Raw genomic sequence first — 106,305 nt, 5'->3', positions numbered from 1 at the left:
TTATATTATCATATTATTCCCACCGTATCAGTTTCTACAGTTGCAAAACCAAAATCAGTTTAGAATGACAGGATAAAAAGTATGTTTTAATAACCAGAGTGTGATTTTAAACAAGACTGTGTGTATTTAGACTTGGACCTGTGCTTCACTGTCTCTGGAGATGCTGTGTGTTACACAATAAGATATTGTTAGTGTTGTGAGTTCACTCAGTGCAGGTGCTGTGTAGTTCCTGAAACATTAAAGCCATATTACAGTAATTAAATGGCACTGGACAAAGATGGCCTGATGTTTTTCAAATGGACCCAGGTGTATAGTTGAATGTGAACTGCAGAGTCCGCATCAGCATCACTTAAAGATAAAACAGGGTGAGACAACCAGTCGGTACATGGTTGTAATCTGTGTATATAATCACGTTGTCTTTTCATTAAAATCATGGGTTACCTTCAAAACAATATACCGTACTAAGAATGCTGTGGACATGCAGCACACAGTTTACGCCTGTGTAGAGAAGAAAAGCAAGTCAGAGGCGACCTCTAGTGGCACGTTGACTTTATTTTAAAAAGTAAATTAAAAACTGAAAATTACTCACTGACTATATGTGATGGAAAAATGAACCGTAATTAATTCACATTGTAGTGTTAGTAAAATTAAGACATGGAAATGTGAGAATAATAGGAAACAGAAATGTGCACATATTTCTTTCTTCCATTGAACATTTCCTTAACTTTTGTGCATATGGTTGGGTTGTTTTGTAGTTTTTATGTTTTTATTCATTTATTTATTTATTTTTACTTGAAATGTTGTCTATCTTTTAGGTATTTCACTCCTGGTATACACAAAACTGAAAACTGCTCAACAAGCTGTTTCTTACAAATGTGTATCCAATGCACAATCAAGCATCAACGTTTTGAAATTAGTTTTAATAATGGATTTTTTTTTATAAAAAATATATTTCACTTCAAATATATTTTATTTGAATTATACATAAGAATTGCAGTGGACCAGTGATTTAATCCACTAAAGTTCAGGCCTGTGGATCATAAGCTGGGTTGTAGGGGTGCTGTGCAAATCCATGCGAAAGAGGAAGCAGCTCATAGGACTGGCCTGGAGGTTGGGAGGGGTACATCGGATGGCCCCTAGTAAATGGAGCTGGAAAGTTAGCTGGATCAGCTAAAAACAATAAAACAAAGATGTTAGACCGTAAAAATACTCATAAAACGATAATGCAAGTGTGAATCTTTTTTGTGTTGTTATGACAGCACGTTGTGAAGATGTCTTCCAGTAGGAGAATAAGCTTCTTTAAAACACATTACAAAAATATGGTATTGTTTTTTTAGAAGTCTAAAGAGCTTACTTAGACGCAGGTTTGCTAGTAAGTATTGCAGTAACAGTGGAACAGTGGAAGTGGGATTGAATTATAAATCATTTATATAGTGGCTCAGGGGTGTGTTTTAAAACTGATTATTCCTTACAGTTTCCCTTCCTTAAATCGTATTTTTAATTTAAAGCCCCAATATAACCTCCTAAAAAACAGCAAGCCTAGTAATAAGGTAGTCTGGTCCAACAACAATAACCAGTTCATTAATCTATTTTAGCTTTCAACAACAAGAAGAAAAGTCTGATAATCACTCTTGTCTGATTATTCACTCTTGTTTTTCTTTCCCTAACATAAGCGTCTTGGGTCTATTTGCCACCTGTGCCATGTTGAGCTATAACTTGTTTAGAATACCAAACCAGGTTCTTCTTATAGCTAAATGGGTTATGGGCTATATGTGGATCTAATCCATTGTAGTTGTGTGATGTGGTGCCACAAATCATTACACTATTCTTGCAAAATCTCCAGGACAGGAATCCAAAGTTATGTAGTGCAGCAACAGATGTTTTGTGCAGACAGTGGCAATGGCAGAGAATCAGTTTGTCTTGTTACATGTCAATACTATTTTACATTAAAGAAGACACATGTTGAAGCTTTAAAGTACAATAAGCAGCCTTCAATTTGACACCTAACAGTTTTATGTAAGTAAACTTTATGCTGCACTCTTCTCAACAGTCTAGTTTACCATAATAACCAATATTTACTATGTCAGGGAAGAACTTACTAGCTTCCTGGTATGACGGTGGTGGTGCTGATGGCATGGGATAGTCTCCAAACCCAGGCTGGACAGGTTCAGGCTGGTAACCTGGGTGGGACGGTTGATGCCCAGAGGGGGTAGGTGGTTGCAGGGGTGCACCGATGACGGTGGTTATTACAGCTGGATATATTCAGAGATTTAGTTTAGTTTGAAAGATAGTCTGGTGTGGTGTGACACATAAAACTTTTCCTTCAACAGTAACCATAACCTTTCACTGACTAAACTGTAACATACTCTGGTTCCTTTGGTTGCGTCTTTCTTGACACTTCTTGTGGATCAAGCAGCAAGGAGTCACACAGCAGATGATTAGAGCTACACAGGGTATGAGTGCAACAATACAACCAAAAATGGCTCCCAGAATTATGGCAATGCTGCTGAATTTGCTCTGATTGCCAGGTCTGAGGAAAAAAAAGATGTTTTTGAAAAACAATTGCATTCATTAAAAATAGTAAAGTAGTTTAAGGACATTTAGATTTGCTGATAAACCCATTACACTGTTCTAGAAAAACGTATTCTGTAATTATCATTTAATTGATGTGGAGAAAGAAGAAGAAGGACAGATTTCAAACATAAACACACCTTACAGGACAGCTATCTTGCTGTTCTTGTGTTAGACGATACTTCTTTTCACTGCAGCAGTATCTCTTGTTGCAGTCTCCACAGCAGTACTGAGATCCACACTTCTGAGTGTCGTGGTAGAAATCATCATGGTCCCAGTAGCTGCTACAGGTATAAGTAAGGCCTAATATACAGGGCGATGGTGAAGAGGAGTGAGATTGAGAGATTACTGCGTTATAATATTTGACAAACTGAACCAGGAAGTAAACTAGGTCACTTTCAGTTGTGTGTAAGCTAAGCCTACATGTGCAAACAAGATCAGAACAAGTATTACTGCAAACAGTCGAAGACAAACTGTGGTACCTGATTACTAACTGATAGAATTTGATAATTAATTAATAAATACCAAAGGAAAACTCACCCGATTCAGCTGGAAGCAGGGATAGACACAAAATAACAAGAGTGGACAAGACACTTGAAACTATACCTGCCATAACGCAGTGTAACAGTAAAATTACTTTCTCTAACAGTGAGGATATTGTCTCACCCTGTCTGTCCCACCCTATGGCAAGTAATCCAACCACATTCCTCACCTCAGGTGGCAGACTTGCCACTGGATAGTTTATTTATAAGTTTGGTGCGTTAGCTGTGGCACACACACACACACACACACACATATTCACAAACAGATATGCACACACCTTCACCATCACGACTAAGTGCCTAACCAGACAGTGGTTATTTCATGTAATTACAAGTACTGTGAATACTCCAAAACTTACTAATCAAGCAGATATTATTGAAATCATGCGATTGATTAGAAGGTTGTTGTTGTTTTTTGTTGCCTGCAGATGTCCGCCCACCCTGAGACTGGTTCTGCTGGAGGTTTCTTCCTCTAAAGGGAGTTTTTCCTCTCCACTGTTGCCCAGTGCTGCTCAAGTGGGGTTGTTGGGTTTTCTTTATAATATAGTATGCAGTTATATTTTTTTAAATGGAATTGAATTGAAGGTGTTTAATGAGTCTGGACCACAGGAGACCACTCTCATCACGATAAGATTTGGGGAATATTCTAGTAAAAATATTTAGAAAAAACACTTATCTTTATTTACAGAGTCAGAAAAGTACGTTTCTTCAGTTTATTTTCAGTTTTGATTCCTAAGCAGTTAAGCAATACAACATGTGTCAGCAATACAGTTAAGCAACTTCATCCTGTATTGAAGCAATGTTGCCAGTCTTAACTTTCGTAAAGACGCCCGTGCCATAATCATAACCAGAAATAAACATCTTTGACCACATCACATCTGTTTTCTGATCTCTGCATTGGCTAGTTTGTTTCAGAACGTAATAACAAGCAACCAAACGTCTTAAATGGCCTTGATCCACAGAACCCACCCGGTCTACCAATCCGAAAAAGTAGAAACTCCTATGTTACTTCTCTATTCAGGCCGTCCAAAAATCGAAACAAGAGCTAGTGAATCAGCCTTTTTGCTTCTGAGTCTGAAAGCCTGTATTTTCTCCCCCCTTTCTTTGAATCAACCAGTCTCTGCCACTCGTACTCTTTGCCAGCTTGTACTAGATGTGCTCCACATAAACACTAGCAGTGTTTAACAGCCTTCCCTGAAACCTTAAGTATTCTACTTAGTGGTCCACAATAATGTGCATGTTCTTCGTGTGTATATGCTGTATATCATGTTTGTTTTGTTCAAAATGATTATAAGTCTGAATGTTTGTGAATTTTTTTTTTACTAATAATATATGTACCCATGTGCTCACTGTTTCATCTTATTAACAGCCCGTATGTTGTCTTTGCAGATAGGCTTCCCAGTTTATCAGATACAACTGGCTAACTCTAATGGAGTCAGATTAGGTTTCTATTTTATTTCATTTTACATTATATCAGTTGCTTTTACTGACAGTCTTTGCCACCCCACCATAGATGGCCAATTGCTCTTTGGGGCCATTAAATTGAACTGCTATCCTCCAGTGAATAGTGAATAAATAATGTAACTACTAATATAATTTGTGGATGCTATGATTAATTAGTGTAACTCTTATCGAGGACTAAGGGGAGATAGTGGTGGGAGCAGCAGCTGCAGGTGGGCGGGATCATGACTGTGTGGGGCAGCTGTGAGCGGAGACGATCTTTGCAGCAGCAGATCGATCCGGATCAGACGACGCGTCCTGCTCTCCCCGACCGCCGGAGGAGCTCCCTACTCTCCTGCCTCGATCCGGGAATCTCCAAGTAGCCATGGCGTCGGGCCTGTCCGCTGTTGTTGTGCTGGCTTTGTGTGTGGCTCTGGCTCCGTGTGTGTCTGGTGAGTCATTATAAACTGGTTTTGTTGCTGTGTCTTCGTTAGCTGGTTAACTGCGTGTTTCAACGTTAGCATCGAGCGCTAGCAGCGTCGGTGAGCTAACGGACGTTAACGTCTCTAACCGGGCTCAGACGAACCGGAGTCGGTCGGAAACGAAACCGTAGCTAGACATGTCTCCCGGAGCTGGTTCTCCGTTAAAAAGTTACCTTATCGTTTTGTTGTTTAAAGTGTTTTCAGCTTTAGTTTGTCTCTAACTTACTTGATGATGTGGAATCAACCGGATGCGGTTGAAGGTAAATAGTGTTATTACAAGAAAACACCATAGGCAGAACTTATATTATAATAACTTATACTGCAATCTTATCATTAAAAATAATAAAATATAGTATAATTATAAATTTTCCATTATCTATTAGCTACTGCATGTTTATTTGCGTGTATATATAAGTTGCTTTGAGGTTTTTTGGCTTACTGAAATACATTTAGCTGCCAGTTTATTAATAAAACTAGTTTGTATTATAACAGGCACAAGCTGGGACAGGGTAGGTTAAGTGTGACTGATGTAAGACCACTGAGACAAGAGACAAAACTATCATATATTGACACAAAATGAGCACAAAGTCAAAAGGATGTTTTACTTCTACTTCTACTACTTATTAATGCTTTTAAAAGCTAATGCTTTATGCCTTTTTTTCTGAAATAATGACTATAGCCATGTCTGATTCTGTCTTCTGTCTCTGCTTTGTTACAGCAGGAGATGACTGTAAGGCCTATACGGACCAATCTTACACATACCATATTCCGAAGACATGTTACAGAGGTTCCTTTTGTTGTGGATCCTGCTACAATAGATACTGCTGTAGTTTAAGATCCTACGAGCTTTCTGAAGATGAACAAGATGAATGGTATTATATTTTCCTCTATTCTCTAATAGGTACTGGGTTGCCTGTGTCGTCAGTTCGTGTTGATTTGTGAGATTTAAACGTTCTAACAGAAAGTGGGTTCAATCTGAAACTCTGTTACTGTGTAACCACAGTAGAAGAGATTTTGTTAGACCCTGTTGCACAGTCAAGAAACAGGAAGCAGTTTCTTCCTGTCTGTAACGACCACTGTGAAGCGAATGGATTTAGCTACGGCTCGCACCAGAAGTCATATTACCACCATGAGATAAATCTAGTATGTTTAACTTATGCAGTTAGCCTATTTGGCAAGGCATATCACCTTGGACTTAGATTTCCATAAAAAACACCTTAAAAGAAATTTGAAATAGTCTTTTTACTCCTTTGTGTGCAGTTATGGCTAAGACTTTGCACACCTATTAAAGCAAAGGGTTAGTCTTAAAACAGTGTATTGTGTACACAGGAGGATGCTCAGTTCTTCCTTAGGCACCAATATGAGACTTTGCAAACAGTGTTGGTACTAATAGTTAAAGTAGTCTGAAAGATCATTGCCTTAAATGTCAAGTGATGCTTTTAACAAAAACCTTCCTGCATTTCCTGAAATCTAGTGACTTTTTCTAAGATGCTATAAAAACTAAAATCTGTTATTTCTAAATTTATTCAGCCTTTACAAAGAGAATTTTATCACTGTCTTAACTGCATTTTAAATACATTCAGATTAAGAGTTTGATGCCTGCAAGACACTCCAAAAAGATGGGATAGAGACACGTTTACTATTGTGACCAGCAGTGCAGTCTAATGCCGTGATATTGGCTTTTGTACCTTTCGCAGAAAAAGGTCTGGATGGTAGTTTTTGTCTTTGGCACAGAGAATACTCAGGTACAATCTGAAACATTGACTCGTCTGACCACGTTCACATACTTTTTCTTGCCACTGTGGTATGAAACACAACTGAAGCAGTTAACATAAATGTTAACATAATTAAATCTGCTGTAACTCTGCTGCACTAGTAATAAAACGACAATATTGATATTGTTTTGCATAATTCTTATCATTTCTTTCTTTCTTTATTTATTTTAGTTACTCTGGTTTTTCCTTTCGGAGTTCACCCATGCCCATGGTCATGGGTATTGGTATTTCTATCATCTTTGTGCTCATCTTCATTTGCTGCTGCGTCTGTCCCTGCTGCTGCCTGTACAAGATGTGCCGCAAGCCACGACGTAAGTAGTCTAATAATGTTATTTAAGATGGAGAACTAGCTGCTTTTTTGTCAGCAGACAATATAAATATTGTCTAATAGGAAAGATTTATAGGTTATATTATAGCTATTGTTTCAATATCTCTGGTTGTACTGTTTATGAGTTCTTGAGATCCTGATTTCATCACATCCTGGGTCTACCTGAACAGCAGGTTCACACAAGAATAGCACAGCAGGCATTTAAGATAAACAGAAACTTAAATAGAAAACAAATAACAAAGTAATTCCATCAATGTTATGAGGCACTGTAATCTGTAAGCCACCGAATTTAGTGGTATAGTCAAAACTCAACAACCCCATGGGTTTATTTCATTGAGCTGCTACAGATAGTGATTGCTAATAGCAATTTGAGAAAATGCATGTCAACCACTGTAAAGGCTCATTTAATCATCCACAACAACATACTGCATGTTTTGTGTATGTTTGTTATGCTCTGTTTTACCTCCTTTCTAAAGTGCAAGAACATTCCCAAAAAAGAAAACAGCATTGTTTATTCTAACTGATCATTTGCATTTTGCTCTGCATTCTCAGGAAAAATCTGACCTTGTTTATACAATATATATATCAGCTGTGTACTAAACTCTCCCGGATTCTTTTCTTCACATTAGCCCCAAACCTTAGATCAACCTGGACTCAAGGCACATAATAGAATCATTAGTAAAACCACTGAGAAGTGTTTTGACAGCTTGGTGATGCTATGTCCTCTGCTGCTGTCTTTTGCTACATGTGGGCAGGTTTCATGCACACAACCAACATGTCTGGAGATTTTGCTTTTTGACCTACACAGATACAAAAAAGCGTCAAAAAATCACAAAGTGTCATTCTTGGTTTCCAGTGTGTTGGAGTATTTGTTTGTCTAGTTTTGAAAGCAGAACATCAGGGGACTGATTTGAGGACTGTTGGCCCACCCACCACATGATTTTCATTACTGCAGTTTCTTAGTCTGACTAATAACAGTCACTGGGTGATAGAGTGCGGACTGGTTCTAATGTGACACTGACAACAGTAACCAATGTGCTTTATTCCGTAAGTCCAAAACTCCTAGTTCCTTATTTGATGTTTATGTTTGTCATCATTCAACATGCAATGCAAAGTTTCACTTGGCTTCTGCAGTGAGCAGTGCATCCTGAGGGTTAAGGATTTGCTGTAGTCATCAGAGATAATTGCTGTTTTGTGATTTGAAGGCTCACTGCTGTTTTTACAAGTCAGGGCCTATTTATTTTCAATGCTATGAATTTAAGGCATAGATATCATAAATACAACTTTCTGCACAAGCAAATTCAAGCAGTGCTAAGATGCTTAGCAGTTTTGAATAAATCTGGCTTCTAGAAGTCTGCTCTGAACAACTATCTTGAAAACAGAAAAGGAGCACTGCACGGTTATGCCTACACCACACAGGAAACGACCCCAAGCAAAGCTCTCTTCGTCTTAGTGTTACAACTCTGCACTTTACCTACAATAGTTTTCTTGCTTTCACATTAACATAGTAAGTCTGTAAGCACTACAGATTTATTTGCATCACTTAGATTACTGTAATGTGTTACTACAGTAATGTGTTTGTTATATTTATTAGAATCTAGTATCTGATATGGATATTTCACACACAACTGAGCAGCACTTTTGCTGTAACCACTCCCAGTTTTTAGCAGTTTAGCAGTTCCTACAAAACCTGTTTTTTTTTTTTTTTTGTTGTTTTTTTTTAAACGAGACATCAGAATTATACTAATAAGTCTTTGTGTATGAAAGGAACCCCCACCCCCATCTGTAGGTTTGAATATTCAAATTCCTCAGAAGTAAGCTTGACTGGTAACACTCCCAGGAGAGGCTGCTGTTTTTAATGGTTTCTAATACATCTTGGATCCAAATAACAAAATCTAAGAGAAATATAGCAGTAACAGGAGTAATCTCATATTTTTAGTCTCTTTACCTAGATATTCACCTTTTTATCTGCTGCTCTAAATTAATTCCTAAAATTTCTCAGTAGAGGAGAGCACCTGACTTGACACACACTTGTACTTCCTGTCAGTTTGGTCTTTCAGCCAACTTCCTCAGATTTTGCCATGCGGAGAACAAAGCCTGGCAGAGGACAGTGGGAGGCTAAAACACTAGCTTGTGTGTGAATTCCCTGACTTGGGTGTTGCATGTGAGGATCACATCCAGGAATGTCAGAGCTCCACCTCTGGTGACTCAGTGTTTCCACAGCAACCACAGCGGGGAAAACTCAAGACCATCCCACAGCATTTACAGGAAGTGGTCATGAAGACTCCCACTCTGTCGGAGGATGACACATATAAGCACACACAGTCATGTCTCACGATACTTGTGAGGACAATACTGACATAATGCATTCCCTATCCCTTTTGAACTTGTCCTCACAAGAAGTAGTATTTGAACAAAATTAGTTCACACAAGAGAATAAAGGCATACATGCACAAACAGACAACTATGCTTGCTCATGGTGTTCAGGTTTTTGTCAAATTTTTTTCAGAGCAGTTTATTACAACACTATGACAGTTTTACGCTTGAAGTGGAAACTTGATGAGCATTTATAGATTTGCCTATTTATACAACATTACACTTATGTCGAGCAAGAAACATGTTCTGTGACAATCATAGCTTTAACGTGTAATTGTTTTATTGTTAATGCTAAGTTTTGCGTGCCTCACCAGGCGGGGCATCAGAGTTGAAGTGGACCATTATGGAAGGAGAGAGTAGGCATTTCACCAACTGTGTGAAATGAAAGGGTGTACTCCTTCCGTGAGTCATAACGGAATCAGATCCAAACTTGAAGACATGATATTTTTAGAGTCGACATAAACTTTCAGAGAAGACAATCTTCAATAAATGATAGATAAAGCACACTTATATCTCCAGATCATCAGATTTCATTGTTTTGTTCAGTTTGAGAGCGGTCTATTGATATTTCTCTTTATATCAATACGTACAGTGCAACAAGGAACTGTTGCACTGTACGTTCCATACAGAATATCCATGTGGTTTTTTGTTTGTTTTTGTTTTTTTGTTTTTTTGTTGTTTTTTTTTACCTCGGAGTATGCTCCACTTACTCCACTTAATCTATTGATAAAACAGACAGCATTGTGAAAAGGAAAAAGGTATAAACACTGTTGGTAATATTAATGTAGTTGCTGTAGCAAGGTAATACCTTAATATGACATGAGACTGATTTTGGTTGCTGGACAGTCACAGGATGTATATTGCTTCAAAAACACTGATAGTTTAATATTGTGAGTCACTCTAATCATCCTCCATTAAAATATAACAAAGGCAACCATGTAAGAACATTAGTGGCACTAATTTAACCAACAGTTGTTGGACAGGACCATTTTAGATGCTCAGATCCTTAATATGGTTTCTTTCTCAGCTGTGTTATGTTTTTTAGTTTCACTGTCAACTTGATAAAGTTACATAAATGCAGAAGTTGTGGTGTGAGTTCAGCCTTGCTGCCTTTTTCTGAAACAAAGGAAATATATCTGCTTGAAATATTAACTTCTCCTTTGTTTTAACTGTGAAATGTTATGTTGTTAACATTGCAAAATTAAACTACAGGTCTCTGTGTTGGAGGTTATACTCTTAAACACATGCTGGCTAACCTGTTGACATACATTCAGAATTTCCCTTCTCGGACTAATAAAGTTTAATCTTATACTGGACATATATTTGGGGCAGTTGAGTGCTGCTGTTGGTCAAACAGACCTGCTGAGTGACGTTATCTAACATGTTAAGCATAAAATTGTGGTTTACAACAGTTGACCACATTTTCTAACCTTTAACTTTTGTTCATTACAGCAACCTAAAATAATCACATACTACCTCCACCTAGCATATGTTAAGTGCATTTCTGTGTTGTATTTGCTTACAGCTGTGATGACTACCACCACCCACACCACAGTGGTCACTACCACTCCTCAGCAGTACCCCCAGCAGCCAGTAGCAACACCCGCGCAGCCTCCGGGTTACCAGTATTCGCCATACCAGGCCACATCAGTGCAGCCAGGATATGGATCCCATCCCATGCACCAGGGCTATGCTGCTCAGCCCATGCCCACAATGCCCTACCAGGGACAACCATACACAGCAGGACCACCTCCAACATATCAGGAAGCCAGTGAGTGTGTTTTTCTTTTCTATTTATATATATACTGGATTTAGTTGCACGTTCTAAAAGGGCTGTAATTCTAAAACATTTTTCAGGGCAATGGACACTAATGAAGTTTGTTTTGTTTTTAAAGATTAACATTATCCCAAAAAAAGTGTTTTTCTGTTTTGTACATGTGTATTTATAAACACAGGATATTCATAAATACTTTGTTCAACATATTGTAATGATACGTTATTATGCAATTTTGGGTCTGCAGTAGGAAGTGGAGGTGGAATAACTGCTTCTAGTGTGCAGTTGAGTCATCTGGAGTTTGGAAATGTTACATTTGTGGTTACTTGGTTAGACTAAACTGAAATGTGCTTTCTGTCCAAACTCTTTTTATCCCTTTCATCATGTTTTCTTTCTGTGTCCAGCTGGCCCTGTCTACCCTCCAAATCTAATGCCGTACAGCCAGGCTGCATATACCCCTGGCCAGACACCATATCCTCTTCAACCTCCTGCTCAGCCACAGCCTAACGCACCACCCCCGAACACAGACTACCTAACACAGCCGGCGTACAACCCAGATTATGTTGTTTCACAACCCAAGACCGGATAATGAACCACAGTGCCGCACTCTCAGCCACTTTAAACATGCTGCAACATTTTGGGACTCGTCAGAACAGGGACTCTGTAACCTGAATCAAGATGGGAGTTGTTCCTGAGCATTTTTTACTTGTGTTTTTGTTTGGTAAATATCTAAATATTATGACATTAGTAGTTGATGAAGTTCATGTGTTCTGTTGAAACGTTGCCAAGTGAAAATGGTGATACCTCTTAGCTCATATTGCATAGACTTCTAATATACAAGTGGTGAGATTGTTTGTGTATTTCTAAATGATTCCCACAGACTTTTTGGTGAATTATACATGAAACCACTGAATCTGATGTACAGAGCAGATGAAGTGTGTTGACATTTTTCAGCCTTCTGATGCATCATCATCTCCCTCCTACTCCTTATTTATACTTTGCACTGGCCAAACCTGAACGACCTCGTTATTCTACCATCTTCAGTGACTGCAGCCAGACCCAGTGGTCAAACTTTGGGGAGAGTATCATATCACTGGTCATAATCCCAGATTCAATTAAGTGTTTTGAACCTCCTTTTCTCATGTATTCTGTCAATATATTCAGAGGGGGTAAAAGGGTTTTCTTTTAAACCCACAGCAAAAGGGAAATCTGATGCTAATTCAAATAAATAGATTTTAACTAGAGAAAGTAAGAAAGCTTTCTGTTCAGAGGTGCAGTGTGTAAGATTTAGATGGCTCTATTTGCAGTAATTGAATATCTTAATGATAATTATGTTTTAATTAAAGCATACCCTTAAGTAAGTCTGTTAAGAAGTTGCAATAGAGCGAGCCTTTTGTAACTACATAGAGAGCAGTTCTCCTTTCACTGAAGCTGTCATGTTGCACTGCCATGTTTCTACAGTAGACCAGAACAAACAGTGGCTCTAAAGAGGGAATTGTGCATTTTCATGTTGAAATCTCTGCTTGAATTTGGTGGCGCCATGGCACCGCTTGGAAGACTAAGAACAAAGAGTGAGACTATGAAATTGCTAGTTGATGCATTTGTAGACAATGAAATTGAACCTGACGGCCATTATATGCTCTCTCACCATTAAAAAAGGGAGGGATAAGGGAAGGTGGGTCTTGCTATCTGCAACTTAACTGTTGCATGCTACTAAATCCTACACACTGCACCTTTAAGTTTTACATGTTTATGTAGAAATGTAGTCGTTTTTTTTTAGTCATCTTTGCTCAGGTTGTTTTCATTTACATCTCACAGCTGTGCTGCAGTGCAAAAGGCAGCTTCAATTAATCAAGTTTAAGTTAACCAAAGGAGATCTATTTCTTCTCAGTCAACCCAACATTTACACAGTCAGGTAAAAAAGAAAGACATAAAACAAAATGCAAGAAACAATTGTGCCTTCTTGACCATATTTCTTTTATTAACCCACAGCATGCATGCCATTTAGAACACTCCAATTTTTCCCATTTTCTATTTATTCGTGAGTGTTTGATTTGTTTGTTGCTAATACTTGCACTTAACTATGTCCATTTTGTTACATTTTTGCCATTTCTTTGCAGTGCACCTTATCCAACGTGGCTGCCATAAATTGTAGCCTTCAAACTTTAACGCTTTACTTACAACCTATATGGTGTTACTGTTTTTGCCACTTTTATATACAGTGTTTTGTTTTTCACCTGTCAAATCCTAGTGTTTTTGTTGTCTTTACCAGCTTGCACACAGTTCTTTGGAGATGTAGTTTTCTGGTTTGTATCTTAAAACTAAATGAATAAGCCTTTCTCGCTCTGCTTCGCTTTGGCTCGTGTGTTTACCTGCAGCAAAGCCGTCACTTCTGCTTTCTGTGAATTGAAGTTACTTGAAAATGATAAGTGACCTTTTTCTTTTACCTAGGCTGAGCTTGGTGAAGTGCAGTCACAGCATGGGACAGACCCAGTGTCATCATTTGAGTCATCATGTTTAAAATCTCTGACTTTTAGCAGCTTCCTCTATTGAGACTTTGGTTGTGACATTCAGGAGACCACATGCTAACTGATGAAAGTGGCATGTCACCCCACGTCTCATGTTAACTGCAAAGTAAATGTGCACGTTTCTTACATCGACTTTGCATTTTACCGGAATCTTGCCTTTCGTCTGAAGTCTGTCGTTATAGTTGTGTTCTGTTTGTGATTTCAGTCCTTTGGCCAGTGTTGATTCTTCAAGGTGACTTTAAGTGGAGTGTGTTTATTTGTATGTGTGGATCATAGCCATTTACATTCTTTGTGAAAAATATAAAAGCAGAGATTTATTCTTGTTCATCTGTTATTCTTCCAAGAATAGTTGTCATTGATGCTTTGTTGAAAAAATGTACACAACCCAGATACAGCATTAACTCCACCTGGTGGTTTTACTGTTGTGGTCTCTGTAAAGCTGAAATTGACCAGGATTAATAGGTGTCACAACACACAGTGCACCGTAGCTCATAATCTAGGAGGATTTGTAGCCCCAAACTGTGCCAATGCTGACCACACATTAAAACTATCCAATGGAATGAATCATTTGTGGTTGATTGGTGTACAGCATGTAAATGAATGATTTTGTTTAAAATCCACACCTTTTCTGCATAGTTCAATAAAATCTATGTTGTCTGTTCTCCAACTTTGGTAATTTAATTCTCGACAAAGAAGATGATGTAACTCAAAAGCATGCTTGTTTTTTGAGTTGTATATACTTGACGACTCTGAGGCAAAATGGGCGATAAGATGAACAGGCTACTGTGAAATTAGAAATGTTTTCAAAATATTTCAAATATATTATATTTCAATATAATATATTAATATTTCAAAATGAAAATAATTGAAAGACTGAAAATAACAATAATTTTACTATGCAACTGAAAATAAGAACAGAAAGCAGAAGAACAGCTGTGTCTTTACTGCCAGAGTGCACAGATCTGATAGTGAGAACTAGGTGCATTTTATATTACTTGAATGGTGGCTCCAATAAAGTTTTACATGTGCTGAAGATAAAATATTACAAGCAGTGCAAAAGCATTAAGAGATCATTAGAGGGCAGCAAAGAGCCATAGCAGTCCATGCAAAGGATGTGATAGGACCTGAAGACACAGAATGGCAGTTACTCAAAATAATTTGATGGATTTTTTTATAGTTTAAATAGGTAGCCAAAGATATTAGCCTCTATTTTATTGTTTAACATCTATTTGAGTTGTAGTATTTGTCACTTGCAGGTAGGTCATGTAAAGGCTGCAGGTTTCAGTGGATCTTCCACTGTCACAAACCAATGTCGATTTGTTTTCTCATCATCTAATCTTCCAAAACATTATCAGATTGTTATTTATTATTTTTTTTTAGTGGATCAATAAAATGCCATTATTATTATTACACAGTAACAGCTCAGTGTTGAGAATCACTTTAGAGTCAATGTCTTGGTTCCAACACCAGAGGTCACAAGTGTGCAGATATAATTCTTGTCATGTATAAAGATACACTGTGAAATCTAAAGCATTAGCTCCACCATTACCTACTATTACTCCCCTTCATTTATTTAGTTACTTATTTTGCAGATGCACAATATAAAATATTGTCCTAACAAATAATAATGCATTATTATGGAAGCTCCACACAAAGCTAACTCTTAACTATAGTAACATAGGTATATATATATATATGTATATTTCTAATATATATTTTTATATATATATTTCTTTGCCATATGTTTATCTCCGTGCTCTTGTTACGCGCAGGACTGAAAAGATGATGACGTTGGACGTAAATGAGTGAAATCTCGCGAGGTTTCCGTTCGTCGTCGGCCATGGTTGAAGCTCTTATAAGCGGAGCCGCGTCCGTGTCCTTTTCGTTCGTCCTCAGTGCAGGATAACGAAGTCTCCTTCACCTTCCTAAAAAAAAGCTAAATATTCGGTTAAAGTGTTGCATTTGATTAGTTTGCGTCTTTTTCCTGACTGCTACACTGACGACAAAGAGGATTGCTCTATTAAGTCTCTAGTTTTTAACAGGTAAGTTTATTATTTTCCGCTACCGCTTCTTCATCCTCACTTCTAGTTGTAGCTTCCTAGCTAATGCTAGCAGCTAGCTAGCGACAAACCAGGTGAACCACACCGGCAAAGATCACGACCTGTCGGGCTCCGACTTAACCTGCCGTTCATTAGAATTTCAAATAAAAAGCCACAACTGCAACTAATTGTTTGAATATTAATGTTAGTCAGCGTTGGAGACAGACATGTATTTGTTTTCTAATGTGTAATAATCACTAAATGTATGGAAACAGCTTGTGGACACTTTAAATACCAGCAGCTAAGTTGCCTGATGGCGTCTGCTTGTTGTTATCCTGCTTGTAAAATTAGAGATTATTATAAGTACACGGGAATTTTTTGAGCTCTGATCCCTTTTCCCGAACTTTAAAGCCATTTAAACCCCGGGGTGAGACAGTGTCGAAGTATGTGGACCTGCCCGCACCGGGGTGAGGGGTATTGCCGCAATTCTCAGGATTTACGCAATGAAGTTTAATGTTTAACGTGCTTATTACAGTGTCATGATATCCCGTACAGTTGAAATGTAAGATTGCAACAACAGATGAAAGCCTAAAAAAATGTCCACAACGTGGCCTCTGTGCTTTTAAAGCTTTGTCAAAGCTTAGATTTTGTGTTATTACTGAAAAACAGTTCACCTTGTAATACCCACATTGTAAAAATACTTAGGGTTAACACAAGACATATTGCATCTGGATAGGCATTAAAGAGACAGTTGGATTTTAAAAATGTTTTTGTTTAATTTGCCATGAAAAGACACAGAGACACACGTCTACAGACATTTTTGTACTAATACAGTTACTACTACTTTGTTATAGAAAAGTGAATGTGCTTGTTAGGAACTGTGTGCAAATGTAAACAGTTTGGATAGATAAATCAAAGGGGGGAGAAGTCGTTCTGTGTTTTTGAATGAAATGTCCCATTAGGAACAAGTACCAGACACACCCGCATTTTAATTAAATTTCAATTGTCTCTTCTAGATCTCTGGACAATCATCGTCACTGCTGACTATGGATGTAATTGTGCGTCGCTGTCCTTTCCTGGCACGTGTGCCTCAGGCCTTCTTCCAGCAGTCCAAAAAATTTATGGCAGTTTATGCCCAGAAATGCCCCATCATGATGGAACTGGCCTCAAAGCCTATGGCCCCATCAATGGCACGGGCCCTGTGTTCTTCTTCCTCCTCTCACCAGAAGCCGGAGCAGACCATGTCGACCACTGATGGTAAGGGGAACTTTGAAATCCTAAAAGGCAATATAAATGTATTATTACACTTCAAATATAGCAGTTAATGTAAAGACCACATCTGAAGTTTAAAACTTCTGTTTGTTTGCAGGCCCTAAACAAGAGGGAGAGGCCGTGATGCCTGCTGGTCACCCTGTGCCGCCTTCAGGCCAGGCTGTGCCCTCCAAATGCCCTTTTCTGGCTGCTGAGATGGGCCAGAAAAACAGCAGTGTGGTCCGCCAGGTCTGCATGGAGTTCCAAGAGGATGTTCAGGAAGTCCGCACTGTCCAGAAAGGTAGGATATGTTTAGAAATTGACTAGACCGTATTGTTTTGGTGGATTGTTTTATTTAAAGTTCACTACTATGTTGTTTTTTCCTCTCTGCTTTTTTCAGAAGTGTCTCCTGCCCAGCTGGAGAAGCCGTCACTGGTCGGTTCCATTAAGGCAAATGATAGGGAGCAAACTAATCTAATGAAGACCCTCCTGAAACAACGACCTAAAAGGGTTTCCCACTTGCTGCAGGACAACTTGCAAGGCAGTAGTAAGTTTTGTTTGGTTGCTTGACAGTATTAAACTGCTAAACCAGCTTGTATGTTGGTTTGTTGTGCTTTTGAAAAAGATGAACTAAGATTTCTTCATGTTTCAAATTGCTTCACCTGTCACAAAGCAATCAGTGTTGAGCCACATTAAGTAAGCTTTGTCTTCCTGATCTCACAGTGTCCCGCTTCCACTACGATGACTTTTTTGAGAAGAAGATAGAAGCGAAGAAGAGTGACCACACATACCGTGTGTTTAAGACAGTGAATCGTCTGGCCAATGAGTTCCCCATGGCCGATGACTTCACAGGCTCTCTAGAAGAAAAGAGGGAGGTGTCTGTGTGGTGCAGCAACGACTACCTGGGCATGAGTCGACACCCTCGAGTTGTGCAGTCCATCATGTGAGTGTGGGAGGGGTTGTTTTTGTGTGTGTGTTCTGTTAGAAAAACTCAACTTGGTTCAGAAATGTTTGCCTGTAATGAGACATATTTTGTTTACATTACCGATTCACCTTCACCTTTTGCCCAACTGCGAGAACCGAGTTCAGACAGAAAGAAACTGAGTAAAAACAAACACAGCATATGATAATTTGTCTAGTCATCACCCATGGGTGATCCTGTTTATGGTTCATGTGGGTGTTGACCACAGTTGACATCTAAATCTCATGGGACTTAGTGAAGGCATGATGTTTTTCATTGTTTTCCTTTCAGCTTGTTGGAGCTTGTCCATATTTATCATGTTCCCTATGGAACAGTAATACCTTGAAACCATGTGTCAGTTATTACTTAGCAACCCTTGGACTTTACATTTATTTGTGTTTTATTACTGGCCATGTACCAACCACTATTTTTTTGTTTGTCTTTCTTGTCCTCTGTTATCAGGGATACTTTACGAAAGCATGGGTCAGGGGCAGGAGGCACCAGGAACATCTCTGGGACCAGCAAATTTCATGTGGAACTTGAACAAGAACTGGCTGACCTCCATAAGAAGGACGCTGCACTGCTCTTCACCTCCTGCTTCGTAGCCAATGACTCCACTCTCTTCACTCTTGCCAAGATGCTGCCTGGTAAATTTTTACTGTACCATAAATCCAAACTAAACAAACAAATATAGTTATTAAACATTGATGTTTGAAACAGTGTTTTTGATTCCAAAACCTTTCTGCTCTCTCTCCTGAACTATTTTAGGTTGTGAGATCTATTCTGATGCAGGCAACCATGCCTCTATGATCCAAGGTATCAAGAACAGTGGTGCTAAGAAATTCATTTTCCGCCACAATGACGTGGCCCATCTCCGAGAGCTGCTGCAGAAGGGTGACCCCTCCAAACCGAAGATTGTAGCCTTTGAGACCGTCCATTCAATGGATGGTTAGTTTGCAACGATAATACAGCTTTAAGTTTTTGTTTTTTTGTGGTGAATGACATTCTTGTTCTTTTACACTGGTGAATTACACAAACTTGTCTTCTACCTATTACACAGGTGCTGTGTGTCCTCTGGAAGAGATGTGTGATGTGGCTCACGAGTTTGGTGCCATCACCTTTGTAGACGAGGTTCACGCTGTGGGCCTGTATGGCGCCAGGGGAGGGGGCATTGGAGACCGGGATGGTGTCATGCACAAGATGGACATCATATCAGGGACACTAGGTCAGCATGTTTTCTTTACTACTTTTCTTTTAACAGTTCTATTATATAAAGGATTTGACTTTTAAGCCAAACCATCTTTTCTTTTTATCTGTCTTTCTACTTATATTTTGCTATATTCTCAAAACAACAACTCCCAGATAACAGGGAGTTGGCCTCGTTTTCCGAGTTATTGTAATCTGGATCAGGCCTCATCTGTGTCACCCAATATGCCTGAGAGCTGAAAGAAGCTGGAGCAGCTCTGTTGTTGCTAGGAGACTGTGGGCTCTTGTTACGCTCTTATTGAATTACTCTCTGTGTCGCTGTGAAGCTGAGGGGACGATTATTTCTAGCTGAGAGCAGTACAGCTCCTTTACTCCCACAGCCATATCAGGAAGATCTAGTTCAAGAGATTACAGTGGGTGGTAGGATTTAGCAGAGACCACTGAGTGTATTTAAGCGACTGTTTATAAACAAGAGCCTTAGGACACTAAGTGCTACAAAATCGTGTCTCTAGAGCTGTAGCAGCAGCCTGAATTAAACCACCTGTGTGTCATGTCCTCTCTTAGGGAAGGCATTCGGCTGTGTGGGCGGTTACATTGCGAGTACGTCTACCCTGGTGGACACAGTGCGTTCCTACGCTGCTGGGTTCATCTTTACCACCTCTCTGCCCCCGATGCTGTTGGCTGGGGCCAGGCAGTCCATCCAGGTTCTTAAAGGAGAAGAAGGACGCGCCCTGAGACGTAAACACCAGCGCAATGTCAAGCTGCTCAGACAGATGCTGATGGACTCTGGGCTGCCTGTGGTGCACTGCCCCAGCCACATCATCCCAGTCCGGGTAAATTGTGATTCTACTCTATGGCCCCTTGCTCTCATTAAAACTCTCCCAGAAAATACACACAGCCACAAAACAAACCTACTAAGAAGTCCTTAGTTTGTCTCCACAGTGGCTCCATTCTGATAATTGTGTGTTTCCATTTTTTTTTTAGGTGTCAAATGCGGAGAAAAACACAGAAGTGTGTGACATCATGATGAGTCGCCATAACATCTATGTGCAGGCCATCAACTACCCCACTGTTGCCAGGGGAGAGGAACTTCTTCGTATCGCCCCAACCCCTCACCACACCCCGGAAATGATGAAATACTTTGTTGGTAAGATGACCTAGTCTTGTTGTTGCACCTCCTTTATAACATTCCTTTTTTAATTATCTGATTTAAATTAACTTAAATGTTTTGATCGAATGGCTTCAGTTAGTTGTAAAACTCAAATGTCTTTGCTTTCAATTTGCACTATATATTGCATCACATTAAATTGACCCCCACTCTTTTGTTTTCCCTCTTCAGAGAGACTGGTGCACACATGGAAGGAGGTGGGTCTGGAGCTGAAGCCCCACTCCTCAGCTGAGTGCACTTTCTGTCAGCAGCCGCTGCACTTTGAGCTGATGAGTGAGAGAGAAAAGTCGTACTTCAGTGGCCTCAGCCATCCCATCTCAGCCTGCGCATAACACTACTGGCTCAAGCCATTCCTCTATCGCTGTCATAGAATGTATTAATAATCTTTGAGTCCTTCTACATGTATTTAAAATACTCTATGGTCAGATGTTCTATATGCTCCAAATAAAATATAAGAAGGAAAATATGTCTGCCTTTGTTTGTTATTCTTTTCCTGAATCATGTATAATTAAAAAAATAAATGTGCAGTTGCACGAAAACCAAATGCTCTTCCATCTACAGCAAGTCTTTCATTCAGTGCTTTTTGTTAAGGCTCAGTTAATAAATAGATTTTTGCAAGTCTGTATGAAAACAATAGTCAGGAGCTCATAGGGGAGTGTCCAGATGGGCTCCTGACTAAAGAGGAAGTGTAAAAGGTTATAAAGGAAGTGATGGAGCCAAATATAGGTTGTTGGGTGTGGCCTTGATGTGATCTTAAATCTTCCAGAGATAGATAAAAGAGTAGCACGATGAATTGCTAACAGATTGTCTGTCTCAATCACACCTAACAATAATTTTGTTTGATGGTAGGAAGGTGTGTAAGACATGTGAGATTCAGATCCTAACCACTCTCATCTACTCATGCTCTTTCTATTATCCACCTAAAGCACCCATTCACGTCAGGTGAGAAGTGAAACCACCCCGGAGGATAAATCTTAAGTCTCTCGCCACCTGTCCTCAGGCTGAATAAGCTACTTAGATGAGTTTCAACCTAACAGCAAAGAAGTCCACTTGCCCTGATAAAACTTTGAGATAACCTCACCTGGGTGACTGAGAGTCCTCAGTGACGTGCAACAAAAAGAGGGACTTTTGTGCCAAGAAGCCTGAAACATTGGAAGATACCAACTTAATATGAGAAACGTTTTGACATGTGACATTAAAAAGTGTGTGACAGTCAAAAGTAGAATAATAGCTGTAATTTTGTGAGGCTATAAAAATAGGTCACAACAATTGCTCTGGCTCAGTTGGTGAAAATGCTTTTGTGTCATACTGATGGTAGTGTTTTGATCCACTGCCCTACTTATTCTTTTGGTCATGGAAGATTGTTTTTCCTGTTAGCTACTGATAAACACATGGACAAGACATTTCAGTATATCGCTGCAATTGATCTGTCTCAATTTGCTGACATACATTTAGGGATTATAATTTCATGACAGACCCATTGAAACACAATATACAATAACACTATTAATATTATTCATGAGACATGTCAGGTGGTCATGGAGTTATACAATAACCCTAAACACACAGCTAGAATAATTTCGCTCATAAAAACAAGACAGGTTGCATGCTTTTATCAGGCGAAATCTTATGTTGTGGGTCTCTGCAGGGACCTACTAACCCATTGTCCTGTAAATTCAGATGGAGGTGACATAAATGTTGCTGTGAGACGTGAGATGACCCAGATCCACAAAATAAAAGAGGTCACAATGGTCACATCCTCAAGCTTGACATAAGCCTCAGAGCGTTAAGAAAGGGCTCATGTTCAGTGCAGACTGTGGCTGCAGATGCATCATCAGCCCAACCTGACAGTGACAAACACAGTAAAGACCATTTATGTAAAGCTATTTGAAAAGATGTGAGGCTACAAGGCAGACAGTTTATTAATGGACACCTTCCCTAATTTTTCAGGTGTTGTAAGAGTCACAGTTGCTTCGTTGGAATCGACCTAAAAGTGGAAGTGAGAAATACTTTTCTCTGATGAAATGATGTTGCTGCTGCTTTGTGTAAATAAACATACTTCCACTTTTAACTGACTCCATATCAGAGACAAGTTCAGCTGGGCCCAGGAGGAGTGAGAAATTAAAAATAGACACGTCAGCTCTTTAGGGTACAAAACATTCCAGTCACGTACTGTGTACATGGAAGTTTGTGGTGCCCTATACAGAGAGCAAGATGTCAGCAGAAAGCCCTTCTCTGTCTCAGAGCATGGACGTTTGTGCAGCTTTGCATTGTGTGATTATTTGATATGAAGGTTGTAGAAAACTGTGAAAACATATATTTACATTTAGTCATTTGGCAGATGCTTTAATCCAGTGATATACAAGTTAGGTGTAAGGTAAGTAAAATATCTAAGTAACGGAGGAAAACATTAAAGTAATGTGCTCTAGGTAGAAGATTTTAAAGATTTAAAAGCAGATAATGTTGTGGAAGAGTTCAGTTTTCAGCAGATTTTTAAACATTGGGAGAGAGGCAGCTGAGCATGCAGAGGTTGGGAGATCGTTCCCCCATCGTGATGCCACTGTTGTTTATGTTTTGGTCCAGTGACTCATGACTAACATTTCTGGGCTTTAGTGAGATTTGTTTCCTTTTGTGTGCGATCTCCCTGACACCACTAGTTTACTCCCTGTACGTCACCTGCATACAACACTTCCATGACTACCGATTCCTGCTTTGCTGCCAAACTCTCGGCCTCTGCACAAAAAACAAGGCGCATTGAAAGCTGAAGCAGGTTCGTGGCAGAGGGTAATAATAACCATTAAATACTAACATTTAATGGTTCAGCTTATTTGCTTGGCAACAACACTGAGGATTCACACTGTGGAAATCCCACAGCGAGGAACCGGACAGCCTTGTTTCTGTAAAGACACACATCCTGTGAAGTCATATTAAGGAGCTGCTGAACTGAACCAAGTCAGTCGATGTGTTTGACAAATGATCAGCATCACTTGCGGCTTCAGCGGCTTTGTTTGTGGAAGCAGAGTGGGAACTGAGCCTGTGCACAGCTACGCAGCCAAATTGATTGACAGCTTAAGAGCTTCACCTCTTACAGAAAGGTCACTTCCTCATTTCACAGAAAACACATCGATGTGTGGAGACAATCAGCTCATAGTTAACTGCTTTTAATGTCCAGACACAGTCTGACACAGTGTTTTTGCACACACGCGAATGCACAACAGAAAATATTTTGTCATGATGAAATATCGGTCTAAATCCCTGTCGTCATGTTATCATGTGTCTGTCTGATGCATTATGAAAGTGATCAAAACAGAATTACATTTCAAAGTTTTAAACATTCCTCTGGGCTTTCAGGTGGCTCCCCACTGTGCAGCTGCAATTTGAAAACAATGCACCCCTTATTAGGATTGCAGTGTCATCTTTGCAGATGAATATTCTGTGAAATGAAACATGATCTTTCAATCCCTCTGTGCTCTCCCCACTTTCAACAACTCTAAACAGATAGTGTTATAAGCTGGGGTCGGTGTTCTTTGATCTGTGTAATGCAAAAATTGAGTTTGATGTGCATGAGAGGCAGACAGTGAAAAATGACACAAAGCGATGCACAAGCTGAGAGCTGGTATCATTTCTCCTTTCCATGATTAAAAAAAAAAAAAGATTTCCATGACTTCATTAAAACGGGTGTTGATGCTGTCTTAATATCAGTAGTGTAATATATAGACATGAAAGCTAATTGAGCATAAATGGTCCAGTCCAGTTCCATGGTTTGGCTGCTTTTGACAGTGTCCACAGTATTTGTGTTGCTGCTATCGTCCGGGACAAGATAACTGCAAGTCCTCCAGGCCTGCAGGAATGTTATCATGTGACTCTTTTATTGTTTGAACAAGCCTCAAAGGTGAAAAGTGTATGTGGCTAATAGGACTGCACGCAATCTTTGAACGTTACTGGGACAAAGTTGGGAAAATGAACGTGTTGTTGGTAAAGTGAATTCAGGGCCTTTGTGATTATCACCCTGCATGTGGTGAAACTGCGTTCATATTTCAGAATGTGCAGCCTCGTGTGGCGATTAACCGTGAATGAGCTGATTATGGTGGCGTGCACTGTTTCTGAGTTACATAAAGAAATGTATTTAATGATCGTGCTGAGGCTGGCTGTGAGCTCATGGGATTTTGAGAAGAGATTTTTGTTTAATGTGAATGGTTGTTTAATTTCACACAGTCAGTCACACGCTGAGTCACACTGAAACGATCCTTCCAAGCTGTATTTACACTGACCAGCAATGGCAAGTTGTCATTGCAAAACTACTTCTGTTAAAGTGGAAGAGACATGTCTGTTCTTGCAACACATCAGCAGAGAGTGACTAAACAGTCCAGGGAAAACCAGAAATTAGATTTCACGTCTCATGTTGTAATGATTAAACGGACAAGGGGACCGAGACTGATGCAGATGAAGCACATGAACATACGGCGGATCATAAAAATCTCTTGACTGTTTTATTAATGGTTTTATTTTACATTTTACATTTTCAACCCATAATATTTGTGTGTTTACTCACAATGACTCATCAGACAGTATTATTAAACTTTTTATCAGTCGTGTTAACAAGACACTGATAATTAACTGCAGTCGTAAGTGGGTGAAACATACAGGGAAGTACACTGACAAGCTTTGTTTATTTACTGCACTTAACTTCTTTTATGCTTACTGGAAGCATGAGAGAGGAATGGAACAACATGGTCACCACCCTGACTGTATTGATAAATAAATGAGGGACAACTATCATTATGTCGTTATGTATAATGTGCAGTAGGTTCTCAATTAGGATTTTGGTTCTAGAAGTTTGAAAGTCAACTTCAGAGCCGACGGCATGACACTGATAGATACATCACCCATGTCTTTGAAGCACTTGATTTTAAAGAAAACTCATCAGATTATGAAATGTTTCAATGTGATTTTGTTAAAATAACATGGAAATGAATTTCTTAATAAATGTAATAAGCTTCAGTTACAAGCAAACATTCAATCTTTTTGAATGTATTATTGGAAAGTGTAAGTCTCATATATAGTAAAATAAATGTTTGCATGTGGACAATATGGTGACATCTTTTCCCGGTCAGGCGATCTGCTATGCACTCAGTGGCAACTGCAATTAAATAACTGGGTGAATACTAATTAGACATCATCTCTGTGCTCTTGATAATTACATTCGAAGTTCCTTCCAGGAAACATTTTTAACATTATTAGAATGTTCTTCGGAGACAATGACCTTCAAAATGAAAGCACTGTTTGACGTTTCATCAAGAAGAGTGAAACGTGGTGGATTAGGATCAACTGTTTAAAGAGCACAAGGCGTTTGAAGGTTTCGGATAAGACTGGCCTTGTTACTCGCTCCCCAGTGTCCAAGCTCACCAGCTGGACGTCTCTGTCACTTGTCTGTTGTCCTTGGTTAGACACAGCTTCACACAGACAAACAAGGTTATGATACAGAAGAGGGTACAACAGTTACAAGACTATAAAGAAAATGGGACTTTTATTTCTTGTACTTGTACTTTAATCCCTTTCTGTATTAGTAGTTTATTATTATTACAATTATTATTATTATTATTATTATTATTATTAGTAGTAGTAGTAGTAGTAGTAGTAGTAGTAGTAGTAGTAGTCATATGGCAGGTTTTACATTTACCCTTAATTTCTTGGATGTTATCTGGTTTTTATTGCTCTTATTGGCAGCAGTAATTGTGTTCTTGTAAAGGCTGTTGAAATTAAAATGTGTCTGATGAAACATTCATTGTAGAAAAACCTGATTCAGACTTTGCCCACACCCTCTTGATACCACACAAGGAACAAGGATGTATAAAGGTGACCTTCAGAAAATGCCAGTAGCTCTGTTACTGAGGTTGTATCACATTTCTGGTAACTTTACAGTGTTTAGTCGGGAGTTTCCTCCTCAGATTTTCCCTCTTTCTTTATTTTTTTTTTCAGCTTGAGTCATTTTTAAGTAAAGGTAAGTAACCAGTCATTATCAACACAACATGTTCAAACTCTAAAAACCAATAAAGAGTAAATGGAATTTGGCATTGTGATGTGAAGTCTTAGAAAGTCAGGACGTTACAGTCTCACCATTTAAAACACAAACCACAGAACCTGCACATTTCAGTTTTATGTTTAGGATGTATTTATGTCTTTATATTTCCATCTGTTCCAAAGTATTCATGTCTGTTGTTGTTTGAGTGTTTTCAGTCAGTGAGAGTGAGAGAGAAACGCTGCATGTGCGTGACACCAACAGCTGATTAAAGGATAACAGCCACGGCCTGATGAGGTCAGTCGTTCCTTTTTCCTCCCTGTGGGCCAAGCAACACCCCGGTCTTCCTTTGAGAAAAAGTGGTTTCATTAAACAAACCTGTCCGAGAACTGACACCATTATATCCCAGCACAATAAGAGCAGAGCACCAACGTCAACTCATTCATTTCACAATCAGTCAAAAAAGACACTTTTCAGGGGCATGACGACATCTTTTCCCAGTCAGGTGAACTGCTGTGCACTGACTGTGCAATTAAATAACTGGAGGAGTGTGTGTAAAGGTGCTTTGATAAGATTCTGGGTGAGAAGGCAGGAGAAACTGCAGTAACATCGGGATCTCGCCAATCTGCCTACAACATGCAGGTAAAAGGGAATCAGGCAAATCCATGTAACAGACGCTGATCCTTTACCCACTTAACAAAGCTACAAGTGGCATTACACTTTGTTCTTTAAATGATAATTCAATGTTTTGATTGTAACTTATCTCAGTGTTAATTACATAATGAATTAGTTTTAAAGTGCCGACTGTGTGTGTCTGTGTGTGAGGGGTCAGCTTGATGATTATTTTTCATTTCACAGCACACAATCAGCCGTTACACCACGGTACCACGATTACACCAAATTAAATGCACTTTACAGCATTTCTGCTTTTTTTTTTTTCTCTGATCAGCTCCGGTTGCGGGAAGTCTGGAAACACTAAAACTAAAACTTGCATCTCGGGAATGGAAATCAACTGACTTAAATGTACCGAGAAATAGGAAATGAACCACCAAAGTCTATTTAGTAACAAAGCAGGAGTCAGAATCTAGATTGACATTATTTTACTTTTAGCAGCAAAAGCTCAACTATATTTCATATGAAAATAAATCCTAATTAGTCCTAAAACAGGAGCAGTCAGCTTCTCTCCCAAGTGTTTCATACAGTAAGCTATTTTTTTAAGTAAAGTTCATTTACCTTGTAAATATTTGAACTATGAAGATTACGTGAGCACGGTTCAAACATGACCAACAAATATTAACTTTTTGTTGCTAAAGGCCTTAATTTGTCACTATGTGAAAAACCAGTGAAAAAACATCAAAATGAAAAACATCACCTACCCACAGTTAGAGATTATTTAATGAATCCTTCAAACAAAAAGTGCATTAGCACTAAAACTCAAAATATATTGTGACACCCCACTTAACCAATAACAAACTGTGTTTTTAACACTGCAACAAAGTCACAGAAAGTATTATTAAGGTTCATTCATTGGTAAAATATTACACAGAACTTCGTGTTATCGCCTGCGCATCTCTCAGGAACGTGTTCCTACAGGTTTTTAAAAAGTTTCTTTTTCTTTATTGGACAAATCACATTGTGGTGCTGTCTGCAGCGGTGCAGAACCTCATACGTCATCGCGAACAGTTTAGTGGGTTCGTGGGTCGTCACATTTCTTCCTCCACATCCAGCCAATCAGCGTTGTTCACGTTGAGTCTAAAAATAAAACCACCATTAGTGAGGCATTGTTGTGACTGTAGCGTGACTGCTGCAGAACAATGGGGTTAAATTCCTAGGTTGATCTTGTCTGGCTCAAGAGGAGTTGACAGAAGAAAGGTGTGCCTTTAAAAACCTGAGGTGGAATTTTTCTTACACACAATTAATCCATTAGATGAAAATCTATTACAAAGTTACATAAAGGATATCAAACGTGGAGGAAGTGTTACTTTATTTAAAGAAAAGACCATTATAATACATATAGTGGAAGTAAAAACACAACTCATGACTCTTATGACAGTGTGTGATGCAAGGCTCTAAACCACATTCATTAACCCCAACATGCTGCCACAAACACACTAATTGAAACAGTTGTGAAATAAGCTGTAGATGTGAAATCACCTTTCATCAGGCGTCAGCTTGTTATGAAGTCATGGTTGCTTTGTTCACTCATCTCATACCTTTCAGCTCCATTTCAAAGTCATATTACAAACCTTAAACATAAAAATAATCTCAAATACGTAGCAATAATGGATGAAGTTTGCTGATTCCGAGTTAAACTTTGTGGCTGGTGAAGCGCCACACCCTCTACTGACTGACCTCCACTCCTCTAGATGCCTGAATACCGGCTATCGCTGAAGGCCTTCCTTGTACAGAATATTTACTTAAGCATTTCCTGAACACCGTACGCAATTGTCAGGTGAGTTGTACAAAGTGAAAGATCCTCCCACAGTCTGGCAAAAAATAAACAATCAAAGAAATACCTTCTGGTGATTTTGAGTGACTTCGTTTTAATTAGTTAAAGGAAGTAAGTGAAAACAGAGAGATAGTGAAACAAGTGCAGGGCCTTTGAATAACACCGTCTTCATTCAAACGTTGTTTTTAATTATCCAGCTTTGACAGAGGTTCAGTTCAAAAAGCTGACTCTCAGCTGACAATAACTCAGATCTGTGGTCTAACTGCTCTATAAAACCAGCTAGTCTCATTTTCTATGCAACATTAAACTGAAATACAGTGGAAATGTTGAAATAGGCGCTTTGCCAGAGACAGAGTTCTTCCACTCTTTGTGCAAAAGCTTCACACACGCGACACAACTTCTACTCTGAGCACACAAAAACGAAACAATTCCCAAAAAAAGCGTGGGCGGCCTGTGCACTGCGGCTAATGGGAGCTAATAAAAACAATTCTTGACTATGAAAGAGCAAATGAGATCACATGGCTACGGGAGATAAGATTACAGCGCTGCGGTTTGAATAGCTGTCATGAATGGCTCCAGATAAAACAAATAACATCAAAAAACATCCTCTGTTACTGAAAAGGAAATGGTGTCTGTGGACCAAGCCCAGGTTTATTTTCAGGGAACCACACATCCCTTGAACATCACACAGTTTTCAGTTCCATGAAAAAGTTTGAATCTGTACTTAAATGTTGTAGCTGCAGATAAAGTGCTGCTGAAGAGGTTCTGGCGGCGTGTGCATGTGAGAAAAATCCGGGTGTGTTACTGTACACAATCACAATCATAATCACACTTCCTCTGCCATTGAACATGAATCAATACTTGTGGTTCTAACGATTCTGATTCATTTGTGACTTTCTTCCTTCTTCCTTCTCCTTTTACTCGCAAAATCTGAGAAGCAACTGTTTTATACGGGAATTATGACAATCAAGCGGTTTTATGAATTGCACGGTGGACGTGTAGTGAACAGTGTAGTATTACTCTTGATAACAGAGAGACCATAAACCTGTGGGTATGACTAATTCCAGTAAGAGGATTTGCTTTTATCTACCTGAAGGAAGGGGAGAAAAACTTTCTTCCAGGAAGACATTTAAATTCATTTTATTATAGTTTGTTGATGAACTACTGACTCTCTCGGTCTTGGGTTGATTAGAAGTGAAAGCCTTTATGGAAGTTAACAGCTTTTATAGTACAACTAACAGTTAATGCAATATAATAATACAGTAAACGTAGTAGAGGGAAGTAAATATCTTTTAAACAGACATATGGTCTCATTTAATAAAAGGCTTTCTGACTCTGCATTGGAACATGTGTCACAGGTTTTTTTTTTTTTAAATGACTCTGCTAAAGGATGTTTATGTGTCTCCAAACAAATACAGCACAGTGTAGGTAGATTGTTACTAGAGGAAGTTCGGCTTGTTTTTGTAAATATATCCTAAATCAGAAAGATGACTGTGTAGTGTGAAATCACCATCTGACAACAACATAATTACAGCTGGTCGTTCTACTGAAACATAGGCTGAGGACAAACTGTGGTGTGAACTACTGTACATGACGAAGCAACCATCCAGCTGAAAAGACCTGCAGGGGATTTAGTTAAACACTGGGTGTGTGTTGGTCAAATTGGGTTATTCCATAACTGAATTAACCTTGAAATGCCTTTCTTGAATCATTTCTTGTCTCTGCAGCTCTTAACCCTGAGTACCCCACTGCTTCCATTGTTTGTTTGTTTTTAAGTATGAAAACACCAACCACTAAAGCACAGTGTGTACCTTAATGTGTAGAACATACCTCAGCATGAAATACTCAAGTGAGGTACAAGTACCTCAAACACTTAAGTGCAGTGTGTGAACAAGAGCACTTGTTTTATTCCTCCCTATTCTTCTTGCATGAAAATTAGGTTGTGCTTCCTCCCCTCTGTCTCCGTCTCTCTGTACCTTTCTGCAGGTATCCTCTGCCTTGGAGCTGTATATGTCCAGAATCCTTTTGACCTGCCAAACGTTTTTGCTTGTTGTTGTTGTTTTTATTGCCTGCTGTTCTTTTCTCTCTCCTCTTTCCACCCACCCAAACCGGTCGAGGCAGATGGCCACCCACAATGAGGCTGGTTCTGCTGCAGGTTTCTTACTCTAAAGGGAGTTTTTCTTCTCCACTGTTGCCCAAAGCTTGCTTAAAGAGATTGTTGGGTTTTCTATGTAATTTCCTATACAATTATACTCTGTAGGGTCTTAAACATTAGACACTGTAAAGGCCTTGAGGCGGCTTCTGGTGTTATTTGGCACTATACAAATAAAACTGAATTGAATTGATTGGACTACAGAAAATTACACATTTAAGTATGTAAATCCTCAGTTTCTTTGTGATAAGCTAATTTTGCTTGTGTTAGTTAGTTAGTTGTTTCAAATAAAGATTTAATCTATGACAGAGTTCCCAGACCAAAGGCCTGAAGCACCGCTCCGCTGCTGACACCTGGCGGTAATGACACGTAAGTGCACGATGATTTAGATTGATTCCTACCACCACTACTTCTATTACTAGTACTAGTACTACTAGTAATAATAATAATAATAATAATAATAATAATAATAATAATAATAACAATAATAACAATAATAATAATAATAGCAACAACAATAATAATAATAATAACAATAATAATAATAATAATAATAATAACAGTAATAATGTACTATGTATTATTTACTGTATATATCTGTGACAGTACATTTTTAGTCGGCTCAAACCTTACTGACAGCAGGACTTCCCCTTTAAGACGCTCAGCGCTCAGTCGCGGCGGGTAAACTGAACTCTGTTGTTGTTAGCAACTAGCGGCTACATGTAAGCTAACGTTAGCCGACCGGGAAGTTAACGGAACAATATCGGTATATCATTCGTGGTGATAACGAAGTGGAGTACTGTTGTGTTTCTGCTGTAACGATTACAACAAACAGGACAGGTCGTTCGCACCGGTTGTTTATCTACTTTGTTAGGAAAGATGACATCTGCTCAGGTGAGTGTGCTGCACGCTAGTTCAGCCACAGCGCTGAAGTTGGCATCTTATGTGGAGTTTACATCTGTTAAACAGCGAGTGTTAAAATAGTAGATTAATAACAACAGATACTTCTTTGCACACTGTCCCAACCTTATCTGAGCATAATTTACTATATCACTAGTGATTTACTCTATTACACTATCAGTGGCACATACTGTGTGATCAAAGTGAAATGTCAAACATACATTCACATAAATACTCTAAAATACTTCTAACACTACTATTCTACTTTTGGGTTTAATAATATTGCACTTTACACAACAGATAGTTTGTAAGCCGATGAGAAACTAAATTATTATATTATATAGGAAATCGACTCCTTATTAAAATGTTTGTGTGCTTATTAAGTCAGTATTATTCAGCCATATCTTTACTGCTTATTTAATAAACATTTGACTTCATGTAGTCATGAAATTTGCAGTTTGGTTCTATGTTTGTCTATTGTAGTTGAAGATTTTGTACAATATTGAACCTTAAAGTAGTTTTTTTTTTTTTTTTAGACAAATAGCCTTAACATGCACCTCTGTCAGTCTGGGATGTATGATGGAGTTCAATTTGTGGAAATTGACATGTTGCTGAATAGGCATAGTTAGGTGGTGTTTGTTTTGTCCAAAACATGAGTATTTATGCAGACATGTTATTTTTGCATTGAGCTAGGTGAGTTCCCTTAAGTATTTCCAATTCTTACATACACATAAAACTGTTCCTGCTAAGCTGTCATTACACATCTAAAGCAAATACGACGGTGTGCCAAGCTTGAAGTCCCCTTTGAAATGGAAAATGAACTAAGAATCATTTAATTACAGATTAAATCGGTGTGGCCTCTGAAAATATATTTGTGGAATGTGTTAAAAACACACACAGATTTGAGTCAGGATGTTTTGACATTCTGCATACATTAAACAATGATGGTATTAAACTGTCTGCTAGTCTCTGAAATCATAGATTAACTTGTGAAAATGCCTATTTCCCAGAGTTAGGGGACATCTCCAGATTCATTTTATTTTATCCAGAATTTGTGACAAAGAAAAGCAAAACATCTTCATGCTATTTTTTCCCCAGCACAAAACTAGTACTACCGACGTGACACCAACTTCGTTAAGGCATTCGTTTATTTACTTATATCCATATTATAAAAACACAAACACATTTTACAAAAAAGTACAAAACCTCCAAATATATGTCAAACATTTGGCTGTACAGAACAGGACGCAGTATAATCCACCAGGATCTCTTACAGTCCTTTACTCCGTGTTAATTTTCGACGCCATATTTGTCAAAGTGTCTCATGATAACTCCGAGCTCCAGCTCCACGGTCCCCATGGCTTCGGTGTGCAGTCTGTATCTGTCCGCCCCGCTGTATATGAGGTCCGGGCTGCGGAGCTGGGGACCTCCGCCGACAAACATTTGCGCCAGCTGCTCTTGCCAGGAGCCGAGCGGCCTCCATGTCACACAGCTCACCCGGTGATGGCCGGGGCTGGACGGGATATGGCAGTATCCGTATCCGTACAGCTGGCATCGACCAAAGGAGTCCTGCTGCCACACTTGGAGGTGAATCTTCGGCCAGCCCTGGAGTCCCTTAGTGGCGTAGTGCAGATCAATCGGGTGGCTCCAGTACGCCATGTCTCCGGTTTGCGGGACGTCCACCTGGGTCTGACCCTCCTTCAGACCAGACAGAAGCCGCCATGCTCCTCCGGTGTGAACTCCCCACTTGCAGAACAAACTGCTGTGCGGGAAACCACCGGCCCCGACGATCTGTCCTATAACATGCAGCTCTGCCATGTCGCATGAGTCCGCTCCCACCTGCACACACGGAAACGGAGTTTATTGTGGTGAATTAGTGTTTTGGACTCTCGCAGGTTTTCAGGCCTCAGTCTCTAACAGCTAGCTGCACAGCCCGCGTCTCCTTGGTAACTGAGGGCACTGTTTTACATGTAGCCCGAGTTTGGTATCTCAGGCACAACTTCCTGCCTGTCTTCGTACACATCCCTCATTCATAAACAGAAACTTTTAAGCATTTAAATGCCCAAATATCTTTTTTCCATCTCTCTTTGTGTCCAACACACTACCTAAAAACACATTTGACGGGTGGAGAATATTGTTGGTATCTTAGAGTAGGAACTGCTGCCTGACGAGGTAAACGCAGGGGAAATTCGCCCGGGCTATTATAACACAACATGAGCTCACTGGAGTTCAACCAAGTTACAACCACATGTTAATTACTCATAATCAGGCGGTAACGACGACATAATTAAGCTACTCTGCTGACTCCAAACGACTGCAGATTAATTGGTTTGTCAGAAAAGCGAACGGGCTTTGGAGTCTAGGGACAAGGACACTAGCAAACAGCGCCACCCCACGGCTGCAGCAGAAACTCATTCTATAGTTGCATGGAAAAAGATGCATAGTTTGTTGATTATTGAGGCATCTACAGCAAACAAACATAAAACAGCACTTCTTTACATGTTAATGCAACGTAACACAGTTACCTATAGTATCCAGCGTGTTTAGACTGTCTTGTCCACGTAGCATGTTTAGTATCCATAGAGGTTAATTCTAATGTAGCTGTAGTAGAAGACAGCCTCTGTTCAGTTCAACTTTCTGCTGTTTTTAATGATTTTACCTAAAAACGATATAATATTAATTTAATTAATTTAATTTTAATTCAATTAATTCAATTAAAAATAGTAATAAGTTTTGGAAAAAGATAATAAAAATCCAAGCTGATATTATGGCATGCACAGTAGTTATAGTAGCAAAAGCACAGGTATTACTAGTAGCATAAACGACTGCTTTGTTCAAGTGTCCTCCGTGACGGCAACACTGAGATATATCAGGATCCTGAAACTCAAACAGCCAATGGAATTGATCCATCATCAAATATATTGCCAACATAATCTATGTTGTTTGAGTAAAATTTGTATGATGTAGTTTGTTTCTCTAAAAACTGAATTCAATTAATTCATTCCACCTATACAGCCCAGATTAGCTCTTTTTGAGTGTAGGATTCCATGTGTATTTTCCCTAAGTTTGAGCTTGTATTTAGTCTTAAGTTATTTAATGTTTTCAAACGTATCTCTGTCTGTTTATCCATACAGTTCGATCCAACCTTGGAGAGGCATTTCAAGGGTCACAGAGACACTGTAACAAGTGTGGACTTCAGCTGCAACATGAAACAGATTGGTAGCTGCTGCTATTTTTTTTTCTGTCTGATAATTTGCTTTATGTGTTTGCTGTTGTCTTTTTGTCTTTTATCATTTTATCATTTTGTGTATGGGATCTTTTCTGTGGTCACTGTGTTCACTCCATACACTTGTTCTCCCTCCTTTCTCAGCCACAGGCTCCATGGACTCCTGTGTGATGATCTGGAACATGAAACCTCAGATGCGAGCATATCGCTTTGATGGACACAAAGATGCTGTCATTTCTGTTGAGTTTTCTCCCTCTGGCCACCTGGTGGCCTCCGCCTCCAGAGACAAGACTGTACGTCTTTGGGTGCCCAGCATGTAAGTTTTCCTCCTTTATTGTTGTTAGAACATATCCCCATTGTTGTATTATATGGGAGAACTAGAACAAAGCACAGGAACACTCACTCATAAAAGCAAAAAAGACAGAAGTCAGATGAAGGCACACATTGTGCAGCTAGTTTTTGATTTTTGTCATAAACCTTAGTGTTGTTGGTCTTTTTATGTGTGTACAGGAAGGCTGAGTCAACAGTGTTCAGGGCTCACACTGCCACCGTGCGCAGCATTAACTTTTCTGGCGATGGGCAGACTCTGGTCACAGCCTCTGATGACAAGACCATTAAACTGTGGACTGTCCACAGGCAAAAGTTCCTGTTTTCTCTCAACCAGCACATCAACTGGGTCCGCTGTGCCAAGTATGAGATGCATTTGTTGCGATATTTTAAAGTGTACCATACAGTTTTGAAAAGAAATGTCTTTGTTGTATTTATGTTTGTGTTTGCTCTTCGTAAACTAAAAGCTATTTAGCATTTGACCAATTCACTGTTCCCAATCTAATTCTTATAGGTTTTCCCCAGATGATCGTTTGATTGTGTCATCCAGTGATGATAAAACTGTAAAGCTGTGGGACAAGAACAGCAGAGAGTGTATCCATTCTTTTTATGAACATGCTGGGTGAGCACTTAACTAGAATAATACATAAGAAATGTTGTAAGATTGTAGAAAGTATTTCTTTGAGGTTTCTTTGAAGTTGAAGATCTAGTGTATTATATATTGCTCATAATTGAATTATTTAGAGAAACAGACATTGCATTACTTTAAAACTGATGTTTTGGCTGCAAAAGAAAAAGGTGACAAGTCACATAACTTTGTGTTGTCCTGTGAAAATCTCTGTAAATAAGCCACTGAAAATCCACTCACTAATCACAAGCTTCTATATATATATAAAATATATAATTAAAATAGTCAAACTTTTCTTTCTATGCAAGTTTAATTAATCTTCTAAAATAAATAGTTTTATTTCTGTCAGTGCTTAAGGAAATACCTTACTTCATTAAATGCCATATTTTCTTTCTCTCAAGTTATGCAAGTCATGTGGACTTTCATCCCAGTGGAACATGCATTGCTGCAGCCAGTACTGACAACTCTGTCAAGGTGTGGGACATTAGATCCCATAAGATGCTACAACACTACCAAGGTAAAACACATCAAAACCCGTACATAGGATCTATATAATTTACAGTGAAGTAATTTGAAGATTTACTTTAGCAAATGGCGAAGCATTTGTACTGTAGAAGCATTTACAGTGGCAAGAGAAAGTAAGTGTAAGTTTTTAAATGTTGTAGTTTTCTGCATTAATTGTGCATTGTGCTGCAAAAAGCATGTGAACACTTATTTACTGATTTATTTACTGCTTGACCCCCTCCTTGGCAATAATAACCTTAACCACTCGCGTGTAGCTGTGGATCAGACCTGCACATCGTTCAGGAGGAATTTTAGCCCATTCTTCCTGCAGAACTGCTTTAGCTCTGTCATATTCTTTGCAGAAGTACAGAAATATCACATAATGAATTTATGCTTTAAAGCTCATGATTTAAATAGTAATCAAGATTCATGATTTCTTACGTTTTCAATAAGGCAAGTGTTTGTGCCTTTTTGGCAGTCTGCCACTCAGTCTGGTTGTTCTAATCGGCTCTCTTAAATGGATTTCAGTTGTAGGATGTAATAATGGATAATTACATCTGTCTGAGGAGAGTGGACATGAAGATAAAAGCTTTTCTTCTCCTCTCACATTCCCTCCTCTGCTCTGCTTTTCTCTCCACAGTGCTTCACGTTAGTGTAGTTAACCAATTTAGCCACCTTAAAGTGTTAAATTGTGGTTAAAGTGTGGCATGGTCACTGTTAGATATACAGTATATTAGATTTATTAGAAATTACAAACAATGCCAGATAAATATGTTGGATGTAAGGTTAAACCTAGTCCAAACATTTAGTGCTTCTTAAAGGGTCATGTATAAATGGTCTATATGGCAACGTAAGTAAATGGTTTAGTACATTGAATCCTAAATTTAGTTGTGATTTAACCATTTTAGTTCGCTCCTGTGTTGTAATTTCAACGGATCTTCTGTTTATTGGGGTAACTATAACTTTACTTGTTAAGCACTTTCAAACAACAAGGTTGACCAAAGTGCTGTACAAATTAAAACTGTAACAAAGAATACAAGCAGCACAAGCAGTGCCTACATCTCTTTCTTACTCTCAGTATGCTTACGTTGCAGCCTCTCATGATTTTTTTTACAGCTAGAGATCTCAGTATGTCTATACGTGTCATATCATGATGCAACCAGCAGAGGGACCACATCACCTGTCAAATGTTCTCATTTTGTCTTCCTAAAAAATCCATTCACCACTCAGTGTTATTATTTCAAGCCTGAGGAAGCTGTAATTATATGCTGTAGGCTACTATATGTAATCAACCATACTTGTGTAAACCTGATCATACGCCATTCTCAAGTCACACAACAACTGGGCAGAGAACTTTAGTGTGATCAAGCAAGACAGTCTTAATAGCCTAAGGTGCTGGATAGACCTGACCTGATCTTCAGAGTTCATGTTATTTTTACTTTAGTATATAGACTGGCAAGAAAAGGTGTTATTCTCCACAGGATTATTGTGAAGAAATTAAAGACTCTCTTAAAAGATATACACTCTGGTCTCAAGAGAAGAGCTGCAACTGGATCCAATCAGGATCCACTTACTTACAAGTATCCTCCATAAAAAAATAGATGCATCCCTCCTTCTGTTGCATTGTATAAACAAGAGAGAAACAAGCAGGCAGAGTTGTCAATAAAAAACCTTACTAAGGTTGGCAAACTGGAAGAAAAGGTTACAGTGGGCCAAGATACAGTGGAATTTATGATTGGCAACCAGCCTTGTGGACTGTCCAAGTTTGAAGCAAAGAAGAACAATGTAGAGCTGAGGCACAGAACTCATGGAAAGGTGATAGATGCCTAACACCATCAGTGAAGCATGGAGATGAAAATGTGACGGATGCCAAAGCATCCCCAAGTCACCACCAAAACATCTCCATAATGTGCAAGGCATCCTCAGGAACCTACTCCATACTAAAAAGGCATATCATTCTCACGGGCAACAACTGATTGGGGATAACTTCATTATACAGCAGGACATCGACCCTAAGCATTCTTCATTTGAAGAAGAAAGTAGCCCATGAGAGGAAATCACACCTGGTATTTTTACAAAGGGTGTTTTTTGATGGTAGTAAAGTTTAAACATGATTTAACTACTATTCTGTACTCAAATATGCTTAAAAATGATTAAATACACTAGGTCTTATTTAAGTATAAAATAGGGGGGAAGTCTTTCTGAAGTTTTACTGGTCAGTGTGTAATAAAAAGCTGGTAGTATCATCTCAGTAAGAGTGGTATGTCATAATTAAAGCTTTATTAATCAGTTAGGTATGATGAAGCTTAATCTGCAAATATTTTTGAAATGTGAAATGTTTTTGAACTGCTCGTTGGATAAAACAACATTTAATGGAGTAAAGAACATTTTTCATTGTTTTGTGATGTTTAATAAACCAAATGACTAATCAAGAAGTTAACTCATAATTAATATTAATTCATAACCGCTTGCTCCAACCCTAGTCATAATAACCTTTAATGTTATAGTCATTGGACCTCATTATGAATCACCACCATCTATCACCATGAGGTCTGTTGGAGTACATTCCATGTTCTCTAATGGGCGGAAAAGGTGTTATATATGAAAACACATAAACGTATACTTTTTGTGGTAAAGAAGAATAGGGATACACTTTGAAGTACTCTCTGTGTGTGGGTGTATGTTTCCAGTCCACAGTGGGGTGGTGAACAGCTTGTCTTTCCATCCGGCTGGTAATTTCCTCATCACTGCATCTGGTGATTCCACAGTGAAGATACTGGACCTTGTAGAGGGCAAACTACTGTACACCCTGCACGGACACCAGGTAGACGCACAAACGCACACAACAGATGAATGCCATTTAGATATCCGACAGGCCTACCTCTACAGTTTACTCAGTCGTGAACACGATAGGTCATGTCTGTAGTCTGCTCTGCTGTTCCTGAGTTTCTGTGTGGAAGGGTTGGTGTGGACAGTTATGTGTGAGTGTGTTTGACATCTTCTTTGTGCATGTTTGATTCTCTGAAGTGTGTGAGTGTGTATAATGCCTTTTTTTTTATATTGGATGTATTTTAGTACTTGCCAGGCGAGCGGGCAGCCCACTCACGATGACTCATCTCAGGGCTGTTGGAAGGAAACAGAACTATGTTCCTGCCTCCATTCCTCTGGATCCTCTACTACTCTTCATCCTCCTCTCTGTTTCTGTCCCGTCCTTTTTCTACGCCTTTGATACTCTTTTTCGCCATGTCCTCGTGTTCTAGAGGTGTTTCAGTACTGTCACCGTCACTATCACCCTCATTTTCCACCTTAACCTTCTTTTTTTTGGTGCTACCTCATTCCTTTAGATATACTCACATTTTGGCCTGCTGAACTATTTGGCTTGACGACTCAGTGACTTTATCCGTTTGCTTGAACAGCTGATGAACTGGCTTGCTGGCTAGTTGTGGAAATCTCTAGTTTGCCAGAACCATATTTGGTTTGGTCCTCTGTACATTTTACTCGCCTCTTATTCTAACTTTTGTGTCTGTCATCTGTTCTCAGTTGCCAATACTTCTGAACTTAACACTTTTTCCCTTCTCTCTTCACACCTCCAACTTTGTCATCTTCTGCACTGTGTTTCCTTTTCTGTTGTTCTTGGTTGGTGACTTCGCCAGTCTTGGTGCTCAGAGCATTCAGGGCGTTAATTGTCTGTCTAGTTGCATACCTAGAGATGGGAGAAACCCCCATCTGTTCGGTGTGGGTGTGTAAATTTGTGAGTATTTATGTTTTTGCATCCATGTGTTTTGCTATGTATGTGTGGAGGCCTGTGTGTGAAAACACTCAGTCTCCGAAGGAGGGTTTTTCGAATCTGTCAAATCTGAAAAATGTTTTGTTTACCTAGCCTCAGGAGAACTTTACCTGGCTGGCTAAAATCATGTTAATTTAGGTAAATTTGTCTCACTGCTCCTCTGCCTGGCAAATGATTTTTAAATTGTGATCCAAACCTTTTAATATTATTTAATATCATTTTTGATAATCTAGGAATTATTATTACCATTTCTGATAACCTAGGAATTAAGTGTTCTGTTGAAGTCTGTTTCCCCCACTGACTTGCAGAACACAACCCCAGCCATATCTAGTTCATTGTTCATTTTGCATCAGTTTAAGACATGGAATTAACATTGATGACAGTTGATATGATCTGACATTTTAATAAGCGACAGGGATAGTTAGGAGAATGGGAATTCACTATGTGAGTCTTTTCCACGCTATGTTTTGCTAACAACCAATAATTAATTACCTACAAATCTTTGGGAGTAAATACATTTCAAATATTGGCCAGTCCAAGACCCAGTTGAAGGGGAAGATGTCTCATCTTTATAATCATGTGAGGATAACTGCATGGGCCGTAGTGACGTCGGAGAGGTCTGTGGCATCACAAGTGCACTAATTTAGCCCGTCTCAGTCTCTGTGTATTTTTCTAGATCAGTGTGGTCTTCATAAAAACCAACTTGTTGGAACATATTTTAGCGATTTTGAAAGAGTCCTGCCAAGACAGCCCCCTCTGGCCAGACAATCTGTTTCTGGAGTGTTCACATCTTTGCTTGCCAAATGATAGAACAGTTAATTGAATATTGAAACAGTGTTTTTCTCTCTATTTACCATTTAGCTAACTAACTAGCTCACTAATTGTTCCAGTTTTAATGTATTCAGCCCATTTATCACCCGATACCAACTTTGAAATTGGTGTATTGGCTTATAGTGCTTATACCTGACACTAGTGTTTCTTGCTCTTGCCTAATTAATTAATAATGTAACTTACCAATGTTTTATGCTTTAACTTGCTTTAACTTATTATTTTGAAAGCATTATAGTTCTACAGTAGAGCATTTTTATAGCAAGAAAAAATATTTCATCAGTATTTATTAGTACTCTTAGACATACACTTTGTAGAAATAACACAGTACAAAACCATTGCAAGCATGTAATCATTTTTGTTAGTCATAATTTTATGGAGAGCACCATGTGGGGCTTGTCTGGTTTCTGTACCCCTGCTCATTTATCAGTACATAAAATGTGCCAGTTAAGTTCAGTGTCCTGTCAGACTCTTAGTGATTGTGTGTGTCTGGCCATGGCAAGTGCCAGCCTGGCAGCAGGCATTAGTCAGAGCAGAGACAGAACATGCTGTCTGTCAGGCTGTCGCGTTGCTATAGTGACAACGTCTGCTTCTCTCAGGTGCTTCTGGGAAACCATTCCTCACCCAAACCAGCCTGTCTGGGTGCCAGCCACAGGACACGGCTCTTTTTTTTCCTTCCAGCAGCCTGGCTGTGCGTGTCTTTTCCTTATTGTTTGTTCTCTCCTTCATCCTCTCTTTGAACACAGTCAGAGGGCTCCAACCTCGTTCTCTATTGTGAAATAGAAAAAGGAATTAACCAATAAACCAAGAGAGAAGTTTTTAAACACACACACACACATACACACATATACATATACATACACATATGGCATGCCATGCTCTTAAAATCCTCAGGTGATCCTTTTTGGCTCTGTCCATGTGTGACCTCATTGCACCTGAGTCTCTGCCTTCTGTTATTGATCGTGCTGCCACAGCCCCAGACGCCCACCCACCTCCTCCACATATATACACACACTCACACAAATCCACACACAGGAGTGATTTGGTTGTCTTTGTTGCTTTAAAGAAATGTTTCCTAAATTCATGGAGTCGTAGCCTCACAAACAATTGTTTGCATATTGTCTTGTACTTATATATAACTTGTAAAGCAAATGTATTTAGAACATTAATTTTGTATTCTGTATTTTGTTCAATTATGTAGTCTTTACTTCAATTTGTTTTTGTCACCGCCATAGAAGGCACTGATCAGACAATAGAGAATATGCAAATGACATTGGGTGCTTTTATGCTCTGCGTTTTTAATTTGAGGCATTCAGGACACTCCTTCAAAAAAACACGAGGCACATAGATTGGCATTGACAGGGCATGCAGCAACACCAAAGCAACAAGCAAAATGCTTCACTGTCATTGACAACAATTACAAAAAGCCACCTGCCTGCTCAAAAATTGTTCTGGCTTTTTGGCACCTTGCTTTTCTTTTAAACAGATAGTTTGCAGCCAAGAGTTTCAGGGGGCTTGTTGTCTTAAGAAGAACAAGACCAAATATGATTTTATTGTATTATGACCTCTGTTCTCCTCTTGGTGTCTTTTGCCATCTCCAGGGTCCAGTAACCTGTGTGGCCTTCTCTAGGACAGGAGAGTATTTTGCCTCTGGAGGATCTGATGAACAGGTAATGACTGCTTTTTCTAACTCTATCCTAGGACACTAATACAGATACAGTATAAGCAGACTAGCTAAAGGTCCATAATGTCTTCCTCCTATTGATAATTATATTAATAGGTGTTTAGGCATTTGGAAACTTCTGAAACAGGATTAAAATAAATTAATGGCTTGTAAAAGAGAAAGCAAACTGTGTTTAGATTGCATATTTATTTTTATTTTATATTCACTTTATAGGTAATGGTGTGGAAGAGCAACTTTGATTGTAGTGAGTGCGGTGACACCGTCAGGCTACAAAATAAAACTACTTCAAGCATGAAGGCACCACCAGCCAGCTCCGTAGCTCATCTCCCCTTTAGGGCGCATCCGTCTGTGCTCCATAGCCAGGTAAGTTCAATTCTATTTAGATCCTACATTTTAGGTGTCCCGCTTCCTTGCATAAATACATTTTTTATCATACACAATACATAAGAGTCACATAAAGCAGGCTCTCTTTTCCCTAACACACCTAACCTTTACATACACTCATTGCTTTTGTCCTCAGTTTTTAGTTACGTGTACATGTTCATTCACACAATTTCTGGGCATGCATACAGTATGCTTTAGTCAGTCAGTCAGTCAGGCAAGCTTAGTTTTAGTTATTTACAAATGTATAAATAAGTTTTTTTATTTGTGGGTTGTGGCATGTCTATACAAAGTGCTTCATCCGTTCATCTCATGCTTGTGTGACGGAACAGATGTGCTCCTATTTTAATCAATCCAGCTGTCTACACATTTTGCATAACAGCTTGGGTTTTACTTGTGCTTAACACCTGTGAACACGACAGTACTTTTGTGTCTGTTTTCCTGCTTACTACTGTGCAACTTCAGTGAAAGCGTGTGCTTCCAAAACATTAGTGACCTACAAGTTCCAGAGCTCCTTCTGTGTAGACATAGTACTCGAGCTGCAGCTGCTGCTGCTTTACTAGCTTAAGCAGTGTTAATCTTTGTGCTTGATTTCAAGACAGTCTTCCATAATTGTAGTATTTTGAAACCTGTTGATTCCAGACATTTAAATATATGCCTACAATTGAAGGTTTGTAAGTTATGACTGGTAACTGATGTTTTTTCAATTGAACAAAAAAACATCTTGAGGGTAGCTTAAGCTAAACTCTTATGAAGACTTACAAACATCGTAAAGGTCTTATAGTTTGGTTGATAGGGTTAAACAAGTGTGCACACTCATATGTGTGCATACTGGCTCAAAAATAAACATAAAGAGAGACATACACATTCCCAGATGCACCTCAGTATTTCATGCTGTCACTGCAGCCGGCTTATTTTCTTCATGCATATCCTTCCTTTGAAGTCTGCAGCATGGCCCAAAGCTACATTTCCCACATGCTGGCCAAGAAATACCTATTTATTCCTTCATCTACATTTTGATATGCAGGACTTTCCCACTACATGAAATAGATGAAATATTATCCTGTTCTGAGCTTTAGAGTGCATCCTATGATATAAAGATGTTTACTATATTGTGGGTGAGCTTTTGAAAGATATGTTATTAATGGCTTGTGTTTTGTTTGGCCTATAGAATTTTTATAAAACATTAATATAATGTTATTGCCATTGTACGTCACCATCCTGGTCCATAGTGTTTTTATTTAGTTTTACAGCTAAGGGGGGTTTGAATAATATTATGTGGGTCAATAAATGCCAAAGTCATTTATGTGATAAAAAATAATCAGATGGAAATCAAGCCTTCTAGACATTGATATTGTGGCAGCATCTCCTCCATTTTCATGACAGTAATTTAATAGAATACCACTCTCTGTTTTTCAGTAGGGGTCTGCTTTCACTGAGTCTACTTTCACTGTTTCTACTACACCCTTTGTGACAGCTGTGTCAGTCTGTCCAAGAAAGAGTAGTTATATACAGTTAGACCCAGAAGTATCTGGACAGTAACAGAGTTTTTATCCTTTTGCCTTTATACACCACCCCAATGGATTTGAAATGAAACAATCAAGATATGATCTTGTGTACCTCCTGTTAAGCACTCTGACTGCATGCTTAGTGTCTGATTGAAACTGTCTGTAGCTAAATTGAAAAAAATTGTTGGAATCTTTTAACTAATAATTAATGGTAAACTCTTTCATTATTATTATCATTTCATTTAAAGGGAAAGGGATAAAATCTGCATGTGATTTTTGCTTCTGCAAAAAAAGGGGAAGCTGGATTTTATTAACAAGTCGTCTGAGTACGGTAGTAAAGTGAATTTAGTATGTAATTTGGTGTCAAAGCACATAAAGCATTTGGATGCATTCGGAATCATTCCCATTTATAATTCAAACTATTTTCATTATCAGTAAATTTGTTTATTTTCAGGAAAACATAAAAAATATTAAAAATGTACTGTACTTTGAGTATTGAAATGCTGACTAATGCGCTGACTAATTGATTCAGTTTTTAATCAGACTGTATGAATAAACAAATCAAGGCTGTTATTAATAGTGTCCCTGCCCCATATTGTCACTCATTGACACGTCATTACACTGAGAAAGAAAGATTTTTACCTAAAGATGACTAGAAACAACAGAAAGTTAGAGAGTAGTGCAGCTATTTGTGATGTTTAAATATTAAAAGCTCTTGTCAGATGTCACACACACACACACAAAAGGGACAGAATGTCACAGGTTGGCTGGGGAACCCCAGGGATCGGTTTGGATTTCAATACCATTGATGACAGTGTTACTTACATCAACAAGGGCACAGCCAAGGTCCTCACAAACACACACACAGTTCGGCTGTTGGTCATAAACACGTTGGGCTTTCTCACTGACATAATGAAAATCGTCTTACATCCCTTTGAAGTTGTAAGATCGGCCAAAATGTCCGACACACATCCTCCTTGTTTGTAATTTTATCATATTTATTAGATTTTTAACACTTGCACAGTGAGAAAATACTTCAATTTAATGAAGTCATATTACAGGTACAATTAAACTTTAAAAACTTTACAAAAACAAAACAAACGGTGGTAGTGTGATATTGAAGCTGTGTGCTAGCGCTTTGCTACATATTGCCTGAACCTTCAGGTTTTAGTTCAACAGAACTTACCTGTCAAGCAGACATAATAACTTTTTTCTGATTGGTTAGTAGAGCGAGCTTTGTTGAACATCTCTGTGCTGCTGCCAGGTTGTTCAGTCAGTATGGGTGAGTAAGACTTTAACAGCATCCCTATACATTAAGATACAGTATGTTTTAGAGCATATTTCTAATGATAAGATAATGACATACTGTAGCTTTTATTGCAAAAGATCAAGGTAAATTTCCAATAATCTGTTTCTCAGTCAATTCAGTTTTTTGTACCTCAGCCAAATCAGTAGTTAAACAAAAATCAGTCAATTTAAATCCCATTATGGCTAAAAGTCTTTTGCAGTTACTGTTTAAAAAATTTCCTGTGTCTGACTTGCTCGCTGCTGTGATACATGATCATAAATGGATTTTAATAGCTCTTCCACTTGACAGTCATCATTACAGACCTGCCTTAAAGGGTGTTTAGAAAATGGCCAGCTGGGTGATGTGGAGAGAGATGATTAGTCCTGCGTTTAAAACATTTTCTCCTCTTCTGAGAACCACTGTTCTTGTATAACCCCAATAAACCCTTCCAATGGGAAATGGATGTGTTTTTTCAATTACAGCTGTCTGATAGAATGGAAAAGTAATAATTCACATCTACATGATTAAAAAACAAGGCGTGAGGCGGTTCAACTGTGGCTTTTGTGTTGGCTCTAAGTCTTCTAAAAATACAAGAATTTACTATAAACATGCTTAAGTTATGGTACTTGTATTTGTCCTGCACTTAATCTATTTGATTTTTACCCTGTGACCCAAATCACTGTAATCCCTGTTTCAGAAGCTTTAGCAGTGAGCCTGGTCAGGTAAGCTTAACTCACGTAGCAAAAATTACATGTCAAAGGTCAAAGTGCTGCCACATACAAAGCCACATTGTTAAGCCTGGTCCTTAAGATTCCTTACAGTACCTCTGACCCTTTGAGATTGAGACAAATTCTGTGATTTATATGGTGGGGACCAGCATCTGGTACCCACACAATTATGGTAAAACATCGGGCGCGCACACACTAATCTCATTAACCTAAGTTAGTTCCTATCATTGACATTTCTTTCATCTTAATTTATGAACTGTCATCTGCCAGTTGTTACAGTTAAAGTAATGGTGGTGGCTGCACCTGGAAGTGCCAGCTTCCTAGATTTTTCCTTTTCATGTATAATTTAGCCATTCATAATTTATTATTAATACAGATCCTTTCATCTTTCATAAACTGCTGGAAGTCACACACACACACACACACACACACACACATCGCCTTAGAGGAAGGATAGAGAAGAAATGTTTTACCATCTCTTCTAACTGTGTATGTTTTCTTCCCAATTGAAAGGTTTGAAAGGTTTTGTGATCACCAAGGTCAAGAAAAATAGAGAGATACTATATATACTACTAACCTAAAAAATGCATCCACTATGATAAAATTGTCGTAGACTATAATAAACAGAATTTAATAAACAGGATTTTTGTTCTTAAAACCACCATGAAAGAATTTGTGGGATACCACCTTCACTCATACAATCAGATTTAAATGTAACATAAATTGACTGGTCCATTTATGAAAAGAAATACAGTTTATACCCTTAAATTGAAGCTGATAGCCTTCAAGTACATCCTGGTTGTTTTATTCCAAATCTGTTTATGGACAGAACAGCATGCCTAAATTGTAGACTACTGCCTAATAAAGTAGATGCTATTTCAATGTTATCCACCTGTTTACCCTTAAAATTACACTGTGAGTATCTGCAAACCCTGAAATATTATCATTAGACATAGGAAATCTTTCAAATCCTTGAAATGGCCAGACTATAATTCTCTATAAAATGTAGTTTTATGGCTGTTTATAGCCAAGTTAATTAAATAAACCTTTTTATGGATTTTCAGTCAACACCACCAGACCTGTCACTCCTTCTGCTTTAGCTAGACACCTTGTGTTCTTGGTGTCTATTTCAGCAAAATCTTGCATTAAGTAAATGCAGTGGAACTTTCCATGATATAAAATTTCCCCTCTTTCTTACACACATATGGATACTGGCCACTCATTGTCAGTAGAAAGCCACGTCTGCCCCTCTGTACCACAGAGTCCAGTTATTGTCAACTACTTTGTGTCTGTGTGTGTGAAAACACTTCATTCAGACACACTGTATTTAAGACATCATTTAGAATTAAAACAGCACATGTTATTACATGTAATGTTAAAACAACAAAAAACAGTCTGGAAAGTGGATGTAGATTATGAATGGATGTAAACCTGGTGAAACAATTACTTCTCCCATGAGACGTTGACAACAAAACTGTCACTAAGACTGGGATTGTCATATTTGTATGCTTGTATAAAACATTTTTCCCTCAACTACAGTGTTAGATACAAGTTAAGCTCATAAGTAATAAGTAGTAAGTTGTAAAGAATAGAACCTCTTGCACGAGATACAGTAATTGTTGGCTGATGCTTTTGAACAGAGGCAGGATGTCAACCCTGTAGTCTGTGCTTAAATTGTGTAATGAGATCTTGCTGTTAAAACCATCCCTTCTTGCTGTGTTCAACATCCAGTATTATACAACACCGCCTTTGGCCATAATTCATTTCACCAAGATAAAATTGACTAATGAGACAGTAATGCTGTGTTTATTCATACCAAGGTAAAGGCCACCCATGTCCACTGCCCTCTCAGAATCAAATCCACAGGGATTTCATAGTAGCTAATTTGATATGCCGATCCTTTTAACATACTTAGATGTGAAGCTTCATGATAATTCTCCAGTGGTGGGCACTTTAACGTGAGGTCTCTCCAGCTGCAGATTGAGACAGTGCTGGGTTCAGTCAGGCTGTCTCTCTGCTCAACACAGCTGAGCAAATCTTCATTTGCTGCTGTTTCAATGTGTGAAAATAGATGCGTCTGTGTTTGTCTGTGTGTGTGTATGTGTGTGTGCGCATGTGTGCCAACCATTGCTGACAGGCAGATCAGCTCTCTCTGATCATATCCGTCCTAATCCTTCCATCCATCCTCCCCTCTCACCCCCTCCCCATCCTGTCTCTAGCTTCACATCTGGGTCTTTCTCCCACTCACGTGTGCAGACAGACGAGCTGCACACTCACAGCAGGCTTCCCTTTACAGTTCAACACACATACACATACAAACACACACCACTGCACTGCTCAGCTCAGCTTTAGGATCTGGATAGGAGAGTGGGGAGGGGGGTTGGAGACTGCAGTAGCTGTATAAACTCTCCATCAACATTATTTTAATTCATTTAACAAAGTTAATAGTCAGCTGTCACTAAACTGAACTTTACAGGCACCCTACTTTATTAAAGAGTCAGTCGAGGCAGTGAAACTATCCATTAAGCATGGATGTATACAAGAGCATTGCACTGTTGATTTCGGTTCCACCTGTGCATCCTTAACGTGTTGGCAGGTGATATTGTTTAACAGTGGGAGGTGAATGCATTTGACAGCAGAGGATAGAGAGCAAGCAAGAGAGGGAAAGGCAGGGGGTGTGACAAGGGAGTGTTGAAGACAAGACAGCAATGGAGCTAAAGAGAGCCTAATGGTCTAGTGGAGCGAGAGAGCATCGGTGAGGGAGAGGGAGAGCGAAAGGTAGAGAAAATGGGAGACACAGGGAGAGCACGTGAGTGAGCTAGACAACATGAGCACACTAGAGACAAAAAAAACTGAGATGAGAAGCAGAAGCAGAAGCAAGCGAATAATGATAAGAAAATTTGAAAGCCATGAACAAACACCCGTTCGTCCTTGTTGGACTAAAGACAGACATTAAAAGAGATGGAAATCAGGAGAAATCGGCACAAAAATGGAGGTAGACAAAAGACTAGCAAAGGGAGAGAAATGAGAGAGGTTAGACAAAACGGTGTGTGCGAGAAGCAGGCACAAGTAAGTAGCTTTATTAAAAGGGTTTAGTGAGGAACACCCTCCCCTGTTGATTCTGTCAGCCCTGACTCACATCACAGGCTTCATTCATCAAAAAGCATCACTAGCACTTTGTCATAAACTGTTTACTTGGCTGTAATTAACTGAGATGTCAGCAGTTGGATAAATAATTTGTTTGCATCCTTTCATTATATTATGACACATTTACCAGCCTCCTATTCAGAACATGGCTGGTTAGTAGGATTGTAGTAGTAGTGAATTTAAAGGAGTGGAGACATTGTCCTTTGGTGTTAGGCCCATGTCGTTGTTACCCACGGTATTTGTCTTCTTCCTGTGGATTAGTGACATTATATAATGATGTTTTCAGTAATGTTTCAGTAGAGTTGTGTCAAATGTCAAAAATAACCGATTACCATTAATTATAAAGTGCTGAGGAATCTGTGTTTTTGGTCTGTAAGATATTATCAATGTAGTGTGTAGAGAAGCTGGAAACATCTAATGGTATATCTGTAAAAAAATTATTAAAGTAGGTGCCTTTTTTGTAAAACCTTTCTTTAAAATCACCCAGACCTCATTTCTTTCTCTATATCAAACATGCTAGTACTGTTTTCAAGGAATTTATTGTTATAGGCTTCTTAGGATCACCAGGACCCTGAAGTGAAGGAGCATAATAACATTCTTTTAGCATTGATTTGTTTTATTTGCACTTGTGCTTTCCCTTCATGACATGTCACAATATCCTCTATAAAAAGAGCTCCATTAACCAACAGACACTTGTTTCTTTTATTGTTGCTTTTTTTAGCAGCTCACAGAATTAACTGCTGCTTAAATAGATACTGAGAGATACTACATAGACACTACAGTCACTGTAGCCAGTAGAATCAACAGGTGCTAGCTAGTACATTCTTTGGGAACAGCTTGAGACACTTTTATGTTATATATGTTATGTTATGCTTTGATGGTGGAGCATCATATCAAGTATAGTCTTGAATGTAGGAGATAAAACTGGACGTTTGTAGTTGTGGTGAAGAAGAGACAGCAAATCATCAATCGAAACATTTGGATGGTAACCCTAGATGGTGTGGAGCTGGTGGAGGTACATCTTAAAAACTAAATCTTTTCAAAAGGCAGCTGGTGACATTGGGATTGTGAGTAGAGAGATTTGACAGCATGGGAAAGTGACTGGATAAGGCCTATCCTACATTAACATCAGAGTCTGAAGGAAGACATCTCCCTTGAACTTTTGCCTGAGCTTCGCCTCTGAACTTTTGAGATGGATTCAGGCAGATTTACATGTGGCAGATGCTTGCGGTTACAGGAGGTTGGATATGGCTCTGCAATTATCAGTTCATCTGTTCCCCCTGTATTTTGAGAGTTACAGCAAGTTAGTTCAGATCAGTCAACTGACAGTGATAATAATCTACCAGAATAAAGAAATACATTTCTTCATGTGCATGTTCACCTCTCTTTATCTTTCTTCACTATTCTCAAAATCTCATTTGAGAGGACCTACTCTGTGTAAACACGTGTGCAGTGTGATGAATGGTTTTGTATGCAGCTTTCAGGATATACTGATGGCTGACCGTGTCAGACTAACAGTTTAATTTTAGCCTCATAAAATTTTCCACAGTTGGTTTTTCCACTCCAGGTGATTAATTAGGAGGGTGGTTACTGTGTGTGCTGTGATACATGTTTTGCGTATAAGGGTTTTCCCTGGCCCCATGTAAGGCGTTGGCGGTACATGACGTGTCACTACCGCCATACACTACTACTGTTTTTTTTTTTTTTTTGTTTGTTCTTTCATTACATTCTAGCCTCAGCATTGTATACATGTTACATTGAAAAGGATGCAATGGTATGTACCATGATAAGAAAGAAACCCACAGTGATATACTGTATAGCCCACTTTATTGTGTGACTGCCACAAATTATTACTTTTTCATGACAAACCAGAAAGACAAACATTGTTTTCAGCAACTCCTTCTCCTCATTATGTTTCTGCTAATTCTTTTGCTCAGCTTTGTAGGCCATCAACAGCAACACAAACCAACCTTCCTTAGATTTAGGCGTGTGTGTGTGTGTGTGTGTGTGTGTGTGTGTGTGTGTGTGATACAAGCTATAAGTAGTACTTTCAACATGAGTTAATCTAGTACTGGTGGATCTTGTACAATCAACAGAGCTGCTCTATTGTCTTCTTTCTTTCTCTGCCGCTCTCTCTCTCACTGTCTCTCACTTTTTGTTTGTCACTCTCTTCTGTGTTTGTGCAGCCACCAACTGAAGATCAGAGCAGTAAATTAGAGAGACCAAGGAAATCTACAGACATCATGCTTTATTTATTTATGAAGTTGACACGCTGTCACATGGTCTAGCTATGCAATAATTGACATTAATTAATATAATGTAGTTCATACTTGGATATAATTAAGTAAATAGATTTATTTAATATGTTTGAGTGATAGAATTGTCAAAATATGTTTTTTGATATTGTCACTAAGCATTGACAGTTTTCTTAAATGCATATCACCTTCCTGTACACCTTCCTACAGATAACATATATATACTTGTCTGTCTCTGTGTCCCATCCTTGTGAACGCAGAAGCTCGGGAAAGCCTTGAGGGACTTTCTTCAAATCTGGCACACACACACTTGGACTCAAAGATGAACTGATTACATTTTTGCAGTTGAAAGGTCAAGATTACTGTCCTGATTACTTGACCTCACGTCTTTACCATTCTCATGAACATAATATCACATTAATTCCTTGAGAAGATTTTTTTCACATTGGATTCAGTAAAGAACTGGTACGATTTTGATGCTCAAAGATCATGGTCACTGTAAGCTCATGTCTATAACGACCACAGGATATTTAATTACATCTGGCATACATGCCCACTTGCACTGTTTCTCACTTTTATGCAATATCAGTTTTTGTAGTCATGTTCATACAGCTTCAGTCAAGGAGTGTCACATATTTTGAAATGTGTTTCCATGACACATACAGTATGTTCTGTATGTACTTTTGTCAAAGTCATATGCATAGAACAAAATATAAGACTGATGGGTACCACTTCCCCTTTTGTTCTGCCAGTGTGTCTTCTGTCTGATGTGAATCTGTCAAGCCAGGCAACAGATGTTGGCTCATCTGGATCATTTAGGAACAGGACACAGTTTGACACTGCAGTTTTGAACATGTTTAGATGAGAGTGAATTGATTTCATGTTGTTTGATGATGAGTAAAGCAGTTGTTGTCTCCCTCACTGAGATTCAGAGGAGATGTCTTGGAACAGATGTACACGCACACACACACATACACTCGCATCATTCTTCACAACCAGACAGAAGTCTGCAGACAGAAAATGGAGAAACCTATAGATGTGTGCACACAGCTTTTAGTCATACAGACATGGTGATGGAGAGATGCGGCCACTGAGCTTCATGTGTTTATGTCTCATTGAATTAATCATAATACAGGCTGGCTGATGTGTAGTGGTGGTGGTGATGTGTGTGTGTGAGAGAGAGAGAGAGAGAAAGGAAGGAACGAAGGAAGGAAGTCTGTATTTTTCTGCTTTTTCCCCTTCCTTTCTGATGTAAGTGTACCAGTTCCTTCTCTGGAGCATAATTAATTCAAGCTAATTCAGTGCTAATTGATGGGCACATTTTAAGTTTTTACCTTTTGTAGTAAAATATTATAGAAGTCAAGATTATTCACTTTCTAATAAAGTGACAAATGTATTACATTTACTTATTTGACTTTCTGTATATACTGTGCTTTACTGTTTTTCTGTTTTCCTTTAACATGCTTGCAGTAGCCATTTTTCCGAGTCTTGACTCAGAGTTAATTTTCACTTTTGTCACCATTCACCTGATAAATAATGATCAGTTTGTGGTTCCTGTTTATCTGTTCTTATAAACTATCAGATCAAGCCTTTTTAATTTTAGTATATAACTTATTTTAAAAGGTATTAAACAAACAGCGGTCCCGGTCCTGTGGTCCCTTCTGATTTTATAGTTATGGAAGATAAAATTACAGCAGTGTTTACACATTTCAGTAAAATTAGGACACCCTACAAAGTCATTACTTACCAACCTCCCCTTTTAGTAGATATCACTAACAAGCTCTTTATTTGTATTAACTTAAAGAGTCTCTGCTATTGATTTTGGATTTTTCACTTCACAATAACTACCCATAGACTTCTCAGGTCAGGTCGCGTGTGGGCTGTTGAAAAAGCTTCAGTTTGTGCCTCTTGACGTAGTTCTTGGTGAATTTTGAGATTTGCTTTGGACCATTGTCCTCTAGTAAACGCCAGCCTCTTCTGAGTTTCCCTCCACCCATGCACTGGTTGATTAATGTCTGTCTGTTGTCTTTGTTTTCAGACATCTGAACCATCAGAACCCTTAACCAGACAAGACTCCCAAACTGCGGCCCACACTCAGAGCAGCAGTCGCAGTGGCAGCCACAGTAGAGCCACTCATTCCCACACTTACAGAAACCACAGCACCAGTTCCTCCTCCTCCCACCACCAGACGCAGACCCAGAGTTTACCGCAGCAAGCGCCCCATGTTCAAGGACAGACCCAGGCGTCAGATGGAGGGGTTCCCCCAGATCTAGCCAGCACACTGGAACACATCATAGGTCAACTAGATATTCTCACTCAGGTGAGCAAAGATGTGTTATCCTCCGTGACTAACATCATGCACTGTACTTTGACTGACTGTGCCTCCCACTCACACTGTTCAGAACAAACACTTCCTTCACTTGTCAGCCTGGGGGGCAGAGATGCTTTCAGCAGCACAGACAAAAATACTCAAAAGCATCACCTTTTCCATGCTGCATTAGACCAGCACACTAACTTCCTTTAAAATGTACCTAGACACTCATAATGTTAAAATAAATGTAGTGGAGTAAAAGTACTACTAATAATGATGATGATAATAATAAAATGCACACAATAGCACAATCATCCATTTGGATTTATGCATATACTGATTAAAGCATGAGTCTGGACAGACATGCATGTAAACTACAGTTTCGCTGGTTGATGGAGGCATGTGACCACAGGTGTGTGTGTGTGTGTGTGTCTGTAGTAGATTGCAGAGGTGTAGAGATTATTCTAGTTTCTTATTGTATGCTAAATGTTTTAAGTATATTTAATTGGTAATAACACACATATAGACAGTGCTGGCTGGTTTAGTTGTCTCTGCTCACAGTATGAGTGATTTTGTGGCTGGTGAAGGCCAGACGAAGTTTGAAGCCAGACCTCACCAGAACCTACTGGACTAAAGATAGGTCAACAAACAAAAGCAGAAAAAAAAATCCAGTTAAGACCTGAGGCTCTGTTTCTTATCACCTCATGTCCTTTTTTATATTGTTTGATTGTGTTTAGCTTCAGATGAGATTGGTGATGAATATGGCGAATGCAGCAGAACCTTTGAGGCTCTACTGATGGCACACTAAATGTGAAAATGAAAATCATAGATACAACTTAGACCTTTAGCTGACTGAGGTGTCCAGTATGTAATTAAATTATTTGGAACTTCTATTAAGCACAAAGCATCGTTTTTTTATGATTTTTGTTTTACTGACTCAGCTGCAACCATATCGCTGCACCAGGACACACCTCAGTGCCAAGTGTTCCCAACCCTTTATCTTATCTTTAACTGCACATACTGTATCTACGTTGCTTGGTCTCTTCTCAGTAGGAAGGACCTGTAAAGTGAACTCACATTTTTCTGCACATGAAAAGGCATAAACTCTTACTTAAGGGAAAGACTTTTATTGTGAAACATACAGTTGAGGATGTCAGATAAAACTGCCTAAGTACCTTCCTAGTATAAAAAATATTAAAGTACTGTTTATGATGGGAACCAAAATTTGTATAATTAATAGATTTTTCATTTAAATCTTTTTTTTTTCTTACCATTGTCCCTTTATTGCTGCACAAATCCGCAAAGTATTTAGTTTGTTTACTAAACTGAATCATAGAATAATGGACCACATGATGCACAGCTTTTTGTCAAAAACCAATCCGAGATGTCTAATCTGAGCAGGAAGTGTCTAAGATCCAGTTTTCTCCAAATGCCATGTGCTGTACTTAAGCTACTTGCTGTTAAGCTGCTTGCACATTATCTTTTTGGTATTTAACTTAGGATATGTGCATTTTTAAAAGCAATGTGCTAAATTCATTCAAAATCAACTTATAATCTCAGTTTAAAATTATTTTAATACACATTCATTGTAACATTTATATGTATTAGTTAAAATAGTCATTTTCAAAGACTTGATGACAATAAACTAAAGAAATTATATTAAAAACCAATGTCGAGAAGAAACGGTACAGAGGAAAGTGCACTCAGAGGAGATGAAGAGTGAGGTGAGGAGGAGGATACTGAGATTCTATCTGGAGGTTTTGAATGTGCCCTGAGAAAAACATATCATTCATGCATGGACAATGGCATCACTCTGCTTTAGCCACTGATGGTGTGTGTAAATGCTTAATGGCCTTGCAGAGATGCAGAAAGATTTTTTTGTGTGTTTAATATTTGCCAAGGCAGCCAACCTTTAAGACGGTGTAACAAAGGGACTGGTAGGAAACCATGTATGGTGGTTTCTGTTCAGTTTCCTTTATATTAGATTAAATAGCATCACTGGTCTCATCACACTGAAATAGTGCTGCCTATAAATGAAGAATCACTTTCTTTAATGTTTTGCTGGTACAATGTGACCACACCGCATCACAAAAACACATAATCTGCCAGAGGCAGATTTTTGTAACAGTTAATTTGTACAATGATGATGGGAGTCAATAATTAAGAATTGTTTGATGAACAGTTTATATGATTGCATTATTTAATAATTTGATTAATTCTCTGTATGTGAAATTCTCACAATGTGGTACAGTAGAGTTTGCTCCATTTCCATCCATTTGTTTTGCTCCGCCTTCTGAATGAACCTCCCAGATTGAACCATGTGTGCACTCAGCACACTGGATCTGTCACCAAAATACAACACAGACAAGATCAGAAAATGTAGTGCTTATAGAAGTATGAGTCAAATAATAAAGATGAGGAAGAAAAAAGAAAAGAAAAACTAAATATACTGAGTTCAAATTATATCTTTCACATTTAAAGATAATCTGTTTTTGAATTCTAGTAAAGCTGTCGAGTTTTTTTTTGTGAGGTGAAGTGAGGTTTTGTTTTTCTTATACAGCTTCACATTAATCCACTGATCTAAAGATAATGCACCAAGACACACAGCAATGAAGCAGAAGAGGCAGCGAAAAAGCTAGTTCACATGGTTATAAGCAATACAGGTCTCAAAATGTTTTTAGAAAAATCTGTTTCTGAAAATATTTTATAAGGGAGAAAATGCATGTAAAACATTTGTTCTGTCCCACATACAAATAATTTAGTGACTAACAAGTTTTGTTTAAACTCAAGAGTCTGAGATTGGCAAGATAACCTATACTGTGAAGTTTACAAGTGAGACATCTGTGTAGAAGCCTGCATAAAGTTCAATAAAAACACAGCAAATAGGCACTGACTTTGACCCTCTTTTTACCTACAGATCATTCACTACCACCTGATCTGCTGCTTTGCACGTAGCAGATGGGAATCATCATTTTAAAAAGTGGTTACTACAGAACAAACTGTAGTTCGGTGATGTGATCTGCATTATGTTGTTTAAAGCAGCATGTGACAACGCATTCAGATCGCTGGAACTTCAATTATGTAATATACTGTAATGCCCAGGAAACAGAGGTTAGTGAGGCACAAAATTGGCAGCTTATTACAGAGTCCTCTCGCAAGCCCAGAGTCTAATTTGCCTAATATACATTGATGTGTAACCTCTGATATATATTATTCCTCAAGATACAGTCTCTCTGCACCAGATGTGTTAGATGTAAGCCATTATAATGTGAGTATTTGTTGGACAGGCTTTTTTGCAGTTTATATCCAAAACGCATTTGTATTGTTTAATATAAGCTTTTGTTCTCATTTCTCTCCGACTTACTAATATGGAGGATCTGAAGATTAGGCTGACAAAGCAGCACCCTTTATTTCTGAACTATATTCCTGCTCCTTTTTATTTCTTTTCCCCAGCATTATTTTTCACTATTGCAGCTCTTTGTAACTCTAATAGTCGAGGAGACTGAGAGGGAAGATGATGAATTATTCAACGTTAGATTGAAGCTTCCAAAGCCAGTTTGCTGTGTTAGCTGCTTTTCACTTGTCTGCCTCCCGCTCCTCATAACCAACATCACCATCTCCACCACCTTTCTTGTCCCTCTCCCTGTCTGATGTTCTTACATGTCCTCTCACACTAAGCCTGCAGTACTCACACTTATCCTCTTCTTTCACACTCTCCCTCTTAATTATGAAGAGTCTTGAATGAATTGCTCTCTTTTGTTCCATTTTCTAATTCAAGTGCTCTAGCCCTTTCTTCCTCAATCCACTATTAGACACTGTGGTTTACTAGAGAAGATTTTATTAACTTACTCTTTAATATGACTTATGCTGTAAAAAAAAAAGTCACAGTAAATGTTTCCTAGAAATAGCATTTGTCTGGCTTTGTACTCATCTATTACCAGAGTATCCAGCCAGAACGCAGACTTTTTTTTTAGCTTAACCAATTTGTGTGTCATATGCAGATACATTCAATCAAACATTCCACTGAATTCATATTCCTGCTAGAGCAGCAATAAGCGGAGCTACAGTGAACAGGAGGAAGTGAGAGAAACATGTCCCTGTACATTTCCTCACAGATGCTTCTCAGAAGAGGCTGACCAGTTTCTGTAATTAAAGTGTAGGTTCTGGATTTTTAGAAACCACAAAACTGCTCAGTAACCAATCACTCTTTGAAGAATTGAAACATTTACTCCACAAAGTTTCTGTTTTCTAGGAACTGGACCGAGTTTCTTATTTGTACGTTTATACGTAGAAGCCCTCTGCGTGAATGAAACCATTTCTCCTAAAAGAGCCGCCAGGCCATTTTATTGACTTTAATGAGCGGTATTGAAAGAAAAGAAGAAGAAGATTAAGAAGTGAAAGCACAACTATCACAAGAAATATAACTGAAACTTCAGTCATCAAAAAGGCACTTATATCATACTGTAAATACTAGCATTAGAACAAAATGTCCTTTTTTCCAACACTTGCTAACTAATGGCAGACTTCCATTCAGCCCTTTGTTTGGGCTTCATCCTGTCAAAGCATGCTGATTGGCCACAATTAGCATGTTAATGCTAGGCTTTTAACAGATGCTTGTTGACAATGGATACAAGGGGTTTTAATCTGGTTATGGACATTAACACTGTTGGTCTAAAACCAGAGCATCGGTGGTTCTCCACACCTGCAGATTATTAGTATGGTTTCACTTTTCACACCATCAGTTTGTCATTTTTTGTGTTTTTGTTTGTTTTTTGTTAGTTTTTTATTAGTTCCACCATGTTTTAGTAAAACAACTCCAATCTTTTACCCTTTGGCCATCAGTTTGATAACGGCATACATAACAACTCTGAATTTAATTGGCATTGTCTTGACTCATCAGCACTAGTTTGTACTTCCTTTGACTTTCAGACTATTGTAGCGTGGGTCATACCAAAGCTATGAGACTTTGCAACAGAGTCCAGTAATGCTTAGGGCGATGGAAAGTATAATGTGTTCTGGAGAGAAAAGAAAACCAGCTCGCTCTATTTTTAGGAGCATAAAGATTTGGTTTCTACTCCAGATGAAAACTATAGGCCCATATAATGTTGCTGCTGCCTGGGGACACGTGCAGATCCATACTCACTTCACACATCCACCAGGAAGGCCACAGTTAACAGTTGAGGGTTGTAAGACTTGCGTCTATTACACTTACTCAGACCCCCTATTCCTATGTCCAGGTCAAGTGAGAAGCGAAACTAATCTGGATGATAAATTTGAGATGACTAAAGAACCTACCTGGATAAGCAGTGAAATGTTTCGACCTAACAAGAAAGAAGTGCAGTTGCATGACTCAACTTGCAGATAACCTCACCTAGATGAATCTTCACCACACACACACACACACACACACCAGTAGCCCTTAGGCTGAGCTGAGGGCTGAGTAGCCATATCAGGTTGGTAAGATAAACAGGCTAGTATTGATCTAGAAAGTGGAGACAAGTGAAGAGAGGGAGAGAAAGGGGAAATACTAGCCCTTTCTCTCCCATGATGCATGAAATAGCAGAAGATGTTATCGAGCCCAATGACCCAAAAGAAAACACAGCTCGCCCACACATTGTTGAACTCAATGGCATGTGGTACGTCTGTCAGAGCATGAGATTATCTGAGGGATTCGGCTATCTTTGTCAGTTCCTTCATGATCTGTTTGATTTTTCATGTTGGACTGTGTGAGCATGTGTGTGTTTATGTGGCACCATGAGGTCAGTGCAGGATCTCAGTTAGACAGTTACCAAACACAGCTGGATTCCTGGAGCCGTGCAGCTTAGAGGACATGCTGCGTGGTGTCTTTGGTTTTAAAATGACTATGTTGACATGTACATAAAGATTGTGGTGAATAATGTCATATCTCTGAAAACTTGAGTTTAAATCATTTGCTTAAAAAAAACACAGAAAGCCAAAGTGAAACCATGGCCTTTGGGTTCTGTTCCAGGAGTAAGAATGAAAGAAAACCACATTCAAACTCCCACTGACATCTGTGATATGGCTAAAATCCAGCCTTGGAGCAGAGCCTTTTTCTATAGTATGGTGTGTGACCTGATTCATATGTCTACTGTAAATTACTCTAGTAGCTGTAGTTCTTTTCTTTTTTTTTTTTTTTGATGATTGTATTAAATGACCATTAAATGATCATGAACGAGAGACATTCCAGGAACAGAAATGAAATAAGAGATGAGGAGAAAGTATACCTTCAAGAGCCTGTTATACAAGGTGCATATCATATAATGGTTTTGAGTTACCCTCTGAATAAGTTTAATGAATTAAACCAGCGTCAGGTTAATTTTCCATGGAATGATTCACGCTAGAAAGCTTGATATAGATGACCACAGGTACAGTAAAGAGGTTAACTTTTCATGTCTCACATGTCGATTACAAAGCTCTGTTACATTCTGTTAAACGTATGGGGAGCAACACATCGCTGCTCTGCTTTCTAGCATTTTCACAATTACAGCTGCTGGGACAAGGAGGGACATGAAATTACAGGTCAAGACATGTTGACATATCTTTCTCTCACTGGCCCAAATCTAGAGAGCCTTATCTGTCCCGGGATGATATGTTTATGGTTTGAATGTTCCTGCGTTAACCAAATCTTTGTTGCCAAGCTTTGGAGAGTAAATCCAAAGCTGCTCTCTAGCCGGGACTGTGTTTGTCACTTAGCAACATTAGCTCAGTAAACAATTATGTCAGAGATGCAAAGGGAACTGAAGCCACTTTAGTGCTTTCTGAAGACTGTGAACACGCTTTGTCTTTTGACCCTCAAGTCTCACTTTCACATTTCTTTTTATTCACTAATTTTTTTACTTACTAAATAGCTGATTAAAAGTAGATAAGGTGTTTATGTGGTTGTTGTAAGAAACCAAGGGGATAGCGCTGAATCATCGCTTTATTCCTGGATCTTTGTGTATCGCGCTAGTGATAGTTATAATTGCTAGACAAGACAAGTATGTGTGTACCTTTTAAGTACCTTTTAAAATGCAAAGTCAAAAAGAATCTTAAAAAAAGAAATGTGAAAATAAAAGTCACCACCAGTCATAGAGAATATTTTGCTTCAGCACTTTCACTATATCGCCTTATCTGTTTGTCATCCAAATAGAGTGTATACTGTAAATGAGGACCCTTTGAGTGCATTTCAAAGAGTTTAAACACTAAATCTATACATCTTAATATTGTTTGTACCACATTGCAATTTAAATGTATGTAGATGTTTTGGTTAAATGTAAAATGTTAGATACAAGCACTCTGTTTAGGCTGCTTAATCAAAAATACATGCGAAGAAACACGTATAAGCTGCCTTCGTGGCATATAGTGTGGTATGTCCATCCATTTACATTCCCAGTTAGTTTTAATTAAGAGACTACTGCCTGACTTCTTCAACATTTATGGAATTAATTGGTTTATATTGTTTAAATGCAATTTTGCTTAAGGTCACTAATTGATTAACAAACTAGCAGCAGGTTTTCTATAGCTACTACTACTATAAAACTGTAGGTATGTGCTCAGTTCTCCCGGCTGTTGAAGGTATTAATAAGTTTGTCAGCACATTAAACCTCTAATTAGTTTTCAGTGGTAAATAACTCATTTAGTTATTCTCCTGGTTTTGCTGATGCAGCTCATGTAGAAGTAAAAAACAAAAAGTAAAAACCAGCTCTGTCTTAACAGATGTGTTCAATCTGATGCTGACACCACTCAAAATTACACCTGGAGGCTCCTCGGGTAAACAGGTTCAGATGACACAGTGCTCAAATGTACAAGCACAAATATACAACAAACACTGGCACTGTTGGAGGATGCTGAGAGGAAAAGTATGTCACACTGTGATCTCACTACCCACACATGCCCATCCTGTATCGGAAAGCGACTTTCTTGTATTCTTTGTGCATAAGTGTGTTTATGCAACTGAGTGAGAGGGAGAACAAGAGAGCGTGCGTGCCAGACACAGAAACTCTGCTGTTTTCAGCTCAGGCAGCAGATCTCTCTACAATAATCAGCTGGATTGTCTTGCACGCACAACATCTGTCTCAGACACACAAAAACTGCCTCTTTCACACACACAAACCCAACCATTATATAGTCATTACTGTCAGGCTGATGCTGTACAGCCCTCACTAACATGCTCTGTCTCACTTATGCATCTCCTTCCTTCCCTCTTTCTTTCTTTGTCTCGTTGCTCTCCTTAATCTTCCCTCCTCTCGCCTTTCCCCATCCAGACGGTTTCGATCTTGGAGCAGAGGCTCACGCTGACTGAGGACAAGCTCAAGGAGTGTTTGGAGAACCAGATGGAGATCGGTCTACACCTCCAGAGACGAGAGGAGCCCTAAAGGTGGCAGGAGAGAGAGGTTGAGCTTGAGGTTGTGGTGTGTTAGAAGTGGGGTCACATCATCACACTTTGATCACACTAAACCTGGGAGATTTTGGACACACTGTCACACATTTACACCTATAGTAGCTTTTCCCTGTCTGGACCTTAATCTGAGCCTTTGAGCTGAAGTTATTATACAGAGAGATATCCGAGATGAAGGAACTGAAAATTTGAGAAGTTGTTCTTCTGCACCAGTGCTGAGAGCGCAGTCCCTTTTTTTGCTGACAAAGGGCCTAGTACTTCCAGTCACCATGTGCGTATGTGGGTGTATGTATGTGTGTGTGTGTGTGTGCGCGATGGCTGCCTGTACAGAAGTGTAGCCACATGCAGGAGATCTTTATATTTGTGCTGCACATGTTACTTCCTTTTGTGTGTGTGTGTGCAGGCTTATGAAGACAAACATTGGCAAAGTACTATTTTTATTGGAAAAACCCAACCAAAATGTGCCTAGGACATAGCCATTGTTGTAGTTGCACTCGAGACAATAGAATTATTTAATAATTTTTAAATTTAAGAAGGTCGTCCATTTTAAAATTTGAATTTGATGTTGTTTGGTATGTTTGTCGGTCATAGATTAATTCCATTTTCTTCTCCTTCCATCATTAGTAGCAGAAGAACTCATTTAAAATCACCAAACTAGCCTTGGAGAAATCTCCACATTAGTATGTTTGAGGCTTTTTTTTAAGGGCTTAAACTGAGTATTCTCATGTTTTTTTGTCAACACATCCCATGAAAAGACCAAAACTACCATTAATTATTATTAATTATGAACACCTTTTGTTTGTGTGAGCTCCACTTCTGGGTGATTTGCTCCTTCATTACATGAACATGGTCAAAGTCGTTTATTTTGGCTGAATACCACATGCATCATCCTGCTGCCATAAATACACAAGCTTTATGTGCCCCATTGGGTGCTGATCTCATTAGGAAAATTGGGTATAAGCCCAGATGTAATTGATCTGCAGTAGAAACGTCTTATTTGTCATTGTCACTCTAAAATATCAGTTTCCATTGTTGCTTATTTTATTTAAATTTTATTGTGTCGCTCCATTCCCTGAAACTCTTGTAGTATTTTATGTAACTTCATTTATTTTAATGTATATCTGACTCTTTTAAAGGTGCTACAATAAAACGTTTGCTTATAACGTTCATACATATTTACAATGTGAAAGTTACAAAGCATTGAGAGATGAGCCAACAAGTTGTTGATTTCAATTTTCTTTGTTGACGGTTAATGTTTTTCTCTCTTTATACATAAACGCAGGATAACTGCGCTTTTCGAGTTGGTTTTTCAAGTTGGATTTGATTCTTCCTTAACAGCAGAACGTCTGGTCGTAATTACCAGTTTGTAAGATAAGAATCTTGTTCCATCATTTTCCCTCTTGTGTCTGAAACTTTCATACACTGAAAGTAAGCTATCGTATACCTTCTTAATACTTTTTTTCCATTCTTATCTCCGACTTTAAATTGGTTTCGATAAAACAATTCCGATTCCTCTTTCATATGCTCGACTTTTGTTTGTGTATCTAGTGAAAGTTTGTTTTCACAGTCGTTGCCGAAACGATGTTGTCACCGGTCGCTTTTAAGAGACTGTTTCCTGCTCTGATTTGCTCACAGAGCCCGAGCAGTTAGCTGAGAAATCATGACCTTCCTGTCTTTATTGTCCTCAGCAGAGATGTTAAGATCATGAGCTGTGAGCTGTGTCATCCATCGCTCACGGCGAGTAGTTTCCAAGCCTTTTCTTTGCCAGATTTTAAGAGAGGATTTATTACAAAAGTATGGGGGTGGCAGCTTAATACGCCTGCCCTGTTTGTGTCCAAAATCCTTAGGTTTCACCCCCCAAGTAATTTATGTAACCTGAGCACTGATGCTGGATCAGTGCTTTTATTTTTAGATGCTTCAGTGAAAATGAGCCTGTAGCTGTGTTTAGAAACACGCTGTGATTTCTCAGGGAACAGACTCGTTCGAGCCATAAAAGAGCTATTCATTCATTTTAGTTTTTTATTTAAGAAACCGGGAAGATGTTTACATACTGAAGTACTGAGTCATATGAGTCCTGTTGTGGAGGTCTCAGTCAGAGAATAGTGTGGCGTTATTAAGAGGGGGAAAAATATTAATGGCTGTTTCTTTAAGGCCCGGCTCCGGCTCTGCACAGATGGAAAAAGAAGAAAAACAAAACCGGAATTCTGGAGCTGCGCTGCCGGGCCCACTCTCTTCCTTCCTGTCTGGGGCCTGGACAGACACACACACACACACACACACACACACACACACACACACACACTCGTGCCAGAGAAAAACCTCTCCCTTTACTATGGGCCTCAACCAGACGGTCTGCCAGGAGCGGTAAAGGAGGAGAGGAGGGGCTGAAAGAGTGGGCTCAATAACTGCTAAGCTTGACTTGTAAGTGTGTGTGTATTTGTGTCTTGTACCTCTATGTAGGAGAGGACCCAGTTGAATTATATATGTAACAAAGTACTCTAGAACCATAATTTGTTTTAAGATACATCTACTGTTTAAAATTTACTTCCACCTTTACATCTGCTGTGTCATTAGGAATGCTTACACATTAATATATACACTATAACATAATATCATCTAAATCCATTAATTATTTCTTCATGTACAACAACCATCTTTGTTTTCTATCATTCTGAGCTTTTAATAGTTCAGAAAAACAAAACATTGTAGAAGTCACATTGACTAATAACCAACAAAATAGCTGTCACATTAGCTGTTAGCTAGTTGAATAATTGAAGATAATTTTGTATAATAATGTACTGACTACATTTTAATGAAGGCACTCAATTGATGCAGCAGAACAACATTCAAAAAGGTTCAACTTCAGGATGAAGCTGTTGCCATTGTGATAACAGAGTTGTAAACCACAGTGCAGTGTTGAAATGTATGGATCTATTACACGAACTGGATCAGATTACATTGTTTCATAAGTACAAGTACATGAAGCAACACTGTGGTTGGGATTATGGGTTTATGGGTAATGGCTAGGCAATGCATTATGAAGGTCCTCACAAGTATAGCTGTGCAAGTGTGTGTGTGTGTGTGTGTGTGTGTGTGTGTGTGTGTGTGTGTGTGTGTGTGTGTGAATGAAAAAAGAAAAAGGAGAAAAGAAAAGTTGGAGCGCAGGACTATAATATGAGGGGAACATCTGGATATGTTTTTCCTTGTGTTCTGTGGTTGCTGCCACTACTGGCCAGTGTGTTTTACTGTTTCACTAGTTCAGTATGTCAGGTCTTTGTACTTTTTTGCTCTTCTTGGCTTTTTGTTTCCTCAAATGTTGTATTATTTTCTGATGGATTTATCAGATTAAGATGACTCCCTGCTGCTCTGCCCTGTTGCAGCTGGTGGCTGTGCCAAGATTCATCATTTCACTGAAAAATAGGCACTTTTCTCTCATCTATTGCCAGCACACATTCTCAGTTGTATACACCTCTGTTATAAATGATCTTTGCAGACCAAAACCCTGAAATGATCAAGCCATCAGCTGTATGTAGTACTTTTAGGTTCTTTTGTAGTTCTAGGAAGTAAATGACAGGGTCTGAGGATACAAAATATATAGGACATAACAATAGTAAAATAACCAAGCAAAAAAGAAAGAAACTTTTTGTGTACAAGTGTTTACAGTGAGTCAAGTTGCAATATATTTCCAGGTACATGTAAACATGCATGCACATCCTCACAGCTTAACCACTCATCACCATTTAATGATGAGTGGATACGAAAAGGTCAAGAAAGCCATGACCATGTATGTTGGTTTGTGAAGTCACAGTAACATGAAACAGTACTAGTTTAGAAAAAAGTCTATTCAACAGTTAAAAACATGTTAAAATCTCAGACTGCTTGCTTTTGCCCTGTACTTCACTTCCTTCACCCCTCGTCTCCCCCTTTCTCTGCCCCTCATCACCTCCTACTCTTTCCCCCTTGGAGACTGAGCCGTGCCTGTCGACCGTGGCTGAAGTTTGGCACTGTGCTCCTCCCACCCACGCCTCAGCTTCTGCTTCAAAAACTTTTTTTTTTCATCCGGTCCCAATGGGAGTAGATGGGTGGATGGAGCGAGGTTTAATTTTTTTTTCTTCTGTTGTAATGCGATACAACAGAAAAGGTTTTTAATCTTGTTCACCAACTAGCTTGTTATGGCAATCTGAAAAGGAGTTGCAGTTCATCTGAAACACAATTTCTGCTCCCCTCTTATCAACAGGCTATTTCTAAATGGAACTGTGTTCACACCTGCTTCTCTACAAAGAATTTTATTCTATACACATCTATAATTTGAAATGATGATATGGTTAGTTGATATGGTTAGTACCGCTTCAGCTCTGAGAAACAAATTTGTTCAGTACAACATGAAATTCTTCGAGGTCAGCTCTAAATCACTCATGACCTGCTATGACTTTGCTCAGGTAACACAAATAAAACCGGCTCACACACGCTTCGAGCTGTGTAAATGTGTGCAGAGTTTAAAACTGATGACCTACTATACGACGGACCAACCCATAAAACAAACCTGCTAATTACTTGAGAACACCTGCCCCACTCCCAAAGTCTCACCTCACCTGGCTCTGTAAAAGTTGAACACTCACACACACCCACAGCTTAAAGGATGAATTCACCGTTTTTCAGTTTTGCCTTAAAACAACAGTCAGGTGCCCAAATGAACACTAAAAGACGTTTTTCATGCTGTAATCATTCCTCCTGTTCATACAGGCCATGAATTGATCTTTGCCTAAAGCCCTAACGGCCAAAATCCACAGTCGTGTAATAAAATATGTGTCTTAAGCTAATGTGAGGCTTCAGCAGTTTTTTCAGTATGAAATTCCCTCTTTGTGTTTCCCTGGACAGTAATTCCCTGTTGAGGTGCAAATGAAGTTCAGAAACAAATGAAGTTCAGAAACAAAAAGAGGGACTTTCCTACTAAAAAGCCTGCAGCGTAAGAACATATTCACTTATAATAATGTTACTAATGTGGAAGGTCAGATTATGATGTCTAAATGAATGACGAGGAAGCCGTAACAAAACCAAAAGAAAAACTGACCATCTGAAAATAAAATGATCAGTAATGGTTTCACCAGTGAAACCACAGTATTTATGACTAATGTCACTTGTGTCACTGGGTTTTTCTTTTTAGGTCACTAGTCTGGAGATTTCTGTCATTAGCACAGAGGACAAACGGTGACACAGGACACGACCAGCCTCATATAGTGAAGTGTAAATATGCTATCAGATACCTTTATGACAATGTAAATAATGAAGTAAAGTAGCCACAGTTGAAGGTGTGTTAGCCGTGTTACTACATGGTCCAGTTAAAGTGTTTGTTTCAGTTCATCGACTGTTGCAGATAAATCAAGAAAATTATCTGATTGTTTGTGAAAATAAGTTATTTACTTAATTAGGTCCGATCACGTCAGGACTTTAAATAATGTTTTGTGACCTTTATAAAGTAAGTGTATATGTTCAGCTTGTTTCATAATTGTGCAATAAGTAAATACGACGTCCGACCGGATTCACTACTCATTTCTTTACGTGGACACGTGATTATATACCTAAACATTTGTGGTTAAGAGGTTATTTATATAGACTTAAAATGGCTGGACTGATGTTGTGTTGGTGTGCTGTGATGCTGCTGGTGAGAAAGGAGAAAGTAAAACTCTGTAGGAGATACTACACAGAATTAAGAGACTTATTTGAGCACTTTTGACTATCTGACTTTATGTCCCTGCCTCTCAGCTCTCGTAGGGACATGGGGTGAAGCTGAAGGTGTGTGTGAAGGCTGAGTTAACACACGACGACTTAACTCTGCCTTTACAATCTTGCCTACGTAGAAACTGTATGTTTGCTCGGCAGGTTGATTAGATACAGTAGGCGGGCTGAAGATTACAGGTGGTTCAGGAAAGATTTAAACATTCAAATAAAAACTCAAACAGAATTAATGTTGCTTTTGTCGTGTTGATTCAGTGATTTATTAAATACTCACTCAAACTGGAAACAAAATCAGTCAAATGTGTTTTCTGGAGCTGTTCCAAATGTAGAGATCAGCAGAGTGATTTTGAGGACAGGTTGGGTGACTCAGTTAAGGGTGGATTTCTACTGTTAACTCTTTAATGCACCATTGACTTAAGCTTTTTAACTTTCTTTCTATGGCAGAAAGCACCTTGAGCCCTACTTAAAGCTACAATATGCAAATTAATCCAGGAATAAAATGAGACTTGAAATCACCGCTCTGCTCTGCTACAGTCTGCTACACTGCTCCATGTCGTTATAATGAAATTAAATGAATGTAAAAGCTCCAAACGTACCAATCCTACTGATCTAACTGTAACTGTTCTCTGATTGGTTAAAAAATACGAGCCTCACTCAAAAACCTTTAGAAGTCAATATCTTCAGTCTGGGTCACAACAGTGCATCGGCAGCACATCACCACATCAAGATTTGGAGCATAGAAACAAAGTTACCTGGTGTAGAAATATTCAAAGAGGTGTAGATTCAAACTCTCATCTCATACTGACTCATACAACTCAAATAACAGACTCTTCGATCTAAATTCTGACTTCGTCTTGGTCTCTCAGAACACGTTTGCAGTGCTCATCTTGTTTTAAGACCATGTTGTAAATCAAACACGTTAACAGTTGTTGCACACCAGATGGTGGAGCAGGAAGCTGACTGTCGTTGGGCAGAATATTGTCTAAATACGGAGCTAACTTTTTTGTTTTTGCATTATTAGGCGATATTTTAGTTGTATACATGGAATGAACAACCAATAGTTTAGTAACAAATAAAAAAGGGCTAGAGAGAGAAGTACTTAGAATACTTTATCTCACTTCATCCTATAAAAACCACGAATGTCTCTAAAAAATGGCACGAAATTCATGTAACAGATGACTTCAGTAAGGAACAAAGAGAACTGACTAAAAGATTTAACCAAATTGGACAAAACACACCAACGAACATAACCAAGACAGGAATTGTATTCCTACCAAAGCACAGTATTTTAAAAACAAATGCATATACTATAAAGAATTCAGTCAATTAGAAGTATGTACAAATACACAGAAAACAACTGTCAATCAGAGAGAATGTCCTTGTGTGAAATACATTATAGATTATAACAGAAACAACATTTTATTAATCCTTATTATGCTTATTTAGTGCCTTAATATGAATCAAAGTTATTCATGTACATATATATTCTCTTCATTCAGACTGCTGCTCTTTAAATCCATTCACCATTATCTTGTCTCTGGTCTCTGAGGACTGTTTTCTACCTCTCGCTCTCGTTTCTCTGTGTCATGTCAGTTCCTCTATCTCTTTCCATCTTACGAGTTTTGTTTTATAATAATAAGAATAATGAATTCGATCCGAGACGTCTCTGTGACTCAGGGTCCACAGTGTGAGCACGTGTTCACCGCTCCACAACAGACACACGAAACACGTAACGACACACTCAGCCACACTTGAATTAGCTCTGTGATTCTTGAAAAATTCATAGCAGCCAAGTGCTCACACTTCCACGGAAGAAATCAACATTAACACTGCCTTTATTTTTACTCGTGTGAACACGGAGTGTTTTATCAGTTCCCACGACAATCAAACTCAAAACGTTTTAGGCTGCACTCACATATCTCATTACATTTGTCCAAGATCAAGCATCAGTCCAACATTTTGTGGTTCTGATCTGTTATATATTCAGCAGTTAGACTTTAATGTTATGCAGTAATTTTGCATTTAATACTGTCCAAAATAGCCTGACCACCCTGGAGATTAAGAAGAACAGAATTTTCCATTTGCATTCCTCAATTTTAGTTATAGTTCTACCAGTGATCAATAACTGTGTCTGCACATGTCCAGTGTTTCAATAGCGCACAGAGCAAGTTAACAGAATTACTTGATGCATTTCCCAGACCAGCTTATACCAGTGTGCTGCCGACCTGCATGTTTGGGGGCAAAGGAAACAGCAGAGGAAATGCCAGTGTTAGTGTGGGAGAGTGGTGGCCACCTCACTCCATCACTGAGGTGAGTGGGTTTAATCTACAGTCTGCCTTAAAGAGACCTCAGACAGAAACAAAGAGACAGGAACAGAGGCCAGTGCCAAGTTTCTATTTTCCTAGTTTTCTCCAGAAAGAGAAGGGAAGAATTAACATTGCGATTATGCTGTAGTGAACCTATTTGGAAAATAACAGACAGAGCAAGAGATCAAAGTGTTTTAATTATTAAAATTATATTAGCACGGCTATTAACTACAAATCCTGTCTAATCCTAATGGATGTGAGCTACAACTGTTTCACTGAAAAAGTACACTTCAGTTATGTGAACGTGAAGTTTAAATCTGCAGAAACCTGAATCGAGAACATTTTAATCTGTTAAAAAAAAAAAAGGGGGTTTTGGAGCTGTTCCATTTATGATGAATGGAGACTTTTCCTAAATACTGGATGCAGCCCAGGGTGATTTTCCAGGGAAAAGAGCAGGTTCAGAAATGATCAGTAGAATGCTGTTAATGGGTAAGAAAGCCCAGATGAGTCCACGACGGTCAGATTAACCTTATACTCTGTTTTAAAAATGCTCTTTATGTCCACATATTGCACATTACATAAGGGAGGGGGGTCTAGCAGAACCACGTCATTATGTCACTGTGCACATTTCTGCTATAAGATGGGATCAAAGACTCTTCCATCTGTTAAAGGAGTTGTTATTTTCATCAAGGAATAGTTTAACTTCATTTCAGAGAGATTAACTTTTCACTCATTACCTTTTCTGCTTCAGGAGATTCTGATGCAGAGTCAAATTTCTTTGTGTGACCGTTCTTTGTATTTGATTTAAATACGAGAACTGTAACTGATTTCGACCTGTGGGCTCGGATGAGGGCAGTTTTTCTAAAAAGTTGACAATGTTGACACAGACAGAAACAGGAAGTGTGTACATGGATGATCAGAAAGGCTCTGTGCTTGCCAGAATTACAGATTGAAGCCAGGTGATTCATGTATACACCTAAATCTGTGTTGCCAGGTCACTGTCAAATAAATCTGATCAGACTAAACACACACACACAAAATGATGGAAGTTCTTAAGTGTTAAACTAAATAATGCCAAAGGGCTTTGGTTAGTCATATTGTTCCATTACTTAGTCATGAATGTTTAAGGTTCTTGCGCCTCAGCTTCTATTGCATTATTGTGGTTGACCACTGGGGCTGAGTATCTCAATATCCAGCTCCCTGAATCCATCCGTGACCGGGGGGGATTTGTTGCATGTGCACCTGCAACGCTAACAGCAAATACAGTACAGTACAGTACATCCCCCAGTTTAAGTGGTCAGGGTGGGTGGAACGCTAATGTGCACGTGTAGTGGGCTAAACGGTATCATCGCTGTACCTAATGGACAGAGAGTTCTGTTGGGATCTGTTGGAGCCACTCTTTAACTTGGAGGTCACGGCCTTGAGTGCTCCTACCAGGACTGGAACTGCTTTGACCTTCACGGTCCACATCACTTTCAGGCACTGGTACTTCTCCAGCTTCTCATACTCCTCCTCCCTGATCGTGATGTTACTTGGAACTTCTAGGTCTATCACCACTACTTCCGCGTTTGTTTGTTGTCTATTATCACGTTGTCTGGTCGGTTATCCAGCACCTTCACGTTTAACAGAATTATTCTCCATCACAACGTGTCCTGTTGCACATTTAGTTGCTCTTCTTGGGTTGAGGTTGTAATGTGTCTTCGATCTCAAGCTGTGAGATTCCTCTGTATCGTGTTGAAGTATTAGTTAACCACTGTAGTGTGTTGTTGGTCTGTGCATCAAAAATTCCCTCATAGGTTTAATTTAACGCTTAATTTACACTGAAGGGCCACGGTGCAGTCATTACCCAATCTGACATACCCCAAAAGTGATTTTGTGTCTGACACAGATGTTCCCTGGCTACGCACTCTTTCAGAGAGCCTGTTGTTGTCCATGAAGGGAGTGGAAACACAAGAGCCCTAAAGTTAGTGTGTGTGTGTCTGTTTGTGTACTAATGTCTACACATATATGTCTGTGTCTGTGTTTTGTTAGTGAGTGTGTGTTTGTGCGTAAGTCAGTGGGGGGGATAAAGAGCCATTGTCTGCAGCTGGTGCATCCCCCACTCCTCTTCTCTGCAGCTGTGAGGAAATCAAATGCTCCTCTTTTTCCTCTCTCTGCCTCTGTCACAACCTGCTGATGCCTTATTAGGTCATTCATGGTGAAATGTAGTGATGACCCACTAATGGATGGTGTAGTTCATCACCAGCACCACTGAGAAGCCACAAATAGGTAATTAAAAGAAAAAAATCCTACGTAACATGACACCCAGCTTTAATTAGTATTTTTATAATTGATATAACAAAATCTCTTTTCACTAGTTGTGAATAAAATAAATAATGACGTAAGTAAGTCATACCAAACCTCACTTTGCTTTTCTTCTAGTACTGTTGTAAAAACATCATCACAAGCTCTGGACAGGCACATTTTTATTATTTATTTCTTTACATAATCTAAATGTGTATTCAATCTGCTGTATTATCTAAACTTCCTATCCTGTTAAGGGCAGTAGGGCTGCTCGAGCACATCCCAGCTGTCACCGGTCTCACTGACACCTGCGCACCTCTCCGACAGGTCACTATTAGCCTGTCAGAGACTATTCACACTCACATTCACACCAGGAGGTATCTTTGAGCCACCAATCAACTCTAACTGCATGTCTTTAGACTGTGGGAGGAAAATTACTGTCCTGGATTCAAGCCAGAGACAACACTAACCACTCCTCCACCACACTGCTCCATAAACATTTACTCAATGAATCTAATCAATTTTGAAGAAATATAATCGATAGCTGCAGCTGCACTGCCAGCTACGAACAGCAGGGTGGCGTAACGGACCCTGAACTTTGTGATGCTACTGTGGTATCAAACATACAGTACGTCAGTCACATATAATGATTAAAAATAAAAACATCATTCTGAATCATTCCTAGTTTTTATATCTTAATGCATACAGTAGTTTAGACCCACTGTAGAAGAGTAGTGCAGTGGGTTAGTGATAGTCTATACTTCTTTATAGTGTTGAATCAAGGTGATCCTGATTGTCTCTCACTTGGCTGTCGCTCCTACTTTGTCAGAGAATATACGTATATTGTTGAGCCTTTCTCAACTTTCCCTGTAGTGTAGCTGAATTTGCAGAGCTGCAAATCCAGGTTTTATTCACAGTGAGCAGCAACTGTCACTGAAAGCCAGCGTTTTGAATCTCTATATGTGAACAACTAGTAAGAATCCCTTTTGGCTCATTTTTGCAACTGCCAGGGACTTAAACTGCATTTTGCCTTTAAATATTTTAGTTTCTAGCCCAGGTTTCTATAAACCTATATAACAACTAGAACTGTTTAAAACATCCAGTGAGGTAGATCAGCTCTTATTGGAAACTGGAACAAATGGGAGAAAATGTAACTCAGGAATTTACACGTTCTCTGCAGAAGCACTAGTGAATAATCTACAGTGTCGACACTTGATTGTTGCATAATACAAGTTTTAGTTAGGAGTGTATCATTTGTCGTTTGTCAATTCAGAAAAGAAGGACTCTGTGGCTTTTGTCACGAACAAACTGGTCAAATATGGAAACACCCCAGTCACCATTCAGAAATCTGAGCTGATGCACTTCCATCATTGACTGCAGCAGCCTAATCTGTCGATTGTGGTCTGTGGTGTTCCTGCACTCACTGTTCCTGTTATTTGTCTGCAAGATTTCAAGAAATGTGTAATGCTAAAGAAAATATATTTTTAAAAAGATTTTTATAACAACAGTGATTAAAGAAATATAAAAAATATATCTTTTATCACTATAAATAATATAATAAATAGGAGGCTTAAGTTCGTCCACTACCATGAACATAGAAGGTGGTGATGGACAAAATATTTGGATTCTCATTATTTCTTCAATTAACAGATTTCATTCATAGTTTTATAATATTTCAGAAGAGACACTTTCACAAAGCATTCAAAAGAAATGATCTCAGAATACTTACTATAATATATACCTAATTTCTTATTAATATAATATTTAAAAAAACACATTTTGCATGAACATTTCTTTAAAAATGATCAAAATAGTTACAAATTCCTGTAAATGAATTGAATCAATAATATAAATATTGTGCTACTTAGGTAGAATAGTTTAATTCATAAGAAAACATGTCACAAGTTCCTCATGTTTATATTTAGCTCCAAACAGTAAGAAAATAAAAGCGCTTGGAGTTTTATTTTGCTGCCATCCTAACTCAGAGCGGTTGTTCACAGTAACTATCATGAATGGACGCTGCTGTGACTCTCTAACAGCTCTGTGCCTTTAACTGTGTCCGCTCCTCCCTCCTCTCAGTGACAAGCCCGCAGAGCCTCTTTAACGCATCCAGTGGAAATGACAAACCAGAGGCGCTCCACGGGCCAGCACGTCAAATAGGAACAAGAATCATGGGCTTTAGCGACAGCGGCTCATCCCAAGCTCTCCTCCGGACACACTGACGACGCGTCTTTGGGCCGATTCGCTGATCCGTGCGCGCCTCGGAACCGGACCTGGACTGACATATGGACGTCGATGGACTGGAATGAAAGCTCCACTTCTTCTATCGGACTGAAGGAAGGAGGCAAAGACACCTCTGCATGTTCAAGTTTCCTGCTCCGACCAGAGGGGAATCGGTGCGTGCGTGTTGGATGCGTGTGCAAGTGTGTGTTGGGTGCGTGTGTGTGTGCGCGCCCGCAGCAGCAGCAGCAGCAGGAGCAGGAGCAGCAGCAGCAGCGGCGGCGGCGGAGGCGGCGGTGGCCGCGGGAAGGGAAGTTTAGCGCCGTGATTTGTCCTCGTCTGCCCGGTGCTGTCGTGTTGTTTTTCGTGTCACAGCAGGGGACAGGCGGATTAACGTTTTCCTCATGAAAATTAATCATCTGTGGAGAGGCTCCGTGATCGTGACTATGATGATGATGTCGAGTAAGAGCGTGGAGTGGCTGCAGGAGGAGCTGGAGTCCGGGCTCGGCTCCCTGCTGCTGCTGGACTGCAGACCCCATGAGCTGTACGAGTCCTCGCACATCGAGTCGGCCATCAACCTGGCCATCCCGGGGCTCATGCTGCGGAGGCTGAAGAAGGGCAACCTCCCGATCCGCTCCATCATCCCCAACAACGAGGACAAGGAGAAATTCGTCAAGCGGTGTAAGACGGACGTGGTGGTTCTGTACGACGAGGCGGCGTCGGAGCGACAGGAGTCCGGGCTGGGGAGCTCCGTGCTGGGGCTGCTCCTGCAGAAGCTGCGGGACGACGGGTGCAAGGCTTTCTACCTGGAGGGTAAGAGCTTTATTTGTTTATTTTTATTTTTTTTAACGCGACTTGGACAGGCTCATGTCCAACTTAGTGACTCACGACGCACTTGGGCTGTGCGCACGATGGATTTACTGTCACCACACAGTCAGAGCCACAACATAGTAGTTCAGGATCAAATGAATGGCTGCACTGAAAGTCTGTTTAATAGAAATATCCCTCTTCTACAGTGTGACAGCTTCATTAGGTCATAATGGTGTTAAGATGTGCACAGTCTGTGCGCACTTCCAGACTAAAATGAGGCTGTTTGACTTTAACATGAAGTTGCTGTCACAGCTGTAATAACAGTGAATCAGCCTCACTGTCCCCCTGAAGTCATGGTGAACTTTGATGAGCAGCCGACGTCTTTATTTTTATTCTCATTAGAATAAATCGCCTAAATTAAAGGCTCGTCCAAAGAAAAGTGCAGCAGTGAGCTGTGTGTTGAAGCTCGGGGGTCAAATGTGTTTTCAATTAAATGCTGCAGGAATGGCCCCGCCATGTTGTGTTCCTCCAGGAAAAGACAGACAGCTTTTCTTTTTTCATGAATGAAACGAGGAGACGAGGACGCACAGTGAATCCACCTCCAGCTTTAACAAAAAGACGCGATGCCCCCGTTAAAGAACCGCACTTTAAAGTAAACAGGGTGCACGGAGGAGACGGGAGTGCGTTTGGTTTCAACACGATGGTGAGAAATGTTTCGCTGCCATTCACAAAAAGTCCACCGAGCAGAGCAGAGCTGTGTGTCCGGCTCCGCTGCTGCTGATCCTCCCCAGGGCTCAGCTTTTCTCAATGGAGCACATCTGTCCAGCCTGTTTGCTTATTTCTAATGACGCAGAGACCACGTTATTCTCACGTTATGTGTCAGGTCATGATGTGATGTACAAAACCTCAACAATATAGAGTAATTCAGTGTAGGTAAATTCACCAAAAGCAGGGCCTGTGATTATTATTATTAGTATTAATATAGTGTGAGTTGACTCCAATGTGAATAAACATAAATAAATATACATGATTTCATTATTCTCTTCTCTTAATTATAGTTTTTATAGGAATAAAGTGTAAATGATTTCTCTTTATTTGAAGTGGAGCTCATTTGCCTGACTTTGTCCTAACATTGGCCCTCTTCTCTTCTTTCTCTTGTCCTCCAGGGGGCTTCAGCAAGTTCCAGTCAGAGTACCCCGAGCACTGCGAGACCAACTTGGACTGCTCCTGTCCCAGCAGCTCCCCACCAGCCTCCGTCCTCGGCCTTGGAGGACTCCGAATCAGCTCCGACTGCTCGGATGGAGAATCTGACCGAGAGCCTGGCAGCGCCACAGAGTCCGAGGGCAGCCCGCTACCAAACAACCAGCCAGCGTTCCCCGTTCAGATCTTGCCATACCTTTACCTGGGCTGTGCCAAAGACTCCACCAACCTGGACGTGCTCAGCAAGTACAATATCAAGTACATCCTCAACGTGACGCCCAACCTGCCCAACATGTTCGAACACGAAGGGGACTTCAAGTACAAGCAGATCCCCATCTCTGATCACTGGAGCCAGAACCTCTCACAGTTTTTCCCCGAGGCCATTTCATTCATTGGTGAGTCGATGGAGGGTGATTATGAATTAGTCTGGTATAATTTTCTGCTTTGTTAGATCATTGCATCTTAAAGAAAATACAAATTTGAATATTCCAGAGTCTGATGTGAGTTCCAGAGTTGTTTATTTTGTCTGATCGACTGTGTAAAGACATTCAGCAAAGTTCAGATACTAATATTATGTATGGTAGCCAGTGTATTTAGAGCAGATAAAGACTGTAGCTATAACATTTTCCCCCTTTGTTTAATTATTGTGCTCTCACAAAGAAGACACATGCACAGGTCTACAACATTAGCACAGGTTAGCCTGGGTAGTGTGTGGTCGCTGGTTGAGTTGTTTAATATCAGAAAAATCTTCAGGGACACCAGTAATGATTATTATTCTCTTGCTAATTATGTTGTCATGATATGATCAAGATTTATGATATGATCTAGATTGAAATGTGGAAAAAACATCAACAAAGAAACTCGGCGAATATTCGAATTCACTGAATTTCTGTTTAAAAGTGTCAAACAATCAGCCGTCACTATGTTATGTTATATTTCCCATCCGTTCTTCACTTTGCCCGTATTTATTCAAGATGTCAATCATTAACCAGTTTTGTGAAAATGGTTTTAGATTTAGCCACACACACACACACATACACACACACATACACACACACACACACACACACACACACACACACACACACACACACACACACACACAGTCAGCTTCATGTGTTTTACTGTTACTCATAAAATACAAATTTAAAATCACAGAAAAGCAAAGTCATGAATAAACCACAGACATGGATTCGTTGAGATTTATGTCACAGTGAAGCCACACGGATTTCACCCCTGGCAGTTTTCTGCATCTCCTCAAACCATTTTCAGTTTTTCCCGTCATTCCTTGTGACTGAACTCCCAGAGAATGAGTAAATTCCCTCTGTGATGAGTCAGCGTCAAAGCATTTTTGCTTGTCTCAGATCGTACAGACCCCTGACATTTTTTTTACAGAGTAATGTGTCTGCGTAGGTGGGAGGAAGTGTGACATATGCCAGAGCCAGAGGTCGTGGCAGATTTGGGTCATGCTGATGTTAAATGGAGTTGTCTGGCTGGCTTTAAAGTGCAGGGATTACATCAGATCTTTTTGGTAACTGCAGGGTAATTATGGGTGAAGGAGAGAAGCTCCGACCGAAAAAGGAGACCCAGGCGTAAATCTGCGAACCGTAGATTCCTTAAATATCTTCCGTGATTGTTGGAGCATGTTATTAATTTGTTCAAGAACGTAGAGAGAAAGATATTTGATACTTTCAGGCATTTTAACTGTCTGTCAAATCGAAGCTTTGTGACTTATTATGTGTTTGAAGCACAAGTAACCTGATGTAATGCTGCACAGTCCGCAGATCAGATTCATGTAGAGCAACTACTGGCTACCTACTTGACTTCTGGGCCTTGTATAGTTGGGCTTGAATCTCCTGATGAGGAGCCTTTTTATTGTGGAAAGTGAGCACACATCACATATAAATTTAATTTGGCATCCGCTTGGCAGCCTGAGCTTGTGAGCCAACTGACCCCAATCCTACAACAAGAGGTGCCGGCAGAGAGAGTGAGGAGAGGCAGCGGCAGATAAAGGAGAGGATGAAAGGGAGAGAGAGAGAAAAGAAAGGAAAGAAGCACTTCACTCTCGCTCTAATGGCCTCTAGTGATGCGAGTGCAAAGGCTCGAAACTGATAGAAGGTGGTTGGATGTAGTCTGTTAATAATGTAAGATGTTGTTTGGGTTTTTCTGTGGACTGAGAGCCAGGAAGCAGAATGAAACATGAGTTCTTGCTGTCATTGAGAAAGGTCAGTCAGGGTGGAAAATACAGTAGTGGACAGAAAGATCTACTATTAGTCATTTCTGGTTTAAAAAAGGACGTAAATTGACTATAAATGTTTATATTAGTCAGTTTGCTAATATAGTTAGTTAGTTAGTTTTCACTCACATTTTTATTAAATTATAATGTGAGTTTCTCTGAGCTCATGTAGAGGTCTCCTGATCAAAAGACAATAAAAAAACAATATTGATAAATTGATATGTGACCATGATTGAACCATCGTTAATAATACGTTACAATGATAAGCTCGTGTTGTCTGTAGAAATCTAAAAATAACTCTTTTCTTCTGGCTCATTAATAAAAATGAATATCTCCTCTGCACTCCCGTCCTGTTTTGTCCCCTCCCTCCTCCTTAGACGAGGCGCGCTCGAAAAAGTGCGGCATCCTGGTCCACTGCCTGGCTGGAATCAGCCGCTCTGTCACTGTCACCGTGGCCTACCTGATGCAGAAGCTCAACCTGTCGCTGAACGACGCCTACGACTTTGTCAAGCGGAAAAAGTCCAACATTTCCCCCAACTTCAACTTCATGGGCCAGCTCCTGGACTTTGAGCGGACACTGGGCCTCAACAGCCCCTGTGACAACCACTCGTCCTCCCCGACGCACGACCAGCTCTTTTTCACCACCCCAACCAATCACAACGTGTTTCAACTGGACACGCTGGAGTCCACATGAGAGTTAGACCAGTTACTGTCCCTGTTTTGAGGGGAGGCGTCGAGGTGGTGTCATTACCGAGGTAACAAGCGGCTGCACTGGAGGAGAGCAGCCGGTTTTAATGAATGTTTTTGCCTCCCGGGGCTCCTCGTCTGAGAGCCTGGCCACAGAACGGCGTTGAAGAGACAGGGGAGGTCATATTTGCCACGTTAAAGGGGAGGGGCTTTTTTTGTTTTGTTTTTTTGAAACAGAGACAGGGGACCTGACAGATTGGCTCACATTTGGCGTCCTCCTCAGAATTGATTGAATCACGGGAGGAAGAGCCCCGATCTCTTTTATCACACAGAAGATAAGGAGACTTAACTGACTTAAACCGAGCAAAGGTCACAACAGGACAGACAGCTTCATACAAAGATAGGAACGTGGAAAAACTAGAGTGCTCGATTTGTTTTTTATTTTTTATTTTTTTCAAACAGCAACAACATCCTCTCTGTCTTTCTGTCTCAGCTCTCATGTTGAGCCGACTGGTGCCAAGTGGAGAATCTGGGATTTACTCATAGATTACTCACAGGAAATCTTGCTCTACTGAATGCAGAGTTTTTAAAAACCAAGGAATTTAACACACACACACACACACATAAAGTATGTATGTTTGTACTGTATGTATGTTAACGTACATAGCCGAAAATGTATGGGCAGTCCTTAACAGATTCAGTATGTCTATATGCATTTTTGTATATTTTTGTGTGCATTTACGCACAAATCTATACCTTATAAATAATATACTCTTAGAAATCTTATCTTTGTCCAAAAACAAAGTAATCCAATCTGACAACGGCTTAAGAGATTGTAAAACTAAAGAAGGGGAATGGGTGTGGCGACGCCAACAAAGGGGAACGTTGTTGTGATATTTCAAGTCGTCTTCTTCTTCTTTTGAGTTTCATTTTTCTCTTTAAGTTCCTAATGACCTAATGCAGTTTGCACAGTGGCTTAGCCATTGACTTATTGGCACTTGGAGCCGGTGCTGGAAGCAGGCAGATAAAGAGACATTCAGAGAAGAGGAGGAGAGAGAGAGAGAGAGAGAGAGAGGACAGGCCAGTCCCAGGCTGCGACGAGGTCCGACAGCCGCCCAGTGCAGCGGGGAGGGAGCAGGAACCAGGATGAGGACGAGGGCTGGATTAGAGGCTAAGACAGGCAGAGAGTAAGACTAGGACATGGGGTTAGGAGTTGTTTGTTGGGATGTGGTTTACGGGTGAAGATACATTCGTTTGGCCAATGTGCAAGTTCCCAGTTCCTGCTTCCTTCCCCATTTGACTGTTCATCCAGTTGCCTAACAAGAAGTACCAGTTGTTTCCACCAGCTGTTTTGATGATTTTAAACATCCGTTTCATTTCAGTTAGAAACAAAACTTCCTCAGTGAGTTTGTTACAACACAGTCTTACTAGTATGTTTTGCCAAACTGGTTTCTAACAGCTCTGGCTTTTGTAGTCTGAGGCAGAGACTTGAATAGAGGTTACCGTTGCTGTTGGGGATACTAAGGTGGTGTTAACATTTCTGGGCAGCTTATCTTAGCAACCTCAGCAAAGAAGTGCTTCAGCACTCGTGTATTGTATAATTATTTTTGTCTAAGAGGGAGGTGTTGGCCCGTCTTAGGTTCTTTCTACAGATAATTGCCAAAAAGGGACTCTAGGACAGGCGACTGTAAACCGATTGTAAACCGATCTTGGGTTTGTGATGTGTTGGACTGAGACTGGCCTCAGAAACAAACTGCACTTAGCTATTTTAATAGCATTGTGTCCCTTAACTGCGTTGGTGAAAACACAAAGGAAAGTTTTTTCTGTAAAGGGATCACCCATTCCTCAAAGAAGATTTTGTCTGAGTTGATTCACCCTTAAGCCTTGGGTATATTAAAAGAAAAATATATTTAACACAAATGGATATATACAGTATATATTATAGAGCTAATAGTAAACAGATATATATTATTTTGTATACCTGAGCATGCTGTGCTACAGTATGCTCTCTAACAGTAGACGTAACCACGGGTTGGATGTTGCTTTAAAAGTTGGGTAACCGAGCGTCAAGGACCGTTTTTTTACTGCTGTTGCTGCTCAACACAGCAGATCACAGCTTGTGGTCAAGGAGTTCTCTGAGACCCTGTCCACATCTGTAGCACTTGTGACACGATAAATAGGATTTGAAAAGTATTATTGAAAAGCACACGCGGAGAATCAATGCCGTGAATTACAGAAAAACTCCAAAGAGTTCCAATTCAACACCCAGGTTGTCGTAGTTTCTAGTTATGAGTGGAACAACACTGCGAGCTCTTATGTCTGTGGGCACACTGGGCTTTATGCAAGAACATTTCCATGATGTCCCTTTTCTTCTGCTTGATTGTATTATAAGTCCCATTCAACAAACCGTTGTAACAACACAAACATACTGTGTTATCAGAGACTTTTCAACCAACTATAAGTCTTCGACTCGCTTGCGGTTGGTGGAAACGTCACCAGTGTTTTAGGTTTTTGCATGAGGCCCAATGCTCACGACCAAACTACAGAACTGTTTCCAAGGGGAGATGTGGACAGGGTCAAAATCAGAAACCAAGAACTGGTTTTCAGAAAGGACAGCAGTTGAATCTGAAAAAGGGTTGGTTTTAACTGGCCTTATATAATCTTTCTAACTTGTTTCTAATGCTGACTGTTCAATACTCTTTGTATCTCACTTTAGAAAAGCATCATGGAAAAAAAGAAAAAGAAATATTTGTTATGTGTTATTTGAATCAGAACATGGTGAGCTGTCTTTTTACTGTAACAGGTCGCGCAAGGTCCTCTTTGTTACTCTGCAATATATCAAAACACCTTTTTTGCAGTATTTTGTAGATCCAAGAGAAATTTTTAAATTCTTCTTCTTTTCTACTATATCGATTCTATATAGTTATAAAAGATCCAGCTCCATTATGGCTTGTAGACTGAAGTAACATTTCACCCGGGGTGTTCAAAATGTAGGGTCAGTAAGCCCAATACCAACCAGAAAGAGGCCCTCGCTCACACACACACACACACACACACACACACACTCGCACTGCTTCACACAGCCAAAGCTGTGGTCTAGCATGCCAGTTACGTTTCACAATAGACGATCACACCACCCGGCTTAGATAATTACAAGGTCTTTTTCTGTCTTGTTTTGATATAATGTGCTCTATGCTATTCCTGTGGCCTTTCAATATGAATATATATCTAAGTATATATATGTTATGAATTTATATGCAAATGTTCCTCTCCTATTATAGCATCAGAGATGAAAATAATACTACCATGTTTGAATGGACTTCCCGTGTCTGGAGTCATATCCCACCCACAATAAGAAAAACACTGAGGACTTCATCACTTGCACCCTGGGATTGAAATATATTTCAGTACAGAGCTTTTCTATTTAAAAACAACATGGTTGATTTCAAGCTGCTTTCTTGTTTTTTTTTTGTTTTTGTTTGGTTTTTTTTTCTGTCTTTGTAACAATGAAAGAGAAATCGCGTCTTTTTTCTCTGTTTGTAAATTTGCCAGATCACAGGAACGGCCGTTTCTGTGTCCTTAAACTTGTAGCTACATCTTGGTAAGAATGTGCTCGGGAGAGAAAGACACGAATGAGCAAGAGCGGAGCCGAGGACGGGTGGCAGCGCAGGAATACAAAGCGAAAGAAAAAGTGAATGATTTTAAAAATGTTACCTCAGTGAGGAATTTTTCAGGGATTTTTTTGACAATGCATCTTGCATCGTGTTACAGCTTCAAACACATGTTGAATAGCTGTTTTGTATTGTGCTGTAAAAAGTTTGTAAAAAAAAAAAAAAGATGCAATCTGTCTGTGTGTGAAAACAAGGGGCATGTTAACCAGGACAGTTTGACCTTTCTGTCTGCTGAAGGAATTACGATTGACCCTATGTATTGTACAGTATATGGAAACAACACAGGACATGTTTATACCGCAAATAAATATTGAAATATTTTTTTTCTTTAATACCTATTTTCTTCTCTTTTTTTTATTTTTAACCACACTTCAAGTGCCGGTTCAACTGCGGGTGGAGGTGGTTATCTGTTGATCGACAGTGTAAATGGCACAGCTTGTGTTGGGGTTATTGTTAGAGGGATTGATTTAGACAGTCGTTCTCAAACGGAGCGTGAGGTACCAACAAATGAAATCTGATGGTTCACAAGATGATTTAACTAGAAGTAAAAGGGTAGAGTGAAAAACAAGCATTTCCATGTTCCTCTAAAACGTAAAAAATGCGTTATATATAGCATGTTATAAAGTGTTTATTAAGTGTTTATTGTGCTTATGAATGCTAATTAGTGCTGTATTATCAGTTTTAAACTTGATGACAACTAATAAGTCTAAAAACTGAATGACAGTAGCTTTTTTTTTTTTTTAGGTTTTGCTCTGCATGACACTTCCTCTCATCTTCTTCCACAATCACACACGCTCACAGGGTTTTTGTCTCGTTGCAACTTTGCTGTGGTTTTGAAGGTCTCTGACAGCTACATATCTGATTGCTTAAACCGAAACTCCCCCACTTCCTGTCTCACACACCACTTTGTCTTGGTGTGCAGCAAAGTAGAAACAGGTTTATGTTTACCATAAAAGATTTGAAAAACACAGCCCACCTAAACCACCCTGATCACTATCCAGCACCGTTTATAGTCTGTGCCCATGATGGCAAATTCTTGTAATCGGTACATAATGGGAGACAGCTTAGAAAATAGATTTAGTTACTTCTGTATCTAGAGTTACAGGAGAACTTTGATATCAATCTCATGTCTTACCCATAAATTTGAAGCTGCAGCCAGTAGTTTGCTATAATTTAATCCTCTGGCACCTCATCTATACAAAAATGTATAATTGGAAGTAATGGATCAGTAATTTCCAGGAGTCCTCAGCGGTTTGCCTGACAACTGCTCCTGGTCAAGATTTACTCTGGCACATAGTCTAAGCTGCACTGTCCATTCAGACTTGGTTTCTGTATAGACATGATACAGTGATACGGTATAGTGTAGAAATTCTAAACTCTCAGCTAGAAAGCAAATAGGTATATTTCCCAAAAAAGTTTTTTAAGTACACATGTTCTTGTGGCAAGACAAGGTTTCTAATTCTGTACAAAAGACAGTGAAGTCGGAGACAAACAAGCACAAACGTCTCTCTTCTCTTCCAGGAAATGCAGATACCTGTGTGTCCAGGATCTGTGCTCCCACATAACCCTCCCTGTGTTTTCTATCCTCTCAGAGTCCTAATGTCACATGCAGCATGGATATGAAAGATGACAGTGAGAGGGAGAGAAAGAGAATCAGCAAAGACAGTAAGCAAGAAGGTGGGAAAAAAGCTCTGTTAAAGACAGCACTGTGAGCTGAGCAGAGCTATAAATATCCCGTCTATTCCTCCAGTGCCGTCCTCGCTTCTCTTCGCTCCTTCTACAGTGGCTCTCCTTCATGTTTCCAACGACTTCCTCCGCTGTTGCACAATCAAGTGAGCCATTCACCTCGAAGTAATTGAGACAGGATATTACAGTGAGGTGAGATAACGGATATTAAGGCCCCACCCTGTTTAAAAGCCAGGGGAAGGGATGATAGACACAGGTCATCGTCACCATGATAGGTCAGAAATGTTTCCTAATTGTAATTCGAATTTTTTAAAACTGTGCTCACATTTAAGATTCAGGTAAATTAATGTTAGAGACTCTTATATAAGGTGTTCATGTACATGCATAACTGAGTGCTCTTACGTTTATGTTACCTGACAGAGGGAGTTTGTTCCAACATGTTCATTTTCCCGTGCTCCTTCCATCGGTTACTTATTTTACCATCTCTAAGAACCTTGTGCTTCACTGTAAAACCACAGTAAAACAGCAGGACTGTGCAACCAACATTGCTGATAGTGAAACTGTATCGATATGTCTCTTTAGGAATGCAGTTGATTTACACCAGGTGTTGCAGAAATGATCCCAGGGTGAATTAACGGTCACGGCAGAGAGAAGTATTTCTCAACTCTTCTCCTTCTGGAGAAACTGCAGGTACCAACACGCCGTGGACAAAACAAAAGGCGTTGGTGAAGAAACCGAGCGCCTGTGTCTTTCTTGTAAAGAGATTTTCCTCATGTTCGCTCTCTGATGGACAGGTCTGAAATTCTTACTGATGTATTTCATCTACCTCAGTCTTGAAGCTACTATTACGAAAAGCTCCACTGTTTCGAGCTCCTTTAATGGGTTCGAATAATTACAGTAAATAACTGCTGTGGCTGCTGCTCCTGCTGCAGTACTTATGTGAGCCTTGTCCTCCCACTGTGAGTGGTACTGTACTGATGCACCGTTCTCTCTCGGCTCGCTTTCACAGTTATTTAAAGAGTCAGTGCAGCAATCTCTCTCTCTCTCTCTCTCTCTCTCTCTCTCTCTCTCTCTCTCTCTCTCTTTCTCCAGCTACGCACTGCTTCAAGAGCATAATGAGAAGAGGGGGATCTGGGAGGGAGAGGAAGTGTAGGGAGACGAGATGAGACGAGTGAGGGAGTGCAACAAGGGAGAAATGTTCATGCTCCGTGATGTTGAGGCCCACACATACCTGAGAAAGGGGAACTTTTAAAATGACAAGCAGTTGAGGGAGAGGCTTGCAAATGATTCAGCTACAGGACCTATCAATCATTACATCTACCACTGTCAACACATCCTCATCACCAGCTTATTTTCTGTTTGTTGTATGTGTTATTGAACTCGTTCTGATATTAAATTAGCCCATAGGTGTGAGCGTGAATGGCTGTCTGTCTCTCTGTGAGCTGCTAGCGACGTGTCCCACCCCACCTCTCCTCTTGCTTCTGTAAATGACAAGACGCTGAGATAAGAGAAAAACTGCACTTGGCTAGAATCAGGAAAAGATCACGATTTGGATTAATTCTCTTTTGTCACTGTTAAAATACTAACAGCTTGTTTACGGTAATGGTTAAAATAAATCAATGTTGTCTGTTGGAAACAGGAAACGAATAGTCATCTCCTGTGTTTCAGTCCAAAGCTTTGTGGATTTTATGTCTGTAATAACGTCACCAGACTTCCTCCTTTGCTCTCGACAGCCAAGCATCATAACTCCTATTTGTCACTTTAATGTTTTTGACATGTACTGAAATAACTGATCGTCTCTGCTTTCGTATCAGAACAGTCCCATTACCTCACAGCAGGTCATAATGTGCGGCCAGCTGTGTGTACTGGCTAGTGCCTCAGACACTGAAACGTGTTGACCTCAAAGTGAAAGAGCACCTTAGGTTTAGTGAGTTAAACACCAACCATGTGTGGAAAAGAACTTCCTCTGTGAGGATAATTAACTACTTTACCTGTCTAATGTTTAAATCGTCACTGTCGTCAACAACATGAACAGATTTATCATCGTGTAAATTAGTACTCACCATCAGTATTAGTTCAATGTAGTTCAGTTTGCTCTTCGTTGATTTAATTCATGAGTGCTCAAAGTGTTGAACTAATAAATGCTAATTAGGACTTAAGATGAGCTCGTACAACAATACAGTGAAACAGAGAAGGTCTTGAGGACAGACAGACTTCCTAGAGTCACCTAGAGAGTACAGTCTGTACATTTGTGCAAACTCTCCAACCAAACATTAGAGCGACAAATTACAGTCATCTGGACCTTTAACAGTAAAAAAGGAAAAAGCTGGAAAATCAGCTGTTGTTTGCAAGTCAGTGATATACGGCTGCAGCGGTTTTCACAAGAGCAGATGGAGAATATAAAGCTTGTAGCTTACACACATACCTGAACAAAGTCTGAACCCCACAAATCACCTAAAAAAACAGTCAGTGCTGATGTAAAAGCGGGAATTGCTTTAATTGATTTAACATTATGGCTGATTGGTGTACATCCCAACTGCGTGAAGCTTCACTGAGGCCAAATAGAAACAAACTAAACGCATGTAGTTTAGCAGCAGAAGACTAATTCTTTTTGTCTTTTTATTAGCTCAGCCAGTGTCTTACCCACTGTGTGTGTGTGTGTGTGTGTGTGTTTGTGTGTGTGTGGGTGGTTGTGGGTGTTGAGTGCCTTCATGTGTGCATGAGCAACCACATGTGCCAGTGTGAATGTTTGACTTTGATCCCGTCCTTGGTGAGAAAACACATTCAGTCTGTTCTTATCTCTTCGCCCTCGCTGACATTGCTCAACAGGCCACTGTTGTATTTGTTTTATTCTCATACTGTGCAATATACTTACAAATATACTTCGTAGTAACTACAGCTTTAGAACTGCGCTGTTTCATTACTCAGTCACCGCAGCCTCATATTTTAGTTACAGTCACAATCTGTCAAAATGTATGTGTAAAAATAGAGTCCATTAGATACTTTACTGGACTGGTTTCTCGTCATTAAAGGCTCTGGACTCCGTTCTAGCAGCTTTTGACTCAGTGTAACATCTTTCCAAGTTTCATGCAATAAAATATGTGACTCACTGTAAAGTCTGGCACATACGCTAGAGTCATAAAGATGTAGTGATAATGGCAATTCCTTCCTGATTCATTCACTTCATCCACTGCGTTTCCAAATTTTTCTTTTTACAAAATCTTTAAGGTCTCGTCCTCCTTCTCGTCATCTCTAAATCCTCGTCCTTTTCTTTTTTTTGTTCTGTCCTCGCTTCTCTCCCACACTCCCACCTCCTCTCCTAACGTAACCATGGCCAGGGGAAGGCGAAGTACCTGGCAGGTAGATAAAGTGCGCCGCACATCCGCTCTCAGGTTAAAGAGTAACAGCAGCAGCTCATTTCCACACCTCTGGCCAGATTGGAGCAACACATAGTGAGAGAGGGATGATGATCATTTAAGTTCAGTAGACGTGTAAATATTTAGGTCCGACATTTAGGTTGTATGGTTATATTCTTATGCTTTATGTCACATTACGTCAAAATATAAAGAAACATCTATTCTCCGTTGTTAATTTGCACTTTATTTTATGGTTAAATGCTGAAAAAAAACTACTTTTAAATGTTAATCTCCATCAGCCATTCATTCATTAGTGTCTATTCATTTATCTTGCACTTTTTGGGCCAGCAGGTGATATAAACCCATAAAATAATCAGCAAATAGACTCCATTCTAGGATTCATAAAAGATGAACGAAGCACTGTGATGTGCTCCCCAGAGCTCGGCTTATTAGCAGACCATTAACTCCTTTTAATTCTCCAATCATTTCTGGCGCACCTTGTTGGCCTGAGACTATCTCAGTGCTCCCGTTTCACCCCGGCTGCTCCTTCGAGACAGATGGTTAAATTAGAAATGACGGGTGGATGTGAGGCAGACACCAGATACTCGCAGGGATGAGTATCATCAGGGTAATCTTTACAACTGTAATAACAAATATCAGTCCACGATGCCCCATCTTTTAAAGAAGTACAGTTCTAATGCTTTTTAAGTTTTCCATCCTATGAAACCGCTGCTTCAACAGAGTTTAGTGTAGTAGCAACACCTGAAATGTATTATTTCTATACTGTAAGGCATCAGCTCAACAAGGTGTCACAACACTGACCAAATTCAGCATCGTGCTAGTCCATTATGTGTAGCTCAAACTGTAGCTAACATAAATAATTTCCTAACACAGCTCTCGTCATTTAAACAGTAATAATCAGTGTTTACAGAAGCAGGATGCTGCAGGTGGGTGTTTTAATTGCGAACTTTTTCACTTGGGTAACACAGTACGTTCAGCAGGGCTTCGTTTGCATGATTTGCAATGGGTTTTTCAAGAATGAAATTACTTTACAGAACAGTTTTATTACAGCCACCGTTGTCATATAAAACACACTCCAATGAAGCTCAGCTACTTTGAGTTGTGTTAAGCTACAGCTTCTATTCCCTGTGTGTACTAATGTTTATCTGTACATATAAAAACCTTAAAACACAAAATGCTGCAAGCTGTGAGCTCCTTGTCATCTTGGCGTTGTCAAATTGTTGTAACTTCTCCCACCTTCCTTAAAATGGCTGCACACTCGAGCTGTAGCGTGAAACCCGTGAGGACACTCAGTCCCCTGGTTATATGAGACAGAGCGATGGGGAAGTGGAGATAAAAATAAATTTTCGGCTCGATCCATCTAATGATAACAGAGTTCTCCTTTACTGTTACCGTGGTAACTGGGAACAGGAAGGAAGTAGAATTGTTGCAGAGCTCAGCAGGACTGACTCACAGAAACCAGAATAAGTGACTGCAGCTTTAGAAGATGTGCGTGTGGTTTATTAAAAGTGCACGACTGTCAGAAGGACGCGGCTTTAGTGATTGTTGTGACTCCAGACAAACTCAAACATAGGGTCCTCCCTGTGCTGAAGCTGTCCTAAATTACCTGATTAGCCTACCATATACAGCAATATATGTGTTTGGAGTTAAAGTGGAACATCTCCTATTAGTAGTCCTGCCTTATTAGCATAGCAGCATAATGTGGTAGTGGTGGTGAGCTCTTATCATTGTGCTCTGACCCCATTACACTATCTGTCTGCTTTCATAATCAGCATCTGCAACCTCTCACTGACCCAAACTGCACTGTACTGAACCAAAATCAACTGAATTGAGACTGTGCACACCGGCCCAAGCCCTGATTATAGAGGCAGTCAGCGGCGTGGTAAAGTAATTCAGTCCTTCATCACAGAGAAAACACGCCCTGCTGAAACGTCCCTGAAGAAGAGAAAGGATTTCTTGTTCCTCATGCGGTGTGATTCTTTATCAGAAGTTGTACTTTGATTTCACCACCTGACAGGGCAGAGGATTGATTTCTCGATCTCCGCGATCGATAGCGTGGCATGTCTTTTTACAGCACTTTCACAGCATTAACGAGCTACAGATGACACAACCAGTGGAGGTGGAGGGATACAGTTTTTATTGTCAGGTTGTACAGTTTTATTATCTCTGACAGCAATGAAACATCCACCAATGTTACACATGTACAGTATCTTCACCACATAAACAACTGTTTGTTTTTCAGGGGTTTTTTTTTAATGACATGAACGCAGCATGAACTTAAAGACCTGAGACTTGACACTGTTAAACTATTGAACTGTGCAGCAGTTCAATAGTTTAACAGTTTAACCGACATTGTTATGTTGATCATTTTGTCTGTGAAGAGCGAAGAGATGCATTTCCCAGAATTTTGCGTTCATCCTGCTGAGGTGCTTTTAGGCAAAACACGGATCACCCAGCTTCTCCAGTGGGGTTGCTCTGAGATAAATTAGCCTGAGCAGCTCTATTTGTCTGGGTTGGAAAGAGTTCACAATGTATACTCAAGAACTGCTTCCTGAGAGAATTAGGGTTTAAAATACGGTTTAATCCCCAGTAAGCACTTATCCCTGTTGTGCTTTGACAAGAGAAAGTGTTCATTTTCTGGCCTAAATTTCCAAGCCCATGTTTTGTTCTTTGTATGAAGGCTTGAACTACAGTACTCTGAGTTGTGTTATATAACGTGACCTCCACTAGTTAGCCACGTTTTATATTCAGTAGTGTCTTCTGTTCCTTTTCAGGAGGTTGAATGTCACGCTTGTTGAATAAATTAATTTCCCTAAAGCGAGGGTGTCTTTCCTTTCACAGAAAACCTTGAAATCTCTACTCTGCATATGTGAGTAAAAGCTACTTCTGCCTATTGTGCTGTGATTCAGATACTTTTAGCTGTAGACTGTGTTTAACTGGTTACAACAGTAATGAATACAGAAAGTCTGACCCTGTGTCTCCAGAAAGACTTACTGGAGGCTGTTTATTCACAGTGCCGTTTTAAAATAGCAGCTCTGATGAAAAGAAAGAATTAGCAATAGTATTGCATAATGATCGCTCATCTTCACTTGCCAAAACGTCATACAATATTTAGATGGTTGCTAGAAACACAGCCAAGGATATTCCCTAGTCTACACGTTGCAACATGTGGATTTGTGTGTACATTTGTCTAAAGCTCCTTCATTACATTAGTGTGGATTCTTTGTCTCTCACAGGCCTACAGCTGGATTCACTTGTTAAGGGACCTTATGGTAGAAAGGTCCCATAAGGCTCACCTTCAGTCCTGCATGATAAAATATATATTTCCTTCATTCATTTTAATAAGACTGGTCCATCTGCGTTTTACTGCTGTCAAAGCTAAGAAACAAGGGCCTTAACTGCACAACTCAGAGAATCTGTTAACATTTAAAACAGCTGTTCACCTTTATAAAGGGTAATGCAGGCAGAGACAGGTAGGGGAACAGGCACAGACAGGAAAGCAGAGGTCAGTGACAGGATGGCAAAAAGGTAAAAGCCAGAAAAACCAACAGAATAAAAAACATTCAGCAACAAAGACTTGAAAACGACAGCTCCTAAAACAACACAGAGGGGTAGTGGAAGTGGATGAGTATGTTCAACTGATGAGGAAATGGGGAACAAGAGAGCCAGTGTGGACTGTGGAATCAGGTGGGCTGGGTTCTCTGCAGGACAGGTGGGAGTGACTGGCTCTGAAATGACAGGACATTTAGTGCAAGTGGCAAAGGTCAAGCAGAGAATGAATGAGTGGCTGAAAGAGAAAATGAATATGTGACATTAGAGTCCAAACCTTCAGGGGTGTGTTACTCAAACTGGACCTCCTGGATTGTATTTCATGAAGCAACGCAGTGTGACCAACACAGCCCCTGGCATTGCAGAGCTGTTTTTGGTCTGAACCCACTGAAGCCTCTATCATATATGCTAATATGATACTTAACTTGTACATATTCCCACTTAGAGTTATGTTCAAATAGCACAGTGACAACACAGTGAATCTTTGTTTATTTTAAAAGGTGGCTAAGCCCAAAATTATGGAATTGCAATTAACAAAAAAAAAAAAAAAAATAGTATAATGATGAGTTGGCATGATTTTGAATTCTATTTGTGTCTTAACAAACTCTGCCTTTGTTACTTAGCCTACGTAAACGTGCACAGACTACATGTGAAGTGCTTTATTATCGAGGAGTACATGAGTTTTGGTATCAGCGACACCTCTCTGGTGGATTCAAAACAATCATGAATGTTCTTTCTGCATTGTAATCTCATTATGTGCTCACAGGGTGTTCTCGTTTCATTCAAACATGCCTAATTGTCTCTGTGGCTAATTCATCCCCTGTCTCTCTCTCTCCCTCTCTCTTTTTCATTAAGCTAATGCCTTCTTTACCCATTCTTCTCTTTTTTTGTCTTTTTTTTTTTTTTTTTACTTCTAATTTGCTGTCCCTGTCTCTTCCCGTCTCCCTCTAACTTTTTGTTTCAGTTGGTCTCACCTCATTAGTGTCCATTATCTGTGGGGAGAGCTAAAGATGCAGCGTTCAGAATCAGGATGTCAACAAGTCATTTCCTGCAGGAGATACAGGACGCTATGTGTGTGTGCGTATGTGTTGGGGCTACTAATGAGCTACAAATCCCCTGGACGTGTTGCAGCCCAGACTCTGCATCAGTGCTACCTATTGGCAAAAATGAATCTGGGCTTTACAGCACAGCAGCTGAGATGTCTGGATCTGTGTGTACGTGTGTGTGATTGTGCACACTCACACATATAGGCATGTGCACACACAGATTAATTTCTATCACGCCAAGTGGAATCCCTTTAAGTAGAAACAGGATTCCTGCACTATAAGTAATAGCTCACTGAATTATACCTGCTAAATATAGCCTGGTGGAAAAAAATAGCAATGACATCAGTGTTTTGAAATGCTGCTAACAGGGATGTGGTCATCATGACAGAATTAAATCAAGAAGATTAATCTAGAAACAGTTTGACACTCACCTCAGCTGACCTCCGTTTGAAGAAGGCCACTGTTTTTGTCAATATAATCTTTTTCTTGTGAACTTATGTAAACTTTAATCTCTTACAGCATCAGAAGAATCACATTTGAACTGTTACCAACAGCACCATAATCCCTGATCAGGAGTCAGTGTCAGACGTTGCTTCACTTTAAAGAGCCAAAGCCCAAAAAAGAACATCATTGAGATGTCTGAAACACACGGTAAGCCTGAAACCTTGTTCAAGATAGTTTTAGTTGCCAGACATGGTTGTCATCATTTAACACCTCACAATCTGTGATAAAAGTATGTACTCATGGTTGTTGCTTACGCGATCACATTACACAGTACCCTCCAGCAAGTGGGACGTTGTCCAAGCTTTTTAAGGACATTGCAAATGTTGAGTCATTGACAAAATGCAAGAATCATTTCTAAGGTCAGGAGGGATTTTTTTGGTTTCAAAAAAGTTTTAATTTTATTTTTAATAATCAGATATACTGTTGAATATGAGTGTGTGTGTTTTTGGCCAAGTCAGTTTTTCCTTTTGTAAAAATTATTTTGGTCTAAGAATATGTCAGAATCTTTATTTGTGTTTTATTTGGATAAACAGAGGCTGCAGTGTAACAGGAAATGCTGTTCAGTCTCCTTTTATTTTTGGCAGATCTGAAAGAAGTGACTCTGAGTCTCTCTGACTAGTTTTCTGGCTGTGGGAAAGTCTTGGCTTGTCTTTGGCTCGCTGTGACAGATTCCACAATGTGATCAGAGGCGACAGATTCCCTACATATCAGACGACTCGGGTGTCCACGTCTACTTCCTGCCCTCTCGGAAACACACAACGCACACACGTACTGAAACCTAAACCCTAGTGTCCAATCTGCCTTCCTGTCCCTGCACTCCGGACTAGCGACCCAGTCCAGGTCCACACAGCTGCCAGCTAGCTCAGGTTGCAGCACTTAGCCTGAAAATAGATGCTATGGTCATTAACATCCAACATGCTAACCACCCAACTTCCTGTTAAAGCAATGAAGGGAGCGTATGGTTACAGAGAGAGCAGAGGAACTATTTATGCAGCGTATGGTCAGACTGAATAGAAAAGAATAGAAAAGCCTAAAGGCCACAGGACATTCAATTAAATTCTACTACTATTCTACTTGTATAGTGCCAAATTACAACAGAAGTAATCTCAAGGCACTTTACAGGGTTAAAGGTTCAAGACTTTAAAATATAACTGTATATAGAATTATATAGAAAACCAAACAACCCCACAACAACCTCCAACAGAATCAGACTCAGGGTGGGCGGCCATCTGCCTCGACCGGTTAGGGTTAGTGGAAAGAGAAGAGAGACATACTTTCACTTTATCCAGACTGATTTAAAAGGACAACTTGATTTTTTAGTCCCCATACATCAAAATGTTTGTCTTTTTGCAGTCCAGCCTTTGTTTATCTGCCCTATTTGATTTCCTAGCTGGACGTTGAAGAGCCTCCTCATTTTTCATGTCAATCAAACCGACCCCTGTGTAAAACAAGCAAAGCAGGAATGACTAAATCTATTACTTTTAATGAAATAAATGAATGATCCTATTTGACTGTGCTTTTACTGAGCCATTGCAGCAATAATGATTTTGAGTGATAGTTTATAAAAAGAACTGATTTATGGTGCATTTTCACACTTTTTATGAAAATGTTGGAATCATTACTTTTTAAAATACTTAATTATTCATTTTTTAAATGTCCAAATGTTCATTTGTCATATTTCAAATCCAAAAACGATAATGATGTATCAGTCCCATCACAGTACAAATTAATCATCTACTGTATTATGTTCATCAGCCAGACTTACTTGTGTAATGTTTTCTTGCAGTGTAATGCAAACATTAAAAAATACATTTTTGTCCAATACAATTTATATTATATAAGATATAATTTGCAAAAAGTGACTCTTGGTTTGTTGATTTGGGGGGAAAATGAGTAATTTTTGAGTCAGCGTGGTCACAATGATTTTTAGTCTGGAGCTCAATGGAAAAGAGGCTCTTATCTGGTGAGTAGGTGTTCATCAGGCCTATTTCTGGTTGGAGTGCCGACAGACAAGCTCAAGTCTTTCCTCAGTTCTGTTACACAAACACAAACACACACACACACAAAAGCAAATGCCCACACAGAGACTGACCCACACACACACACCAACCCAGAAATCCTCGCAAATCAACACTCAACACGATCTGAGGGTGACAAAACACACACACACACACACACACACACACACACACACGTAGAGCTCCATATTTTGTCACCCAGTCACTATGGCAACTTGAGCACAGCATTACCCAGTGTGGTGGTGAAGCGTGAGCGTGTTTATATGTGAGAGTGTAAATAGTGCATGTACACATTTGTGTACAGAAACATGTGCTTGTGTGTTAGGGTGTCTGTGTAGGTGATGTTGGGATTAACATTAGTGGATGTAAAGTTAAGCCTGTGAAGGAGATCTTCAAGGAGCACCTACAGTAGAGTAAAGGAATCCCTTGATCTCATATGTTACAGTTTATTTTTAATTGTTAACAGCTAAACAGTTCACCTCACCTCCTAAAGCCTCTCTCACCAACAAAACACAAAACACATTAAACACGTCTCAAAAGAAGCTCATTCCCCCGTCTCACTCAGGAAGCAAACACTGTCACTCTCAGTACACTGAACTACAAAATACTAACAACAGAGAGCATTACACAAACTATATTTTATCTTTAAAGTTTGAATGTGTTATATATACTGTGTATTATAACAAATTAATCATGATTTTCATAATAGTACATTTGAAAGATGTTATCTTCATTAGATTTTAATGTGGCTGCAGCAGAAATGCATGTTTTTTCCCCAATTTGTGTCTCTATCCTGTAGTTGTGCTTCCTCTCTGTCTCCCTCTCTCTGTACGTTTCTGCTCCGGCCTACAAGCTGTATGTTTCCTGTTTGCAGTTACTGCCTAGTGTTTTTGCTGCTTGTTGTTGTTTTTGTTTTTGTTTTGCCTGCTCTTCTGTTCTCTTTCCTCTTTCCACTCATCCCAACCAGTCGAGGCAGATGGCTGCCCACACCGAGTCTGGTTCTGCTGGAGGTTTCTTCCATTAAATGGATTTTTTTCTCTCTACTGTCGCCTGGTGTTTCCTCAAGTGGGGTTGTGGGAACTGAATTTAATTCTGTTTTGAACAAAGTATGTTAGCATGAAAATGGTGCTGTAAAAGTATTGTGTTTTGCAGGGGGTGGTCTCTGAAGAAGACCGTTGAATTTTTATTTATCATTTTTATTTGAAGTTTATGAATTTTAGTCACTAAATGCATTTTGTGTGAAGTAGTGCAACCATGCACATTTCACAGTGTAGAGAAAACTAACTGGTAACATAGAAGGGGGCAGAAGTGCAACTGCAATGAATGTAAGATACAGTATTGGTTCAGCGGAGATTGTAAAGTCACTTGACCAACATGTCTGCAACTTTGAAATATCTCTGCAAATATTAAATCAATAGCAAAGACATTCCTGATGCCATGATGAAGAATTCTACAGATTTTTTTTATCTCTTGGCTTCATCCAGCTTCATCATACATTTTTTAATTCCCCAGATTCAGCAGTTGGTTTTGTTGCTCTACTTTGTTCTACATCCAGCTGTTCAACTTCTGCACTTGCACTTGATTTAGAGTTTTACTGTTAATAGTATTTAACTGTTCTTAAGTAAAATACTTTTACTCTTGCTAACAGCCTTCACTAAAGTATTTTTTTCCACATAAACTCTTAACAGTGTGTTCAGATAATCAGATATTGCTGAAAGTTCACGCTGTGTCAAATGTGTCATCACCTGCTGGAACTTTTAATTTGGTTTTTAGATGAACACAGAGAATTCAGAGCATGTATTAGGCAGGACACATTAATTCAAATTACATGTATATTCTCTGTTTACACAAGATGAAATGCACTGACTTTGTTCTGCAATAGGGAGTAAACTCAATGTCGATATCTGGGGCACCTATTCACCTCCAGGTCCGGTAATGTCTAGACAAGTTCAAGGTTGCAGTGCACATCTGAAAAACTGCCAAACAGCAGGTTAGTGCCATTGTGAGCATGCTGCCCTGTTGACTTTAGCTTTCAGGTCAAAGCACCGTGCCTGAATACAACCTCACAGAGCTGCTAGCATGACTATAGGCTCTGGGTCTCGCCCTCCTTTATTTACCTTATCCCAGTCTAACTCTCTTTTACTTCCATTAGCAGGGCTCCCCTGGATCGTTTACAAGTGGTCCAATAGCCAGGCTTTTAACAGGGTGCATTAAAAGGTCTCACATTACCCCCATGCTGATATCCTTATTCTGGACGCTCCCCAAAGTCAGAGTACTGCTGGATGGGAAGCCAGTGAGGTATTACGTGTTTGTCACTGCAGTGAGGACACCTGGTTGTTTGGGTTGACTGTGCAGTGGAGAGATAGTTCAGTTCTGTATTTGGACTACATTCTAGTTTTTATGTCATAATTATGCTTTGTTTTATCAACGGGAACCACTTTCTAACATCTGTTTCAAAAATATCATCAAGGAAATATTTTGGATCGTATGACTGACTGTGTGTGTGTCCTCTCTAATAGTTTGGATGTGCCTGGATCATTAAACTTAAAGTGGGTAAGAGTACTGGGTTTCAAGGGGCTCTCCCTGCTTCATTAATAATCCACAGGAGTCCAATTCACCTCCAGACAGCAGGAAGACCAAGTAAACTCACCCGTCTTCCTCGTCTAATTCGTAGTATCTTTGTGTGTGTGAGTGTGTGTGTGCGTTGTTCTATTTTTTATTAATCTGACCTCTGGACGAGACAGGATGTCTGTGTGAATGAGGTAGAGGATGTTTTCTGTTTGGCATTGAATCGTTTGGCTTAATTTAGCATGTAGGTGTTGTCGTGTGGAGCTGATGCAGCATTTACAATATATTCTTATGATGATTATGATGATTTCATGATTTGTCAATTACCGCAAAACTTATTTAACAAATATACCGAAAGCTTTGCCTTTAAAACCAACCGTGATCTTTTTTTATCCTGAATCATTTTGTGTTTTTGTTTTGTTGATCAACCAACTTTGACACCAGCCATTACTACTACTCCTACTGTCACTACAAATACAATGAGTACAAAAAACAAACAAACAAACTTGTAAACATAGTGATGGTAGTAACTGCATGAAGTGTATGGTCTCACGCTTCATTTCTCTTCATCAGTTCAGCACAGCATCAGCAGCATTTTGAACACGTTGTTGCGCTTGTTGACAAACACTTCGCTTGAAGGTGCCCTGGCCTGTAACATCACACTGGGCTGAACCAGCGTAGAGGGATGGATGAGCAGATGACATTAATGATTCATGGCCCGGATCTGGTTGTTGTCGGTTACTGGCAGGGAGCCTGATGTCCCTCCAGACCAGCTAAACGATGATGTCATGCTTTAGAGTATCGATTAAAACTCTCCTCTCTAACACATCACTCTGTTTCTCTTTTATTGTTTTCTGGGTTTCTCTTCTCTTCTGCCTCCCTCTCCTCTCCTACCCCCTCCCTACACTGACCTCATCAAGTCCATCATCAGAAACCAGATGCGGCCACTAAAACAATAAAGCTCCCATCCAGAGAGTCATAAAACACATCATAATCAGATGGTCCATGCCGAGATCAATAATTTCCAGTTAGACGCTGTGTCCTAGACGAAGGCAGTTTTGGATGCTACAGTGGGATTCAGAGGGGGGTGAGAGGACTGATGGGGGCTGAGAGTTGGGTTACAGCTAAAGTGCACCAGAGAATCAATAGCTTGTGGAGGCCTTGGCACACAGTCAGAGTTATGGGCCGAGCCCTCATGGGATCTGAAGCACACAGGCCACAAAACAGGCCTGAAAAAAAAAGATTGTGTTTCAGTTTCAAAAACTCATCATCAATTTGAAATACGGCAGAATTGTTAGATAGAATAACTGCATCTGGAAATAAGTGTGATTTATGTGATTTGGATATCACCAGTGCCAAAAAAAGTACTCAGATCTTTAAAGTGACAATAACATAGTGTTGAAATATTAGAACTAGTGTTAAGTTTTTACAGCATAGTCACAATTTTAGGTGTATTTTATATTATTCCAGTCTAACCATTGATGCATTAAAGTAAAATTCAGTTGGATTTCCAAGCAATGTTTGTACATCATATTATTACATCTGACCATGCCCTCTCATTTGATGAGCATCTCGAACACATGGCTTAATTAGCCCTGCATACATAGCAGGGCTAAAAGCTTATCCTGTCCTCCCAGGACAGAGGCAAAAACCCTAATTTACATGTTTGTGCAGTCTAGACTTGATTTTGTTTTTAAGGCTGCAACATGCCAGAGCTAAAAGTCTTCAACTGGTCAAAAATACTGCCACTAGAACTAAATCCACTATCATGGCCCTGCTCAGATCAGACTGTCTGACATTGCAACCTTTTAAAAAACAGAACTTAAAATCGCATATTTACGCCGTACCGTTTAACGACTGACTTTTTGTATTCTTTTGTTAAGGTGTGCCGTCCTGTTACCTTCTCCTCTTCAATGCAGGTGTTAACCTCGGCCTCCATGAGTGTTTCAAGTATAATTTTCCTTCTTGCCACAGATTAGTTGTATGGAAACGTAATTTCAGGGTCAGCAGAGAATTTGTGGGACGAGGGTTTAAAAGGAGAGAAGTCAATTCTTCATATACAGTAAAATACTACTAAGACACCAAGAGATTATACCAGTACTATGTTGCTGTAATTTAAAACTAAAACATGGCAACACAAACACCCTATTTTTCTCATTCCCAGTAATAAAATCTAAGGGTTGTAAGGGCTTCTGTCTTCTCTTCTTTCTTCCTCTTCTCTTTCTTAATAAGAGCACAGCTACTGCTGGAGTACTAGAGTGTGTGTGTCAACTCCTTGAACCAGACCCGATCATGTGACTGTTCACAGATCACTGTGTTTCACTCAGGATGTTTGGACACAGCCAGCAATTCTGCACAACCACTTTTGTGTGTTGGGGTACACAATGAAAACTAGACTGTAGCACACACACAAATAGGCAGACAGAGAGAGCTAGCAAGAGTGCCCTGCATTGCCAAGCTCCATTCATAGTTAATCAATGAAGAGGAAATGTAGATCCTAGAGTCTAATTATCCTTTGCACTGGCCTCTTTCCTCCTCCTACATTCTTTTCCTCTCTATCCTGTTTCATCCCTCCACCACCTCTTCTCTATCCTCCTTCCTCTCTGCCTCTCTCATCCTTTTTTCTTCCGATTTTTGTCTCATACCGCCTCACTTCATCTCTGTCAGCTCCACTTTTCTGCCTCAATTCCCATTGTTCCCCCTCACCCGTCTCTCTCTCGCTCCCTCCCCTCCACCTAGCCTCATTTTTAGTTGAATGATATATCAAACAATAGCTGCTGAATGAGAGGGATTTGCCAGCCTCCTTTCTATTCTGCACTCCATCTCTCATGCACACATACATATGCACGAGCATCTATAGTCCTGAGTGATCAAGGAAGCCAGAGGGGATCAAAGGGAGCATTAATTCCACTATACTCAAGGCATAAACACATGCAAATACAGCCACACTTACACACTCTATGCTGAGAGCTATTCATTCATTAATGGAGTCACATGCTGCACTTCTCCGTTACACACATCACTGACCTTTAGTTAGTGAAAGAGAGTACTGAGAAGGACAGGCTCGTGTGCATGTCTGTGTATACTATCCCAACACGCTGAGTCTCCTGGTACATGCACATGGTTTTGTCTGCACATGCACATACAAAACGAGTATGTGCGTGGTTACTTGAAGCATATCCACTGCCATGCATGGTGAGTTTTTAGCGCGTGCATGAATGCATGCGTAATTGTGCATGCATGTCCCTGTGTATCGTCTATGCAGTTGCTCTGTACGCTTGGATCTGCCGTCACATGGCCTCTCACATTGTCAGGATTTTTTTTTTTTTTTAACATCTCCACCTTTAGTTTTTATTCCTGTATTCTATGCTCTGTGCCAAACATCTGGGGCCATGGATACAGTGTAAACTAAAATACTTATTTTATTATTTTTTTTTACAATATGGCTTGTTTGGCTAAATTAAATGTTTTCCAAGTAAAACAGACAATATAAAACTTAACAAATTTTCCGTGTCATTGAGAAAGCCCCTTTTGACTATATATGTTAATATATGTGTTTTATTCTGTACCTGTTTTTATTATTTTTAATCAACATAGCCTGAAATCCTGCAGATGCATTACTTCACTCTCACCAAACACCAGATCGCCTTCTCCTAGAAATCTGCAGTATCTCACCCGACATGAAAAAAGACACATACCTTGGGCTTTAAAATTGGATGAAATGTGTTATGTTTCAGGTTCCTGCCTGTTTTACTGATGGTTTGAGTTGGTTTTTATGGCAGCAGACACAAACCAGATGTTGGAATGTCAAATTTCCATGAACCGGTGATGATGTTCAGATAAGATCTGGATAAGGAAAGACAATCTGTGACTGTATATTGCAAACAGGAAGTAAGAGAAGTACATGGAGGTACTTTGCTTGTTTTCAATATGTCTTGACTGTAGTATTTTTACTTAATGATTTATACAGTAAAGGGGTATTATAGTCATGTTTTTTGTATGCTCATCAGTAATCTGACTGACTAAACTGTTTGCTTGATAGATAGAACTCAAACACTCAACACTCACTAGAACGCACTTGGTGGGGCTGGTTCTCATCTCAGCAGCTTTCCTTAAAGCAGCACAGTGCAGTCTACAAAAAGCAGAGACGCTTACTTCGGAAATCACCAAACAGGAGACTTGAGATCCTGTCAACAAAAATCACATACAGGATAGGTGACAACTCTGGCGGAGGCCAACACTAACTGGAAATGTGTTTGACTACTTGCTGAGAATACAGACACAACTCTCAGAAATATCGGATGGCACAAACGAATCCACAAAACACATATAAACTGGTTGGGCAAACTCCCATGACCCCCTAAGTAGAATCTCTAGGGTAAAAAGATAGAATTAGATACTGTTACCTAGCAGCTATTCTTGCAGATATCCCTTATTTTCAAGTATTTTTCTTGCATTTTGAGTCCAGTGTGTGATTCAAAAACCTGCAGGAAAACAGAGGATTTCTGAGTTGACCTGAAAATCCCCTCACGATAAAAAAAAAAAACCTCAGGCAAAGCTGCAGCTCTCTGTTCCTCTTTGCAACGTGTTTAATCTACACCTTCATCTAGCAGCTACTGCATATGTGTGATTAACAAGATGAGAGACCTACTTTTTCCCCATCACACAGACAGCAGCGGGGTTCCAGCTGTAAGCACTGTTCCTGCTCTGCAGCAAGTGTGTGCACATCAACATGTACAGGCCAACCACCAATGAGCCTCCACTGTAATTACACACACCATGACAGCAGATTCATTTCTGCTTTGACAAAGAAGAGAAAGCAAAAGGAGAAAAAGAGAATCAGCTAGAGAGATGCGGGTTACTACTGCATCTGACATATTATTATAAAACCAAACTTTAGATTTCTGTCCATAGTGAGCCTGTACAGTAATGTTGTTGAGAGGTTTATAGTAGTACTAGCATGTGCTACAAACACAGAGATAATCTTAATTAATGTTTCTCTTGTTGGCAGAGTTTGTGACGCCAACCCTATTGCCAAAAGAAAAATTCAGTTCCTATGCAACTAAACTGCTACTGCAGTTACATCATCATCATTTTGTCACGATGAAACTTCATTTTTTAAAGAATGAAATCCTACATGTATAAACAGAGATAGATTCACAGGTTCACAGGGAGGTTGGGGTGGATGGCCCTGAACATATGATGTTGTGTGTGAAGTCCCTATTAAACTTTTTATTATTATACCAACCCACAATTCTCCCCTGACCAAAAGCCAGCACTGCAAATGTCTAACCTGAACCATACAAACTTATACTATTTACACTGTTTGGTTAGAGTTTGCCATAACGCATGTGGGAGACACTCAGGTCCACTGGAATAGTTTTTTTTTTTATCTGATGAGACCAAAATGTAGCTTTTAGGCCATCAGACTAGAGGCCTTGTTTGCATGGTAGTGGCAGCATCATGCCATGGGGATGCTTCTCTGCAGCAGATCCTAGAAGGCTTATTAATGTAGGGAACTCTTGCAAGAGAACAGCAACATGGGAGAAGAATTATTGTCCATCAGAACAAAGATGCAAGCATGTAGGCAAAGCTGCACAAAGACTGTTTTAAAAATATAAGTGTTAATGTTTTGGAGTAATCAGGTCAGAGCCCAGACCTCAATCCAACTGAACCCTTTGGCATAAAATAATGTCACATTAAATGGTTTTGTTAGAAAAGATATTGTATTTTTTACTTATCTATAATGTTTCTTGTCAAAATTAGATGGTACAACTCCAAACAAAAAGCGCCACTCAAAAGCACATTTTACAGAAATTTTGCTAGTTGGAGTTGGATACACACAAATCTCCAGATTTACTGTAAAATAACTGACTTTAAGTTCTCCCTCTCAAGATATTGTTCCTCCATTGATAACGCTGACATTTTTCTTCTCTACGTAAATAATGTTCTGGGACAGCTTTTATTTTCTGGTTATGTGAAACAACCTGGCTAAAGTAACATTTGTGGGTAATTCTAATTAGTCCGTAAAATGGTCAGAACAAATTAATTAGAAAATGGTTTAGTAAGTAGGTCATCCTTGAAAACCACATATATAGAGTAGAGCACTCAGTGACACTGGTGAGTGGTTTTGTCCAGGCCTGAAGAAAAGAAGCAGGATAATCATCAGAACAAACCAGGAGCCAAACAACACCATCAATAGACATGACTCAACTCTCCGAGGAGTCTGTCCTTGTTATAGTCACTGTGTATCTCTTCACGGAGGTTTGACAAACATGGCCATCAATGGACAACTGGAAAACATTCACATAACGGTGTTACCATAATCAGTGTTTTCATCCAAAAATCTAAGACATTATGTCCAGAGAGAAATCACACAACATCTACTGTAACTCACATTTATTCAATATATTAAAGCTGAACGGAGACCTCTCAGTCTTCTCAGAGCATTTCATGCCGGCGTCCAGTGAACTTATTTGGAACAGCTATACACGCTTTTTATTTCTGTAATTTCTGTCAGAGAACACTCCATATGCACCACTTATTTTACAGTATAATGTTATGACAAATGTCTGTAGCATATTTCATGCATATATATCGCAAAGCCATTCTGTGGGGATCTTGAATGTCTGCACAAATTTTTCAATTCCTGCCAATAGTTTTAAAGATCTTTCATTCTGCATCAAAAGCTGAGAACAGCCAACAAACAGACTGATGTGTCCATTCCTAGAACTGCAGTGTCTTGCTAAGAAACAATTAAATAGTTTAATATACAGCACATCATCCTGCTCATGTGAGCACACCCACATTTTCTTCCGAGGATCCAACTCTAATTAATACAGAAAGTGTCCTTATTCCGCTGTGAATGTATAAAATAACAATTTATTGGCAATACATTGCTTGTTAAATGAAATCTCTCGGCATGTTTTGCCTCAGTGTGAAGCTGAAACAGTGAAAAGTTGCTAATCAGGAGCTGTATTATCAAGACTCAAGGTCAACCACTGTGGGTTTAGCACCTTGGTGTTGGTGCGAACATGCTTTGCTTATGACACAACTCATCTGCCAGTTATGGCTTATTGAATATGTTTATTTTTACAGCTTCACTTTGTGCCTCTGTATGTAAACTAACAACCTCCAACATCGCTACCATCTCTGTGTGCGTATTACGCCTGTTGTAGGTGTCCACGATGTTTGAAATGAACTCTCCTATATGTCATAACCCACAGAACAGGTAGGTTGTTGCATGAAAGCCCGTCCAGTTTCCCATTAAAGGTCTGAAATCAATATTTGCACCCAAATGTTTTCTTTTCAATCTCACTCACAGCTGCAATTGACATTTTGAGCAAAGGTCACTAGTTGATGAGTTCATTAACCCAGATTGATTGTGACTGAATTAACTGCTTGTCTTTACTTTTTCCAACTTTTAAAGCCTCACACCGTTGTTGTG

General features: G+C 39.5%; 6 protein-coding genes across 7 annotated transcripts; 4 read left to right on the top strand and 2 right to left on the bottom strand.

The window, feature by feature from the left end:
* Window positions 1-951: 951 nt before the first annotated feature.
* On the bottom strand, window positions 952-3,333 carry LOC113153761 (protein shisa-5-like). Its single transcript, XM_026347541.1, has 5 exons — window positions 3,112-3,333; window positions 2,712-2,874; window positions 2,367-2,530; window positions 2,100-2,252; window positions 952-1,170 (listed from the first exon to the last, which is right to left on the bottom strand). The coding sequence occupies exons 1-5, from the start codon at window positions 3,182-3,184 to the stop codon at window positions 1,025-1,027; spliced, it is 699 nt and encodes a 232-aa protein (XP_026203326.1). The 5' UTR covers window positions 3,185-3,333; the 3' UTR covers window positions 952-1,024.
* A 1,489-nt stretch (window positions 3,334-4,822) lies between these two features.
* On the top strand, window positions 4,823-14,483 carry LOC113153760 (protein shisa-5-like). 2 transcript variants are annotated; one of them, XM_026347540.1, is made up of 5 exons: window positions 4,823-5,005; window positions 5,757-5,907; window positions 6,982-7,121; window positions 11,040-11,285; window positions 11,693-14,483. In XM_026347540.1, the coding sequence occupies exons 1-5, from the start codon at window positions 4,939-4,941 to the stop codon at window positions 11,875-11,877; spliced, it is 789 nt and encodes a 262-aa protein (XP_026203325.1). In that variant the 5' UTR covers window positions 4,823-4,938; the 3' UTR covers window positions 11,878-14,483. The 2 variants fall into 2 exon arrangements, with proteins under 2 accessions (XP_026203325.1, XP_026203324.1); XM_026347539.1 differs by having other exon boundaries at window positions 5,754-5,907.
* A 1,202-nt stretch (window positions 14,484-15,685) lies between these two features.
* On the top strand, window positions 15,686-20,907 carry alas1 (aminolevulinate, delta-, synthase 1). Its single transcript, XM_026349380.1, has 11 exons — window positions 15,686-15,858; window positions 16,872-17,112; window positions 17,225-17,407; window positions 17,507-17,653; window positions 17,830-18,049; window positions 18,530-18,714; window positions 18,836-19,015; window positions 19,128-19,292; window positions 19,838-20,106; window positions 20,258-20,420; window positions 20,613-20,907. The coding sequence occupies exons 2-11, from the start codon at window positions 16,902-16,904 to the stop codon at window positions 20,771-20,773; spliced, it is 1,884 nt and encodes a 627-aa protein (XP_026205165.1). The 5' UTR covers window positions 15,686-15,858; window positions 16,872-16,901; the 3' UTR covers window positions 20,774-20,907.
* Window positions 20,908-31,765: 10,858 nt separating this feature from the next.
* On the top strand, window positions 31,766-64,250 carry poc1a (POC1 centriolar protein A). The gene is made up of 11 exons (XM_026346746.1): window positions 31,766-31,955; window positions 35,096-35,180; window positions 35,332-35,503; window positions 35,698-35,877; window positions 36,029-36,136; window positions 36,544-36,659; window positions 39,337-39,470; window positions 42,863-42,931; window positions 43,159-43,308; window positions 54,291-54,572; window positions 62,828-64,250. The coding sequence occupies exons 1-11, from the start codon at window positions 31,941-31,943 to the stop codon at window positions 62,936-62,938; spliced, it is 1,422 nt and encodes a 473-aa protein (XP_026202531.1). The 5' UTR covers window positions 31,766-31,940; the 3' UTR covers window positions 62,939-64,250.
* Window positions 33,090-33,898, bottom strand: b9d2 (B9 domain containing 2). Its single transcript, XM_026346747.1, has one exon. The coding sequence runs from the start codon at window positions 33,777-33,779 to the stop codon at window positions 33,252-33,254; it is 528 nt and encodes a 175-aa protein (XP_026202532.1). The 5' UTR covers window positions 33,780-33,898; the 3' UTR covers window positions 33,090-33,251.
* An 11,121-nt stretch (window positions 64,251-75,371) lies between the features above and the next one.
* On the top strand, window positions 75,372-84,430 carry dusp7 (dual specificity phosphatase 7). Its single transcript, XM_026348125.1, has 3 exons — window positions 75,372-76,319; window positions 77,483-77,911; window positions 80,130-84,430. The coding sequence occupies exons 1-3, from the start codon at window positions 75,911-75,913 to the stop codon at window positions 80,444-80,446; spliced, it is 1,155 nt and encodes a 384-aa protein (XP_026203910.1). The 5' UTR covers window positions 75,372-75,910; the 3' UTR covers window positions 80,447-84,430.
* Window positions 84,431-106,305: the final 21,875 nt, after the last annotated feature.

Source organism: Anabas testudineus, chromosome 5, assembly GCF_900324465.2.
Source record: "Anabas testudineus chromosome 5, fAnaTes1.2, whole genome shotgun sequence".
NCBI lineage: Eukaryota > Metazoa > Chordata > Actinopteri > Anabantiformes > Anabantidae > Anabas > Anabas testudineus.
The sequence above is the reverse complement of the archived record's forward strand: the minus strand, read 5'-3'. Positions and strand labels throughout refer to the sequence as shown.

Bases quoted from the DNA above. Each gene is read 5' to 3' on its own strand.
- LOC113153760 (XM_026347539.1), top strand. From the start codon at position 4,939: ATGGCGTCGGGCCTGTCCGCTGTTGTTGTGCTGGCTTTGTGTGTGGCT. The intron at 5,006-5,753 runs GTGAGTCATTAT...GCTTTGTTACAG, and splicing joins TCTGGCTCCGTGTGTGTCTG to CAGGAGATGACTGTAAGGCC. The intron at 7,122-11,039 runs GTAAGTAGTCTA...ATTTGCTTACAG, and splicing joins GATGTGCCGCAAGCCACGAC to CTGTGATGACTACCACCACC.
- poc1a (XM_026346746.1), top strand. The intron at 36,660-39,336 runs GTAAAACACATC...GTATGTTTCCAG, and splicing joins GATGCTACAACACTACCAAG to TCCACAGTGGGGTGGTGAAC. The intron at 43,309-54,290 runs GTAAGTTCAATT...CTTTGTTTTCAG, and splicing joins CGTCTGTGCTCCATAGCCAG to ACATCTGAACCATCAGAACC.
- alas1 (XM_026349380.1), top strand. From the start codon at position 16,902: ATGGATGTAATTGTGCGTCGCTGTCCTTTCCTGGCACGTGTGCCTCAG. The intron at 18,050-18,529 runs GTGAGTGTGGGA...CTCTGTTATCAG, and splicing joins CGAGTTGTGCAGTCCATCAT to GGATACTTTACGAAAGCATG. The intron at 20,107-20,257 runs GTAAATTGTGAT...TTTTTTTTTTAG, and splicing joins GCCACATCATCCCAGTCCGG to GTGTCAAATGCGGAGAAAAA.
- b9d2 (XM_026346747.1), bottom strand. From the start codon at position 33,779: ATGGCAGAGCTGCATGTTATAGGACAGATCGTCGGGGCCGGTGGTTTC.
- LOC113153761 (XM_026347541.1), bottom strand. From the start codon at position 3,184: ATGGCAGGTATAGTTTCAAGTGTCTTGTCCACTCTTGTTATTTTGTGT. The intron at 2,875-3,111 runs GTGAGTTTTCCT...CCTGTATATTAG, and splicing joins CCTGCTTCCAGCTGAATCGG to GCCTTACTTATACCTGTAGC. The intron at 2,531-2,711 runs GTGTGTTTATGT...TTTTTTCCTCAG, and splicing joins CAAGATAGCTGTCCTGTAAG to ACCTGGCAATCAGAGCAAAT.
- dusp7 (XM_026348125.1), top strand. From the start codon at position 75,911: ATGAAAATTAATCATCTGTGGAGAGGCTCCGTGATCGTGACTATGATG. The intron at 76,320-77,482 runs GTAAGAGCTTTA...CTTGTCCTCCAG, and splicing joins CAAGGCTTTCTACCTGGAGG to GGGGCTTCAGCAAGTTCCAG. The intron at 77,912-80,129 runs GTGAGTCGATGG...CCTCCTCCTTAG, and splicing joins CGAGGCCATTTCATTCATTG to ACGAGGCGCGCTCGAAAAAG.